Source organism: Bradysia coprophila, unplaced genomic scaffold, assembly GCF_014529535.1.
Source record: "Bradysia coprophila strain Holo2 unplaced genomic scaffold, BU_Bcop_v1 contig_324, whole genome shotgun sequence".
In the NCBI taxonomy this organism is placed as follows: domain Eukaryota; kingdom Metazoa; phylum Arthropoda; class Insecta; order Diptera; family Sciaridae; genus Bradysia; species Bradysia coprophila.
In genome coordinates, this window is record NW_023503584.1 from 3,334,087 (window position 1) to 3,455,982 (window position 121,896).

The window sequence follows — 121,896 nt, forward strand, 5'->3', positions numbered from 1 at the left end:
GGAACACTTTTGCACTTGCTGTGCGTGTCTGGGGGACTGTGGTAACAGGATTCTCTCTCTATTCGATAGAGCAGGTCCTGAGCTTTCATTAGACACCTCACACGCCGTGGTGGTTATGTTTTCCGCCGCACAAACACTCTTCAAATGGGTCACTTCGAAGCTACTCCAAAGCACAGTGAACCAAAAATGTTTTTGCTTACCGGTTGGCCATTTCTGATGGCATTTCTTTGATATATAGCTCATATTGACGGGTGAGTCAAGCCCGTTCGAACGCATATAAATTTTTGGTGGTGGACGCTCCACTGCCGGTACAGCGGTCGAAAATGCAATTTTTTGCCTTTTTGATAATTTGGATACGGGGATTCGATTTTTTTGGTCTGTTTCGACGAATTAACGCGTTTTAAGATGATTACCGTTTATTGAGTGCATTTCGCACGAATATCGACTGTGGGAACAATGGAAAATTGTCGGTGTGGTTACTTTTAATGAAATTTTTGTGCGCTCATGGACTGTGAAATGGTCATTTCTTTTTTATTGTGTTGCCACTGTCAACAGCTGTGTAACGGCAGTACGTTTCACATTTTCGGGCCACCATTTATGAAACTGAAAAAGATCGCTTATATCCAAGAACACATATAGAGTAATGGATGGATCGCATCGAATTTTTCCTATTTGAAAATGAATCGGCAATCGGAAAAGGGAAAAATTGAACTTTCCCTGAATACGTTACTTTCGTCAATGCAAATCTGATAGCCGGAGGCCCGGGGGTGTGGGGGTGGAACCCCCACTCACTACGTCATTTTCTACACTGAAATTTCTATGGACAAGATCTCTAATGTATTGATCACATAGAATTATTGGTTTTACGAAATGAAACGAAAAATCGCTAATTTAGCGAACCCAAAGAATATTCCATTTTACAAAATATTGTGAGAATTTCCAATTTTTTCCGATTTTTGAATTAAACAGGAAAATCGCTATTTCAACAAAATCATTGAATTTTTCCTTTTACAATATGTGGGAAGAATTTCGAATTTTTCCTTTTACGAATTGCACCGAAAAGTCGTTAATTCAACAAATTGATGAAAGTTTCCCTTTTACAAACAGTTGGGAGAATTTCCAATTTTACCTTTTACGAATCGAACCGAAAATCGCTAATTTGGCAAAGCCAAAGAATATTCCATTATAGAAAATATGGGGAGAATTTCTAATTGACCAAAATCACAACGCGTGATGAGAATTTCTAATGGAACAACCACAACGAATTTTCCCTATTACAAAATGAGCTCAAAAATCGCTAATTCCACAAATTCATTGAATTTTCCCTTCAACAATATGTGGAGAGAATTTCCAATTTTTCCTTTTACAAAAAAATGAGCAAAATGTCCAATGAATCGATCGCATCGATTTTTCCGTTTCACAAATTCAACAAATAAATCGGCAGAGAATATTCACCTTTTACTAAATGAACCGAAAAATCGCTAATAACAAAAACCAAGCAATATTCCCGTTTACAAAATGTAGAAAGAATTTTCAAATTTTTATTTTTAACGAAGCCATCAAATTTTCTTTTTACAAAATGAGCCGGAAATCGCTAATTGAGAATGGAAAAATTGCATTTTCCCTCAATACGTTACTTTCGTCAATGCAAATCTGATAGCCGGAGGCCCGGGGGTGTGGGGGTGGAACCCCCACTCACTTCGTCACTGAAATTTCTATTTTTTTTTTCTATAGAAGAAATTGACAAGATTTTTAATGTAGTGATCACATAGAATTATTGGTTTTACGAAATGAAGCGAAAAATCGCTAATTTAGCAAAGGCAAAGAATATTCCATTTTACAAAATGTAGAAAGAATTTATAATTGACCAAAATCATGCAATTATTGCTTATACAAAACGTGATGAGAATGTCTAATGGAACGACCACAACGAATTTTCCCTTTTACAAAATGAGCTCAAAAACCGGTAATTCCACAAATTCATTGAATTTTTCCGTCTACAAAATGTTGGTAGAATTTCCAATTTTCCCTTTTACGAAACGAAATGAAAAGTCACTAATAATAGCAAAGCTAAAGAATATTCCCTTTTACAGAATGTGGGGATAATTTCCAATTGTTCCTTTTACAAGATGAACAGGAAAATCATTGAATTTTCCCTTCTACTAAATGTTGGGAGAATTTGCAATTTTTCCTTTCACCAAATGAACCGAAAAAAAACGCTAATTTAGCAAAGCCAAAGAATATTCCATTTTGGAAAATATGGGGAGAATTTCTAATTGACCAAAATCATGGAATAATTCCTGATACGAAACGTGATGAGAAATGTTTCTAATGGAACGACCACAACGAACTTTCCCTTTTACAAAATGAGCTCGAAAATCGCTAATTCAACAAATTTATGAAAGTTTCCATTCTACATCCTGTGTGAAGAATTTCGAATTTGTCCTTTTACTAAATGAACCGAATAATCGCTAATAACCAAAAACCAAGCACTATTCCCTTTTACAAAATGTAGAGATAATTTTCAAATTTTTATTTTTACAAAATGTGAGCAAAATTTCTAATTGAACGAAGAAATCAAATTTTCCCTTTTACAAAATTAGCCAGAAATCGCTAATATAACAAATTCATTTAATTTTCCCTTTTACAAAATGCGGGGAGAATATCAAATAGAACAATCACAACGAATTGTTCCTTTTACAAAATTAACCGAACAAAGCCGAAGAGTTTTTCCATTTTTAGATTGTACTGAAAATAATTAATGAAACGGCCTGTTGGGAATTTCGCTTATACAACGTTTTTTAACTTCTTTTTCCCAAAAAAAGGGCGGAACGGAACACTCAACTATGAAGCCCAACTCCCCCCGGACAGCAACTAGGATCAGTTTTTTAAGGCAGCTTTGCTGCCTTCAGCGCCGTCTCCCACTGTGGTTCGATCATTCTGTTTGCATATTTTACTGTGGACGGATATCGTCTATGTATTGTACTAATCATGAATCGTATCTCATTATCAATCCTATCTCATTACCAATCATATCTCATCATAGCACATATGCCATCATAGCACATATCCCATCGTAGCACATATCCCATCATAGATCATATCCCATCATAGATCATATCCCATCATAGATCCTATCCCATCGTACATTATATGCCATCATCAATCATATATCATCATATATCATCATCATATATCATCATCATATATCATCATCATCATCATCATCATCATAATCAATCGTATCTGTTCGTCAGCATAAACGCTAAAAGAAAAAGGCTAGTTATCTTTCTTAATAGGTGTTTGTCGTATCCTCTAATGTGCGATGGCCGAAGGCCAGAGCACATTCCCCGTGGTAGCTGTGCACCTGGGGGTGTTTGTTAGACCCGCGAGATGGGTTTTATACTAAAATTTGGGCGAAATTTTTTCGACCGATTTTTTTTCCATTTTTTTAACCATGTCTTAAAATGTCGGGCGGGAACCGCCCGATATGATAGTGGCGAAAAAAATTTGAAAAAAATCATTTTTTACGATTTTTGAGTGAAAATGAATGAAATACAGCTTACATTGCGAATTTTGGTAGGGGTATGATGGGTGCGTCGTCACCCGGAGGTGCCATGGATCGACGCAGATTTTCATGACCGACACGTAGATACCAAACATCGACCCATTGGGCGTTGTCTTCGAGGAGATATTACTCAAAAACTGAAAATGGTCATTTTACGTTAGTGAAAAATTTTTTGCTCAAAAACTGGCACATTTTTTTTCTTCGTATTTTCACCTTAGAATTGACTGAAACAGCCCGATCGATTGATGTATGACTCAAAAAAAGTTATGTGTAAATTTGCGAGAAAAGTGAAAAAAAATTTTTTTTGACTTTTGGTGGACTTTCGGTTTTTGACCATTTGCAGCCAGTGCATCGGGCAGTGCACGGTGTGTGTGGGCTCAAAATGACGGCACGTTCAAGACCTATCCAACGATACCAATCACGTTGTGGTACAGTTTGAATTTTGGGAGAAAACACTTTGGAAGTGAGATGGAAACTTAGGGTCGGGAACACTTTCGCACTTGCTGTGCGGATCAGGTGGACTGTGGTAACGGGATTCTTCCTCTATTCGATAGAGCAGGTCCTGAGCTTTCATTAGACACCCCACACGCCGTGGTGATTATGTTTTCCGCCGCACAAACACTCTTCAAATGGGTCACTTCGAAGCTACTCCAAAGCACAGTGAAGCAAAAATGTTTTTGCTTGCCGGTTGGCCATTTCTGATGGCATTTTTTTGATATATGGCTCATATTGACGAGTGAGTCAAGCCCGTTCGAACGCATATAAATTTTTGGTGGTGGACGCTCCACTGCCGGCACAGCGGTCGAAAATGCATTTTTTGACCTTTTTGATATTTTGAGTACGGGGAATCGATTTTTTTGGTCTGTTTCGACGGATTATCGCTTTTTAAGATGATTAGCGTTTATTAAGAGCATTTCGCACGAATATCGACTGTGGGAACAATGGAAAATTGTCGGTGTGGTTACTTTTAATGAAATTTTTGTGCGCTCATGGACTGCGAAATGGTCGTTTAACCTTTATGAAGCTGAAAAATATCGCTTAAAGTCAAAAACACATATAGAGTAATGGATCGATCGCATCGAATTTTTCCTATGAGAAAATGAATCGGAAGTTCGCTAATGGAAAAGGGAAAAATTGAACTTTCCCTCAATACGTTACTTTCGTCAATGCAAATCTGATAGCCGGAGGCCCGGTGGTGTGGGGATGGAACCCCCACTCACTATGTCATTTTCTACACTGAAATTTCTATTTTTTTTCTCTACAAAAAGTGGCCAAGATTTCTAATGTATTGATCACATAGAATTATTGGTTTTACGAAATGAAGCGAAAAATCGCTAATTTAGCGAACCCAAAGAATATTCCATTTTACAAAATATTGTGAGAATTTCCAATTTTTTCCGATTTTTGAATTTAACAGGAAAATTGCTATTTCAACAAAATCATTGAATTTTCCCTTTTACAATATGTGGGAAGAATTTCGAATTTTTCCTTTTACGAATTGAACCGAAAAGTCGTTAATTCAACAAATTGATGAAAGTTTCCCTTTTACAAACAGTTGGGAGAATTTCCAATTTTACCTTTTACGAATCGAACCGAAAATCGCTAATTTGGCAAAGCCAAAGAATATTCCATTTTAGAAAATATGGGGAGAATTTCTAATTGACCAAAATCACAACGCGTGATGAGAATTTCTATTGGAACGACCACAACGAATTTTCCCTATTACAAAATGAGCTCAAAAATCGCTAATTCCACAAATTCATTGAATTTTCCCTTCAACAATATGTGGAGAGAATTTCCAATTTTTCCTTTTACAAAAAAATGAGCAAAATGTCCAATGAACCGATCGCATCGATTTTTCCGTTTCACAAATTCAACAAATAAATCGGCAGAGAATATTCACCTTTTACTAAATGAACCGAAAAATCGCTAATAACAAAAACCAAGCAATATTCCCGTTTACAAAATGTAGAAAGAATTTTCAAATTTTTATTTTTAACGAAGCCATCAAATTTTCTTTTTACAAAATGAGCCGGAAATCGCTAATTGAGAATGGAAAAATTGCATTTTCCCTCAATACGTTACTTTCGTCAATGCAAATCTGATAGCCGGAGGCCCGGGGGTGTGGTGGTGGAACCCCCACTCACTTCGTCACTGAAATTTCTATTTTTTTTCTATGGAAAAAATTGACAAGATTGGTTTTACGAAATGAAGCGAAAAATCGCTAATTTAGCGAAGCCAAAAGACATTCCATTTTACAAAATATTGTGAGAATTTCCAATTTTTTCCCATTTTTGAATTGAACAGGAAAATCGCTAATTCAGCAAATTGATGTAAGTTTCCCTTCTACAAAATGTTGGGAGAATTTCCAATTTTCACTTTTACGAATTGAACCGAAAAGTCGCTAATTTAGTAAAGCCAAAGAATATTCCATTTTAGAAAATATGAAGAGAATTTCTGATTGACCAAAATCATGGAACGCTAATCAAAACGCTAATTCCACAAATTCATTGAATTTTCCCTTCTACAAAATGTTGGTAGAATTTCCAATTTTCCCTTTTACGAAACGAACCGAAAAGTCACTAATTTAGCAAAGCTAAAGAATATTCCATTTTACAGAATGTGGAGAGAATTTCCAATTGTTCCTTTTACAAAATGAACAGTAAAATGATTGAATTTTCCCTTCTACAATATGTGGGGAGAATTTCGAATTTTTCCTTTTACTAAATGAACCGAAAAGTCGCTAATAACCCAAAACCAAGCGATATTCACTTTTACAAAATGTAGAGACAATTTTCAAAATGAGAGCAAAATTTCTAATGGATCTATCACATCGAATTTTTCCTTTTACAAAATGAGCTCAAAAATCGCTAATTGAACAATGTTGGAAAAATTTCTAAATTACCGAAGAAATCAAATTTTTCCTTTTACAAAATGAGCCGGAAATCGCTAATATAAGAAGTTCATTTCATTTTCCCTTTTACAAAATGCGGGGAGAATGTCAAATGGACAGATCACAACAAATTGTTCCTTTTACAAAATTAGCCGAACAAAGAGTTTTTCCGTTTTTATATTGAACTAAAAATAATTAATGAAAGGGCCCGTTAGGATTTTCCTTTATACAACATTTTTTAACTCCTTTTTTCCAAAAAAAAGAACGGAACGCAACACTCAACTATGAAGCCCAACTCCCCCACGGACAGCAACTAGGATCAGTTTTTTAAGGCAGCTTTGCTGCCTTCAGCGCCGTCTCCAACTGTGCTTCGATCATTCTGTTTGCATATTTTACTGTGGATGGATATCGTCTATGTATTGTACTAATCATGAATCGTCTCATTTTCAATCCTATCTCATTATCAATCATATCTCATCATAGCACATATGCCATCATAGCACAGATCCCATCGTAGCACATATCCCATCATAGCACATATCCCATCATAGATCATATCCCATCATAGATCATATCCCATCGTAGATTATATCCCATCATCATCATATATCATCATCATCATCATCATCATCATCATCATCATCATCATCATCATCATAATCAATCGTATCTGTTCGTCAGCATAAACGCCAAAAGAGAGGCTAGTTATCTTTCTTAATGGGTGTTTGAGGGCACCTCTAATGTGCGATGGCCGAAGGCCAGAGCACATTCCCCGGGGTAGCTGTGCCCCTGGGGGTGTTTGTTAGACCCGCGAGATGGGTTACGTACTAAAATTGGGCCGATATTTTTTCGACCGATTTTTTTTTCATTTTTTTAACTATGTCTCATAATGTCGGGCGGGAACCGCCCGACATGATAGTGGCGAAAAAAATTTGAAAAAAATCATTTTTTACGATTTTTGAGTGAAAATGAATGAAATACAGCTTACATTGCGAATTTTGGTAGGGGTATGATGGGTGCGTCGGCACCCGGAGGTGCCATGGATCGACGCAGATTTTCATGAGCGACACGTAGATACCAAACATCGACCCATTGGGCTTTGTCTTCGAGGAGATATTACTCAAAAACTAAATTTGGTCATTTTACGTTAGTGAAAAATTTTTTGCTCAAAAACTGTGCGATTTTTTTTCTTCATATTTTCACCTTAGCCTCGACTGGAACGGCCCGATCGATACATATATGACTCAATAAATCCATTGGAGACATTTTTGAGAAAAGTGAAAAAAAATTTTTTTTGACTTTTGGTCGACTTTTGGTTTTTCACCATTTGCAGCCAGTGCATCGCTCGGTGTACGGTGTGTGTGGGCTTAAAATGACGGCACGTTCAACACCTATCTAACGATACCAAACACGTTGTGGTACAGTTTCAATTTTGGGTGAAAACACTTTGGAAGTGAGATGGAAAGTTAGGGTCGGGAACACTTTCGCACTTGCTGTGTGGATCAGGGGGACTGTGGTACCAATTTTTTTTCTCTATTCGATAAAGCAGGTCCTGAGCTTTCATTAGACACCTCACACGCCGTGGTGGTTATGTTTTCCGCCGCACAAACTCTCCTCAAATGGGTCACTTCGAAGCTACTCCAAAGCACAGTGAAGCAAAAATATTTTTGCTTGCCGTTTGGCCATTTCTGATGGCATTTTTTTGTTATATGGCTCATATTGACGGGTGGGTCAAGCCCTTTCGAACGCACATAAATTTTTGATGGTGGACGCTCCGCCGCCGGCACAGCGGTCGAAAATACATTTTTTTGCTTTTTTGATATTTTGAGTGCGAGGAATCGATTTTTTCGCTCTGTTTCGACGGATTAACGCTTTTTAAGATGATTAGCGTTTATTAAGTGCATTTCGCACGAATATCGGCTGTGGAAACAATGGAAAATTGTCGGTGTGGTTACTTTTAATGAAATTTTTGTGCGCTCATGGACTGTGAAATGGTCGTTTATTTTTCATTGGGTTACCACTGTCAACAGCTGTATAACGGCAGTACGTTTCACATTTTCCGGTCAACATTTATGAAACTGAAAAATATCGCTTATATCCAAGAACACATATAGAGTAATGGATTGAATTTTTCCTATTAGAAAATGTATCGGAAATTCGCTAATTGAAAACGATCAATACGTTACTTTCGTCATTTTCTACGTTGAAATTTCTATTTTTTTTCTCTACAAAAAGTGGACAAGATCTCTAATGTATTGATCACATAGAATGATTGGTTTTACGAAATGAAGCGAAAAATCGCTTATTTAGCGAACCCAAACAATATTCCATTTTACAAAATATTGTGAGAATTTCCAATTTTTTCCGATTTTTGAATTAAACAGGAAAATCGCTATTTCAACAAAATCATTGAATTTTCCCTTTTACAATATGTGGGAAGAATTTCGAATTTTTCCTTTTACGAATTGAACCGAAAAGTCGTTAATTCAACAAATTGATGAAAGTTTCCCTTTTACAAACAGTTGGGAGAATTTCCAATTTTACCTTTTACGAATCGAACCGAAAATCGCTAATTTGGCAAAGCCAAAGAATATTCCATTTTAGAAAATATGGGGAGAATTTCTAATTGACCAAAATCACAACGCGTGATGAGAATTTCTATTGGAACGACCACAACGAATTTTCCCTATTACAAAATGAGCTCAAAAATCGCTGATTCCACAAATTCATTGAATTTTCCCTTCAACAATATGTGGAGAGAATTTCCAATTTTTTCCTTTACAAAAAAATGAGCAAAATGTCCAATGAATCGATCGCATCGATTTTTCCGTTTCACAAATTCAACAAATAAATCGGCAGAGAATATTCACCTTTTACCAAATGAACCGAAAAATCGCTAATAACAAAAACCAAGCAATATTCCCGTTTACAAAATGTAGAAAGAATTTTCAAATTTTTATTTTTAACGAAGCCATCAAATTTTTTTTTTACAAAATGAGCCGGAAATCGCTAATTGAGAATGGAAAAATTGCATTTTCCCTCAATACGTTACTTTCGTCAATGCAAATCTGATAGCCGGAGGCCCGGGGGTGTGGTGGTGGAACCCCCACTCACTTCGTCACTGAAATTTCTATTTTTTTTCTATGGAAAAAATTGACAAGATTTCTAATGCAGTGATCACAATGAATTATTGGTTTTACGAAATGAAGCGAAAAATCGCTAATTTAGCGAAGCCAAAAGACATTCCATTTTACAAAATATTGTGAGAATTTCCAATTTTTTCCGATTTTTGAATTGAACAGGAAAATCGCTAATTCAACAAATTGATGTAAGTTTCCCTTCTACAAAATGTTGGGAGAATTTCCAATTTTCCCTTTTACGAATTGAACCGAAAAGTCGCTAATTTAGTAAAGCCAAAGAATATTCCATTTTAGAAAATATGAAGAGAATTTCTGATTGACCAAAATCATGGAACGCTAATCAAAACGCTATTTCCACAAATTCATTGAATTTTCCCTTCTACAAAATGTTGGTAGAATTTCCAATTTTCCCTTTTACGAAACGAACCGAAAAGTCACTAATTTAGCAAAGCTAAAGAATATTCCATTTTATAGAATGTGGAGAGAATTTCCAATTGTTCCTTTCACAAAATGAACAGGAAAATCATTGAATTTTCCCTTCTACAATATGTGGGGAGAATTTCGAATTTTTCCTTTTACTAAATGAACCGAAAAGTCGCTAATAACCCAAAACCAAGCGATATTCACTTTTACAAAATGTAGAGACAATTTTCAAAATGAGAGCAAAATTTCTAATGGATCTATCACATCGAATTTTTCCTTTTACAAAATGAGCTCAAAAATCGCTAATTGAACAATGTTGGAAAACTTTCTAAATTACCGAAGAAATCAAATTTTTCCTTTTACAAAATGAGCCGGAAATCGCTAATATAACAAATTCATTTAATTTTCCCTTTTACAAAATGCGGGGAGAATGTCGAATGGAACGATCACAACGAATTGTTCCTTTTACAAAATTAACCGAACAAAGCCAAAGAGTTTTTCCTTTTTTATATTGAACTAAAAATAATTAATGAAAGGGTCCGTTAGAATTTTCCTTATACAACCTTTTTTTATTTCTTTTTTCAAAAAAAAAATAACGGAACGCAACACTCAACTATGAAGCCCAACTCCCCCGCGGACAGCAACTAGGATCAGTTTTTTAAGGCAGCTTTGCTGCCTTCAGCGCCGTCTCCCACTGTGCTTCGATCATTCTGTTTGCATATTTTACTGTGGACGGATATCGTCTATGTATTGTACTAATCATGAATCGTATCTCATTATCAATCCTATCTCATTATCAATCATATCTCATCATAGCACATATGCCATCATAGCACAGATCCCATCATAGATCATATCCCATCATTGATCATATCCCATCGTAGATTATATCCCATCATCAATCATATATCATCATCATCATATATCATCATCATCATCATCATCATAATCAATCGTATCTGATCGTCATCATCATCACCCGCATAGCTAATAGAAAAGGCTAGTTATCTTTCTTAATAGGTGTTTGAGGTATCCTCTAATGTGCGATGGCCGAAGGCCAGAGCACATTCCCCGTGGTAGCTGTGCACCTGGGGGTGACTGTTGCCCGCGCCAGACGGGTTTAACACTAAAATTGGGCCGATATTTTTTCGACCGATTTTTTTTTCATTTTTTTAACTATGTCTCATAATGTCGGGCGGGAACCGCCCAACATGATAGTGGCAAAAAAAATTTGAAAAAAATCATTTTTTACGATTTTTGAGTGAAAATGAATGAAATACAGCTTACATCGCGAATTTTGGTAGGGGTATGATGGATGCGTCGGCACCCGGAGGTGCCATGGATCGACGCAGATTTTCATGAGCGACACGTAGATACCAAACATCGACCCATTTGGCTTTGTCTTCGAGGAGATATTACTCAAAAACTGAAAATGGTCATTTTACGTTAGTGAAAATTTTTTTGCTCAAAAACTGTGCGATTTTTTTTCTTCATATTTTCACCTTAGAAACGACTGGAACGGCCCGATCGATACATATATGACTCAATAAATCCAAAGGGGACATTTTTGAGAAAAGTGAAAAAAAAATTTTTTTGACTTTTGATGGACTTTTGGTTTTTGACCATTTGCAGCCAGTGCATCAGTCGGTGCATGGTGTGTATGGGCTCAAAATGACGGCACGTTCAAGACCTATCCAACGATACCAAACACGTTTTGGTACAGTTTCAATTTTGGGTGAAAACACTTCCGAAGTGAGATGGAAACTTAGGGTCGGGAACACTTTTGCACTTGCTGTGCGGATCAGGGGGACTGTGGTAACAAATTTTTTTCTCTATTCGATAGAGCAGGTCCTGAGCTTTCATTAGACACCTCACACGCCGTGGTGGTTATGTTTTCCGCCGCACAAACACTCTTCAAATGGGTCACTTCGAAGCTACTCCAAAGCACAGTGAAGCAAAAATGTTTTTGCTTGCCGTTTGGCCATTTCTGATGGCATTTTTTTGATATATGGCTCATATTGACGGGTGAGTCAAGCCCGTTCGAACGCATATAAATTTTTGGTGGTGGACGCTCCGCCGCCGGCACAGAGGTCGAAAATGCAATTTTTTGCCTTTTTGATATTTTGAGTGCGGGGAATCGATTTTTTTGGTCTGTTTCGACGGATTAACGCTTTTTAAGATGATTAGCGTTTATTAAGTGCATTTCGCACGAATATCGGCTGTGGAAACAATGGAAAATTGTCGGTGTGGTTACTTTTAATGAATTTTTTGTGCGCTCATGGACTGTGAAATGGTCGTTTATTTTTCATTGGGTTACCACTGTCAACAGCTGTATAACGGCAGTACGTTTCACACTTTCCGGTCAACATTTATGAAACTGAAAAATATCGCTTATATCCAAGAACACATATAGAGTAATGGATTGAATTTTTCCTATTAGAAAATGAATCGGAAGTTCGCTAATGGAAAAGGGAAAAATTGCATTTTCCTTAATACGTTACCATCGTCAATGCTAATCTGATAGCCGGAGGCCCGGGGGTGTGGGGGTGGAACCCCCACTCACTACGTCATTTTCTACACTGAAATTTCTATTTTTTTTTCTCTAGAAAAATTGGACAAGATCACATAGAATTATTATAATTTCTTGAGGTACGAGTTGCTCTTAGCTAACTGGCACTTCACACAACAATTTACCAAACATTTAATATAAATAAATATTTGCGACAAAAAAGACTGCTCACAATAGTGGCGCAGCCAGTAAAAAGTCGATCTTTTCATATAAAATAAAATTACAATAAATAAAAATCATCAATCTTCTTTTTCCCCAATGTTCCCAAAATGCAAGCGGCATTTCCACGTTGTATCGCGATTGAGATTCTTTGTAAAAGATAGTCTTTATAGAATTATTGGTTTTAGGATCGTTTTAGGATGAAGTCGCTAATTTAGCAAAGCCAAAGAATATTCCATTTTACAAAATATGGGGAGAATTTCCAATTTTTTCCGATTTTTGAATTAAACAGGAAAATCGCTATTTCAACAAATTGATATAAGTTTCCCTTCTACAAAATGTTGGGAGAATTTCCAATTTTCCCTTTTACGAATTGAACCGAAAAGTCGCTAATTTAGTAAAGCCAAAGAATATTCCATTTTTAGAAAATATGAAGAGAATTTCATATTGACCACAATCATGCAATTATTGCTTATACAAAACGTGATGAGAATTTCTAATGAACGACCACAACGAATTTTCCCTTTTACAAAATGAGCTCAAAAACCGGTAATTCCACAAATTCATTGAATTTTCCCTTCTACAAAATGTTGGTAGAATTTCCAATTTTCCGTTTTACGAAACGAACCGAAAAGTCACTAATAATAGCAAAGCTAAAGAATATTCCATTTTACAGAATGTGGGGAGAATTTCCAATTGTTCCTTTTACAAGATGAACAGGAAAATCATTGAATTTTCCCTTCTACTAAATGTTGGGAGAATTTCCAATTGTTCCTTTTACAAGATGAACAGGAAAATCATTGAATTTTCCCTTCTACTAAATGTTGGGAGAATTTGCAATTTTTCCTTTCACCAAATGAACCGAAAAAAACGCTAATTTAGCAAAGCCAAAGAATATTCCATTTTGGAAAATATGGGGAGAATTTCTAATTGACCAAAATCATGGAATAATTCCTGATACGAAACGTGATGAGAATGTTTCTAATGGAACGACCACAACGAACTTTCCCTTTTACAAAATGAGCTGGAAAATCGCTAATTCAACAAATTTATGAAAGTTTCCATTCTACAATATGTGTGGAGAATTTCGAATTTTTCCTTTTACTAAATGAACCGAATAATCGCTAATAACCAAAAACCAAGCACTATTCCCTTTTACAAAATGTAGAGAGAATTTTCAAATTTTTATTTTTACAAAATGTGAGCAAAATTTCTAATGTATTGATCACATAGAATTATTGGTTTTACGAAATGAAGCGAAAAATCGCTAATTTAGCGAAACCAAAAGACATTCCATTTTACAAAATATTGTGAAAATTTCCAATTTTTTCAGATTTTTGAATTGAACAGGAAAATCGCTAATTCACCAAATTGATGTAAGTTTCCCTTCTACAAAATGTTGGGAGAATTTCCAATTTTCCCTTTTACGAATTGAACCGAAAAGTCGCTAACTTAGTAAAGCCAAAGAATATTCCATTTTAGAAAATATGAAGAGAATTTCTAATTGACCACAATCATGGAATAATTCCTTATACAGAACGTGATGAGAATTTCCAATGGATCCACCACAACGAATTTTCCCTTTTACAAAATGAGCTCAAAACGCTAATTCCACAAATTCATTGAATTTTCCCTTCTACAAAATGTTGATAGAATTTCCAATTTTCCCTTTTACGGAACGAACCGAAAAGTCACTAATTTAGCAAAGCTAAAAAATATTTCATTTTACAGAATGTGGGGAGAATTTCCAATTGTTCCTTTCACAAAATGAACAGTAAAATCATTGAATTTTCCCTATTACAATATGTGGGGAGACTTTCGATTTTTTCCTTTTACTAAGTGAACCGAAAAGTCGCTAATAACCTAAAACCAAGCAATATTCACTTTTACAAAATGTAGAGACAATTTTCAAATTTTTATTTTTCAAAATGTGAGCAAAATTTCTAATGGATCGATCACATCGAATTTTTCCTTTTACAAAATGAGCACAAAAATCGCTAATTGAACCATTTACACAATGTTGGAAAAATTTCTAATTGAACGAAGAAATCAAATTTTTCCTTTTACAAAATGAGCCGGAAATCGCTAATATAACAAATTCATTTAATTTTCCCTTTTACAAAATGCGGGGAGAATGTCAAATGGACAGATCACAACAAATTGTTCCTTTTACAAAATTAGCCGAACAAAGAGTTTTTCCGTTTTTATATTGAACTAAAAATAATTAATGAAAGGGCCCGTTAGGATTTTCCTTTATACAACATTTTTTAACTCCTTTTTTCCAAAAAAAAGAACGGAACGCAACACTCAACTATGAAGCCCAACTCCCCCCCGGACAGCAACTAGGATCAGTTTTTTAAGGCAGCTTTGCTGCCTTCAGCGCCGTCTCCAACTGTGCTTCGATCATTCTGTTTGCATATTTTACTGTGGATGGATATCGTCTATGTATTGTACTAATCATGAATCGTATCTCATTATCAATCCTATCTCATCATAGCACATATCCCATCATAGCACATATCCCATCATAGAACATATCCCATCGTAGCACATATACCATCGTAGCACATATCCCATCGTAGCATATATCCCATCATAGATCATATCCCATCATAGATCATATCCCATCATAGATCATATATCATCATCATTGATCATATCTTATCATCATTATCATATGCTCACCATCATCTCCGTCGCTAATAGAAAGCGCTAGTTGTTAAATTTTAATAGATGATGAAAGTGAAGAGACCCGTTCTCTATATTATACATTACAGGACCTTATGGAATATTAGATTTAAAGGGTCAATTTTGAGATGCCATGCGATTTATTTAATTAGAGATACATCCATGAAATGGAATGATCTGTAATACCTACATTCAATTCCATCCCCTTCCAACTATTTCTCATCCATCTTCATTTGCTAGTCATCGATAAACTCCAGTAATGTTTTCGTAACTCATTGAATTTAGATTAATTTCCGGAGTGATTGCTTCCGGTATGACTGATGGGAATTATATCGACGTAAACAACCGTTCGTCTATGGAAAATCCGTCGACTATTATGAGTGATCGGTTTTAGAAGGCCAGTCTCAGTTCACGGTGACAGTCTAAATACGTTTTCTGGCATGACCTTTTCGGGTGAAATTATTTCCGGTATGGGCATTTCCGGTATTACAATTTCCGGCATAACCATTTCCGGCATAACAATTTCCGGCATATCCATTTCCGGCATAACCATTTCCGGCATAACCATTTCCGGCATAAACACTTCCGAAATAACCATTTCCGGTATAAAAACTTTCGCTCTGGCCATTTCCGGTGTGTATTTCCGGTATGGCCATTTACAGTAAAACTATTTATTCAAAAACGTGAGGTAAAGTTAACTTTACTGCGCGGATCCAAAACTTTACCTTAAATTGTTTTAATAAAATACCAACTATGTAGAGTATAACCATTTCGGTCGGGTATAGCAATTTCCGGTGTAACTACTTCCGGTATGTACATTTGCTGTATGTACATTTCCGATATATGTTATCTTGTATACGGTACTACCGTAACGGAAGAGGTGTTACTTTCTGTTTCACTTCACTGTCTTGAGTATGGTTTCGACTCAACAAAAAGTAATCCTTGTGAGAACCGTGAGAGAGCGAAGAGCGATCTGTTTTAAGTAGACAAATCAAAAATTGTAAGAATTCAGTTTTGTCTCTCACACGGAGTACTTTTTTGTTAAGTGGGTTAAGTTAAATATTTTTTCAAAACAAATAAAGTACCCCGATCTATTATAATAGTAGATACTACCATTTCAGACAAATGATACTAGATGGCGCTGCGTCGGCCCAGCCCGATAGAATGAGTATGTGACGGCACTTTTCATACAACGGATGAAATGTCACCTTTACTCTGCGTTTATATTGACATTGGTGGCTCACAAAACCAACAAACAAAAATATTAATTTTCGACTCGACGAAGTCAAACAAAGTGTAATTTCTTTATCTCCCGTGTGAAACTGAAAACAAGATAATTTTTTTCATGATTGGATGATTATTATAAAAGATATCGATTTTTGAAAATCGTCGCAAAATTTTTAAAATTTTGTACGATGATATTTCGGTCAATGAAAGTGTAGAACAGGTATGGTCGATCGGCGAATTCTTCTCAAACGCACTCACATTTTATGTCAAAATAATATGAAAATGAGTGCGTTTAAGTACGAAAATCAAATTTTTGTGTCCTTCGGGCGGACAATTACACTTTCATTGATTTCGGTCAATATGGGCTCAATTGGTGAAAAACTTTCGTAACGGTCATGGAGAAAAAAAGAATTACACTTTGTTTAAAATTAATTATTTTTGAATACATGATGACATAACGACATTTTTTTGACAGCCTGGGCCATGGGTTTCATTTTTTTTAAATGTCGTCATACGCATTCTATCCGGTGAGGCGGCAGCAACGCCATCTGTTATCATTTCTCTGTACCATTGAGCCTGATACTTCCTCTGATCGTGTAGTTTTATACGAGTTCTATAAGTTGACTACCCAAAAGTGAATTCAAAGTCAATATTCGAGGAATTAGTACGAAGATCCGTAGAGTTTTATAATACCTTTTAAACATGCGCACATAACGTTAGGATCGTACCCTTAATATCCCCATTTATCTAGGATTTTTCTTTAAATCGATAGAAGATGACTATAGACTGTTATGATCAGAGCGAGAGTTCCGAAAAATTGCCTTAGGGTACTTGTCTTTGCATATTTTAATATAAATTTTTGACGTATCTCCCAAGGCAGTTAAAATAACTGGTTTAAATTATATTTCCTTCTCTCTCATCATAACAGTCTATTACGGAAAGAGGTAAATACGATAAACGATTAATTCGAATAATAGATTTCCTCAATCGAAGCTTTCAAAGCACTTCCTTTCTAAATCTTATAAGAATTCACAAAGCTTATTAGTGTACTAAAAAAAAACATTTTAACGGTTTTCAAACCATGAAAGCACAGAAAACCTAATGACATTTATTGAAGCTTCACATTCGACAAGAGTTCTGTGTCGTTGTATACATCATCTAGGTGTAACACAAAAACTTGAATATCCATTTCATGGTTTGTATGTAAAATATTTTGGTGTTCTTACTGGTGTGCTTCATCAATAAATTCTCACTGGTGTGTTCACCACTGCTTTCAGATAAATTATTAATAAGTGTGTTTGTGGAGAAAAATTGGTAAAAAAAAACTTTATTGGATTTTATTTATTTATGCAAGGATCTCGGCCGCGATGTCTGTGTCTGAGTATTGTGAGTTATATGATTTCGTGGCAATAGTGCCGGATAGAAATATCAAAATAAAAACAACTTTTGGAAGTTCTAACAAGTTGAGATACAACGTTGAATCTGTTAAACGTCTAGTTGTGCAGATTTGAAAATTAAATTATATTTGAGTTGATGGGGAACAAAAGCCAATCTGTGACAATTGTTTCGTTTAACAATTGAAATGTTTAAGTAGTCTGTGTCAAACATTAAAATTCTCGAAGATAAAATCGAACTTCATTTAACGAAGAGGTTCAATAACATCCACGTCTGCTTGAGAATTATTGTTAGACTCACAAGACACGGAGTAATCGTTACTAATATTTTGCTCAACATTAATGAACTGCAACGAAATTTCTTTCATTATAAATAGTGTTTGGCGCTTGGTATGTTGTTGGTGGTAGATCTAAGTTACTTAAAGCGGAAGCTTAAAAGTTTTTGGATGCAGGTATCCGAAGTGTGTGGTCTTGCCATTTCTGTTGAGCATGTCGAAGTACTCTGAGTTTCTGGATTTGTTTCAGATATTTTGAGTCTTAACAATAATAGCTCATAGACTTCGGGATTAGGACTCAGCAGGATTACAGTGTTTTTTTTAGTTATATAAATATCTAAGATTTTTGGAGTTTTAGAAGTCATCGATGTTCCCAGTCAATAAGGGAGGGACGGATCGATTTTTTTCGCGATTTTTTGTCAAATACTGGTAAATACTGGAAATACGAAAAATAAGAAACTCGTACATCGGGCTTTTCCAAAATATTGTCAAATTGAAAAGATTTTACGAAAAGAAAATCTATGAAAATAGCCTTTCCCACTCAATTTCACCCCAAATCACATCCACTCTGAACTTAGTCAAATAAGGTTTTACGAAGAAAATCGTCGTCAAAGTCGTTAATCGTAACATGAGTATTGTTTTAGAAACGTCAAATCACAAACACAAAAATTTAGTGTCGGTCGTGAAAAGTGTAATAATTTTGGTGATTTCGATGTGATTGAATACAGATTTTGTGCGGAAATGTGCTTCTTGTGTTTTTTTAACAGTTCACTAAGCGGTTTACTTAATATATTCGTCGAAACCAACGTAATTATGAAAAATTTATTATGATCAATCATGTAAACAAACAACAATATTGTCGTTTGGTGTGATATGAGGTTCAAAAGAGATCACCCAGTAGAAATAAAATATCGGCGGTAATCTTAAAAATTACGTTTTAGCGGAAACTTCTTCTTCTTCTTCTTCTTTTTCAGCCTGTTTCTATCCACTGCTGGATGTAGGCCTCTCCAACTTCTTTCCATTTCGTACGATCCATTGCCATTTGTTGCCAGTTTGTACCTGCAATATTCTTAATTCCGTTTGTCCATCTCTCTGGTGGTCTACCTATAGCTCGTCTTTTGTATGGTCGCCAGTTCATGATCTTTTTGGTCCAACGTTCGTCTGTCCTTCTTGCAATATGTCGCGCCCAGCTCCATTTCAGAGATGCTATTCTTTCCATGACATCAACGACCCTGGTTTGTTGTCGAATCCATTGATTCGTCATTCTGTCTCTGAGTGTTATTCCAAGCATACTCCGTTCCATGGCTCTTTGTGTCACTCTCAATTTATCTTCGGATGCTTTCGTTAAAGTTAACGTTTCCGCTCCATAAGTGAGCACTGGAAGGACACAAGTGTCGAAAACTTTGCGTTTCAGACTATTATTCATTTTGCTTTTGAAAATTAGTCTGAGTTTTCCGAACGCTGCCCATGCAAGACCAATTCTACGTTTTATTTCTGCAGTTTGGTTGTCCAGACCTAACTTCAGTTTATGTCCTAGATATACATAGCTGTCGACTCGTTCAATGACAGTGTCACCAATTTTGATTTCTCTATCGTCCCCGATGTTGGTCATGACTTTTGTTTTAGTTTAAATGTGTGTACGTTTCCGGTGAAATAAATTAGTGCGAAAGCATCCACTTTTGAGGAGCTTTACGATAACACCTTTAGCTGGATGGGTGTCACATCCCTTATTAGGTGTTTCTAGTTTACAATATTTTGGCGCAAAATTTGAGTTTAAATTTTGCGCCAAATTGTTTTAGACTGGAACGCACTTAATGCTGACAGACAAAGCATTGAGAATCTCTTTCGCTCAAATTATTCATTGTTTTAATTGCGTTAAGCGTCAAAAGTGACGTTAAAACAGTGAAAAATTCGATCGAAAGAGATTCTCAATGCGTTGTCTATTTTCAGTATAATTGACTGGCAACATTGGAAATTTTTACCACTCTAAAAAAATCTCAAATAGATCAGTGTCAAATAACTGTTCTTCTCTCAAAATAGTGTCAAATGAGTTGTCAATTTCACAAAGCTAACCTTAAACAATGACAGCTCCATATAAATTTTTGTAACATTTTGGTTAGCTTTGTGAAAATGACAGCTCATTTGACATCTCAAACGACATTGACAATGATCTATTGTGTTTGCTTAATGAGTACAAACTTTAAAAGCTGCATACATTACATCAGTTATTAAACTAGATTTTATATTTGAATATCTCAGGTCCTCATTTTACATTCTAATACTTCATTCGGTTCTATTACTTCTTTTGACATTTTTAAGACATTCTTTTACTACTATTTTTGTCGTCGTCTTCAATAACTGATAAAGAGATGATTATACTGGAGAGGTTAAATGCACAGAGAACATACCAGTTCAACATCAATCTACCTATTGTATTCATTGCGTACTGATGTAGAAAAAAATTGTATGAATAGAATGCACCTTACTCACATACACTAAACATATAAAATGAACAGAAAAATTCAAACCCTCGTGCAGTCATAAATTAGATAGGAAAGTAAAATCCGCTTCAACCCCTTGTTTCATTCTGCGCATACCGTAAATAAACGAGAAACCATTGGTGAAGCACGCCGTGCTATTGAACCACTAGAGACGCCTCTAATGCATACACAAATGTCGTGGTCTCTTTTATCCGAAAATGTTGTTTATTTTTATTCCTTCTTTTGTTTGTGAAGGGGATGAATTTGTAGAGTATGCGCTTATCAATTCACGTTCGAATGGATGCGGAACAATATGGAAACAGTGACTTAATGACCAACCGACAAGTGTGTCTGTTATCGGAGTGATATTAGCACGTCTTGTTCATTTTAGAAACCAGCAGAATTTAAATTTAGCGAATAAGGTTAAGGTCAAATTGAAATTAGACATTTCATGCGACGACGTCTGTGTGTATAATAATCGGATAGTTTCGATGAATAATAAACCATTCTCGACATCATGTTATTTGAGCCGATTTCCATCGTTTGTTCAATAAATTCTGTTGACGATGTTGTATATTACTAAATAATAAAATATTTTGGTACTCTAATAATCAGCGTGACTAAATTCATTATTATACTGTATGGTTCCGTATCAAATTTCCATATGGTGTGTTTGAAAAGATGCACCTACTCTCTATCAAACACATTATATATATGTTTGAATACCGATTGTTTTATCAATCGTGATCAAATTTCCTTATTTAAAACCTGAATGAGTAGAACCAAATTTTTCTTTTCTTTCTTTCTTAATCTATTGAAACTTGCATCCAAATTTAGAATCAAGTACCTAAAACCAATTATACAAAATACACTCATCGCCTTTTCGTTCAAATTCGGAGCTGAAAAACAACAACAACTAACACTTCATTGTAGATATTAATTATCTCTTTTCCACATCTCCAAATTTGCCTTAACAAGACAAGACTCATAAAAAAACATAACAAGAAAACGACCCAAAATACATCATTAAAGTGAAGCAAGCAACAAGACGAGGAACAAAAAAAAAATAACCAGTCCAGAGAAGAAAGACCAAGCAGAAGAAAAAAAAAAATGAGAAAAAATGTGGATATAAATAATGGGATTCTTCGAATTTGACAAACCGAAGATCACACGAATCATCGGTTTACTTAAGCTAAATATCATCGAATGCATAGCCGATCTTGGTGGACTACGTAACAACACATATAATAAGAACAAATAAGAAGAAGAAAAATTTCAAGCACATTGAATACATACAAGAATATAATATACCAAACTGGATTAGGGTTGCCCATTTACGGATGGGCTAAGGATCACAATAGAGTGGAGCATTTTCGTTAACCAAATATTGACAAAATCTTCTACTGCCCAATAAATTGATAAAACTTTTTCTTTCATTTGCCGAGAAAAAAATTGTCTGGCCCATCAGATTTGACTGGATTCAACTGGCAACCCTAATTTTCCAATGTAGAATCAAATGAGAAGAAATAATGTTTCGAATGAATGGATAAATTCATGTCAAATTTTTCTTTTTTTTTCTTTCACTTATACATATCGTTCTCTTCTTTTCGGCTGGTTGTTTAAAGCGAACAGACTGGGCAAGAAGAATTTTCCAAACAAAAAATGCTTGCACTTTTTTAATAGAAAAACAAAGAAAAACATTTGAATACATTACAGAATGCGATACCGGAAACAGGTTTGCCATATACTCTTTCATTGTTTTGTTTTTTAATCTGAAGATTTTCGCATATAAATACTACACTTCACGTTATTATAACATGTAAAGTAATGGCGAACATTGAATGCTACTCTAATTGTAGAGAAGATGTACAATTGGAGTTAATTAATCTGCGAATTCTTGTTCACACTGTTGTATGATAGGAGTGAGAGCCGAAGAAAGATTGACGCCCTCTAGCCCGAGCTGACAGGCAATAAATCACTGAAAGACCTGAATAGCATTAGCACTGAATAGATCAAGTCCAAGGTTATTCGGACTGTCAAAAATCATTCACTGAAAACCTAACCTGAAAATATGTGCATCGGAAATATTTGCGTGGTTTTCATAGGTTTCTTGTAAAATAATGAGCTCAAACACTTACGCCATAAAAGAAACCATTTAATCTAACCTTTTACAAGTGGGAAATCTCTGAAATTTGACGTTTTTGTTGTTCCGAACAAAACACAAAATCAGACGGCAGCTCAATAATTTGATCACAGAGTTGAGGTTAGGGTTCTCTATGGATGACGGTGTAGCAGTGTAGCTGACAGTGGTCGGGCTTACAGTTACTTGGACTTGATCTATTTTAACAAGCATCAAATTTGGATGCTTTAGTGATAAGAGCTACCGGTTAAGAGGGTTGGTATTGTATGTTTTAACTCATGCAAAGATAAGTCAACTATATTTTCTAAAGAAAAATACTGTGATTTCATTGGCCTCGTAATATGTCAATGCTACGAGCAGTGCTGTGGCCTCAAAGAGCGTTCTATGATAGGTGGAATAATTCTAAAGTTTTGACAAAAAAATGTTCGTTGAATGTTTCCATGGCAATTTAGTTTCAGGTGCCGTTTAAGACCGCCGTTAATTTTAAACCCAGTTGAAACTGTAACTTGGGCTAGCCGGCGAAGGCATTTTTCGACGACTTTCATGTCTCTTTTGCTAATTAATAAGTTAAAATGAATTAGCATGCAGAAATACGCTTCATTATCTGCTGAGTTTACGACATTACCTCACCAACAATTGTTGCTTCAAACTGAAAGAATGGAATCAACAAATAAAGGGCTTTCAGACTTTCATTGTTGTTTCAAAGGTCCTTAAAAGTCGGTCAAGAAAGTCAACATTTTCATGAAAATCGATGGACCGTTGTTAAGTGCACAGCATCTTGTGTGGTCACCCTACACAGCATAAATATAAATTTAAAAATTGAAAAACCATTGCCTAGATCTTACAGAACTGATTATTTTTCTTCGTTTTTTTTTTAAACTTTTTTATTCGGAGAAATAATAAAAATTCTTCATAGTTGGTTTATAAGAAAAAGATATGTGTACGGGGTTTTGTATGTATAAGTTTTTAGTGATATCTTGAGATATATCACGAACACACATCATAAAATAGTACAAGCAACGTCGAAAACAAAAAATTATTGTCTGTTGCTCTCTTTCAAAAAACCAACTAACTAAAAATTAAACATCATGAAAAATGCGTCTACGTCTACACAGTGTCGATACGTATGTGTTGTGTGTGTGGTGTGGTATGTATCAACATTTTATATTCTGATTGTATGGACGTACATATCTATATATGCTGCGTATATGAATCGACTGAACACTGAAGTATAAAAAAAAAATCATTAAAACTTGAACTTAAATAATTTTTTTTTTATTTTGGAAAACCGACTAGTTGATATAACTTGTAAGTGTTCGAGTTGCTACAGCAAGCAGTTTTGTTCGACTTATAATTGGAGAAAAGGAGATGGTTAGACGAAAGAACTTCTTCTGACAGCACACTCATCGAAAATTCATTCACATCTACACTCACTTCCATCCATGTTGGATGAAATGGCAATAGGTTCACGCGTACCCGACGATGAATCAAGTCTTATAGTTCGGTCTCACTCTCGCACCATACATTCAACGAAATCTTTTTATAATGTATACACATAACTTAACACATAAACCCATAACCAATCTGTTTTAAAACATTTTTTAGTTGTTGGTTTTTATGCGACCGTGCAACATATAAAACACACAAAATATTTATTCTAAAACAAAAAAAAAAGAACTGAGAAGGAAAAAGAGAAAAAAAGAAGATTTTTTTTACATTGACAAAGTTTTTCATTTTATCTAAAAACCGAGATTTTTCATTAATTCAACGGCTTTGAAGTCTAGTCGGTGTAAACGTTTTTCCGCTGTAACAATTTGATTTTTATGCAATCGGCCCGATATCGGACAATAAGTGTTTTTTTACTGTCGGCCTGTTCGTTGTTTATTTTTTCTGCTGTGTTATTTGGTCGTGTTCCGGAATTGTTTTCGTTCATAAAACCCGAAAAAAAGCAAAACATTTTTTATCATAAATAATACAAAAAGAACGAGAGGAAGAAAAAAAATTCACCGAAAGAATAACAACAACAGTCAGTAATGTGCTGAAATACTTTCTTCATAACCGAGTCAAAGGAAAAAAAATGGTTGACTTGGTTGATGAATTGAATCAAACGATGTTATCTTTATTTTCATAATATATTTTTTTTATTAATTCGTTCAGAGGAGTGCGTACACATATGCCGGAATAGAAGACCAGTGAAATATGAAATCATTTTAGTGTTCATTGTTTACAATATAAATGTGCACATAAAATCGCCACGAGAATTTTCATTTATATACAACACCCAATGGGCATTTACATACTTTTTACATACTATATGCAATATAACATCGCGTGTGTCTATTAGACGGAATATAAAAAAGAAGAACGGGCATATATACAAATCAAAACATGTAAAATTGATTCAGTTTTTCCGGGTGAATTTCAAATAGAAACAACATCATGACGTATGTGATAAGGACAAGAACATTTTATTGTCAACATTTTGCTATCATTATTAATTGGTTGATGTTGATTTAACAATTTTCGTGCAATACCGTCATTTTGTGTATTAAAAACCATCTTGTCACTTGAGAAATTTTTGTTCAACAATTGAACCGAAAGCCATCCACTTCAAATGCGGATATACATTTCGTGCGATTCATTCAATTCATTCATATACAACGATCAAGAATTTAACTTGAATTTTCATTGAAGAAAATGATATTTTGATTGCAACCGCTTATCGATGAAAATATGCAATAATAAAATTGGTGCGAATATTATACATACCACCTAACTATGGATACGATATTATGGTATTAAAACCGCGAACCGAAATAAAAACACCTACCACAAAATAAAGTTTAATAATTTTTCGGGTTAATTATTATAAACACCTGTTGTGATATATGTGTATAGAATTTTGTGTAACATCACATTGAACCACCATTATTATAATAATAAGTTTCATATACATACCATCTCTCTATACATAAATGATGTGCAGTGTAGTCGAACACCAAACGATAAAAAAAATATTCATTTTTATTTGAATGCTGATAACAGAGCCAATGTGTTGATTGGGTTCATTTGTGATTTAAAAAAAAAATATTTTTCTTGTGTGTCGGATAAAACAGAAATGAATTTCGAATTTATGTGGAAGTGAGAGAGTGGAAAAAGGAAAACCCCCCCGACAAAAGTATAGAAATATAGAAATCCAATTCAATTAACAAAAAGTGAATATATATTTGGATCAAAGAATATTGCATCAAATCAAACGAATTGATTTTCTGTTGTGGTTGTGAAATTTGGAAAGAGTTTCCATTAGCGTATCAACAATTTCATTGCTAAAACGCCGGGATTTATTCGTTCCATCAGACAACAACTCTACTAAAAAGGGAACTTCAAAGTGTTTCGTGTAAGTACTTCAAATCCATAGAATTAAGATTAATGCTCGTAGCAATAGTCAACTTGTAGAACTGAAAAATTACCGAGACTATCGGATATTACGATTCCGAATTGATCCGGCTGACTTATCAGATTAACTCTTTGAGAGTTTAATTCATCTTAAGACTCGATTAAAAGTAACAATTTAGTGGGAACTAGATCTGATTCCACAACACTAAAAAGAGAACGCTGTTAAAATTACAGCAGTTTAAAGGAATTTCCATAAAGGGATTCTAGGAATTCATTTTATTACACTCGGTTCTGCGGGTATGGAAATAATATTTACTTCCCGGTAACAGAGTAAACATTTCTTGGTACCCATAAACGTAATACTGACTTCCCGGTTCATACATTTCCCGGTGCTTTGTTCAGCGAAGGATCGATTTTCAGTTATCCAAATTTTGTTCCAAATTTTTTTACGGTAATAGGGCTACCAGGATACCGCATTACTTCCATGCCCGCGGTCCAGGCTGAAATAAAACCTAATGAAAATCGGAAAAGAGGATAAACACAATACAAAGGATTCGAATGTGTCCTCAGTTTACCTCAACCATCAAAGTTAATTCGACTTTTTCAATCTACAAGAATGTTCTTAGATTTGTTGACTTCTGACAGAGGAACGGCATGAAGTTGAATTAATGTAAAATGCTGAAAGGCGAGTGTGTTAAACAGAAATGTAAAATTTGTATGATGAATGACAATGTGACTAATTCTTGTAGCCGTTCAATAATGTACGGCATAGTTTTCACGCCACACAGTTAGATATTAGATTGTTCCACGTAAAATGTTGCTGAGGATGTCAGCCTCGTTCTTGTTTTGTCAGACTTGTTTGCAAAGATCAGTTTTGTGGGCGTGATAACGTAAACTCAGCAAAAACTTTTCATCGTTTAAAATGCCAAGCAAAAATTTGTACGGTACTTTACATGGACAGGTAGATATGGAGTATAAAATGTGTTCTAGTTGTGGTAAGATAACCATTTTCATTGATAAAAATTTGTCGTTCAAGTATCACAATGTTCCCCGAACTAACATTCTCTGTCAATGTTTGTATTTTAACCGTAATACTCTGCCGGAACTATACACCGAAAAACCTTGCGATCAATGCATTTTAATTGTTCTTCGAGTTTCCTTGAAGCAAGTGAATTATAATATTTGTCAATGGATGGCATATCTAATAAAATTTACAACTCGCCTGACGACAATGTTTGAATCGAAAGTGGTTATAATGTTTGATCACCCATACAATTTAGCCGACGGCAAAAATTTTCTAACACATTGAAAATGCGCAAGTCAAGTCATACACCATTATATTTTGAGGAAAAAAAATATTTTTATGAAGGTGCCTTATATACCTGCGCCATGGAATGTTCAGATTATTTTATGTATTTTTCATCATAGACAAATAGGTCTCGTCTCTTTTACCTACTACACTTTCTATTGTAAATACAAAGCTTATTTACGATATTCTAAACAAAATTGTCTTTTCTTGAGATTGTATAATTTCTGTTAGGATTTCATAATGAAATTTTTTGTTGTTGTTGTTGAGAAAATTCGGATTTGATTATGCTTCCAACAAAAGTTTGTGTCAGTGCATTGAATATGATACAAAAAATAAGTAAATAGTGAGACATGCTCCTCTGGGAAGATTGATCAGATTGATTTCTCATTTCGCCATGATTGGTATGGATTTTAAGATGAAGGATTTCATATGTATTTATGAGCAGGGATTTGTTTTCTTTTCAGAATCGTAAAGCAATAATAGTAAACAACTAAATGGTAAGGTATTCAGTCGGAATAAATCACCGCGATCGTTTATTTTAGTTGGACATCTGCATCTCATCTCCAAGTATAGTCAAGTTGTATCGATCAGTCTAAAAATTGTAGAATTTCTCTTCCTTACATAATGTTGTATTAAAAATAATGAACAACGCCGAATCAAATGATTCTGATTCAGTTTAAATTATTCCAAATCTTTTACTTCATTTGGTTAAGTTACAGTTTTTTTTTCGTTGTTCTCAGTAACAAATGATTTACAGGAAATATTTTGTACGTACTGAGTGAGTTCTTAGTTCTAGAATACATCATAAGTATAATATAGAAGAAAAACACTTTCCTATGAAATGGTACTACGCGAACAGTAACGAAAGACCCTTGTTTTTCAAATGAATGTTCATACCAGATATGGCCGATTCTTCAAAATCGATCCAGTCGATTTACCTTGAACGCATTCATTATTTATGTCAAAGTAATATGAAAAAGAGTGCGTTTGAATCCGTTTTTAAAATCGGTATGTCCTCCGCGATGACATTAGATCATACATGGTAGTTTATATTAACTCGAGCAGGCACTTTAGGCACACCGGAAAGTGCTAAGGGGGTCAAGGAATACCTCCAAATAAATTTCTAAAAATTAAAAGTAAAATTTTTGATTTTTAAAAATTTTTTGGAGGTATTCCTCGACTCCTTTAGCACTTTCCGGTGTGCCTAAAGTTGACAAGTCACAAAAACCGGCAACGTGTTAATTGCGTGTTTCATCAATCTCAGCACCTTTCTCAGAATGCCACAAAAGTAGTACAGTTAGTACAAATTTCATGAAATGTCGTCTCACCAAAGACGCGCAGGGTCTTAGAGGGTATGTGGATTGCATAAGTGAGACTGAGCCGGTTTTTGAACTTATTGAACTGGTTCAGCTCTTTTCAGGTCTGAACATTGTTGGTTTCAGGAATACTACACACAATTTGATCCAGAACTTTTCAAAAGTCTTCATTTCAAATTATTCTCATCGCGGGTATCGAAAATAAAATTGGGCTTGCTTGTCTACCCATTCTAAACGACAAATGATTTTAAAGAACGTGAATTCAAAGCAGAAAGGTACTCTCAATGTATAATAAAACCGAAAAACTTCTAAAATTAACGTAAATCGAAGAAGAGACTCCATTAATTAAGGAATTTTTAAGTTATTCGAAATAAAACTGTAGCTCTAACAATTACTCTACTCCTACATTCCATAAATTCACATTAAAAATTCTAAAACATTAATTCTAGTCATACAGCTAGCATAATCATGGCTAATTCAACACAATTTGATGAGTTTATTACCTTGAAATAGCTGACAAAATATTTGCTTCACCTGATTAGACACGGACACGACGAAATTCCAATTAAAATTGTTGATTTTTTTAATTAAAAAAAATTGTTTCGTATTCGTCATTCTGTCAATCGAACAAATAAGATTCAACGAGCTAGGGAATTCCATTTTGGTTGTACCAATATGAATTAAATATATTTTTAACGATGCGAGCTTCTACATATTGATAACATTACGGGAAAAAATTCTCGCCCACATCAGGGTGTTGTATATCGTACTGAGTGAATTTAAGTAAAAAAAGGTTTTTGACCTACGATGATGTGTAGAACTGATCAATCTTTCAACTGTTGCCTAGGATTCTTAGCACAACTTTTGTCAGTGTACATATTCCCATGAATTTTATTAGAGATTTATAGCCTCACTGTTTCTTGTACTCAATCAGTATAGACTCAATGATGGTCACGCTATCACCGATTTTCCATTGACATTCGTTATTGACGTGATCGTTTTTCTATTCCAACCGTTTTAATAGAACATATGACCAATCTAATGCCCAAAAATCCATTTCGAGAAATTGAAATTTTAATTAACAAAAAAATGTTTTTTTCTTGGGCCCTTCACTAAATTAATCGATGGGAAATCTTTTGATGTAAGATTGACATTAAATGAAATTACAGTTTTATTTCATTAACGTGTAGGTACCGAAAATGAATCTAATCGAATTGTGGTATCATATCTAGGTTGAATTGGCGTAATTATATTGGTTATCAAACGTCAAGTGAATGTTACTGTTGTTGGTGCCTCATTCAATGTCACAGTAGTGTATTAATTGAAATGTGTGTGATAGTAATGATACGGTTTAGAAAGTGTATAGTAATATAGAACATAATAATGGGGTGGATTGAGTTTTCGGAAACATAAATCACAATCGAGGTGAAATTTAGTGAATTCAGGAGTGAATTTGGTTCCCATATAGAACAAGGGTATTATCATAAAATCATTGAATCTGGTACTTCACTTCACAAAAATATTACTAAGTGCGTAGTTATAGATTATTACGTTTGATTCCTTGAATGAATTGCAAAAAACTTCATTGTCTGATGTATTTTAGTATTTTAGTCAGGAAATGTACTAGATTTCTTACAGTTCATTCGTAGAGTTCCGTAAATTATTACTTTGACTTGTGTGGTTGCATCCATCGGAAACGAGTTTTAAACTTTCATTGACAGTAAACGAGTTTCCGGAGCGAGTAAAAGCTACTACTTCATTAGTCTTAACATGCACTTTGCTACATATGACCACATCAATCACGATGTCATCGATTGTCGTTGATTTCGATAACAGATGATTAGGTGTGTCTGAGAAATTTTAGTGACTCAAAGTCACCGTAGCATTGCTTCTTGCATTAACACTCGTATGTTACACGTCAAACACCTCCATACTTGAACCTTTTTCTTCAGCTACGTTATATTGGCATGTGTTGTGTGTTTTAATTCACACCAAGAAAGCATGACTCCTGTCATGAAAACAATATTCTGATACCATCAGCCTCCAAATATTTTGTGTTATGTTAATGCTAGGAGCAGTGCTATGGCATCGCTGTTTTTAATTGAATCCGTTGTGTAATCGAGATTTTACATTATGATCGGTTGCATTTGCAAAAATGATCGGGTAAAAGGATCGGAGAATTAATATCTATGTAATGTCAGTACTTTCATGCCCCATTGAGTGTGCTGTGAATCACAGCCTGTGATTGCATTTTTACTTTCGATTTTATTTCAAAATTTATAGTGCGGAGAATTGAAAGTCAATCAGAAAAGTGTTTGACGTATTACACACAACAACGCAACGGTTTTACTATTGTGAATTGAGGCCGGTAGTAATGAAGCAGCTGTTAGTTATCGGATATATTTATTTGGATTGATAGTCCTATATCGTCTGAATAACTCGAGTATCCTTATTCGATTACTATCTGGAACACACATCTTGACATCCAACAAACAAGTTCTCAACAAAGAATTTCTTCCCGAATTATTTTTCTTTTCGACTCCTTGAGCAGATAACAAACAACAACGGTTCGTCGCCATAATATTCACAAAACAAAAATATTTCCAAAGAAATAAACAATCATATAGTGATAATAACATGGCTTATATTGAAGTATATTTACCTTTTGGTATATTTTTTTAATCTAATCTCACTTTTAGTATATTTTTATGTTTATACACACGAATACAAGTATAAATGTCTATATCTTAGCCCGTGGTAGATATCTATTCTATTCGTATTTATGTTTCATATTACACCATTTATTATTACTTCTCTTCCATGATAATCTAAACACATGGAACGTTTGTATAAATAAATAGTATCGTGTAACTCAACAGCCAACAACTTACATCCATGCGAAGTGAAGAGTGTGCATGTCGATCGGTTCAGTTTAAAAATAATTAATTTTTTTTCCTTCTTGTATTATTAACAGCTATAAATTAAGATATGCCTCCGTTCCAATGACTAACTAATTCGGTAACACAACACGGGAATGTGGAAGAGAAAAATTATATATTTTTTTCGGTGTGTGTTTGAATTAGAGATTTACCGAAAGGTGGATAAAGTCATGTCAAAATAACACGAACGGATAACAATTCTCAAAATTAATGGTCCTAATATGTAGCTCAATGCCAAAGACGACCTCGCAGATGATTATTTTCGGCATTTTCTGTTATTGTGATGCGTATGATGACAAGTATTTACGACGGATTTTTATATTTTCATTCGTAATTTGAGCAAAAAAGGCGATAATTAGCTGAAATCATATCTGGTATTGCAAAGTCCGGTGTAAAGTCATATTCACTACGTCACACCGCATAAGTCGGAAATCTCTATCCAACGATATCAAAAATTTAATTAAGCCGAAAATTATTTTACGATCGACACCAGCTAATATTACCGTTATGAAGTCTGACCTCGTGAACACAAATATTCCGAGATATGCAATCTTCGCGTTACATTATTATGCTCAACGCTAAAGATGTTATTTATTCAAATTTCGCGCATTCAATGTATCTCTGTCGCTTTTCTTTCTCTCTCCCTCTCTTCACAACATTGTTTTATGTGATTTGTCAATTAGTTATCTTATCTCTATATGAAATTGACAGATGGTATCGTAATATGCTATGTACGAAGATTTTTCGACAATACTTTAACATTAATTAGAGTTAAATGTATAATGAATTTATAATTATAGCCAGACATTTAATAAGGTAATTATAGGTCGGATAGAACTGATAGTGAGCCATCATATATGCATGTGAAATTGGTTCGATGTTTTGATAATAACTAGATTTACATTCACCGTAACAGTTTACCCAAATCGCTACCTTGTATGTGTGCGCCATGTAAGACTAATTAGATTTTCTAATACTTTTCAGATTACTACCGGAAATTTGCCTGTTATCGCTCAACAAGACAGCATCAGTAAAATTTGCTAAAGCGTACCTGACTACCCAACTTCAATACACAAAAAAAACACAAACTCATTTTGCTGATAAAAAAAACTGTTGTGTCAACATCGTCATTAAAGCGGAATAGGAAGCGAACACCACTAGCCAGCGCACACACCAGAAACTACATTGAAAAAATTGAAAATTATCTAGAAATGTGTCACGATTTTCGATCGAATGTTCAACGCCTCAAATCGTACAAATGCCGTAGTTTCTACCATTCATATAATCACTGTTGTGTCATCCTGTCAGCGAAGAAATGTGCAGTGCACAAAAAAGTGATTTAAATTCTGTGCCAAATCAAAGGATGCCACACAATAGTCATAATTCCCATGCTGGCCATACTGGGTCATCGGGCGATGACCTCAGTAGCACGGATGAGGTGAAAATTTACAAAGATGAAGGGGGCGATAGGGAGGACGAGAAAATCTTGTCCGAAAATTTGTTGGAAGAGAAATCCAGTCTGATCGATTTAACGGAAAGTGAGGACAAAAGCGGGAAACATAATTCACGACAGGATCATAGTCCAGTTTTCGGTAAGTTTTGTTTTCTTTCTTTCTTTTCAAAAATGCACTTATTTACAGAGGGGAGAGACGGGAAAATTCTTTGCTTAATTAGTCATCGTCTGATAAAAAATATTTATGTGAACGTGGCTCCAGCCTCAGTTTGTAATAGTTCAGATCAGAAGGAATTAAATTAATGTGCAAAATTTGTCAAATTCTTCAAACTATCTACATTCAACGAAGTTTTGTGTGGAAGTTCTTCATGCGACATAAAGTCAAGATGAAAATCAAACAAGAAAAAAATAATTTAAATTATGGAACTTTACTGAGTCACATTCCAATTTTCCTCAACATATGTGCAAATATGCTTTCTTTACGGCGTAGTTCAGTTGGTGCATAACGTTTCCATCGTCATCGGAAACGAGAGATAATAAAATTCATATTAATTAATGTTCTGTGGGTTTATTTTTGAAATATTTTTTTTAGGTATTTATCGATGTATCACACTCGCGCACATTTTCTTTTGCACGAATATTGCTTTATTTATCACCTTAGGAAGTTTGTTGCCCTGAGATATGTTGATATTACACAAAAAAACTTATACCGGGTCGTAGTCTATTTCAGTTCCGTTGATAGCAACTACTAGTTCGGAAGGTTTTGATTTTTTTTTTCTGTTCAACGAAAGTCATGTGTTTCATTACACCTGAAACTTGTTTAGGATTGCCTCTGTATAGGAAAATAAGTTGATTAACGACCGGGCGGCAGGCGCGACCCGTATTTTACAAGTATGTTTTACTTGTTACGTCACGTTTATCTAATAATAACTGCAAATTCAATTCAATTTATTGCAAAAAGTTAAATTAATATCGAAGAAACGCATCCGCATTGCTGTTTCGGTTCGGTTCACAGACGACAATGATATCACCAGTGTCATTGTGGAATCTGCTACTTCTTTTAATCGAAGTTTTTTTTTTCAAGCGATTGATCTGTTACTTCATTTGTTATTTGTTACTTTAACACAAGTCTTCCAATACAAAAGTCAGCAATAGCCAGATCTCATCATTTACTGTTGTCGTTGAAATCGATAACAGATGATTAACCGTCCTTAGAGCGTGTAAAGCGGCATGAACTGATCTCATTACACATTTGCGATGTACACAACCATGAACTGGCCTCAACATGTTTAAAGACCCAGCGAATCTATCGTAAGAAATTTGTATTTTCTGGATTAGTATCATTCACAAAAGTTATGCTACAGAGATGACAGTTGAAACTATAGAAATAACATGAAACTTACGCTGCACCACGCCACATATCGTGCATCATTAATATTAGTTGTGGATTTATGCCAACAAATGCTATATCAGCATGTTTCAAAATATCTCTCCTCGTTTAGTCTTAGGTTTTTCGCGTATATCTTTGGAATTGCAGACTCCTCACCAGACTCAATACCAATCAATAAAACAGAAATTAGAAATTGAAAACTTTACCTTACTCCAGGATGTGAATTAAAACATGCTCAAACTGAGGGATTCTTTTGAAAACGTACTTACCGAAATCGGACGCACTTTTTAGTATGTGCCCTGAACGGCACTGGTTGCTAGAAGCCGAAAGTACAGTCAAAAAAATCCTCGATGCCTGTGTGGCTAGCGGGAGATGATCAGGAACCGAAAGCATGCACTGGTGACAACAGACTTTTGTTATTTTATAGTGAGCTATGTTTGGTGACATTGAAAACGTAGATCTTCGAGTACCACTCTCAAATTCGAAGAAATATTTGTCACTAACCATGCATGTTCGATGTCACTGGAAAGTTAAGGCCAGTAGTAATCGGGGAAAACAGTTTTTTTTGTGTTTCTGTTGCAACAGAGGAATCGTTACAAGCTCGCCGAAGTAGTCAAATTTTCATCCATGTTTTCAACTGTTCATATTTCAGTGTAGGTAAATCTTAAACCCACTTACACCTTATCTGTTTCTCTCAATTACCTTTCTGCCGCACGACTATGTAGCGTTGTATCTAATAAGAACTCCATAAGAAAAGTGCAGGTTTTCGGTTTCTGATTATCTCCCACTAGCCACACAAGCATCAAGGAATTGTTTTGATGGTAGTTTTGGCTTCTAGGGACCAATATCTCAGTCAGGGCAAAAAGGATCCCTCACAACTCACTATTGTACAGTATATAGTTTAGTTATACCGCAGTACTTTGTACGGGTTTCAAAATATGTAAAATCGTGAACGAGCACAATTAAATTCTTGGATGATACAATAGCAATTTGTAAAGTAACAAGATCCATCTATTGCTCTTCAAGTATACGATGCTGTTCGGCTTAACGTACTACTTGCTACACTTTATATATACGAAAAGTAATATAAACGCTATCAAAGTTCCTTCAATATCAATAAAAACTACAATAAAAATTATGAAAACATCTCGACGTTATACGTATGTAACAAGAAGGGATAGTGCGAAAGTGAACATCAGCATCTTGCAAACGATATTGACTCGATGAGATTTAATGTGGCAAACGATTCAGGCACATGCATGTTTAACAACATCTTTTCTGTATTAAATCGTTCATGTGGAAATGAGTTTTTGTATGAAATATAAAATTTGCACATAAGAATCATAAAATTTATGCATCAGAAGTGCGTTGGATGTATTTTAATACATTATAACTCATCTCATAATGAATTTTATGTCCGAAAATAGAAATTTTTTACTGAGCAGATTTAGCATCTTTCTTTAAGATATTAGGAGTAGGAGGAAAAGAGTAGATGGAGAAGCTAGATCTGTATACACGGCATAATGTTGTAAAAATTGTTGTTTTTACATAGAAGAATGGTAGGATACCACACCATCCATTGCTTGGAAATTAAAAACCCGTTACGATTATAGAGATTCTTGTGGTTACATGAAAGCAAATCAATAAAGTTAGAACGAAGTAATTAAGATTAAAATCAAGCGGTCAAACTTTACAGCCAGTTGGGTAAGGGAAGAGTTCTTAAAGTTTTGTTTGTATGTGCTGAGATCACCGTACTTTGGGCCCATCTATGACTTTAACCGTTTTACAAGATTGCAAGGCAGGTAATCTTCTACTCCGTAGAAGGAATTTAGAAAAAATTGGATCAAATTTCAAGAAATGTAAAAACAATTGATTTGATACATTTGTCAGTGAACATACTTAAATCCCGAAAGCCCAAGAGTTGTCACCTTCTCTCGGAATGTCGAGATTTAAAAACAAAAGGAACTGAAGTGGGAGTGTAGAAACGGGAAAGGGTGAGCCTAATAATTTGATTTAACTGACAAAACATACGATAAGGAGAATGTCACATAAAAAATTTGGCACGTCTAAAAGTTCATGATTTGAGTACATACTAGGACAGAGAATGAAGGGTGTTTTTAGTGGCTTGTCATACAACGTGTGCTACCAAAAATTTTAATTTTACTTTTTCATTTTTTGCAGGAAAAGTCGAACCTCATTCTAGTTTTAATATGGGTTACCTGGTAGCACCTTATTCATACACAAATGGAGCCGCTGGCGGTCTTCCTGTTTCAATGGTAAGTTAATAATATCCTTAATCATTTCCCGGTTGCATCGCGTTCACATGAATCCACATGAATCTTTCTATTGTACGCCAAAAAATGTGCCCCATTATTCTAACCATTTCTTATAGCCGACAAAACAACGTCATTACACAACCCTAAGTTATTCGACCATTATTTATCTATTTTCATTTCAATCATCGAATTGTGTACATCCCTCTAATTCATTTGCCAACTTGTTAACTCGATAACTGTTCCGCAATCCATCCAACCAAGAGGAAAACGAAATATCGAGAACAGAAAATAAGAAATAAAAGAAGAAAATCCTCTATCCGGATGTGATTTGGTATTATTAGCAAATCATGTCTGACCATCCGGACTTGGAAACTAAATGATTTTGTTTGATTTGATTTGTATTTTGGGTAAAGTCCCTCTCGTGGTGCTTAAGCTGTTCTGTCATTATCATTACAGTATTTTTGTGGTCAATTTAATATGAATTGATATGTGTTCATGCATTACACCTTCGGTAACGTTAACCTACGTGATCGTAATTATATGCTTTCGAATGAAACCGATGTTTTTTTTCTGATGAGGGATGTTTATTTATCATAAGACCAGGCATGCGTTTATTGTGGATGAAAACGTTACTCGTCTTACAATTTAAATGCGAGCTTCCTTTTTCGAAAATTTAATTAAATAAAATAAAAATTTTGAATGAAAAAAGGATTTCTGAGAAACTACAACAAAAAATTACAGAGACGAACCCTACCGATTATAACGTGTAATTGTACCCCACTCCAACATTCACTTGGTATACTTAATTCATAACAACTTCTAATATTACAAGGGATCATTTCAATTGAAAAGAAGGATTCATGTCAACAATAAAAATTCCATTTTGTATCAATTACACGTTAAACGGTTGTTAGATTTATTATCATGAAATGACGGTATACGTGTCGTGTGCAATAAAAATTATTATAATGCATACGCATTTTTGGGTATTTAATACTTACAACATTCTCAAAATAGAATGCCGGGGTCGACATGTCGACAATGCTACATTTATGAGCAATTCTGTTCGGATGATAGACCTTATTGTAATATTGATACATGTTATATACTGAGTTGTAAGGCATTCGGGATCACTTTCGTATACATACGGTTGTTATGAGAGGAAAAATTGATCGAATTGATTGTTGTTAGGGAATGGGATGGAAATGAACACTCAATTGATATAACATTCTGATGTACGGTGAATTGTCTTTCTTTTCTATTGTTGCCTTTTTGTCACTAAATTTGAATGGATTCAGGTTCAGGTACGGCTTTCAATTTAGAGATTAATTGAACATTTGAAAACGCTCGATTTTTTTCCAAGAACTCCGATCAATGTCGTTTTAAGTCAATTTTAAAGCTGTTTCAATGGGTTGATATCGTCATATGAAATCTGCAACTTGTTCTGTTTAATGAAACCCGGCATTTCATAGAAAGTCCATGAATTGTTACAATGTTATATGTTAAAGGACTAATCTGTGATCTTATTTCTATCGTCCTTGCGGATACATGCTATGTTCAGAGACAACCAAAAAACGATAAGTTCTATTTGATGTGAATTCATTGAGCAAATGTTAAAAACTAATGAAGTAACAGATTCTGTGTCACTATGTTGAATACACCTAATGTTTCGTTTAGTACGAATAAAAAATGAATGTCTGCTGTCTGCTGTTTACCGATAATCATCAACTTATGCAAAAATCGTAGGTCCCATAAAATAACAACCCTATACACACCAACACCCAATAATAAATTTTAATATTTCGTCAAAACCACAAAATGCTCTTAACTTTCATCACCTGCATAAGCAAACAAAATTGATTTTTTTTCTGAAAGGTAAACCTTAAGTACAAAATCCATAACTTCAATCCCTAAACCGCATAACCATGAAAATATGAGCACGAACAATAACTCGTATTATTTCAATGAACAAAAAAAATCATCAAATGCATCAGTTTTTTTCCACATTCATTGTATGTTATTCCTGCCACTTTTAAAATATTATTCATTCATTCATTCGAACAATTTATAATGCAAAGTTTGTAGCTGCGCTGTGTGATTAAAATGAAAGGGGGTTGTGCAGGGCAGATTTATTATTTTATTTTTTTGAAGACACTTCAAAACTGAATTTAATTTTAAAATTAGGAATATATTCAAGCGGAGACCATGGAAATGAGTTTTTTTTGTTGCATGTAACTAATTAGCAAAAATTTCATTTTAGCTTCGCAACATATTTTTAACGAGATGTTCGCACATAGTGTGGTTACATAGTTCCTGGTAGTGTTTCTCTACTCTGAAAATTGCTCTTCATTTTTAATTTTACCTAACAAAACCGTAGTATCCGCTTTACCACGGACAAGAGAAATTCTTCGTTTCAGGGACAGTATAACGATAAATAAATGTAGATATGGCTACATCTCGTCTAGATTATTTTTTAACAAAATTTCCACTAACGAAATTAGTTGTTGCACCAAATCGTCCATGTACTTGATCCCATTCCATAATTAAAAATGAAAAGCGAGTTTTGTTTAGAGTTTTCTTCCTTTTTATAAAAACAAACTACTCGGACTCGCCTGCACATCTGCGTTTTTTTTTCATGTGAAACATATGATGCTAAATGTACGTGAAACTTGAAATTCTCCAGGCAAATTTAATTTTACTGAGAAAATAGTTTTGCATGCAGCAAAGTCCGCTGTGACTAAATTTTCATTAATCCAATGTCCATAAGCTTATAGTAATCCATAAATATTCGCAATAACAATCCGTTCTATACTCGGTTGCCATTTATTTCTGCCATTTATCCAATCAGTCAGTAATTATTCAACTCACCGGTGACCAATACGTTGTTGAACACGTGCTATTGAGAATATTACTCATAATGTGTCGAAAGGCTAAAAGGTTTCTTCAACCTTTCACAGGCGGGACAAGTATATCACCAAAATAATTGACGAGTCTATTACTTCAATTGATCGGAGTGTTTACAAGCATTATTTTATAGAAAGTCTTTTACTTCAGCTACACAACAATTTCAACTAAAATTTGTTTGATCGTGCCAGATATTCAACGAATTCGGATAAATCTTTTACTTCATTTTACTTTATCATCGGTTCTCCTGTATAAGATCACATCAGCCAGAGCTCATCGTTTATTTTTGTCATCGCTGTCGATAACAGATGCCACTAGTATACTCGTTGCTATTAGTTTTGTCATCGTTAAATAAGAATTTTACCAAAATTGTTGAATATGTAAAAATCCTCCATTAAAATTCTAAGTATCGAAATGAATAAACTTGTCGAACGTTTTAGTTTCCACTGAGCATCGAATCCTAAATAGCAGTGAACTTAAATATTCAGTGTGCGTCGAATGAAATTCATCATCATATCCTCAATGCATATAACATTGTCTTATTATAATTACACTTGCATGCTAAGCCAGTCGAAGCAACAAGCATAAACGCGGGTGGTGTAGTGGATATGGTGTTATGTGTGCTCAATGCATCCAGACATGAAAACCATCAATGATTGATATAACCCAAAAATAGCCCATTCGAATAACATTCACGCATTCACGGTGATCATAACTGATATTGTTTTATTTCTATACACACAATTCAAACTGACTGACTAAACAGACGTTTTCAAATTTTAATTCTTTTTTTTTCGTTTCTGAACGAAACACGCTAGTGGAACGGTATGAAACTTTTATAGGTCCATTTTATATTCAATTTATGTTTGTATCGAAATATATGTATGAAGTAAGCACATTATTGTTGCCTATATAGCCGAGTGTTTTGTGTACAGTGTACACATTACACATATTTTGTAGTGTTTTTAATGCGGTGTGGGGTTCGTGTTTGATTAATTAATTTTATTTGGTTAAATTGACGATGACAAATACAAAATAGTGGCTTTGTGTCAAAAATGATAATTTCGTTAAATAGCCATGAAATAATGTACTGTATAATGTGCGTCTGTTACGTATTTATGTAGTTTGTAGAGGCATTTTCAACTTCTATTTTTTTTTTGCCTAATACAAACGGACAAACGGTTTGTAACGAGGTTCTGTATCAACAGTTTTTATGATTATTATTGACATGACGATGTCTTCTGTTATAGTCAGGCGCGCGGGCGGGTGTTAATATCAATTTCAATGTAATTACCAATAAATGTGTATGCATTCGGTGGAAAAGGTGTTTACGACATTCGGTTCATACCATTATCTGAAAATTCATTCTCTGTAATAATAGTTATTGTCGCTTTCAATTCTGTAAAGAATAAATTTTTATTTACAACAATGTTGTCGTGTATGAGATTTACGAAAAAAATTTCAGCCAAAGGCCTCGAGGATTTTTGTTTCTTTGCGAGATTCTTATTGCTATTTTTAAGCAATACAAACGATACAAGGAAAAAGTTTTTAACTGGAATTTCTATAAAGGCTCCCTCTCATTAAGTGATTCCGAGTAATTTTAAGTAAATTTGCTATATCGGTCCATTAAGTGACTGTTAGCGACGCGACGTACGGACGTACCCTTTTCTGCGAAAACTTTTCTTAACATCTAGATGATTTAACACACTGGCTTAGTGTGTATCGCTTCTCTCTCTCTTTTTTAAGACAACGCACTGCAAAAGTGATCATAGTCGAGCTGCCAAATAGAGTACTATTTTGCATGAAATGGTGTTTTACAGTTGTGTGACACACTGTCAACTTTCATCACCATATTTAAAGTACCACTCATGCTTGAAGTGCATTGTTTAAGATAATGCTAGCAATGAAGGACAACCGTTAATTGAGTAGCTGTAGCTACATCAAGGAGGTGATCTTCGGGAATTAGGAGTTGTGATCATACCGATAATATCGATTCACCACGAAACATTTTTCGCGTTGAATAGGAACATTGCATTTGAACGTGTACAACCACTTTACACGGACATACCTCATTAAAATATAAAATGATTTGCTTGGAAATGAATTTGAAAAATCCCACTTCCGTATTCCTATTCCTGTTCCTTATGAATGAGTCTTCGATAGGATTTCATTACTTACATTAATATTTACGTAAGCGAAACGGCAATCGTATCGACAGAAAATCATTAAATCTTCCTTTCATTGAAGTAACATTCTGTAGTTGAAGCAAAATCTTTTACTTCATTCGTTTTATTTTACTACATAGAGAACACTAGTCAACGTTTATCGTTCATTCGTGTCGTCGATGTCGATAGCATATGACTAGAAACTAGAAAGCTATTGAGGGATTTTTGTGAAAGTGGACCAGGCTCCGTCTTAGATATTTTTTTGCGACGGTTTGTTCATATGCCCAAAAAATAGCTGCGACGAAGCCTGGTCCACTTTCAAAAAAATCCCTCATTACATTATGACTTCAATTGTTATAAAATGGTAAAGGATTGATAATAAGATTATTTATTGTTAAAGCAATTCGCATGAATGCACCATTCGCATTTTATTGTTTAACTAAATTTTCTGTGTAATTGAATATCGGGTTAAAGTTCCACATTTACCTACCCATATATTGTATAAACTAGGAGGACGTTTTGATCACCACTCTTTCATTACATCATCATAACGAAAAAGCCCTAAAATATTTAAAAAAATTGGTTATATTCCCAATAACACATGTCTTATTTCCTGCATGATTGCCCGGAGAGTATTAAAAAAAATGAAAACAGGGTGAAAATACAGCGCTAATCGTTCGAGGGGTGTTTCATCATGTATTTTATTTGAAACACAAATATGACCCCATTTAATCCATAATTATGATATAATAAATTTATAGTTTTTTTTTCTGGTTGTGTTAATAGTCGATTATTACACTGAATGTATAAGTTGTAATAATATCACGGTTTTTTTTTGTTGTAGAACGGATTGGGTGGTATAATTTTCGGTATGTGGTGCATTTAGTTAACTTAATGACAGGAGAAATTAATTTACACAAAGTGAGGTTTACATCTTTTTTAACTGGAAGGGTGGATAGTTTAGACTATTTTAATTGGACCTCAACCCACTTTCTGAGAATAAATAGTCATCTTACGTGCCCTTTCTCAAACTTTTTTCCCTTTGATGGTATGTTAACAATTAACGATTTTAGAAACAACTAATAATCTGCTATTAACAACGAAGACAATAATACGAAATAATCCTGACTGGTTGTCTTTTTATATAGAAAAGCGTACGTTAAAACAAATGAAGTACTAAATTTTCAGATTTTTCTATCAATCACAAAGTGAACTCTTTTAATAAATAATTTCTAGATTCTATCATTACATTGCAATCATGCTTGATCAATGAACACCTGTGACAATATAATTAATAATTCTGTGATTAGTTGCATTCTCTTCCACCCCCTCGTTAAACTGACTAACAATACAACTGAGGTTCTTATATCTTACAACCAAAACGAAGCACCAACAACAACGACAGCAATACTCAACACACCTCTGGGAATTTTTGGGAAAAAAAAATTACAAAAATCAAAATCTCGTTACTAAAATTCTACATACTCTCCACTGTAGTGGATTCTACCAAGATTTTTTTTTTGTTATTTATGTTTTGTATTATACACGGTTAAATATTTATGGTACCTACCAACCTACCATCAACTCCAATACATGTTACCGGACTGTTGTGTTTGGGATAACATATAAAAAAAAACAATTTATGTATCGTAGCAGCAACAAAAAAAAATATATCGAAGAGAATACTGTGTACAAGACTCTTCGCATAGGTAATAGCTCGTACAATAACTCGAAGGAGAAAAAAATTCCAAGAAAACAACACGGGTTTGGGCTTGAATGTTGAATGAAAAGACGAAGAATTATTTCGTATGCATAAGAAGTAAATAAAAAAAAACGAAAAAAACGAGTATCTGGCTCTCTGTTTTGTGTAATATACTTTTTGGTTATAGACACATATATAAACAACATACATACACGTACGTATATGCTTTAGAGACGAGACGACGGTTAAACATTAACATTTCATTAGCTTTCGTGCGATAGACAAATATTGAACAAATGCTACATTAGCATATATTATGGACTACATTCCAATAATCAGTTTTGAACATTAAACATAATGAACTACCATTCAGTTTGATTTGTTAAGTCCATTTTAATGCTTTTTCAAACACTTTCGATTATGTTCCAGATAGTTGGTTGTCGAAAAATTCGACCGGAATTTAAATTCTTTGATTCCTGAGTGTGAACGTTTTTTCCATTCCGATTTATGGTTGACGTGCCATTTTGAAAAACTATTAACGGAATTGTAAAATGGTTGTCAATTTGAATAGGGATGTTTTTCCCGTATGTTGAAGAGAATGGACTTTCTTTGTCAAGTAGGATATCTCAGGTACGGATAGACAATTATTAAACTTTGATCCTGACAATTGTCCTGAGGGTACTGACTCTTGTATAAATAGGTTGTATTCACAGGACGTTAAATCCATAAAAATGACAAAGTGTCATGCACCATATATCTCCTCTACGATATGTCATATTATTCCACAGCCCAATAAGAAAAACATTTGTTATACGACATTCATTCGAACGAACCCCTAACGACTGTATATCTGAGCCATCACACATTGGTGAACATCCAAATTGATGCCGAAATGATGCCTTTAGTGTCAAGTGACGAACACAATCCGAAGATAAGAATTGCCACAAATTTTTGAGTATTAAACTCGCCTGGAAGACAGGCTTTCCACTCTATTTTGATGTTGTTATAATGGCAATCAGCTGAGATATACACCAGCTTTCAAGTCTTAGTACAAAGCCTATTCGTACTACCCGGTTTGATATGCACGTACACATGATCCCCATCTTCAAGTTGTAGATTAAAACAATAGTTATTTAGAAAACAAGGGATAAAAAGGTGAAAAATTGACTTTTCGTGTGAAGTTTGTTGATCCGAGGCGAAACTGAGGTCACCCGAAAACGTTCCCTTTCATTTTTAAATCGAATTTTGTAACGCTGATTTCCCAAACATATTTGCTGGTTTTCCCTGAGTAATACAAGCCATTTTCAACACTAGGGAAAAGCATTTTCAGTAGCACATTACTATACCAGTGAAGGAATTCGATTCGTAGCCGGATCATCGTGATACGAGATATCAAATTATTTCACGTATATAGTACAACGTTTTACTTTACGATCGAGGGAAAGACCTTTCCCTAGTGCGAGAAAGACTTTTCCCTAGTGAGGCATATTCCCGCGTAAAGTAATAAATCCGAATGTTTATTTTGACGAGTTGGCGCGGATCATAATCTCAACTCGTCAAAATAAACATTTGAACAGAGGTGAATATCATTTTTTATGTGTCGATGCAAAGATAAACCCAAACTCCCTCTCCGAGCTGGTGCATAATGTTAGTCATACCACACAGGGATATATAAAAATTCTTAACTGGATAGGCCTGTTAATCGAACAAACTATATAATATTACCGGCTGTAAACCTGACATTTTTCAAATTCTACTTCTGACACTCGTCCCTGATAATTTGCCGATACGAGCACCGAACGAAAAAGGTTCTTATGTCGAGCCATATCGAACCGCAATATCGGAAAGGAACAACATGAGATTAGTAGAACCTCATATCAATTTGTTTTAAATATTTGTTTTGTCAAAATCTATTATTATTAAAACGTACAAATATTGGAGGTAGGGAAAAAATTTTATGCTTTATCACAGAGACAACAACATAATCTTTTTTGGCAATGCTCAATAATGGGTGTAGGGATCTTTTCTACGGAAATAAGGATACGTATAACAAACAGAATTTTACCTGATTGCGCCGAGTGTAGCATAACATTTATTTTTTTCGGTTCTATTTTGTTTGGTTTTGCTGATTGTTGGAACATTGTTCACCCATATATCTGACAATAATTTATAAAGAAGAAGAAATTTATTATTACTTTTTTTCTGTGAGAAGAAAAGATTACTTTAATGAACACATTTTCTGGCACATAATGGTTATACCAAAAGTTTTGGTATATCTGAAATAGGATAAAGCAATTTTTTTTTACCTTTTTCTGGACAAACGCCCCTACTGACTGCAAGTAATTTATTGAAGTTTTTTTTTGTCAAAAAACTTTTTTCCAGCAATGTTTTTGTGTGTTTTTTTCTCCTGATAAAGAAAATGTTTTGCAAACAGAAAATAACACAGGTATTACGACAGGGTACGGGATACGGACCTTTGTAAATACTCAGATATATTTTGTAGATGGGATCGATAAGGGAATATCGATAAAAACTAAATTTTGTGGTAAATCGTTCAATATTTCAATTTTGTTCATCTCTTCATCGCCCGGAAAATTGACTATCAATTTGCGTACATCAAAATATCTATCCATTAGTGACCAAGCTAAAATCAACTCTTTTGTATCGAAGTGTGACACCAAGACCGGATTCGACACGGCAATAATTCATTGTTGCAAAATTAGTACCGGTTTTTTTCTATTCGACACATATTGTTCTCCTAAATGGTGATTTTATGTTTATTTACAGAACAATATTTCCTTTTGCCAACACTGATTTTGAGTTGCCACACAGTATCTGATCGAATAAAATTCTCGTTCACATTTAATGAGAATTCGTTAATCAATCAATTCCTAATTAGTTTTTACAATCGCGGTTATATACAATTTAGTTACGGTCAATTATAATTGAAAAATAATAATAATAAAAAAATAAATTTCAAAATACAAATCGCAAGACCATGCCACTATAATTATCATTCGAATATATAATTCAACATAACTAGGTGCTAATGCTCATATATGTTGACCGTTCCTTTTCATCTCCATCTCTTCCAAATCAAGTCGATAAAATATATAAAAATAAAAATAAAAATATAAAATATGTACATGTGCCCACACAAAACGCAATATCGTGGCTATAACAATGTTCTATATCTTGGCATTTTTTTTTCTTCTCTCCTTATATTTATATTTAAGTCGATGAATAAATTTCCCACTAAATGCCATAAGAATGATAATGACGAGTTTTTTACACGTTGAGTGTGTTTTTTGAGGATATTATTGTGGTGTGATGGTTAATATAATTTACGACGATGTCGTTGTTATTGTATGTATTATACACCGGGTACATACATACAGCCATCTTATACACATCGACGAGTTTTGATGCATTGATTCAAATGTATCGGATCGGTTCCACCTATTAAAGAAAGGCATTATCATATCGTTTATCGATTATGTTTTTTCTCTTTTGTTTCTCACACCAGGAAGCAAGTAATTTTATTTGCTTCGTTAATTATGATTACGATCCGTTTACAATGTACACCAGCTGATCAATTAGGACGGATGGAAGCGGTTCTCAGTCTCCTTACCATACATTTTTAAATTATACGACTCGTTGAAGTGTTTCATAAAGAAATGGTTTTTTCGTTTTTCCCTAAATGTGATTTCTTTACATTACACTTCAGACACTTCAGAGTGAAAATACAAATACATCCCGAGTATATATACATAAAACATTGTAGATTGTACTTCATCAAAGGTTTCAGGGTTTTTTTTTTTCTTCTTGTTATGGTGGATGGATAAATTAAATTCGCTGTATGTGTAAGAATAATGTACCAGCTAGAGAAGTTGTGTATTTAATATTCTTTTATTCTCTTTCTCTTAAAAATAAAATTTGTTATACAACTTAATGAAACATACCACCAGTTCCTACCTATTTTATGTTTTCAAACAAAACAAAAATTTTTACAAATCCAAATCCATCAACGACTTCAATTCAAACTTACTAAAACCTCCATTAAACGAAACGATCTGGCCATATTCAGTCTTGTGTGTGTATACTTTGAAAAATGAAAAATGTATATGTAGACTCAAGAGTATCCTAACAAGGCAAAACTAGTTTTTTTGTTCTTCAACATAAATTTCGTGTTTTTTTATCGTTTCTCTGTTTGGTTTTTGTTGGCGTATAAGAAGGTTTCTTAATGTAGTTTTTTTTTCTTCTCTTAAATTTGCTCCTGATGACTGTAATTTAACTTGTTAAATATATGTATATATATCTGAGTGTGTATATGTTTACATAATATACAAGGTATGTCGACCCAAAAAAAATAAAAGTTTTGGAATTTATTTTGTGACCAGACAATCCCTAAAATTTCTTTTATGCACAAGAACCACATTTATTTTGGTTGAATTGATACCGAAGAGATGTGCTTGATAGGAACAAGAAATATCATTCGAAATGAGAACAAGTGGCAATACTCTCGTTTAAATTTCATTTTGAAAAACTTTCTTGGTTCTCCGTTTTTTTTACTCAATCAATTTGATTGTTGGGTTTAAATTTTATGGTTTTGTCAATAAAGTAGTGAAGAGATGCAATTTAAAATTAATTGAACTGTGTCCCACATTTCCAGCAATTTCTTTTATATCGAAAAAATTTCACTTTTTAAGCATTCTTTTCCCTTAAATCATCCTTTTCAAGTACTTTGAGGACGTATAAACGATTGCTTCAGTCTTACACAATTCTTTATATCAGCCACATCGTGCTTAAATTGTCCATTAATTGTGTTGTGACATCGAGAATGTTTTAAATCAAGAAAACAGTCACAGAACCAAACTCATAATCCATATGATGACATACTAGATAAATACATAAAATTGCATTTAAATAAACCAACAGAGAAGAAGCCTTTCAGCCTGTTAGATTACTTAACCGGTTGATGTTGACGTATCTCATTGTCTGGCCGTATCAAAATAGCTACAATATTAAGCGAAAAAAAAAACAACAACGAAAACATCCACATAAAAAGAGGAGAACTAAAAGGAGATAAAAAGAATGAAATCAAATGTGGATGAAAATACATAAAATCTTCGTTCTTTCTACAAGACATATAATTTACAAGTCATCGTGTGTGTGATTTTGTTTTATTTTTTGTTTTTAATATTTTGTTTGCATTTCTAAACGAGACTATGTTTTTTTTTGGGTTGAAATGTTTTCTGTTGACTTGGATTTTATTTTAAAGAAGCAGAGGTGATAATAGTAGGGTGCGAATGGTAGATTCATAAACATACATTTTACAGATTCTCGTTCTGTTCTCTGAGAAAGCGCCACCATTTCCGTTATAATTTTTTTTTGGAAATTGACCCGAATTACTAACATTAAGAATTTTTTACAAATGACATCGCCGGCACTTTCAAGATATTGATCTTGAAATCTTTTACCTCATTGTTTTGAACATAAGTAAGACAAAATTAGTCAAATCTCAACACTTAATCTAGTACGTCATTTAGTCATTGATGTCATTGATAGGAAATGTTTTACCTAGTTTAGTCTACATTTCGCTGAATCTATGACATCATCTGCTCTGCACTTTTGGAATATTGATCTCAAATCTAGTACTTCACTACGTTGTTAATACTTAGTTCCTCTTTATAAGACAAACCTAGCTGTATTGTATTGTCTAGTTTTGTCGTGGTTTGCAATAACAGATGATAATAGTCTGCAAAACGTACTTAGATCCTTTCCGTTGTTTTATTGGGTCTTCTGAATAGAAAATTCAAATAGAATCTGGTAGCGAAAAAGATTTACCGATGACACCATATTTATACACAACACCATACTATTTGAAAAATTAAACATAAAAAAAACTTTAAAAAAATGTTTAAATTAACACACCTCATCTTACAGTCAGTCATCTCTCACCATTAATATTACGTCTTTATCTTTTGATTATTTTATTTTAATTTTTTATTTTCATTAGATCCGCTCATAGGTTAATGCGTATGGTGAATGGTGACTCTTCTATAAATTGCTATGAATAATGAGATTTAAGGCACACCATTCGTTGTGTGATCAATTTCAATTCCATAAAGCAACAAAACAAAATATAGCCAGCCGATTTTCTATATGGCGAATATTTTATTCAAATTGATACATTGTTACGTCATGACAAAAAAATTTATCTTAAGAAATGATGTTTTAGCTTATCTTGAATCAATTTTGGCACAGCGGACACAAAACACTTAGCACTTTAGGTGATGGTGATAATAATAACTGTGCGGTTTTTTTATGGACTATAATCCTCTCTGCGTCTATGTAGGTGGCTGTGTAAGATGAGTATTCGATTTAGATGGAATGTGGTGATAGTGGCAGTGAAGTTATTCGAAGAAAGCTACTTAATTCACAGAATAAAATGTTTTTGGTGAAACCAGTTCATAGGATTACTCGTCAGAGTCAAATCTATAGTTAGAAGATAATGTTAACTGATGTTTGAAGCAGTTAAGAGACACAAGCTCCACAATATCCTGTTTCTTACTGAAAATAATGTAAAGAATTCACTAAGTAAGATCTTATGTCAAATTTATCAAAGGTCAGTGAATAGTTGACAATCAGTCAGTTTCTCGAAAGAAATTTCACCTAGAGATTGATGAAATGGAGATGGCCCTAAACTTGAAAATGGATGTGCTTTTAAAGCCATCAAGTAGTAAAAGAAATGTGTTGTTGGCTTGTGTTAAGTATATGAATTAAGTGCCTATTATTGAGAAGTTTATTTAAAAATTCGCCAAATGTTTGGTACCTAAAACCAATTACACAATTTTTCGGCCGAAATTGATTTTTTTTTACCTCAAAAGTATTACTAAAAGACATCACTCTTCTTATTTTTAACTGTAAACTACATTTTTAACATTTTAACATTAACATTTTTAAAAAATTAGCGCTTTTTTACATCTAAAAATTTTTTGTATGGAAAAAGTCAATTTTTCATTGAGTGTTTTTCGAGGGATGCCGGGATGGTCATTTCATAATATTATCAAAAATGAAAGGGCGTAGTATAAACTACAATTATAGAAGTCGGCATCAATGGCCATCTGGGCTACGGATGTTATGTACAATTCTTTCGGTAATTAAGATCAATTTTGAGTCATTTGAGTTAACCAAATTTGTAATTGCTAATATCTGCGCCATTAATTTTTCTTTATAAGAATGAATAAATACTAGGTCTGCAAGAAGAGCAACGATATAAGTCTAACATTTGACCCATTTGACATGCATGTCGTATTTTAACCACCTCAAGAATTTCAGAGAGAGAAAAGTGAAATTTGACTTGTTTCTAATTTGGGAGTTGTTGTGGTTTGTAACACAAGAATTTCGTTGAACAAATGAAGATCTAGATTTTTATTTTACCAACTTTGACTAGGATTCATTTATAAACCACAACAACTCTCAAAACAGAATTTGAACTCTTGAGCTGACGGTGTTTAAATCTGTTGAATAGCCTCAAGTTGGAATGTTTCCAATATTTTTTTGTAACGAATCATCTACAAGTTAATTTATCAACTTCAGCTTAAATCCCACAAACGATCATTAGAAACATGTTGAATATCAAGACCACGAGTTTTAACACCAAATTTGTAATTTTCTTACATATCTGCTTCTGTTGTTTAACAGCATTGTTGATATAAAAATTTGAACAGAACCAATTTGATATTACAAAAATAACCAATTTTTTTTTGTAACTCCAGGTTGAGGAGTCCCCCGGGGTCTCTTGTTTAAATAATAGTACCTATCAAATGTACATCAATTACCACACTCAACTCATACATGCATCATATACCGAACATGATATTTTACATATGATCATCATCTCACAATAATTCACTTAAACCATACTATTATAATCATATAGTCATGATCATGATCATGAACATACCATGGTCATCAAACTCCGATATTGTTTTTCCACTGTACATTATGTAAACGATGCACATAACATGAAGAAAACGAGAAGAGGAGAAAAAAAAATCCGAACGTTTTTCATATATAATTGTATGTTTTATACGGAATATGATGTATGTACTGTACAGTACATCATACATAAAAAAGAAGAAATCTTCACTACATATATATATAATTCACATGACTACATCTCAACAATATTCATCAGGAGGACTAAGGAGCGCGTAAAGCACTTCATTTTAATGTGTTTTTTGTGCGTTCATTTTAATTTTTTTTTTGTTTGCTTTTTTATTGTTGACGAAGTATCGCGCTGGTTACAGCAAGTAAGTGCTGTAATTATACAGCGCTAAGTAGGTAATCCGCATTGAAAAGATATGTTTTTAATTGTGGAAGATTTTTTTTTTTATAAATTCGTTTCGTTTCTTCACGAGTTGAAGCTATAAGACTGGTAGTAACCCTAAAAAATTATTGAAGCTTGTACTGATATGTAATTTTGCATTGTAAATTCTAATTATTCAATGCAGCAATTATCGCTGACTCTTTTAGAATGTTATACGTAATATATAGGTATAGGTAGTCTGTTATGACTCTTAGCTGGAAAATCTGACTTTATCCAAGTCTGGAAATTCAGAGTTGTTTCATGATTTAGTTTTTAGATTTAAATAGGCTCACTGTCTTACATTTTCTTGCTTTGTTATTCTTGTAATCCAATGCATTTATTTTACTTCTAATCTCAAGACTTTCGTCGTTTCAACATCAACTAATCGTACATACGACCTCAGACTCTAATAATGCTCTAACAAAGTAAACGTAACGGTATAAGGAAGTGTACAACACTACACAACGTCTAATTGATGCATTTCGAACCACAATTGGAATAAGCAAAACATCAAGACAATTTCTGTCGTAAAAAATGAGCTCCAAACGGCAATAAGTGCACTCTGAATATGCTTGCCCGAATGCATTCATTCTTTGTCTTTGACTGAGAGCAAAAAAAATATGCTTATTGCTATTACACAAACATACACATCGATATATTTACTTCATTGTATCAAAAAGAATAATGGTCAAACAACCTATTGCACGCATGTTGAATATCAAACATGACTTCACAATAATTCTACACTGAACCGAACCATAAATTATTGCATTGTTAAACGGAGAGATTCTTTTTTTTCGTTCGTTTTTCTTCTCGAGTTTTTCTTGTGTGTTTCTCTGCATCCATTCCATCCATATTATATAAAAACAAAAGACGAAGAGAAGAAGAACGAAACAAAAAAACGTCTGAAAAATATATAATTTGTTCGTGGCTACAGGGTATTTTGTTTGTGTGAATTTTTTCGAATCTTCTTTCTATTTGAATTTACGTTTGTTATATTTTTCAAGTCGAAACGAGATGGCCCGAAAACGAAAACTTATTTGTGGATACAAGTCGACAAAAATTCAATTTTCATCGACGAACGTTATATTGATTGATTAATCATGCCAAATGTGTGCCGGCACGTAATGTATAGAAAATTCTATTTTATAAATCAATTTGAATGAAACTGAATCACTACCTTCGGACATGTGAATCGATTATATCCAAGTCAAATGTAATTGCAACCTACTCTGGACAATTCAATTAATCTGATCGGAAATTCTGTTAATATAGCCGCAAACGACAACGTTAACACGATGTGTGGATCGAAATAATTATTGTCTCCTAACGCAGCTCACAGCCATTACCCCATGAGACACTGATTCTTTTTAAAATTATACTTGCTTCGCGAGTGAAGCATGTAATCGAAATTTTAAAATTTTTATTACCAACGCGTTATGAACGTTAAAAGAAAAACATTTTTAAGTTCAATAATTCTTAATTGTGCATTCCATTGCCCCATAATTTGATTACATCACAGTCTATGTGTAAGAGTTCACATTAATTTCACTTTAGAACGATCTCCATAAACGATTATTGAAATAATTGTTTTATGTGCCTACCATGCATTTTAACATTAATTTTGTCTGAAATAACATTCAAATTATAACATCCACCAGCCAGACTCAATTGAATAAAGGAGCTTTCACAAGAACAACTGAAACCATTATTTGGGATATTCTGAGTGGCCTAGCATATTTGGATGAATGATGAATTTACCAGCCATCAGTTTGCTAATTAATAAGCATTGTTGTCGATGTTGTCGAGTGCATATCAGCCCGTAAACTGATTATAAATGTGAAAAATGTGTGTAAATAATCTTTCACATTAACCGTGTGATAATGCCTTAAACATTCTTGCGTGATGTGTTCACATTAGGGATATAATAAATGCTGTTGGCTTTCATTTAATTTTTGTTTTAAATCATTTCTTATTTGCAGATGATCACGATAAGTTAAATCAGTGTAGTTCGTGTTCAGAGCAACATTTGTATTGAAAAAAAAAATAATTGGAGTGTTGGTAACAGCTGATTTTTATGTGTATAGCTTTGAATTTAGTTGATGTGTTTTGATCGCCATTTCATCATCAAGACAGTAAACGTACTTCATTTTTAAACGTTTTTATTTTGTTTATGGTTTGTAAATTTAGACAAAAAAAATAATCTTTCAGCAAGCAAATCGAATTCGGTTCACCATAATTGCTTTATCCCTTTAGCTGAATCGATTAAGTCAAATCAGTTGTATGTTAGTAAATAGCTGCTCAGGCTACAATATTTCATATCTCAGAACGTCGTTGATTTTATTCATGTAATCTTCTTTTTAACAAGTCTACAAAGTCCACCCATATTCACAAGACTTATGTTATTTAAACTTTGAAGTACTAGATTCAATATTTAATTCAAATAATGCTTTTCGGCATATATCTAAATCTAGTACTTCAATGTCAAAAAATTGTAAACGGAAGTGAAGAAAAGTTGTGGGTTGAATAGACAGAATAAAGAATCGAATAAAAAGAAAACATTTCCAAGATAATTTTGCTAGATGCAACTCTGTTCTTCACAGACAATAAGGACAGAAAATTTTGGTCGTATGTGCACAGGTGTCAACAGAATGTCAATGGACATGAACTTTGTGCAACAACGGTGCAAATTAGATTTGAAATGAAATAATGTTTCGCTGATCTAGTGGTTAGGACAGCTGTGTACTGAACAGAAGACCCGGGTTCGATGTCCAGACTTTTTCTTCTCAAAATGCACACTCATAACATTCCAATAATATTCTGTCATTGACGACAGAAAGACAGTCATCTGTAATCATTAAATCAAAATTCGTCTAGACTCCGAGACAATACAGTCGTAATCATCACTTGTTTTGATCTTGTCAACCGTATTTGGCAAAATACTTTGCTTGGATATGTTAGAACGATTCAAATTAATAAATCAACTTACATATCCAAAACCCTCACTTTATTCAATCAATTTTGAATAATGACGAATTAACAATGTAATGGCATGTTTGTGCTGTTTTGTTTTAAGAGCGGCATCTTTTCAATAATTTTTTAAAATTAAAGACCATACTCTGTTTCCGAAATATATATTCTTCAACGTGGTATAAGTGTATTCACAACCTCATCATATTTACACACATTTCAAATATAATGCTTAATCTAAGTCGTTGCTCTTACATATCAAAAACGATAAATACACTATCAGAATAAGACTTGGCAAAGGTTCGCGTGATTCGCACCTGTTAAGTGAGAAGCCCCGATATATAGCTGGCGGTAATAATAGGTGTGGCCAGCAAAACAATTTTTTTTCTGTTATTTTGAATTTATTTATTTATCCTTCGGTTTTTTTTTAAAACCAAAATCAATGTTATGTTATTTTTTTATTGTTAACTTTTATTTTGGTTATGGTTTTCGCTTTTTTTTTAAATAAATTTTTTATATTTATTTGGGACTTGGGAGAGAGAGAATGTAATATAAAAACAATATTAAAAATGTGGTTTTGAGGTGTCGTGTTGCTTTTTTGATAGAATGTTATTTTTGTTTCACTCGTTTTTATTTTTTAGTAATAAATGAGTGAATTGGGGTTTGGTTAAATTGTTAATTTTTTTTATTTTTTATTATTTATTCCAAATTGACGACGAAAAAAAAAACCTTTCATTTTAAAGGATTCTTTATTATGAGTTCATTTTTCTCATTTACATCCGATATTTAATTCATACAATTTCACACCTTATGTATACAAAAATTGTGGATCTTCGGGCATTAAATACCGTTTCCGTGTGTGTTAAACGTTCTTTAACCTCTCGTTCAAATTATGGAGAGAAGACACATTCTCGCCTTTTCACAAAACAAACAAATCGACTCAGACGTTTTCTGTGCTTCTTCCATTAAACAAAACATAATAAATCGTTGTCTCAAACAATGGCTAGTGAATTTACATAAATCGTAAAAAATAAAATTAAAAGAACTTTTCGAAATTGAAACTTGAATTATGGGTGAACAATGTTAGCAAATACAATATTTCATAATAATAAGTCGTTACTGTTAACTTAAACAATCAACATGTGTGGTTGTTGCTAATAAATTTTTCTCTCTTTAGATAAAGAAATAGTGAAGGACTTTTGGAATACGTTACGTATACATGTATGCATTGCAGTTATGCACATTTCATGTTTTATGATTTATTGAAAGGTTGATACTGGTTGAAGCATTTTTTTTGTTGATTTACTCAGGTCAATCAATCAATCAATTTCGAATTGAGGAATGATGATTTTTTCTTGCTATATAACATGTTGGCTACATTGAACAACCATTTAAATACTACGATAATTACACAATGCTAATTTGTTAATTCTGAGGCCCCAGTTCTTTCTCACTAAACGAACGCTCATGCCTATCGTTGTTTGTTACAATATATAGAATGTTGAACCGAACAACCAGAGTTTAATGTTGCGTGATAGGTATTTAATGCGCCTAGGTCATTACCATTTTTCGAAACAGAAGTATTCGGGACGCACTAACAGTCACAGCAGGATGCTCTCGTACGGTAGCAAATGTATATTTTAAAGCTGATAATAATTAAATAAACATAATGTTGAATCCACACACATATGGAAAACATTAAATGATTGGTGTGGCTTATTCGTTTATTGTACACTTTTCAGTGTACGTTTTCGTATTATTGCAACACACACACGCAAGATTATTGAACGTCAATGAAAACAAATCGTATCGTAGTGACTTCAGATAATCAATTTTAGTACAGAAAAAAAATTGTTTTATTTTCTTGATAAATTGTATTGTGCTATTGAATCACTCGTTGTTTAAGAAGAAATAAATGTCTGCCGAATTATAACAGTGTTTCCTAAGAATATATCCCACTGGGATGCCTCTCTCTGGTGTGAACAATTTTTTCTTCTCCTTTTTTTTATCAGAAAGAATGAAAGAATTACCAACTCACCAATATTATATATTGTTAATACTTTTTCAAGATTTGATCATTAATTTTTTTTCTATTTTTCTTTTCAGGTGAGTACCCAATGTCGCATTGTCAAGAATACGAGAATGGAGCGTATGTATATTAGGTGTTACTAAAAGTTTTTTTTTATAATGCATTTGCCCCACGAAATTCACATTGTGTTCTCCAAACAATGTTTACTTTTTCCTTCAAAACCATAAAACTTCAGGAGAATTATTAGTTAAGCCAATAGGAAGCCTTGTTGGCCTTTAGAGGCGCCACAATGTTTTTCAGTACTTTATTCTTTGTGATCTATTTTCTTGTGAAAAAACTTCACTCTGCTAAAATATCCATGAAATGTCATAGCAATGAAGTTGGTTTCCAACAAAATGAGCTCTTTTGTTACATTAGTAATTCAGTGACGAAATGTACTAGAAATATAATCTATTGCATTTGTTTAGTTTCCGAAAAGCATTTCCGCATAAAACGGTTTTTAATTTATCTCGATTCAAAATCAATAGATGTCGCTGTTGGAAACACTTTATTTACACAAATTTTCAATATGGAACCAGTTTACTTCCTTTTAAAACGTAAATAGCGAGATCAAAAAGACTGCCTTTTATGTCATAATGGAATACATCACTTCCTCACAATTTCAATTTTGCACCTGCGCAAGAAATCGAAAAGTTGGGTAACTGTCATTGATAAATGTGACTGTGAATAAAATGCAATTTTTGGGTGCCAGCATCAGCGCCACCATGTCACCTCTCGACTATAACTCTATGGTACAGGCTGTGAGTTCTTTTGAACTCCGAATTGCCGGATTGAAATTGTTGTAAAACAAAGTATTCGATTCTTGTTTGACATAAAATGTTCTTCGGGGCTTCTTCCATTTCTAGGTTCAGAAACCGAGAAAGAATGCTGGTGCTAGGTTTAAAAGTAATTTTGATTGAATTACTCGCTGACGCTTTCAAATGAAACAGATTTTGAGACGTAGTCTATTGCTTCTAGTAAATTCGCATTGTTTCGTCCCTCCTTTCATTTTTAGCATCAGAATCAAAAGTAGGAAATCGCGGGGATATGCACTCTGATTAATCACTGGCTAATTAATGATTAATCATGTTATCATGTGCGTACCCCCTCGTATGAAAAATAGCAACACATTTCTGTTTATCGTCAAGTTGAGCTTGATAAATATGTTCTTTGGTAGGAACACGGCTTTGTTATGCGTACTATTCAAGGAAAACAAACATTACACAAAACAAATTTGATTTTTCTTCTGGTTTGAAGAAACAATACATTTTTTTTGTTTCGTCTAACCCTGCAACACGTTTCCCAATTCAAAACGAAACCTGAAATTAAAAACCCTTCCTATCCGTCTAAGTTATTATGTATTTATTAAAAAACTTTTACCCATACATTCTCTCTTCGTGAATTTTTTTTTCTTCACTTTTTTTTCCTTTTAAGAAAAGCTTTTGGAATCCGCACGAGATTATCTTTTGTTGAGGCGATTTCAATGGCTTTACTTAAGCTGTTTTATTTCCTGCGTTCTGAATATATTCGAATGTTTTTTTTCTTCTACCGTATATACACAACAAACTGTGAAATATTCCGTGAAAATATGTCAGAAAACATGGAATATGAGGGAGATGAATTAAAGAAAAAATATGTTTTCTCTTATAGATTGCAATACGCTAACAAAAGAATAACCAAAATCAGACTTAGATTAAAGTGATGTCTTAAATCGATATATAATTCATTTGAAATTGATTTGAATTGTTTGCAATGGCATAGGTGATGTGCAAGGTGATGTGGCGTATAAATGATTATGAGATGTTCAAATGCATTTCCTTTGTAACATTTTGTACAGGATTGATTCTGTTATGATTTTGTTGTCACGAACAATATTGTAAAATTTGCCATTATACTTAATTGCATAAGATACAGACGACGCCAATGAAATTTAGACAAGAATTTGCCTTAGCTTCAATTTCATTTACGTTTTCTTTATAAACTTCTACATAAGGATTTTTGTTCAAATTACCGAAAAAATGTATTTCACTCTCGACAGCTAGACATATTATGTATGTATAATGGCGAATGGCACCCTAGGAACACGATTCCCCAAGGACACGATCCAATTATCCAATCATTATCCCATTAAAGAAAACTCAAGTATTTAGTGAACGGAAATGGATATAGTCCACCAACAGTGTGATTCCTAAGTAAATTGGCAGGTCACTCGGGAACAACATAAACCAAAACATAGACTAAAAATGGTAGATTCAGCTCATTCTCACTCGTAAAGTCTTTATTACCGTCATAAACAACAGTCTAACAACCCCTAATGTGAGAAGGAAAACGTTTATATACCCCATAAAATGACATGTACCACAGTATAACCGTCAGCTAGTAGCACTGTGTAGCGCACTGCAACACTACGCATACAAAACAAATAAATGGAATAAAATCAAAACAATTTTCAATTAACTTTTAAGAAAATTTTATTAATTATAAAAACGTCATTCCCAGACGCTTCTATTTTGTATGGCGTATAAAGCATTTGAAACGTGAATCATAGTGAAAAAAAGAAACAAAAATTGAAAATTGCGTTCATTATTAAGTAATGTATGTACTCTTTGCTGTGTATACCCGTGTACACTGTACATAACGAAAAAAAACGTGTATTTTCCAAGTCTGGATACACCAGAAAAAGTGGATGGAAAACTCGGGGAGGAGGTGGTATATTTTTGGTATTGTGACCTTTTCAGTTAATATTTGGCTTTGCGATTTATCGGAAAAGTCAAAATATGAAAATTTTGCTTATGTATGTACGCGGCTGTTATATGTACCGTGCGATATAGAAATCACACTCGAAAAAGCAATTAAAAAATGATTCGTCCTGGATTTTTAGATTGTATTGAGAAATTGATTTTGAAGTTGGTTTGAGCTTATTTTCAATGATATTGCCCTCGCATGGCTTAATGTCCTGAATGAAATTTAGAAAACAGAATTGTCTATGACTGCAGGCAATCAAATCCGTTTTAATTTTATTCTTCTACTGTTCCAATTTAAAATCACCGCAGCAAAAAATTCTATTTCCCTCAACCTTACAATTAACTAAAATCGACTAAAATCGTTTGAATGGCAATTCAAATATATCGGAAAACAGGAATCTCGTATTTTTCCCTATTTGATCGAAAGGAAACTTTTAATTACAAAATACCACTTAATCGTTCAATACCGACACAACACGGCCCGAGACACACTGTTTTCCAAAGCGTTGTATCATAATTTATAAACACAATAACCAACGTCATAAGTGGGTGTGACGAGGTTAAAGGGTCATCATGTATGTTCGTGAAAAAAATGAGCAGTGCTAAATGGTCGATGGTTTTCCGCTCTCTTTTTTTTCAATTCCTTTAACGTGTGTTGTGTGTGTTGTCTGAACTTGTTAAAAGGGCTATTTACAACAACCTGATATTAATACGATTCTCATCGCTAGAATATTTAGTTTATTGACAAATATATGGAATTATGGCATGAAATATTCATGGATTAATTTGTATGGTAATGATCGTTTCTCTGGGTACCGATTGCATATACAATATTGTCGGCCATGTATAATTCATGTGAAATAATTTACTTGAAATCAGTAGACCAAATTGGTTTCCAGTGTAGTTTTTACCCTCAATTAACATGTTTATAATTACAAGGCAAATGAACAGTCTTGTTGTTGTCGATGATGTTCAAATTTCAATTTTCCGAAAAAAAAAGGATTTTTTCCATTTTGTAATTTGATGGCATGCAGTGAGAGTATTTAAAAAAAATTACACAAATTGAAGACTTACAAGAAACTACGCTATGCTATAGACGATAGACCAGTATTTCGTATGTCTTTTTTTCTGTCGAAATAATCACCATCTGTCCTAGTATGCCCTGTAATTAGTTATAATTTTGAGTAATTTCCAAAAACGAATACACAGCGCAAATTGTGGTGATGACAATTGAACGAGACATCACTTTAATAAAATATATTGTGCCAAACACGCACTGATTTAATTTTTTTTTTGATGTTCCAATATTACACCCTTCGGTGGTGTGTTGCTAAAATACACACATTATTCATGCCATACTTTCGAAAACATATCTGCGAACTTCTAACCTACATGATGGTATGTTATGTATTTTGTATACGAAGAATGAAAAAAAAAGCAATAGGCCTCTGGATGGCCTAATCCGTTAAATAGAAATTAGCATGGAGTAAAAAGATCAAAGAGAATCTCATAATATTATACACAAACGTAGTATTTTCTAACCCCTCAATTTCGTATTATAAACCACCTCCTCCCTTCTGAATGTAAAACTGAAGCAGCCTCGCATTCGTATATATATACAACGTATCACCACCTACAGCAGCAGTATGAGAAAACTCTCAGCCACCATATCTTTTGCTAGCACCACCCTACACAAATAGACCAAAATATATTACATTATGTACCTACACCAACAGCATTTTCACCAGCTATGTATAAGATTTTGAGGGAAATGGTATGATACGCCATTGGAAAATAATCTGAAAAAGGATGGCGTTTAGGAGCAGTGTTTTTTAATCAATTTTTGCATAACATGTTTGATATGACATTTTATCGGAAAGGAAATATTAAAATCCATCGCATTCAGGAATATGGTTTTAAACGGCACAATCAGTGGAAAAATATTCTGTGTACACAACGTGACTGAGACCATCAGCAAATTTTGAGAATATTCCCTTCGCGTTTCCACTCTTCGCCATTTCGCACCACTAGAGTGTTGAAAATGCAGAAAATTCTGACAAAAAAAAATATGAAACGACAAATGAGTTTTAAAGACAATAAAAACGAAGGGCTGTGCTGATTTGAACATAAAGAAATTTTGCTGTTATGTTATAGAACAAAAAAACCCAGAATAAACTGTCCAAATTGCGAGCTTTTTATTTCAATTCTTCTTTTCCAACACCAACCGGAAGGCAATGGTTAAATTGTAATGAAGCGCGAGAATACAAAAATAAAAAATCCGAAATCATTAAGATCGTCTTGTTACACAATGCACCACTCTTCGGAGTGATTATTTTTTCAGTCGTCCACAACAACACAATGGCAACTACCGTCTACCATTGTGGAGGATTCATCTTCCTTTTTTTATTAAAAAAGTCTTTTTCAATGATCGTCGACTCATTCATACATATTATAAATCACTTGTGAATAATAGTTAACCAGCCTACACAAAATGGTTTTTTTTTCGCCGGTTTTATTTTTCTCTTGTGGTTTTCTTTTTTAGCATTGATTTGCATTTAGGTATTGCATACGTGTAAAGGCTAAAATGTTCTGCTTGTGACTGGAAGTTTTGTTTTGTTTTTTATTTAAACTAAACCTGTTACGGACGACTTTTCATCTGGTATCGATAATCTGTCTAATGCGTTCTTATGCAGCGAAATGCATGTTAAAAGAATTGAAGTAATAGATTTGAATTCAACGGATTGAAAGAACTTTGATGCAATTGTCGTCTGTGACAAACTATTGCAGCCGACACCTTAGTCCAAATGGAAATAGTTGCACGGCCTTTAGTTGCTGTAGTTGTTATAGTTTCAAAGAATTTTAGTTTTTGTCTGCATAGTACCTAGCACCTAGTTTTAGGGGTTGGGGTGATTGATCTATACTTTAAACAAATTTTCTTCATTTCACTTTTTACCACTATTTACGTTGTAACACACACAACTGTGATAAAATATCTCTTTAAACATCGCGTGGTTTTATCGAATATTTGATATCATTTTCCTATGATTAATAACAATAAATTACTGTGGACTGTACAGACTTTGTAGTAGCTTTAAATCTCTCTACAATAATTACGGCAGAAATGAAATGCTCGTTGTGTATAGAAATGATTACAATTTCAATTATAAAATCCTTGTTTGCCAAATTGTCAGAAGTAGTATTGCATATAACATTTAAATTCGTTTACTGAAATGACTCCTACACTCACTTCATTCACAATAATAAGAAGAAAATTACATGAATTATTTACGTTTCCATGAAAATGCATTTTCATTATTATTCTTCAGCTGTAATAGCATCATCTCCGGTTTATATATATATGCACAGTACGTACAGTTTTAGGTATAACACGCCATATTCAGATATTTTCCCTTTAATTTTCAACAGCTTTTTTCCTTCATGATCACGTTACTTACATGTGCCGTAATACAATGTACTTCGACTCTATGTGCGGCTATACATTGTGTGAGTTTCTGCATCATAAAATATGTTTACTTTATTTCGCAAAGAGTGTGTGTGTTTGAATATTTATTTTTTTGTTTCGAGAACGAGAAAATTACTACGAAGGGTAATGTGTTTGATGCAAAAGACTGCTAAATTAAAACATTTTGTACGAGAGTAGAAGCCTCTCATTTCGTGGCGAGAGGATATTTTAACAATGCGGAAATGTTGTAGACAATGTGGAAAATCAGTCGTACGTATATATGTATATATGGAGTACTGAGGGAGGATATAGTTCCAGTCATTGTGTTAATGGAATCAAAATGGCCATGCACGATAAAAGGAGTTTTTCTAGTACATGCGATATAGGTTACTAGCCGAACAGTAATGAGGTCGATGGTCCTTTTATTGAACTTTGAAATAAAATTTCAATTCGCTTCAGAAATTTTCGATTTGGAATCCAGAAGTGAATTTTTCTCATCCTCATCTTAGACTGGCATGAATTACTGAAGACAGAGTTCTTGTAGTTAGCCAGGGAAAACATGCAATCAATTGACAAATTAGACATCACTTACAACCCACACACTCTGGACTCTAAATGTCGAATTGTACTATCAAACGACTAAGATAATTCTAATCAGAAGATTATAATTGCATTAAATTCCACTAGACGAATTCACCTACGACAATATTATCTTATTTTCAAAAAACGTAAGGTCATTTCCTTGCAAATACCATCACAGCAAACATCAATATACACGCTTCGTCTAATACAAATTGCAAACATCAAACGGAAAAAAAATATATCTGTCCAATACGATGTTAGACGTCTTCCGCATCTTTCAATGATAACACTCATGTAAGTGACCATTTCCTTGGATGAACGATATGTTTTTATTTTGTAATGATAGAAGGGGTGGGTGAGAAACGGGAAAATCAACGAAAGGAATAAGAAAATCACAGACAAATTATGGTTACGAGTAAATATTTGACTTTTATCTTGTTATATCATTTAGATGTTAGTCTGTTGATTTCATCATAGGATATGATTGGTGCAAAAAATGTTTGTTCATTGTTTATGTTGTTGAATATTGTTGGAGACAACTGAAGATTATTTGATCTGACCTTTCAGAAAAGACAGGGAATCGACAACAAAATAAAGGCGGCTCTGTCTGTTGTTCGCTAATTAAAATTCGAATTCATAATCAATTGGTTACAGGGATGTTACAAGGATGTTACAGATTTAAGCGTAATCTCGTGAAACCCTTGCTGTTACAAAAGGTTTCGACTACGTCATGATCATTAACTGGCGTATTGCGATAATATACTTTAATCTATTACTTCAATTGTTTAATGTTTAGTCTACTGTCTGATTGAGAATCTTCTACTTCAGTAGTTTCGACATAAATTTTCCAATGTAATAAGACAGTAACCGGAAAGCATTGTTTATTTTCGTCGTCACTGTCGATAACAGATCATACATCTAAGATCTAAAAGTTTAGAGTTTATAGCTGTATAGTTTCGTGTTGCATCATGTTTGCTAACTGACGAGTGATCGACCATGATCGTTGTTTAAAAAAAAATGTTTAAAATAGAACAAAAGTCGTTTTTCACATCGTATAACAACGGCATCGCTGCTCACAGTTAATCGGTAAATTTTTGCATCCAGAAGGCTCTCCCAACTAACCGATGCCTTGGTAGTTACAGATTATAATGCACTATATCATCAAAAGTCGAAAACGAGGATGTGAAAAGAATATAATGCAGCCTCCTATGCGCGCAATATATTTAAGAGATTTTTATCTCGTTATTAAAAACAGCACGAGTATACATATACCGTACCTATATTCAGTTCTGTATTAGTAGTTACAATGTAAACGTGCGTTTTATCCATTGTATATTATACTTCTACCTAAATATTCATACAATGGTTCTTGTACACTCACTTTTACAGCATCATTATTACTAAAATGGAGTTTAAATTTTCGTTTCAAATTTAACGTTACTTAGAACGAATGCATTTCGAATACATGGTAATCACATATATGGCTCTAAAAAAACATTTTTTTTATATTGAATGATGGATTGATGCTGATGCTTGATACATAGATGTCTATCATTGTATTTTATATCTCTCATTGATATCTCCATATGTGCCATTCCATAAAGAATGAACACGAAAATGTTTTGATTTTATGTCGTGTGCTGTTATAAAATGGAGTACGTCGCTTTGAGAGATAGTATATGTGACAGGGTTCATTAAAATTCTGATCTTCACTTAATGCTTCTTTATTGCTGACAATTAACTTCAGTTTTATTTTCTTAGTTATGCATCTACATTTACATTTCTTATCTCGCAGCCAGTTTCTCTTTTTTTGTTGATGTTAATGTTACGTTTCTTTTCAAACAAAATCATAACTGTCTATGTATGACCTAACTTCGGATGTCACAATAATATTTTGTTAAGCGAAAACGGGAGAAAAACACATTCAGAAACCAAACAACCCGAGTGTGAATCTTGGTCATGTTCAAACAACCAGTGAACCGTTGACCATTGATGTTTAGTTAGCCTCCTTTTTTTCCCCTCCCGTTCGTTACATAATTTATGTCCTAATTGGTCGCGATTGCATGAGAAGAATAGCGTTTTTGTCTCGTGTTGGTGGCGTTTATTCCATTTATATTATAAACAAACAATGTCACGGAGAAAAATTGCTAAGAATACGAAAAACAAAACATGAAAACACAAACTTGACGAGGAACAAAAAAACGAAGAATAAATAAATTTCCATTTAAATGGCGGCACAAGATCAAAGAACCGAAATAAATATATTTCAAATTAACAATAATCTTCCAATGTGTACGCAAGTCAAGTACATAATATCTATTTATAGTTTCATGCACACATTCACGATGTTACAATGAACGTAACAGCCGCGTATGGGACAATATAATGCGGTTGATAAATCTCATATGTACATAAACACATTATGTACATAATTGTTAAGTACATCACGTCTAGTGTATTTAATTTATATAATATGGTAGGTGCAGTCATATATAGTAGCTCACACAAGGCAATAACGCAACACAACATTATACACAGTGTAATGTGTGGAGCTGCTGTGCTGTGCTTAGTCGTCTGTGTTTTGCAATTTATTTGCTTTTAAAATTATAATTCTTACTTCTTGTACGCTATATTAAAGTCAATTTATTTTAACTATGTGTTCTAATCAACGACTGCAAAGTACCCCACTAAACGCCTCAACAACATCACAATTCGATTTTTGAAGGAGTATATGGATTTTAACCGCGTAGACTTGATGGGATCACATGTACATTATTTTCTTCCATCGTTGCTGGTAATAATTTATACGATGTCGACTTCCTGACTAAACTGCACGTGCTTCAACCGCATCGTTCAACCAACGTGTTGTAGTGATTGGATTTAGATTTTGATCTTCCTTTTGGTACACAATCTTCGGTGAGGTTTCGTTTTAACAATATCAAAGGTGTACTTCCAGTATGACTTTCAACATGACCGCTGTCGGCCGTGTTGGTAAACTGGCCATTAGTTAGTTTTTTCTCACGCCACCCTCTCATCGTTTTTAAACGATATTCGATATTGAACACTATCAAGACACAATACATTCAACATTAAGATCGTTCCAAAATGAATGGGTAAAATTAAATGAATTTAGGCTCTGATATAGCTGAAATATCGACTTTCGGTTTGGTACCTGCACAATGTTCTAAGAATTTTGATGGTAAAAATTATTTTAGTTTCCGGAGTTTATTGGCGACATGAAATTCAATAGATTGACAGAGGTCACAATGCGGCAAATATTTGTTTTTAATCTCGATGGCCTTGGTTTGAGGCAGTCCTAAAGTTATTCTAATTGCATTGGCTTGTCGCTTCTAACCGATGAACGCCTTTATTTTCAATTTTGGAAGTTAACATAATTGACTTTTGTGTAACCCTTTTCTATTCGCGTATTAAGAAGAAATGATGTCGTTTCGTAGAATAAACTGCTGTTATCATTTCTCTTGTAGCAATGGATGTGAAATATTTTATTTGAATGGACCAACAACCGAATAAGAAAGTTTGAATGATACGAACAACTTATCAGTAATTCGGAGAGATCGACCAGTCTTAGGTGGAGGAATTAAATGTATTTGAAAGGTTAGTAGCTGGATTAGTTTGGAGATAAAGCAATCAATGTTAGTGATGTTGATCTTGGAAAAAAAATTATAAAATGTCAGTTATCAATGTCAGTTAAGGAATATGTAATCTACGCTGGTCTTTAAATGAGCAAAGCGGAGGACCTAATGTTCAGAACAACAATTTCGACGACTTAACGTCTTTAACTAATATGTAGTTTCACCTATAGTGATGGTTCTTCCTACTCATTGTGATAGATGCAAGAAAAAGAATTAAAACCGTAGAAATTTACGGCATTCGTGTAAGAACGACGACCACGTTTTCAATTGATAAGAACATACTGCCTTCGAGTCTGAAACTCATTATAACTTTCTTTAAATTTTCGTAATTAAAGCCCGAAAATCAGATATAAGTTTCGACGATCGTTTTTAATGATCAACATAATATATCCCCTCGAAAATATGTCCAATCATCATTAAAAAAGAATTTTAAAATCAAATAAAACATAAAATAAAAGAGAAAAAACAATAAAACTATTCCAACCGAAGGTAACATATCCCTAAATCTGATGGTAGATATAGTATAGCGTGTTATATGTACATATTGCTTATACAGCATCAAGTTTTGTATATAAATGAAACCAAAGTATTAGACCTGAAAAGAACAAAAAAAAACTTTTCGTTTAGACGAATGATGGACAGACATTGATTTAACATCTTAGATAATAATAAATTAAAATCAAGATTTATATTTTTGAATCGAAAAAAAATAATTAACGAATGTTCATCATGGGATACACCCAGAAAAGTACATGTATACATGAACATCATTTGGGAGTTAAATAATATTTAATTTATTTGTTTAACAATGCATAAAGAACCACTCACTGCGCTGGCGATGGATGACCTAGAAACTAAACTGTTCATAAATGATCGTCGTCGGCTTAGAGATCCTAACCGTAATCCACATATCGTTTTTTTGTTTCAATCATGTGCACAGTCAAGTAGCGAAAACCATTTATGAATCGATGATATCAAAGTAGTTTGACGATTATAGCAGTGCGAAACAGTTTTACTTTTGATCCTAGTGGTGAAATGGTTTTGCACAGAAGATGCGAAATCGTAGGGTTCGTTCGAAACACGTATTCAAACGTTACATCAACCGATAAACGTTACATTTAAAGGTGCTCGTTACATTTACAGTTGAACGTTACATTTAAAGGTGACCGTTACATTTACCGATGCACGTTACATTTACCGGTTAACGTTACATTCACAGATGAACGTTACATTCACCGATTTACGTTACATTCACCGATGAACGTTACATTCACCGATGAACGTTACATTCACCGATGAACATTACATTCACCGATGAACGTTACATTCACCGATGAACGTTACATTCACCGATGAACGTTACATTCACCGATGAACGTTACATTCACCGATGAACGTTACATTCACCGATGAACGTTACATTCACCGATGAACGTTACATTCACCGATGAACGTTACATTAATAGATAAACGTCACATTTACCGGTGAACGTCACATTTACCGGTGAACGTCACATTTACCGGTGAACGTCACATTTACCGGTGAACGTCACATTTACCGGTGAACGTCACATTTACCGGTGAACGTTACATTTACCGGTGAACGTTACATTTACTGGTGAACGTCACATTTACTGGTGAACGTCATATTTACCGGTAAACGTCACATTTACCGGTGATCGTTACATTTACCGGTGAACGTTACATTTACAGGTGAACGTTACATTTCATAGAACAATTCTATCGGTTGGATTCACTATTCCAAACTTAAAAATAATTAAGAAAAATTACGTATTCGTAACGAACGGTAATACGAACACATTTTAGTCCTGTATCTGTTCACTTCTCAGAGTTCTGCAGTTACTATTGCAGTTAAACTAAAATTTATGGGCCTCACCTCTGCTTTCAATACAAAAATTTTTTGGCAGAGCAAATTCGTAATAAAAAGCAACATTAGCAATTAAAAATCGAATCCGTGATGATTCTTTTCCAATCAAATTATAATTATAAAGTACGTGTTACCGACGACGCCAAATAAAAAGTAAATAAAATGAATCAAAATAACATCTTAAAAATCACACAACGTACTCACGACATGACGATGTTACAAATAAGATTCTTTTTTCTTTAGTACAAAAAGGGAAAGACAGGTATCCGATAATAGATTGGGCAACATTTCATTCATGAGTTTTTATTAAATTCATATACAGACTATAACCGGGTTATTTATGATATACGCGCTAACATCTATATAATATGTGTGGCTGTATCTATATACACATCAATGTAATATATTTATAACTTTGGAAACTAAAAAAAAATCATTTTCTGGACAAAATAAATGACCGTTTATTTGGCTAAATATATTTTTTTTCCGTTGAGAGATTTATGGCGAATTTATTATTCTTTGTCTGGGTTTGATATTTTTCGTTTGGAGTTTTTTTTATACATCTTTGGTCCACAAGAAAAAGTAGTTAAAAATTTTCGACATTCTTTCCATCGATTTATGTGCTATAAATTATATTATGTTGTCTCTAATGTCGAAGATAAAATGCCATCTCGCCAAGCTATATCGAAATACATAACTTTTTTTTCCTTCGTTTACCAAAACGTAAATAAACGCATTTCGAGGGACATTAATTAAATGATTGAATGCTTTGTGTGTAACATTATTTATAATATTTCAATTCCGTTTGATAATTTTGGAGCAAAAAGGATTTTGAGACCGATTAATGTTTCCCCAAAGCATTAGTCCCAAAAACAGTGAGCAAAATAATTTCTAATATTCCGTTGCAAGACCCTTAAGGCTCTTAAGTGTCGTCAAATTAAATCGATGATACTTACACAACGAAATAACATTTCTCTCACCGTCTATTTTCGCTCATACTTCAAATTCCGTTATTCATTGTTTGTATATGAAAGTTTAGTCGAATCGATTACACCTTTACGGACAATAAATTTCTTTTCACCAAATTCGATTTCCGCATTTTTTCAAAAAAAACCGAACTATGTATAAGTATCAAAATGGCAAAACGATTTATATGTCTGTGCAATCCATTCTGCAAAATATTCCCCAGTCAAATTCAATTCGTTTTCCTCTCGAACAAAATCTTATTTTCAATCGAATTATCATTACCATCATCAAAGTTGATTTTCCATTCTTTTTTCCTCTCCTTGCCATACACCGTTTTTCGGAATCAACCACCTCATCCAACATCACTTCAAAAAAAAAAGTGATTTTCTAATCAAATTTACACTTCTCGTAATCAACGATTTCCCTTTTTTTCGTACTTTAGAAAATTATTTGTTGTCTCACATCAGCGATTGGTATATTCAACAATTTTTTTTTTATATAAAACCTTGTTAGATAGCTCGTTTACAACACATCTCGCTTCGATTTTGCTTGTGTTGTTGTTTTTGTTGGTGGTGTTGTTGATGTTGTTTCTCGTATTTCTCTACATAAAATCTATGAACAGTGTACCATATTCGACATGGGCTCAAAAACCATATCTATATGTATATACCTTCAGCATTACCAATGTTTTATATACAACGAGAAATATGCGCGGAGCGATGACGATCATTTTTCGTATAAAACAATATTTTTGGATGATGAACTTTTCGAATGTATTTTATCGGTCCTTAGTTGCCATGCGCTTGGACGATGTTAGGATGTTGTATATATATACATAAATAGACGATGTGCCCTGTGTATACACTGCGATTGTAGTTATGTACTTTAAAACTTAAATAAAAAAAAAATGTTTTCTTGTTTAACCCAACACACCATATTAAAATCATGCGAGTTGTATGAATGTACTATATTGTTTTAGACGGAGTTCTGAATGTTTGTACGGTTTGTACCTACATATTTATATATATGTTGTATATCAACAAAACATACTGAGCGTGGATGCTGGGGTTTTTTTTATGTGTGTTGTCATGGCTACCGTTTTCATTTCTGTTTCAATGCATATTAAAATATAAGCGATACGTTTTAATGTCGCTGACGGGTAAGTTGTACACTAACCGGAGACATCTTATATACGTACAGCCTCGATTCTATAACTTCGTTGCATTTTGTCTCGTTTCGAAGAAACACTAATGTCTTTAACTGGAGATGTTAAGTTCAACTTCATTACAGATTACAGCAAAACGAACGATTCTAATACTTAAACTCTTTGTTTAAATGTACAAAAAACGCCTGATGTAAATTGAATTTCCGTATCTAAGTGATGTTGCTCTAGGTCAGAGTCAATTTTTAGACGAAAAATAATTGTGGTACATAACCCAGTGTTTGACCTATATTTCCGTGTGTATGCAAAGATTATCACCGCACTAATTTACTCGGTATCGAGCAGCTTGTATCCGGTAAAATAAATAAAACTGGATCGGAACTTGTTTAAAATGGTTTCGAATTTCATATTCACTTAATCTTAAGCTTGAAAGAAAAATAGTCTTGACCCAGACATTACATTGTCGGATGCGTTGCAGCATACCTTTGTGCTGAGCTATATTTTCTCTGAAAAGTTTTTGTGCTTTATTGAAGCTTGTTTGAAGAAGAGTTGGTGTCTGGCTTGATGTTGTCTCTAAAAAAATTAAGTGGCACCATATTGTCTCTAGTATGCTCTTTACCTCAACGTTTCTACGTAAATTGAATTTACACGTTAGTTAGATGGTGTTGCATATTTTTATAAGAGCGGATTGAATTTCATTAACCAGAACTATGCCCAGAACGTTATGGTTTTTTACAGTGTTTCACAATTGTACCATACACTGTTCAGTTTCAGTACACTATTTAGAGTACCACTCATGCTTATCGATCCTCTGGACTGAGTGAACTATTCAGAGAGCATGTTACTGTTATCCAACTATTTAGTTAAATTAAAAAATTGATTAAAGAAAAGTAATTATAGAGTCCGGTATTCAACAATCACTTAATGAATTTAAAGCCAACATGTTTCGAGTTTCAATTCAATTTTAAAATTTTCTCAAACGCATGGGCAAGTGAACGGGATTGCGTTAACAAAATTGAAAAAAAAACAGCAACAATGAAATTTAAACTGGTAAAACTCTTGTAGGTATATTTGCATTACGTGTACACAAGAAAAACTAGAAAAACCCCATTCTTAAATAAATATTTGCAGAAAATGCAAAAAGATTTGCAAGCGAACGGACATCAATTACTTAATGGCCCATATAAGCCGAGGTAATTTTTATTTCAATATTCGCCATTCAGAATGATATATATAAAATGCTGATGGTTGTACCTATTCCTCTACAAAATGTATGGTGACTGTATTTTAAGTCAGTTCATTTATTGACTCGCCGGATAAATTGTATGTTTAGACGAAGAAGAACACAAAAAAAAACTTTATTTCGATCGAAAAAGTAAAGATGTAATGTTTGTATGTCCCTTTAATCTTATAAGTATATAGAATGATTCGAACTTGAAAGGGCATTAAACAGAGTTCTGAACGAAAAGAAAATAATAAAAGAAACGAACGAACGAACAAAGTATCGTACGATGATGTATTCCAAGAAACTGCAAGTATTGTTCCTCGTTTTTCTTTTCAAAAATGTTTACTTTCTGGTCCGAGTTTTCTTATTCCATTAAAAGCAAACGAAACGAAACTTATTTCAAACAAGCATCCAGTTCTATTTGTTTTGTGGCTGTGAATCGTAAGCCCGTTGTTGATATACGGCTTTATGATTTCTTGTGAAAAGCTTCGGAAACAAAAGTATTTTCAGTTCAAATGACTTGTCGATTTTGATGTTTTTTTCACATTGTTCTTCGGTTGAATGTGATGTTGGAGAAGTTGGCGAGTCTAAATAAGACCTCGATTGATAACAGACTTTCAGAGATCGCTTCTTGCTCCAATTGCTGAAATAATTAACTTTTCAACAAGTAAGATCCTACTGTGGAAACCACCAGTTTTCAATGAAGCTTTTTAAGCTGCGTCATTTTCGACAATTGCATGTTGTTTGAGACTCAACTATGATAAATTTCACCGCCTTCAGAAATTTCGAAATTGGCAAACCTCCAAACATATCCGCACGGCCAATTAAGAATTGTTTATGGCTGGTAGGTTAAACTCCAAAGTCCGACTTTTTCAAAACACCTTACCGTATGGATCAATTTTGATTTTTCTTTAATAAAAATTATTAACAGGTAAGTGAGGCAAAAACCACTCTAGCAACAAGGTTGAAAAATTAAGTAGACTCAATTTCCTATGCCTTTAAAAGCACAACATTTAGAAATGGTTCAACTTTGTAACAAAGAGTGTGACTAGCGCAGAAAACACAAGCATCAGAGTGAATTTTGTATTGATGCTATTGGAGCCGCTATCGTCATCATCGTCGTTGTCGTTGTCATCATCATCATCATCATCATCGTCGTCGTCGTCGTCATTTTCACAAACATTCTCTTCAACATACTCTTGTCTTATTTCCGGATACACTACCGGTCTGAGAGCGCCAACGCATCTAGTTGTATGATCCCCATATCTCAATTGCTGCTGAAGTCGATTCTTCAAATCGTCCGTCCAGTCACAAGTGTTCAAATGATCGGAAAATCTCCTTCCAGCAATTGACTCTGGTTTCGTCAGAATTGGTTCATCATCGAACCGCGATCTGTAGGGTTTTACACATTAATTTGGAATTCTGCCAAAAAATAGGTAAAGAAACTTACGGCTCGTATTCCTCGATTCCGAATAATTCATTCAAATCGGGCTGAGCTGATGAATCACAATAGATAATCCCCTTTGGATAATGCCAGAACCAGGTTTGACACCTTTGAACAGAAGTGATATTAGAAAGATGCAAGAAATTGGCATTTATCAATTGAAAACTTACATTTCATACATTGATGGGTGTCCACCAATTGTAACGTTTGGTCTGGATGTCGTGTCATAAGTGCATTCTGAAATTGGATATCTTCGTTACACAGACTTCAAGGAACAATTCATCAATGCACTTACCGGTAATAATGTGATCTCCCGGGAATATTCTTCGATACTCCTGGAAGGGCCTGTTTGCTTGATAATCGAAATTGTAATGCATATCAACGGCTAACCAAGGCAACTCAACCCCATCCCGAATGATTCTCGTTTTCATTCTCTTGCCAGCCTTGTGAGCATGGAACATAACGTTGATAAGATTCATTCCTTCTTCGGGAATAAGCGCTCTAGTGCATTCCGCCGAACAGTGTCCAATATTAATGAAGTCATCGGTTCTCGGTGGCACGATTTGTAGGTGATTCACTTCATGTGCAATGCCGAATACAGCGGCATCCACTTCTCTCAAATTGCTTGTATAGAACAAATCGATTCCCGTTTCGAAATTTCCCGTCTCCAGTCCAGGATTGTCAATATGAACTTCGAACATCAAATATTCCTGACGACCGGTATCACCAATGGGATAGCCCGTCATTTCAGGCAATACAAGCATTTCTCCGCCAACTGCCCATATGTAGAGAACAGATTTGCAATATGGTGCTGGAATGACTGGATTTTGCTCAAAGCATTCGCCACCAGGATGACCCAAAAATTGTTCGAAGTATTCGGTCGTTTGACCATCTGGCGGAACACAACTATAAAGGACGAGGTGATGTGTATGCTTGATTGACAACTCAGATGTAAGCGTAACATTAAACTGGAAAATGAAAAATTAATTTAATTTCCTTATTGTCTCGGATATGAACATTGAAGTCACAATTTCTGAAAGTCTTTGATAATCAAGAGATTGCATGCCATACGTGACATGCAGCGTCTTGATTAGCTGCCATAAAATGAACAATTTCCTTACCGCAACTACATGGTGCTTAGTTCCATTGAAATCCGGTGCTCTGTGAACTGTGCACCAGTATGAAGTATCCTGTGGTAAAAGGTTGTGATTTCGTCTGATCTGGAAAATGTCGTACCTAAGGGAAAACAAAACGCGATTAAAATGATTTCACGGTTCCATAATGCGTCCGACAAGATATTGTTGCAATCACTATTTAACTTACTGTGTTAAGTCAGCGGCTGGTGAGGGAGCATCTAGTAAGTTATTTATTCTTGGTCCTCTTTTATTGGGATCTGCACCGTGATAGCCTACGTCGTCTGTGTCACCAATAGCCCAAATAATATATTGTGTATCGTCCTACGAATTCAATTTGGCACATGGAATAACGTCACATCGATGCTTCAAGTAATTTCTGACTTACTGTTATTGGTACATCTCCAACTTCATCACATGTATTCAACTTCCTTGAGAATTTCAATTGGGTACGACCATCGGATTCAGTTGCACTAATTAATTCCCAATCTTGGGATACATCACGGCTAGGAAAACCATTCGCAGGCGCATGATAGTCCTAAACGATTCCAATTTTTCAATTTAAATTTTGAAATGTCTCGCGTATTTTGATAAAAATCTAAATTACATCGAAGTACGCTTGACCATTCCTGACACCACCAATAACAATATCCGCTCCTGCCATACTCGGATTCATTGATATACCAAATCCCACATAACCGGTCGTCTCTACATCTACACTAAACACAATAATTTCGGTGTCTAAATCCACTTCCCATTCAGCCGAAAATTTTCCATTATTGTCCAAAATCAGGGACCGCTTCAGCGTGTCACTTAAGCAACTCGCACATGCTATTGCGAGATAGACAAACACAATTTTTCTAATTGACATGATGATTGTCACCGAATTTAATGTTGAAACTAAAGTGATCGTTATTACAACCATGAACGGTTTATATACTATTTCTTTATCGACCCGAGCCACTCTATCAGCGTTTCTGGTACCTCACCAATGAATCAAAATTTGCTATCTGTAATTGCGCTATTAGTCATTTTATCGCGTCAAGTGGTACATGTTCAGTGAATACGCTTTTATTTAATAGTCATCCTGGCTTTCTGAAGCTACGAGTGTGATGATTGTTCAATTAAATTTAATCGAATTTAAGTCGCTTATGCTACCTACCTGTCTGAGTCGCTGAAAAAAAAACCTAACGAGATTGTCATCTATTGAATCGGGTATGAATGTGACGATATGTCATAGATACTTTTGAAAAATTAACTTTGTTGCTTGGAAAATTTGTAACGTACATATGTACCAATCTTTTGAGCGATAGATATACTAGTGTACGACATAAACGATACATTCATATGGTCGAGGTTAAAGATGTTCACTTCCTCATCAGAAATTCTTCGTTTTCTTCAGTCATATAATGTTTGCTCACACAATAGGATTGAACGGAACCCGATAAAGTGAAGATTGTTCTCTCAGTGTCTGTGAATTATAGCTTTCATTGATTTACTAAATTCGTACGTATGTCTACAGTGAGGTTAAAAAATTATTCGAATCTAAAAGCAGAAATTCTTCTAAAATATCCACAATTGAGTTAAAGTTAAATAACCCGTAGATCCATGAATGCCAACACGTACGTCGTTTATCTTCCATTAGCGAAATGACAAAGTCAAAAACGGTAAACGAAAAATCCAATTAAAATGACCCAACAAACCTTGGTTTATTCGGTAGACGGTTGTGTAAAACGTAAAAACCGTCGTCATATAATAAAATATTCCACATCGTACATTCATCCTTCTCACCAATTCCTTTTCACATGAATAGATGTTAATCGCACACCTCAAATCCCATCCCTTTCGCCCAAATTTTGTTTTAAAAAAAATCTAAAATTTTTTTCGTCTCGAATTCTATGTGTCATCTACATGCTCTCGACGACGCTCGCTCAGAAATAATATATCATTAGTGTACATGTAGCAACATAAACACGTTGGTTGATGAGCTTGGTGATGGAAATATTCAATATTATGTGTTTTACATATGAACTTTATATACTCGGTACGTATACAATGCACGTATGTCTAGATTATGTGATCATGTACAGGGATTCACTAGCACGAAATTTTGCTGGTGGTTGTTTTGTATACATCGTGGGTTGCATTATATTTATATGGTGGCATGTTAGGTGTTCCACGTATATTGCTTAGTTGGCATCCATTGTCGTATTATAAGTTGAAATCAACGTTGAGGATTTTATTGTAATCAACTTAACACACAAGTATGGAAATTTATGTGTACTTCCGGAAGCCAGAGTCGTCAAACATGGAAAAGCTAGTACATTTTAATGCAGTGAACGGTGAAACAAATTCTTAGCGCATCAAAGTGATGGCCTATACGTTAGTGTCGGTAATTCGTATGAACTCATTGGTTTGAAAAGGAACTTCAACTTCTAGAGAAAAAATTTATTGCTGAAGAACGGTTCACTATATACCATTACGAAGAAAATCTTGATAGTAACCCCGTCAAATAGATAGTACACAAGCACCAACAACTAGGACAGATTCAAGTGAAAATTTGAGATGAATTGAAGTCTTCACTAAGTCAAATCATGTCAATTACAGAGTGAACTGTGCGAACATTTTGTGTTTGTGGCATTCGAAACAGACACTACATTCGATCTAACTGATCAAACATAAAAGCTTAGGTATATGTTGGTGGCTCGTAAGAAGCACATCACAGAAGTTGCAATCGGAAAAACATTTATTTTCAACTTCGATTAATTTTGGGGGGTGGAGTGTTGATGTAAATATTCATCGTTTTCTTTTGATTTAAGCAATGTCAAAAACATTGGTTTTTTTCCTCCTTTGATGTATCAACCGTTACATACAGAGAGTCTATTTTGTCAGTAATTTTGCGATATATTGATTTATGTCACTTCAGCCAAATAAATAGTATGAGTTCGAGATTAACCTGTTATAAAGGTAACCTGTTATAGACGGCAAGCATATGAGCAGTATTATTATCGGGTCTATTACTTCCATCGATCAAAGTGTTTTAATCTGTTGATTGTAAATCTTGTACTTCAATTTTTTTAAACATATATTTTACTATAAAAATGACCATATTACCCAGAGGTTGTCATTAGTGTTGGTGTTGTTATCGATAACAGATGAATAGCCGTATGCGACAGGTTGCGATTGCAATTGATCTACGTGTACAAAAACGACGGAAAATTTTCATTTTCTTCAGTAAATTTATTGTATCTGACCAACGAAATTTGAACGCTGCATCTTGTGTCACATTTCAAATAACATTCACCACTCCATGCAATTCAATTAATAGAACAGTCTGTGTGTGTTTTGTTGATATCACAACCAGTGGCTAGAGGTATATACGAAAAAAATGTTTCTTCGTTGAAAATGGAAAAAATAACAACCGTAAACCATTATTATTAACAACCCAACCAAATAAAAAAAATCCAACATTTTAAGTGGTACACCGCACCGAGAAAATAAATCTCGTTGTCGTTTTCCTACTCAAAAAAATATTATTGGTACAAGAGGGTACTTATGGCAGCCTTTTTCGACAAAATATTTTTCGTTTGATTGATTTCTTTGCTCTGTGGCAAAGTTTTTACGCTATTAATGTCTGTACAAACCACTCTCAAGTATTTTGTGGCAAAGGACTCTGAAGGGCATTACAGCCATATAATGAAAGCGACTCAAAATTATTTGAAGTCCTTTTCCTATTGATGATGAAAATGCTATCCATTGCGTTGGTAAATTTAATATGTTCGTCAAGAATAAGTCAATTTCTTTAGTTAGAACGCAATTACATTTTATAAATTTGTCTACCACCCACAACATTAATGTTGCGTATAATAGAATCAACTACGAACGAAACAATCCAACGAACAAAAAAAAAATTGTAACAACTTCAATCGATTACTCAATATTCAAATAGATCCACCTTCTTACAAACAATTTGCAAAAGAATGTCTAAACGAAAAAAAGGAGAATCAAATCAATTCAATTGTTTCAATTCATCGACATAAATTTATGTAAAAATTTACAAATTAGTTTTCAGTCGCAGATATTGTTTTGTGTGTGGCTGATAATGAATTGAACGTTTCGAAATGCTTTGATCAACTGAAATATATTTACCAGCTCATTCATGCGGGGCTCGTTTTTTGTTCGCCTTATATACATATCATGCGTCATTAGCTCATTTCTTTTAGATGTTTCAAAGTTCTTGTTCACCATTCCGTTTAAAGTTAAGAGTATACGTTAAAGGTGATTTTATGCGATCAGTAAAATATAGCCCCATTTTTCGGAGTGTCTAAGCATGTAATGCCTAAGACGCGTTCACGCATTTTCTGTGTCGACATTTAACACACAACGTTAAAATTTGCATACATTGTGATCATAATGATGCTAATATATTTATATTATTCGTTCACTTCTTGTATCTATGGAAATCGCTCCCCCACATCCAATAGACGGAACATGCATATCAAGTATATCACGTTTAGTATCGACAGCATTAAATTTTTTTATTTTATTTTCTTGTCGAGCGAATACCAGTTTTTCTTTAAGTTTTAAACTCCCTTTTTTAACGAGTGAACATCGACTATTTTGCATAAGATATTTTTTTAGAAATACTATTCTTGTGATCCAATAAACACGTTAGCGTGTCCTATAACATGAGATGGAATTGTAAACTTTCAAAAACTGAAAGCTTATTCAGTATTGCAATTATTTGATCTACTACTTCATTCGATTACAGTATGTGGTTTACAAACACAATCTTTTACTTCGTTTATTTCAATCTTATCTACATGAAACGACACTAGCTAGCTCATCGTTTAATTTTGTCTTCATTGTCGAAAACAATTGACTAGCCATTCTAGTAGGTCATCACATAATAACAGCATTTCCTGAACACGCAATTTAATTATAAAAATGGTCTCTCAGTTGTCGCTCTCATAAAATGTAAAAATATTCATGCAAGAAAATCAAATGTATCCTCGAACAGACAGACACTTTGAAATTCATGTATAAATACAACGAAGTTTTCCAATTCAACCCAGTTTATATGATAAAAACTTCATCCTAGCAAGCATTAGTCTTAAACATTTTCTTTAAAAATGAATGTGAGAGAGAGTGAGAGACAGAGAATATGTCCCTTAAAGAAACCGCAAGTTTCTAAAATATTTTATCAGCATAACATTTCAGGAAATAATTTTAAAAATTCAAGGTTTAATGAGCACATTTTCTTACAATTTGAAAATGGAAAAGTTGTACCGAATTTGCCATTGCTTTAGAGCTGAGTATGTACGACTGCGCTTTTTATACGATCCCTTTTTTTCTATGGCTAAAGCGATACACATATTCGATTCAATGTGATTTAGCTCAGTCGTAGTGTGTCTGTGTGAATAAGGGGTTGAAGAATACTTTTTTTTTGTATTCACAAAAAGACTTTGCGATGAGGAAAAATATTTTTTTATTGGAAATTGCGTCGGTGGAAATGAGACGGATAATATACGTTATCGATGTGGGTGGTTGGGAAGAAAATGTTCGGAAAAAATAAATCGGAAAAGTGCTATCGGCTCGTAGCATATATATGTAAGTTGTATATACATTTAAATTTGTAAGGATGTTATGAACGAATTGTTGTTAGCGTATATGAGGTATGAATTAAGGAGGAGGCGACTAAACATTTCACCACATTGATATTATGTTATGTATATATGTACGTGGGAAGGGTGGTTCCTTTTTTCAACTCATAATTTTTTTATGACTTTCAACTGAGAGAGATATGAAAAAAAGAAGAAAAGTTATGGGAATGACGACATCAATTTTATTTTTAAATTAAATTTGTTTTAAGAATCGTTTAATGTGATTACCGATTTTTTTTTTGTGAATATTTGACATGAGAATTAATGCAATTTAATCTATTTCAGGCGAATAAAATGGGACTGTCACCATTTTTTTGTCATAATGGAGATCCGCTGTCAACACCACCACCCGCTCATTGTGGCATACCACCTTACCAACTAGATCCTAAAACAATGGGTAAGTGATTCATTTTGGGAAACTAAAAGATTCGTAAGCAGAGACTAAGGGATTTCTTAAATTGAACAAGTGACAGGATTCTACAAGGATATCGTGACACGCTAGACGCTAATAAAATATTAATTAAAATTGAATGGAAAGCATAGCAAAGGCACCATTATTCTGGTAGATCTGAAATCGTTCATTGGCGCATTGGTTGTCATTCCAACGGCTTCTGATCAAACTAAATTTCGTTAGAACATCGGATGAGATATAAGATGTAACATTTCAGGTTCATAGAACCAAACGATACCTCTCCATTATCTTTAGTTTATTAATTATTTTACAGCACAATGGATTGATAGAATGTGCGCTTAACGTACACATAAATCCAAATATTCATTCATTCAATACAGCGTCCTTGTGTAAACAATATACTGCACAATATTCACAGAGGGTTTGGAATTAAACAAATTTTCTATTCATGGAACTGCACATTTTCATTATTGCATAACATTGACAGAGAGAAAAAAAAACACCGAAAATTGTCATCTCATCAGTAATCATCCCCCTCAGAAAAAAATACCCTTTTGTATATTATCTGGTCTTTTGTGTTCCGTTTTATGTCGTCTATTTTAAATAGTATAAAATCCGTCGGATTAAAAAAAATGTGTACGCGGGTATGCGCACACGACGTTTGTATTAGGGCTTTTTTACAAATTACAAAAAAAATATTGAATGTCTCCTCTCTCAATGGGTAAAGAATCAATTACTGTACTCGACATAATGGAAACTGCTTAATGATCAAATTCATTTCTTCTCAAATATTTAGTTAATACAAAATCATTAAATGCTTCGTCGATTTGAAATCGGTTGAGTCTTGAGGCGGCAATTAAGATTCAAATAATTTTCAGTAATCTTCTGGTTCTGATGTAGCCTACGAATTAATTTTATGTTTGAAATTTGAGCTATACGTTCAATTTCAATAACATAATTAAAAATAAATTAAAAAAGTTTCAATAACGGCTTGAGAAGCAGATACGGGCAAGAAGGTTGCTAATTTAAAATAAAAAAAAAGTTTCCGGATAATGAATTTTCCAAATTTTTTTCTTCTTTGGGTTGATAAAGTTTGAATGATCCACCAAAAAAAATTGAAAAAGTTTGAACCAAAATTTGTTCGTTAGACTTTCTTTTTTACTTGAAATTTAACTCTAAATCTACCAAAAAACTACTACCTATATGAGGCAACGAGCAACGGGGTCGGAATATATGTTAACAAACCAGCAAAAGATAAAAGTAATGTTGGATTTTGTGTTCTACTTGTTGATTGGCATTTTATGCACACAACACATAACAGCCCCGGTTGGCCGTTTTTATTCTGAAAGATTGTTCAAAAAAAAAACATTTTTGTTTTTGTTCGTTTCACTCAATAATTACGTCTATTTCCAGTAACAGCTAATATAGGCGTTCCGTGCAAATTACAGACCATATGTGGCCCACAATAAATAATATTTTAAAAACCAGTGAGACAGTTAACACAATTAGTAAAAGTTCTATAATGCACACATTAATTGCTTTTGCTCACATAAATCAAACATAAACTGTGTCAAATGCGAAAACTTAGCTTTATTAAGTTCACTGTAGTAAATGCACAACTTTGGCCGATAGATTCAACATTGGAATATACGTATTAGACGCATATGGCACTTGCGAAACATAATAACTTTGAATAAGTTTGCTCTGCGAATAAATTTTTTATTTTTTGAAATTCAGTTTTGCTGTGTTCGATGTGTGTTGCATGTTGAAATTTCATATGTGTACAACCCAAATTGTATGTGAGACAGACGGTTACAGAAAAATACATAATTGCTCACTTAAACAATATAAATTAAGCCGCCGATTCAACCACATTTAATTTGAATTTAGTTATGCGTGCATTCCAATAGATGCATTTGTAGCGTTTCGCAATGCAATTTTATTTTGTATCGGTTTGTTGGGTTTGTTTCATTTGTTTGATTTGCTTGTTTGTTTGTTGTGGTTTTCGGAACATTGTCCAAAAATTCATTTTCGTTTACATGCAATGATTATTTTAACGGGCTTGTGTTTTCAATTATCTCGTTGCTGGAGCGAATCGACCATGTGTTCGGGGGGGACATTCATTAAGGACGTTATATTATGCTAATAGAGGTTTGGATCGGCACGTTTACGGGGAAGGAGATCGACAATATTGACATGATCAATTATAATCTACTTTTTTCCAAAATCTTTTACTTCATTAGTTTTGAGAGACATTTTCTTCAGCTTATGTCGTCGCCACTATCAAACACTTATGACTGAAATCTTTTACTTCTGTTGTTCAAAAGATCATCTCGTGATACTTGAAACAAGATCTTTTACTTCATTTGTTGAAGCATAACATTTTTCCACATGAAACTATAACCGAAGATCATTGCTTATTTTTGTTGTGTATGTCGATAGCAGATGACTAGCTGTTTCTAAAAGGTTAAACTGAATTATTTACTGCTAAAACGATCTTATTCTAAGACGAATGTTATTTGAAACTGAGATCGCTAGATAGATTAATTTTCCTACAACAAAAATGTGTCTTTCTAATATTACCGAATTGTCTAATATCGTAACCTTTCTTCGTACTAGCTTGGTTTGAGCCACATGAGCACTTTTAGGATTGGAAAAAGAAGAAAACTCTGCAGATCTGTCAAAATTTTTGATAAAGGACAAAAAGATCCATTCAAGTCGACTATACGTCGAATGCGGCCGTATACGGAACCAGCTGGGATTTGAGTTTTTTGTGGTGTAATAAACAAACTTTCTTTCTGAGGCTGGGAAGTGATTCATTTCAGTTCTTGGGAAACATATTATGTATTTTCAAAGTGTGTGACAGTAGATAGATGTAAATACCAAGTTTGTCAGCATGACCGTCTTTCTTTTGTGTAGCTAGCGTAACGACAATCTGTGAATTTAAAACTCGAAACATGGTATTATCAGGTACAGTCAACCTGAAATTGACTTGTAGTTTTAGCTTCACTGATAACCTTTACATATTCAACGGAGAATTCGGTGATCACACGAAATGCCCGGAGTTTCTAGGAGGAGTAGGAGTTTTTCAGCTTGCGTACCACTTGAATAGCCCCCAAACTATTGAAAACTGTGTGATAAAAACGTATTATTTGTATTTTGTAAATTTATTTAAAAAAACATATTCTTCGAATGCAAAATGTTTATATTCGTTGTGAAGCCCGTATTACTTGAACCATCATCATTATTTGCCTTACAAAAAAAAAACAGTCTCAACGTGAAACTAGTTGTAAATTTCATAGAAAAAAAGAATCTGTTCGAGTGGTAAATGATAGACCCTATTATTTGACATAATACAACATTATACAACAATTTAAAAAAATAAAAGGGAAAAAAATAGTTTTATAAATAATACAAATGGGGTTGACATGATATTATTATGTGATGAGTGCATATATATGCATATCAATGCAAAATATCACCCTACACACCGTACACTTATGTCCTCTATAATGAAGGGTGAAACTGATGAGAGGGAGATACGAAAATAAATACTTAAATTGTGACAAATGTTCCTATACGCAAGGACATATTCATTATGAAAAATGTGTTTTTAAATGACATGGGCGAAACATGATGTATATTGCGTAATCCTTGTGTGTGTTCCGAATGTCGATATAATTCTACCTTTTTGTTTAAAAAAAAGGGTAATGGTCTGATGACATATACAAGTAAGGCTTCATCGTGACAACACAAACCAGGGAAATGAAATGATAGTTTTGCAATTATTGTTTTCGTTTGACTACTGTTCGGATATTTGCAAATTCGAAAAATTTTGATATTATTATTCGCAACATCAAAAACTCCATAAAGTTGTCCTACGGCCAATTAGACTTAATGTATTCATTTAGTCTGTTTGTAGCATCTGAATCGACTTATAACAGACCTCTTTTTCTGATCAATTACCAACGGTCGTTGCATCCATTTGTCTTCCTTTCCAAAAAGACTATTGAACGAATATTGTAAAAATCTCGAGTGTACTCGTTAACATCGATCTCATCGATTCATAGAATTCAAATTTCTTCATTTTCTGTCAAAAAACATTTTTTTCTATTAGCACTACTTGAATTTGAATATTTTACCGATGCTATATTGCGAGGTTATGGGGCATGCCAAACGAATATCATTATCAAAAGAAAAACATACCCTCCGGGAGAAGCATATATACGACGTATTGAAATGCGTTTTGTTGGAGAAATACCGTTTGCCATCGAAGCAATTATTTTCCATCAAGTACATCCATTATATATGAATCGCAATGGATTGAGAAGATTGATTTATTTGTATAGAATTTCGTTAAATTTATTTGAGACGAGAGTTTTAATTCCCTAATATAGTCAATTTGATATGCAAAAATTTCTATTAAACATGAACATTTACTTTTACTTAATGGTTTTCATTATATGTAGTAAATATTCGGTACAAGCCGTAGTATCCTCCGCCTTCCATCCTCCGTCTTTTACCACTGCGACTGTGCTCATTTTCAGGAAATGCTTAAGACCGGTTCAAGTTTGGTGCTTTCAATTCGACAAGATATTCAAATTTTCCAGTCAGAAACATGACATTCTGTCAAAATTATTTGGACGGGTTGAGCATAAGAAACAGGGAACAATGATCTTGAAAAAACTTTTAGTCAAATTGATTTGCACGTTGGGCTATCTTTCAGTAGAAGTTAATACCTTTCCTCCGTGAGGAACCATATTTGTTCCCAAAAATGTTTGGAAAAATGCCAAGAAATAATTTGTTTTTTTTTTCATTTAATTTCATTTAATATCTTCCCTTATTTTTGGTGCGTGGGATACAAAAGGTTGTGAATGTAACATAATATGACTTGTTCAGCCTTCATTGTGGGCATGCAAATGACACTGAAAACTATTTAAACGAAAAACTTTTTAAGTATTTGAATATCAGAGAAACTATAGAAGCTGCAGACAGAGTCGAATGGTTCATTCATGGACGAAGTCACTGGCCTTTACCTTAAAAATTAAATGTTTCAATGGAACCATTTAGTATCGTCATCGACTGTATTTCATAGAACTAAATTGCTGGTTATGTCAAAAGAGTATTTTATGTCCAAAACGGCCAATACGATAAGCCTTCCGAATAAGTATTTCTAAAGTTTAGCATAGCAACAAACGACTTCTATAAAATGTTATTCGGACGATAATAATACCTGGCAATAATTATCAACGAAAATTGAATTTTGAATAATAATCTCTATTCATTTAAGCCAACCATTGTCATCGATAAACATCAGCATATTATTCCCTCTCGTATTTGCTCGTCAATTTCAATACATCCCTTCTATAAAACAAAAAAGAGAGTATTGATTTCGATGATTCGTACATACAAATAAGATAAGCCATCGCATTTTTTTGTAAGCATAAATGGTCTATTTCTGATTCCCATTGATAACAAACAAATCCCACTGTGCAGTCCATTATTCTCTCACAAAATAAAAGGTTAATGCAAGTGGTTCGCTGTGCATATTAAAATAAAAATTCGTCAATTTTGTCCCCTCGCATTTCATCCATAATCCATCAAAACAAGATCATTTCATCTGTTCACATAAAACTTATAAACATTCAATAAATACACGCATCTGAATGGAGCTCACAATGACATTACATGCCACACGACCAATGTATTGAACAGATGACATGCATATTCATACAATGAATCTGTAATTAGTCACTCGCTGAAAATAGATTTGTTTTCCCGGAAACGAGCATATGAGATTTTACGGTATGGAGGCTATGTATAGGACGAAATATGATGAATTTTTCGGTTTCAACGTTGCTGTGAATGAATGAATGTTCACATTACAACTGTAATAATCTGCTTGAACGCTTCGCTCACAATCTATTGAAATCAATTGTTAACGTTTTACAAACTGCAATCGTACCCTGGAATCGTTGAGTCTGCTACTTCAATTGTTTAAGCCAGTTTTTCATACAAATTCTTTTACTTCACTAATTCTAACATATATTCTGGAATAGAAGATCACTAATTGCTGATTTCTGTCGTCGCTGTGGATAACAGATGACTAGTAGATTTTATACTGATAAATGCAGGAAACTGTTTAAACTTAAAAGGGTAGAAGGTACGTTACAATATTTACGCAGCGAAAAACTTAGCGTCCATTTTTTGCCAAAGGCATTCTTAAAATCGATTTTTCACCATGAAATAAGGAGCTATCCTTTTTGGTCTTAATGAATAAACCAAATCAATATTTGACTGAAAACTGATTTACTTAAGGCCCGTCATTGGGAAATGACAGGACAGTTTCCCGAAAATGTATGGAAAATTTTATCACAAAAATTCACCGAAAAAATTCAAAGAAACTCACCTCTTATGCTTTCCATTGTATTCGGGTATAGTCTCTTTAGGTCGCCAAGGCATATTTGAACACTAAAACACTTTTTACTCGATGAAAAAATAAAAAGTTTTTTTTTTGTTTTGTCGCGACAAAAACACAGAAAATATTTCGAAACAATTGTGACACTCCGCTATTATAAGTACTTGAATGAATGTTTGCTGTGTTCACTTCGGCGGTAAAATATTTTCATTCAAAAAAGTGTCCGACCCTTCAACGATGGTAGACATTTATTAAAATTGTAACCTCTCCCACTTCTTTAGTAAGCTAACAAGAATTCGCTGAGTCTAATTATGCCAACTCTTTGAATAAAAATATCGGCTGAGGTCGAATAATTGTCCGCTGAGCTTTAACAAACCTCCGCTGAGCTCTAATAATTCTCCGCTGAGCTCTAATAATTCTCCGCTGAGCTTTGACAAGCCTCTAATGAGCTCTAATAATTCTCCGCTAGGCTTCAGTAAGAGTCCGTCAGGCCTCAGCACTTAGTAGTAAGGCAATGAAGCTAAGCGAACGCTCAATAAGCATCAGCGGATACCTAATAATTGTTGCTATGATTTAATAAGACTCCACTTAGCTTTGGCAGATCTCCGCTGAGTGTCCGATTAGCTCCATTAAGCCTTCCGGAAACTTCCTTAGGCCTAACGGACACTTCCTGAAGCCTAGCGGAGAATTATTAGAGCTCAGCGGAGGTTTGTTAAAGCTCAGCGAAGAATTATTAGAGCTCAGCGGAGAATTTCAGCCGATATTTTTATTCAAAGAGGTGGCATAATTAGACTTCGCGAAGCCTTCTTAGCTTACTAAAGAGAAACGAACATTTATTTACGCTCAGTGCAGTCTTACGAGAGGCTAAATTTTTAATAAATGCTCTCCCGTCGTTGAAAGAATGTCCGCTGAGCTCTCGTAATTCTTTAAAAAATGGTCGATGAGCATTATTAACTGTATACCCTTTGTCAACTGTTTCATGATTTTTATAATATGTCCGACACTTTTTTGAATGAAGATATTTTACCGCTGAAGTGAACACAGCAAACATTCATTCCAGTACTTATAGTAGCGGAGTGTCACAGTTATGTCGAAATATTTTCTGTGTTTTTGTTGTTTTTGCATCGAGTAAAAAGTGTTTAGTGTTCAAATATGCCTTGGCGACCTAAAGAGACTATACCCGAATACAATGGAAAGTATCAGAGGTGATCTTCTTTGAATTTTTTCGGTGAATTTTTGTGATAAATTTTTGCATACATTTTCGGGAAACTGTCCTGTCATTTCCCAATGACGGGCCTTAAGTCCACATAAGGCATTACGTTATGTTGCCTCCAACTATCATGTTTCGTTGCTCTATTCCAATTCAAGAATTTCCTCCATCTCATCTCTCACTACCATTGCATTTACAATCTCTAATAACCAGACGACTTCTTTTATCAACGATTCTTAATAAGCGGCTTTCGAATCATTTAACGGCAACGGGCTTCTTTTGTACATCTTCAATTCACTAAAAATAAATAAGTGTAGCCTAAACATCATCATTAAACGATAATATTCATTGCCTGTTCTATGCCACACATTCCTACTACCTTAATTATCGCATAACTAAGGGAAGTGAAACCATATCGTTACTAATTGCATATATGAGCCGGCGGGCAAGGTCGCGTGTCATTTTTTTTTATTATTATTTTTCAATTCTCTCCTTATGGCAGAATAATATATAAAAAAAAACGCCAGGCATTTATGTGGTAGGAAATAATATTGTGCCCAGCTTGTCATCGGTTACGATTTTGTTATTTTGTTTGGTCGGTTGTGTGATGCAGTTTTGTTTGGAGCGAATTGATATGTTGTGGCACCAATTATTATAATTTATAAATATAAATGTGTAGTCAATTTGTCGGCACTATTTGAATCGTAATTGTTTGGTGTTTTGTTGTGTTAATTGATGAACACATTGCCATAAATACTTGGAATGTTCCGCAATTTTTCATTAATGTTTATCCTTTCTAGTTGAATAGATAATTTTAATTGCAATTGCATAAATATGAATTATTTGTGTAACAAACAATTTGCAACATGATGAAGTCATTCGCTTCATTTTAAATACGGTTTATTAGTTGTATATAGTTGAGAACACAATAGGGCCTCATATCTATTAAATGTCAGTTTGTAGGAGGGGTGGGGTCAACCGAGACTGCAGCATCATCTAAAAGATATATACGAGAATAGCAGACGAGGAGTTGGGTTGAAATTTTCGGATTCAACAAGTGTACTGTTTTCAGTAGGGATGGGGTCAACCAAAACTGCAACATCATCTAAAAGATATAGACAAAAATAACAGACTAAGAGATGGGTTGAACTTTTCGGATTCTGAAACTATTTTGGCTTAATGTGTTCTGATCTCAATGCAATGAATGATTAATAAGGCTAAAAAGCTATAAACGTAACTGAAGAATTTTCGTCCTAAGCTTAAAAAATGAGTCCATTCGACAGATTCTTTCATTATTCTAATATGAACCGTTCCATTACCGGGCTTACCGCGAAGATAGCAGTTCAAAATATGAGAAATTCATTCATCATTTTCATAAGGAAGTTTAAAGTAAAAAGACCCACAGAAATGCCATCAGGCTCATCTAGACTGACAATACACAAGACAATATTCACTGAAAGGATCTACAAGGTATGAAGGTTGTACGTGCCTTAATTTCTTCTCTCCCACAAACACATTTTTACCGTAAAAGACAACACACACCGTCAACGGGCTTTTCGCCTAAGTGACTGAATGACATTATCAACGAACATTTACATGTAACACAAAGAGACGATATTATCCACGACGCAATATAATTACCGATTCAATCCAATCATTTTGGACAACAACCTGATGAAACGAATTATTTGTGTTGCGCTTGAGTTTCGGACCCACAACTGGTAATTCAATAATTCAATGTGATGTATCGACTAACGTACTGCGCTATTGAGGTTTTGCATTTCATATATTTTCTAAGGCCTGAAAGTTTGCTCTTGTTCTACCATTAAACAGGTATTGTCCGGTGTATCAGTCGTCCTCTTTTTTCTTATCTGGCATCTTTTCTGTGACAAATCGATCCAACAATATTCTAGCAGATGGACCAAGATTATAATTGCTTCTTACTACAAATATCCCAATTACTTTTTCCAGTGAATCTTACAATAGAAAAGTGTTTTCATTCAACTGTTTGAGTCTAATATTTGCAGCTTACGCCTAATGCTAGCTCTAATGTAATTTTGCATAGAATATACGAACTTCTAATGATCCACAACCATTTGGCAATCTGATTAAAAATCTATTGGAAAATAAAAATCCCTTTTTAATTCCCTCATTTCAACGAAATTATATACGCCATATAAAATGTTCTGTTGTGTACCCATTAGTATGTCATAGTCAATCTTGGGTGGTTGGTTCTTTTTTTCCTTCATTCAAATCAAAACCGTACAACCGCATGCACATTATTCAATATGCGTAATTAATGAAGTTTTAATCGAATGGTTGTAAACTATTCGTTGGAGGTAAAGGATGAATGATTTAATGGAACGTTTGGAGTGTCTACGATGACAACTTAAAATCTAGTTATTAGAACCGTCGCCATTTTGTTCCCCTAAGTATTTGACTGTTAGACTTCGAACGTGAAAGTAATTCTTGTTTGTTATAGTTGTTCAAGCCAAATTTTAATCATTTTCGAGGGTAAAATAATTGGTTTTTTTACCGTTGGGTGTTCCACTACCGCATGCATGCTTACGATATAATTTTCTGAACAATGAGAAAGATTAGTTCTTTACAATCCTTGATAATTTCTCCATAGCTAAAAGCTCATCATAACCATTTATAAGGGTAAGAAAGTGGCAGTAACACTGATTGTTTCGCTAAGAAATTTCCAAAACATACAAAGAAATTTATCTCAAATTTCCCAAAGATAAGTGGTTTGTGTATTGTTCACATAGTCAGCGCCATGCATTATTATCATACACTCAATTTAAGCATAAAAAGATTGAAAATAAACAAAGTGCTTTCAATTCAGTGTTTACCGTAATAATTTTCGTCTGAGAAGATCTCAGAGCCATTAAAATGCATTTTATAAGTTTTTTAAGCTGCAAATTAAGTTCAGAGTTAAAGGAAATGTGAGTGAAATATTCGTTAGATTGCTTCTAGCTTATGGTTGATATTGATGCATGCATAGCACCAGGTCCGGACTGGTGGGATGAGCATTCGAGCAATCCTCGAAGGGCTTTTTGATTTTTTACAAATTTTCGTCATTAAACGCCCGAAAGGCTTGTGTAGTCAGTCTGGTCCTGCAAAGCACTCGCTCATTGAGTAGATAATTTTCGCAAGGAACTAATGTGGTCCTGTTTACAGGTTTGTTTCACATTACTGTTTATATCGATCAAAAATTATCGAAGAAACTGTTCAGTCTGCCAGTGTACAAGAACAAATAAAGAAACGGTTGTAAAATGAGTCACACCTTAAGTGCTTTAATTCATTTAATTTGCATTACATCATTAAAAAAGAAGAATTTAATTAAATTTTAATTGTCCGCTATGACAATGTAACTCTTTTGTACAACAAACTCAATACGTTCCATGCACGGTGTCGATAGACCGTTTTTCTTCATAGCGAACGTTGCACACCCACGATACAATTCTAATTTAATACAAAACAGAATAACTACTCAAAACGTACTCAGCATAGTATCATAAAATACGCGAGACGTTGTTGGTTCGTTTTTTTGTTTTTGTTTTTGAATAGAACGCACCAGAAAAAAGCCTACAATTGTCGATGTTTCATTCTTTGTCTTGACGCTGAATGGAACTCAAGTGATTAATTAGGGTGATTCCGGGCAAATCCAGTTGTATGAATATTGTAGTATGTGTTCTTGGGTACCCTTCGCAGCGTCAAGATGCATTGAAGGATCAACTAAAAATTTTGCCAATTAATTTTTCTCCACCTCGACTTTAAGCTCAGGGTTTTTTCCCCTTCCGATTTAAACCAATTTCGATAAGAAAAGTTAATAAATAATAAAATAGAAGTTGTAAGACTGTGGTCGAGCCACAAGACTTCAGTTACGTTTTTGTTGTTACTTCACTAGACTACAAGTCGAAGTACTATTTTTCCAATACTTGTCGTCTAATTAATAAATGCAACTCTGCAGTTTAATTACTCGTGCAATTATTCGCTTGAATCAGTTATTATAAAATGGAAAAAATTCTAATCTCATCCTTTTCACCCTTATTCGGTCATCAATTTTAAATATGTACACCCCACATTCAATCAAAACTTACATAAGCAAAATATCCCCGGAATGGTCTGTTATTACAACATGAATTATGGGTTCATGAACAAGACGAATATACGACAAAAGAGTCCTTTTATGTTATGCATGAATTATTGACTACCATCGACATAATAGAGTCATTTATATGAATCAAAATATATTTTTCTGTTGTTATTTTTGCTGCTATTTTGATTTTCATTATACGTTTCCGAGCTCTAACTATAGTTAAGGACTTGACGACAACACAAAAAATTTTAAATAAAAAAAATTCTCTTTTTTTTCGAAAAAAAATCCCTTTTACAGCTTTAAATAATGTATTAGTCACAACGTTGTGGAACAGTTCTGTCTGGGATTTTTATGTTATATTGCAAGGTGGTTGACGATTTCAGATAAAGGTGAAATTGTAAAACATTATTCATATTTTATTTAGTTCTATTTATATCCTCTTACCAATCCAAAGAAAAATACTTTCTACAAGGATATCGTATGAATTTGACCGCCTACGAGTTGTTTTCAGATTATGTAAGCGCTTCCTCCAGATATTCCACAAAAGTAAATTGCAAATGATTCCGTTATTTTCAATGAATTTTCACTGACAGCAGTCTACATTGATTCTAAAGTATGGTTTCCACTCAACAAAATGTCTCACACGGAGTACTTTTTTGGTAAGAGGAAATCAAGCATAATTAGCAACAGTCCTACAACTCAAACCTTTATTGATCTTACCAAAAAGAAATGTGCAGAGCAACTGGCAAGTCGAAGCAACAGTTTATTATAAAGACTCATCTATTTACCAGAAGATTTTCCATTGACAAGTGAATGTGTACCCTCATTTACCACCAAATTATCCACTCACAAGCGAAATCATAATAACAATAAGTTGTTCATCATTCTATTTAATATTACGTTTAACATCATACGCATCAAACCCCAATATTTTTCTAAAATATTATAATAATGACTTCTACCAACTCTTATATTTTGACAAGTCGAGAGGACGACCGCAAGTATATTTGCCATCTATTTGTACGCATTATTAATCCGATACAAATGAACATTTTCAATAATAATCATAATTCTCTTTATATTCAGTCATAAGCGAGATCACATGTAAAAAAAAATTGTGTGAAAGCTGTTGTGCTTTCATCCCTCGTTTAGTCAACATAGGGGTACCTAGTAATTTTTATCTGAATTTGTGAAGCAGTTCAAGTACCTATGTAATTTGTCGAACGTGACATTTGAAGCTGGAAGTTTCATTTCATTAATCATTTTATAGTTGTTCACTGTAACGCAGTCCTCATTGAAGCGTTAGGAACACCAGTTCAGTCAAAAGAAAACGTTGTTGAGGTCTAAGTTATAATATGACTGAGTCGTAGGTATCCCCAAGTGCCGCGTGCAGGACATGATGAACGAATTTTTGTTATAAGATTTCGCCCGTATTTTCTATCAATTGGATCTAGTGGCATCCGGATTTTTTAGTCCGAACCTAACCTCTTCTTCTTGTAAAGCGAATTAATGAAATGATAGATAGACGTCCTATTAAATTGTTCCACATCCGTCTGGTAATCGAAGGCAAAATATGTTTCCTGACACATAATCATCTAAAATAATTTGTTTCGTGTAGCTCTTGCATAGTAGGTATTGTGGCAGGACTGTTGATTGTTATGCGATTTATGATTTTATTTTGATTCCGAACAATTATTTTGGGGTTGAAATATGTTTTCTTGCAAGTGGATGGGACGATTTTGTGTTCAGTATGCGTATACCATTAGGGGTTCGGGAGTTTCTCAGGTACTCAATCAAATTGGTGGTGTTTATATAAACTCAATTCATTCGAGATGTATGTTCATGACATTATCGAACAGTTTTGAATCGCAGTTAAACATTAAAATATATTTTTGTTGTTGCTCGTAACACCAAACACCTTTACTAGTAAAAGAGAAACGTTAACCGTGTTCATGACAGGTCGGTTGTAACATCTTCTTTGTTTTAAATCCACAGCGCTACCAAACGTTGTCTGCACACGAAGGTAATAGAACAATACGCCGAGCTGACAAACAAAAGTTAAAGGGTTAAAGAGATACACACATAATATTGTTTCAAAATGTTTTTTTTTTAATTATTTTCTCTCGTCGCTGTTATATTTTCATCAGCACAATACCAAACAGCTTCAGTGTACTGAGTGAATATCTCTGATACAGGGGCTGTTGACCTGATATGCAATATGGGGTTGTGTATAAAATGGCAAAAAAAAAAATTGAAAAAGGGAAATGAAAACTGTGCTATTGATTAACCGTGGGCTGTTATTTTTTGCTTTGTTTTCGGTTCGTTCAGTCTACCATACCATCACACAATTATACATCGTCATAGTGAGTTTGGATAGCACATCAAACTATTTTTAATAAGTTAAGTGTAGGGAGAATCGGGGCAATCTTGCTAATTGGAGTTTATGGTATTTACCAACTTTTTTTAAAACGTTGATTGAAAGTTATGAATTTTTGCGAGCGAAGCGAATATGAGGCAAATGATTAATAACTGAAATTCGTTTACAAAGAAAATAATTTTTAATTTTTTCTTCTTTTATTTTCAGGTTTGTCAAGGCCAACGTTATATCCTTTTCCAGCTAGTCAATATCCGTACCCTATGCTTAGTCCTGATATGTCACAAGTAGCATCGTGGTAAGTAAAATTATGAAATGTTTCAGCCCGGTATCTGAGTATTTTTGAGACGATAGCTAGAAAATAATAAGCAACAGGAAATATCCTGTTTCGACTGAGCGTTTAGTTGTCCTTGAGGCGCCTAACAATATCAAGAATGAAACAGCCTAAGTTTTTACTTTAAAAATTCTTGGGAGATGTATAAGATGTATAAGAAGGGATGTATAGTCTCAGCTTGAGAACCAAACAGAAGGTGACTGAATTATTAGAGGTCAATCATAAGCTACTCTCATATGAAATATGCATTGCCTGTTCAGCATTGCCGTTAAGCATTGTACGTCCAAGGTTCCAAATTTGCATCACCAAATCAGCATTCCTCTTCGGGTCGGGTCATAATGTCCCCACTGGTCAAAATAAAAATTTGGAACCTCGGACGTAATGCACTATTACGACATCCTCGGATTAGAACTGCAAATTTGAGATGGCTACTCCTTCGTAATTTACGTTATTTATTACACAATCATTTCTGACCTCCCAAGAATATTGCCTTGCTAAAATTGATTCATTTAAGCGCAGTATCTGTAGTCTAGTAGAACCACATTACAACTAAAATATTTTCAAAACAAACTCGCTTAACTTTGCCACTGTACTCCGAAAAAATAACACATTTCCCTTTGCCAAAATATCAACATTTAATTGAAACATCATACAGAATTTGAATTTTTATTTATTTATTAATATTTCGCCCGTAACGGAAGCTAAATGCTGCTCATAAACCATCATAAATCTATGTATTGGAAGTTTACAACATTTTTTTTAAAACAACCCAATGGGGAATTAAACAGTTGAAAGGATTACTGGTTTCGACGAACATTTGTAAATCCTTTTTCGTTTGACTTTGAGACTCCTTTTTCTCAAATGGTGCACAAATTCACATAAATGGATTATGATAGACATAGGTCGAAATGCCGTTTCATTATAAATGTGTAACGTAGTGACGACAAATTTCAACAGATTACCATGTTTATCAATGTAGTCTCTTCAATTCTAACAAAAAAAAATTCAACTTATTTGGTCAGGTCAACCAAGCATTTTTCGAAGTTATAACTTAAAACGCATGCATTGAATATTCAAACATGTGTCGTACACATTTTCTCGGCGTTTGTTTAACATAAAACGTTTTTCAATTATTTTTCTTCATTTTTTTATTTATTTTTTATCGTCGCATTGTAGATTATGCCGGCGTGCAGGCAATGTAAATGCCTCTTAAATGAATTAAAAAACAAAGAAAAGGAAATTGTTATGAGTTAACAGATTTCTTATGGGTACACTAACTTACCTTCTCGGAGATTTTAGTTTTTTATTTATTGTTTTATGGTTTGTTTTCTCTGCGCGCATGTATGTTTGAGAAATGCCATTGCAATTCAAAATATTTAAATTTTACGTCTGAAATTGTCATTGAAAGTTTATTATCGGGTGCGTTGTCGCGAGTCGTAAAAAGGTTTAGGTTTGTGTGCATTTTTTTTGCTTCAGAATTTTTTTAAAATATTTTTATATTTGTTAAGGAGTTGGCTTTTGTGTACGAAGTCCAAATTGGGAAAATTAGATATATTTTCCAGCTAGTCATCTGTTGTCAAAGACTGCGATGAAAATAAGTGACGAGCTCGATCTAGTGTCTTCTTATATAGTATAAGTAATGTATGTTGAAACAAATGAAGTAGTAGATTTTGTAGTAGTTTCTGACCGATTTCATGACAATACGATTTTGATTTGATACAAAAAATTTCATTAACTTCCAGGCACACACCTTCAGTATATTCAGCGGCATCTGGATTTAGAGGACCATATCCTTCATCTATACCAATAAATACATCACTGTCAAGGTATGAATTCCATCGGTACCCAATCGTTTTCCATTTTTTATTTTAAGTTTTTGATTGAACCCAAAGACAACAAAACACGATATAAAACCTGGAAAATGATCAGAGTCTAAACAAACATCAAACGACAATTTCACTAAATAACTTTTTCCAATTTCAGTGATTTTTCATTTCGATTTTCGCCTAGCCTGTTGCCTTCAGTTCATTCATCACCACATCATGTGCTCAATTCACATCCTGCAATTGTAACGCCCGGTCCCAAACAGGACATAGGACAAGATTCTAATCATCGATATGGAAGGTGAGTGCATCCATTTGTGTTGAATAGGCTATATATACCGGCCCCTGTAACATTTTTCATGAAATATAATTCATGTACACAATTATGGTTATGTGCTTGGGGTGAATGTCGTATTATTTACGATAGGTGGTAGAGGTGGTCTGTGTTCAATAAAGTTTGAAAGCTTCGTGTTTTCATTTCAATATTTTTTTTTTAGTTGAGAGGAATGAACTTAGATGGTGTTTTTCTTACAAACATTTTTTTTTCTGTTATTCCTTTTTTCGTCTTATTGATTTTTCAATTAAACGGAAGCTGGAATACATACAAACGATGAATGGAATAAAAAATGATTGTGGAAATAAATTCGTGTATACCATTTTAGTTTTACATTTGTGTGCGCTAAGTTATGTGAATACATAATTCTCGAATCTTGTGTGGTTTTCCGATTGGGAAATACATCAAAGTTTGAGAAAATGATTAGCATATCTGCTTTCATCGCGTTAAAATGGCATCGATGATTTAACCGAACATTTGTAGTGTGGATGAGGGGATGATGATACAATTTTCGACAAAATCATTTTGCACTTTCTATATTTCTCTCCGTTTCTTCATTATACTACTCGGTATAGCAATATTAAATCCTTTAGTTTAGATGGACCCGTTGGGGTAGCCAAGGCTACGGAATGAACTTTGTAAAACATTTATTTAATCAAAATAATTTCAATTGCAGACAGATGTTGGGTTGGGTTATGTAGGATGGATAGGGAATAAATTTGCCGAAGTTTTACATTTCTCGTAGTCGGCATTTCAATACTGCATTCTCGTCCACCCATATACATTATAAATTCTATCGAAATGAGTGAATGATGCTAGTTTTAGCTTGCCTGCGCAATTCATTAGTATTAAAATGCGGAAGCCAGTGAAGTCAATATAATAGGTACAGTATACACAACACAAAGGGCGCGTTGTCGTTGGTATTGTGCATAAATACACATCAAATGAAGGGGAGATATATTTTTTTTATGCAATTGCATGTTGTTGATTTATATTTCACTCAGTTGGAGAAATGCGCCATAGAAAAGTGTATGACTTTTCCAAGGATATTTAGTGCCATTCGCTTTGACATATAGTCGTCTAATTGGAAAGATTGTGGACAGTGACACGGAAATAAATTCAACATTTTCAGCGATAATAGCAATCGAATACAAGTGTTTGGAAAGATAGTGAGACAATATAAAAGACCGGTTGGACATTGTGTACCATAAACAAGAGCTAAGTGAAACAAACGAAATTGAATTGTTGAACGATTGTAGACAAGGAACTTTGTGCGATTGAAATGAGGGGAAATTTTTCATATTTCTTTTCTATGTTATTCCAAGTGAATTAAAAGTACATTTGCATTGCACATTGACAATATCATTGAATGGTTAAAGCAGTTTGTTTGCTCGGTAGGACCGAAGTTTCGCACAAATTGACGAGAAATTAAATCGTTTCGCTTGTGTTAGCTCTGCATATGTATATATGAACTATAATTTACTGCTGCGCGTTATCGCATTCATTCAATGAAGCCACATAACCTGTGGATTGTGAGGATGACATTTGGAGAGTGATGGGACTTTAAAAATGATTCCCCTATTTCAATTTTGTACGATATGGTAACACACATAATAGAGTGATGTGTACAATTTATTGATTTAATATTTCATTCGGTGGTGGTGTGGTGCCACAGATTCCATTGTTGTTGTTATTCTTTTTATTTGGTGAAAAGGACCATTATCCTGGCTCTGTTCTTTGTTTCGACGTTTATGATAAGATCGAAGATGCTTTTGCACATGGATACATCGTTCGTTGATATCTTTGGACAGTTACAGTAGCATGTAACGAATGGATTTTTGTAAATTGAAAAATGGTCGTGATTAGAGAAGTGGGTTGATTTGCCTGATTGACTCAATTTGCCACAATTTAAACGAATGATGGAACACAATGAACCGCTCAATTTATCGATAAAAAAGCGACCAATTGCTGTTGTTCCTCCTTCGTCGACATCGTTAAATAATATTTCTGGACCTCAACCGATCGCAAACATTTCCGATGACTTCTTCAACATCAAATCCAGTGGATCGCCGTCGCCAGATCATGATGGGGTACAGTCTCGAGCAGCGAATTCGCCCGCCACGGCAACATCAGTCTCGTTCGCTTCGTCAGCACTACGGACTCATTCGCCCGATCCGCAACCGCAAAATCTACTATCACCAGCCAACCGAACCAATTTCCTCTATCCTCTGGCATCACCAACACTACTGTCAGAGTCGACTTCATCTGGTAATCAATCGGGGCTTTCGTATGACGAAACGATGACAACCTACCTCAATCAGCAACAATCGCTTGACATTGCCAAAATCCATTTGGAACGCTACCTTAAGCTAACCAATCAGTATTTACAATCAACGGCTGAATCGAAAATGACGCCCAACGAAACAATCAACCACTTGATCCGCACCAACATACTGACCAATAAAATTGCGGCGAATAATCTCATTTCGATCATCAATAAATTGCTGGAGCAAAATATTATGTCGGAATATTACTACAAGCATGCAGCGACATTCTGTCAGCCCAACAATGAACTATTTGGCACAGAAGATACAGCGGAAGATGGTGGGGAAGCTGACGATCAGAATGATGAGGGAAATGATGTAATTTATGCGATTAATTCATATCATCAAGCAAAATATGGCATAACTAGTGGTGGTAGTTTAATGCCACCGGAAACTGTAACATCGTCCAAGAAAAAATCTAACTTAAATGCCGTCTCTTCACACAAATACTCGGCTCTTAATTCCAATCTGTTGAGCAGAAGTAATGAGAGGTTTGTGCAGGAATTTTCCGTCCAATCTCTCACTAAAACTAACAATACGTCACTAATGTTGCCACAATCATAACTAAACGATTTCCATTTCGATTTCAGGAACACATTAGATCACCAAAAAAATTCGCCGGGTATCCAGTCCGACAAGCAAGACAGTGCCAATGAAAAGAAGAAACCACATATCAAGAAACCACTAAATGCATTTATGTTGTATATGAAGGAGATGCGGGCCAAAGTGGTGGCCGAATGTACGCTTAAAGAATCAGCAGCCATTAACCAAATATTGGGCCGAAGGGTAAGCTTTCTGTTACTTATCTGATTTCGGAACTGTCCAAGTTTTACTGATGTTTCGTCTCAATATTTTTTGTTTCACATTTTTGATCAGTTTTTTAGAATTTGTGATTTATGAGGGACGGTTGTCTCTGCGGACATAGAGTGTACAGGTGTAAGGTCTTACTTGACTGTTCATTCGAATATTTATTTTTAATTTATCTATTTTTGATAGTTTAATGGGCTGAAAACGCATCAATAAATTGAATTATCGATCAAAGCAATTGTCATAGTAGTTTTCAGGGCTGAAAATGTATGAAAGAACGATGTTGTTTCGCATCAGTACTAAAGTAGCATCGATAGTCTACGGTAAGACAGGTGTTATGATCGGCAATTGCAATTGCTGGTGTTTCTTTAGCATTTTAGTGACTGAGTCCAAAACCGCCATAGACATCACAAATTCTAGAACCTGATCATTTACAAATATAAACTCAAAGAAAAATGTTAAACGAATATATTAATGCAGTGGCATTCACTAAACCGAGACGAACAGAGTAAATACTATGAAAAAGCTCGACAAGAACGTCAATTGCACATGGAATTATATCCGGGGTGGAGCGCGCGTGACAACTATGGTTATGTTTCAAAAAAGAAGAAACGTAAAAAAGACAGATCGCCCGCGGATTCGGGAGGTATATATAAAATAGTGACTAATTTGCTAGTTACAACAACTATGAAAAAAGGATTTAAAAAGAAAGTTTTAGTTGACCAAGGCTTTTTATTGAATGATTTTTTTTTTAATTTACTTTGTCTTTAGGCTTTCAAAATGATAATAAAATGAAGCTTATTTATAAAAATACAAGTCATGTTTATGTAATAAATATTTAACATTAAAATATGAATTTTACCATGAGCAAAATCAGCCATTTTCCGTTTGACAAAAAATATTTAGAATTTTTCTTTTCAATTTTTTGTTGCTTTTGCACAGCTTTTAATGAACATATTATCCTCTTTTGTTTTGTACTTACAGTGACAGGCACTGCGTTTTGTGTCGATGTTTACTTCAGATCAATTTACCAGCTGATGGGTATTCCCACACTGATGAGTGAACAAGTCTAAACTTGTAGACTACAACACATAAGAACCTTAGTGTAAAAGAGATGCAAGATCGTGAGAGAGCAAACGTGTGAAATTCTCTCACAAAATCGTGCATCACTTTAGCACTAAGTTTTTTTTGCGTTGCAGGGCAGATTTGTAGCCTACATCTGTGGCTTCATTTGGTGGCTTCATTTGTGCGTTTTCATTGTATTTTCAATGATATCTTTTCGCAAAAGAATCCATTTTGAAAAATGTAAAACTGCAACAACGGCCAAAAAACTGTAAAGTTTGAATGAAAAATTGATTTGTTTTTTGCAGTTTGACCGGATCTGAGAAAAGCTAGGAGTTTAGACATATTCAGTCAAACTGCTGAGACCTATCAGCTGGTCAAACTACCATAAATAAATCTGTGTTTCATTTAAAACTTACACATTTTTGGTCGGTATTGCAGTTATACATTTTTCACAAATAGATTTTTATAAAAAGAAATCTGAAATATACTATAAAAAACGCAGAAAATGTAGACTTTTCAGCGAAGCAGCGATTCCTTTTAATACTTATTTACATACAGATGTCCAGTAAATCTGTAAATCCACACATTCAAATATGTTTGAGAGTACAAATACCTACCAGCTGAAGCATACATCGACACAAATTCAGATGACATTCACTGTAGATTTTTCTTATCAATTTATTTATTTCCATTCCATTATTTTATCATTCTATCATTCTTATTTAGAGACTCAACCAGAGTCATTTTTGAAGTGAGACTTAATTTGAAAATTTGAGTTTTTTTTTTGGTTCGTTTTGATATTAGTCTCACAACAAAAGTCGATTGAAAATTGAAAAAAAAATGCACAGGAAAAATGGTTGATTTTCATTTCTTCCAAATCAAAGTTTTTTTTAGTTTTATTCCGCGCAAAAAATATATTTATATTGCTATCCATTACACATACAGATTTTTTGACAGTTCAAAAACATTTTCCATATTATTTTTCGAAATTCTTTTTTAAAAAAATATAAAATTTTACAAAGTTCGGGAAAAAAAATTAATGAAAAATCGAAAGAAATGATGAAAAACGAAAGAGAAAGAAATCAATTGTAAGCATAAATATACATATACAATAACGAAAAAAATAAAGGAAAAAAGAAGAAAAAATTAAAAAAATTAAATCTTAAAAAGGCTAAAAATATAAAAAAATAAAAAATTCTAAAAAAAATTTGATTTGGAATCGAAAGCAAATAAAAAAGGTAATTTTTGTCCAAAACAAGGTAAAGAAGAAGAAAAAAAAATCATCAGAGCCCGATAAGCATACGATCACAATTAACACTAATTGATATGCCTTTTTTATTTGACATAACTCTCTTTTTAAATGTTTTTTTCTTAATTTAATTTTATAAACGAAAAAACGAAACTTAATCGCAGAATGAGAATTTGAAAAAAAAAATTAAAAAATAAAATCAAGAAAACCACATTTTAAGCCACTATCAGATAATGAGAAGAACAGTAAGATGAATAACAAATTCACAAACAGAAGAACATAATAAATTGAAATTAACCAATTTTTTTGTTGAAATTAATTGAAGTAAATTTACGATTTTCTCGCAGAATTTGTGAATTACAAACGAAGAATTATTTTTTAACCAAAACTAACCGGGAGAATCATTCGAAACAACAAAATTTTTCAAATTAGAAGAAACAAAACGTCATTTATATATGTATATTTTGCTGCAAAATGATTTAAATTAGACTTTTAATGTATTACATATATGTCACGAAGAGCATATAAATTCACTGTAGCATGATATTTTTGCAAGAAAGCGTCATCGCAAGAATCTTAAACGTTTTATCGCATAACCTATTGCATTGAAAGATTTTTCTTTTCCACAATTCGCATGATATAACCTTCAATATAAATCGAGAGGCTTGTTACACTGTATCGAAATTTGTTTTTGGGAGCCACGGCAGCGCTACCACGAGGGTCCTGACAAGAGTAGGGACTATTTCTGCGAAATTTTTTTTCCAAATTTTTAACATATTTTCCTTCATTTTTTCAAGTTTCCCCAGGTTTTGATGGGAAAATTAAGAAAAGATGGGAAAATCCAAGAAAACTTGGGAAAATGTTTTCCCAAAAATTGTCCCTGAAATTTCTAGTGAGAAACAAAATTGTGTGTCGAAAACACTAATACTGGTACCACATGAAGAATAAAACTGTTATTAAAAGGCATGTCATTCCTGAACAGTTGAAAATAAAAGTGAGCAAGCAGACCCGAGATTTCTATAACAAATTTCTGACATGCCTGAGAGTCGCACCGTTTTGAACTTAACTGATAAATTCCTCTCGTCCAATGTCTCTGCAGGCGGAATTACTGTTATACGATGTGGGAAACCTTTCTGGTATTCAAAAAATGCGTTGTTTGCTTCCAGAAGCGACATATTAATAAAACTTGATGTGCACTGATATCGTCATTTTGAGGCCAAGTTTCATTTATTTACCATATAAGCTGGCAGCACTTTTTTGTTGGCTACAAAATAGGCTACATTGAATGATTTTGCCGTAAGAACCTGTCGTAGAAAGCATTATTGAACAGGGTTGAGTTTATTTTCAGTAGCTCAACCCTATTCCATACTTTGTTGCATTGACTCTTGAAAGACGGTAGTTGCACAAATCTGTTTCTCGACGTGTTTATTTAAATTTTTGGAAATATTCGCTTGAATTGGTGTTTCGAAACGTTGGAAATTTTCTGGAAAATGTTTGAACTACTTAGATCCTTCGATATTTGGAAAATCTGTCAAAAACTTTGTATGTTTGTATATGCATTTTATTACATTTTTCGTTCTTTATTTTCGCTGTTAGTTTAGAATTAAAAAAAAAAACGCTTTTTACAAAAACCAAATATTTCAAATCAATACACCCGAAACCGTAAAAACGATCAGTCGTCAAGAATTCATCAGTTCACTGCAAAAGGAAAATCGAACCAGATTAACGTGTCGTTTCCCCCGCTATATGGTTTCATATTGAATGACTGTGCTGTCGGAATTTATGAAACCCCGAACTTAAATACAAATAAAACAATTGATGAATTTCCAAAAAAATAACTTTACACAAATTCATATATGTCTAAACATAGTGGCATGCACTTGGCCGTGAAGAGCAAGCAAAATATTACGAACTCGCAAGACGCGAGCGACAATTACATATGCAAATGTACCCGGACTGGAGTTCTCGTACAAATGCATCTCGTGGCAAGAAGAGGAAACGAAAACAAGATCCAAACGATGGAGGTAGTTGAATATATTTATTGTCTAGTAAAAAAATTTAATTTAAAATAAAAACCTGGTGAATTCGTAAGGAGGGAACTTTATGTTAATGATACGAATCAAATTCGAAAGGCATACCGTTATCAGTGGTTCACGAAATTTTTTAATTTTGTTTTCTTTTAAAATATGGAAACATTCTCATTCTGACGATTAAATTGCAAAATAAAAAACTTTTTAAGCAAAAAATGATTTCAGTAGAAATTAATCCTTCATTTTAACATCTAGGCAACAATATGAAGAAGTGTCGTGCCAGGTTCGGTTTGGATCAACAAAATCAATGGTGTAAACCTTGCAGGTGAGATCCTTATTTCGTATTTACTTATTTTTAACACTTATTTTTCTTCTGTTTCTTTTTTTTTTGGTTTTATCATTTTTTTTTATAAATTTTTGATTTATTTAAATTATTAATTTTTATCGATAAGAACACGAGTGTGTGAGTGGATCGTTTGATATCACTTTTGAATTTGCTCGAGCCAAGTATTTTCCTATGTCAAACTCGAAATAATTAGATGAGGACAAGCGGACTGCTATAAGATCTAAAATTAACCTTTCAGAAACAACTAATCATCTGTTGTTGACAATGAACTAGTTTCTTCATAAGCAGCAAAATGAAGTAGAAGATTTTGCGAACTGGGCGTTGTTCACTTTATATACTTGCTTCTTGCTTGTAAATCGCGTTTATCTTCCTCTACTCATGCAGGAAAACTTGATAAACTGTGCAAGAATATAAAGTAGTACATCGAACTCGGGGAAAAACTGTTTTCTGACTCGTGGTCCTATAGCACTTAGCCTCGGCTCAGGCTGCAAATTTTACACTAGTTAGAAAAAACATTTTTCCCTGTAGTTATATCCACTACTAATCAAAAGAAGCAACACATTCGATAATGCTATCTTATTAGGTTTTCCGTTTCTAAAAGGTTCGAATATTAAGTGATTCTCAAAATGATAAGTTTGTAAATCATTTTCTCGTACACTAAAATATAAGCAGCACTGAAGCGTTCAAATCACTTAGTCAAAATCAAAGTAAACCATTTTCTTTCCATCTCTTTGTGTATTAGTAATTAGGGTGTACGGCTATGCCTTGGATTCGTGGACCAAAGGAATTGCATGGAGAGCGTTAAATATTGAACTTGAGTACTTTCTAGTTGCTAAAACCTTTTGTTAAAAGTTAGATATTTTGTGTTACTTTTCGGACAAGGGCAAAGTAACGTTTTATCCAAGTTAGTTCACTTTTGGAAAAATCATATAGATTTCCTCAATGTTTTGATTCTACAAAAAATTCGATTACATTAAGACATAAAGATAAAATGCGTTGTAACTTGCATCCTAGGTCGTAGATTGTAAATAATTTATTGACTAATCAACTGTGACGAGATTATTTTTATTTTTACTTTTTTATTTGAACGAGCTCCAGTTTGGTTTTATTTAAAAAAAAAAGACTTAAATCGAAAACACTTCCATGAAAGTTAACATATTAAAAGAAGAAAGAAAAAAACAGACATAGAAACATCATTATTTCTTACGAATATTTTTATTGATTTCTTTTAACTCAACTTTTTGTTTTAATACAATTTATGATTATAATTTCTTTTTACACTAGTTTTGTAGATAAGTCTCATAATTATGTACCCATTTAACACTTCAAATAAATTACAGCCATCATTATACTGACGACATGTTAAGCTTAACAACCAGTAGAGAGCTTTTGCGAACTTTCAGTGTCCTTCTATCTCTATTGGAGAAATTCAACATGTCACTGAAAAAAGAAAACTTAAAGCTTTCAACAGCTTTGTTAACTCACAGAACATTACAGAATCTTTCTGTTAAATTAATTTAGAGAAACTTTACATTTTCTCCAGGGATTTCTCACTAAATTACAAACTTCGCTCTTTTAGTAAATTCTTCTGTGATTCCGCTGCTTCATTTCTAAAAATGTTTCCCGTTATCTTACGTTGTTTTCGCTTAACACGACAGTATAATAAACACAGTTTGTTACCAGTTGCAAACCTGGACAACATTCTATTTCATTTACGCGTTTTTAATTGAATTTTATTTTTTAGTCGATTTAGAGCCATCGTGTAATTTCAAGTTAATGTTAGGGTTTTTAACCTAATTTATGGTTGTCGAAAATGTGTGCATCGGAACAAGTAAAGAGGGACACTTTGTAATGGAAAAAGTTTAACTTAAAATTTTTACTACTTGAAATATACAGGTTGTTTTGGTCGTCGTACATACATCGCGTTTGTACTTTTATCAAAGGGAAATGTTTTTGCAGTTGAGCTTTTTATTATTTATTGTTTTGCTTTTCGCATTGCTATGATTTTGTTCGTATTAATGGTTTTTAATTTTCTTTCTATTTTTTGTTACAAAAAGAAAAAAAAATCAATTTCAAACATCTCAATATCCATCAAAAAACAAAGAAAGATTTTTTTTCATATTCTTCATATCCCATAGTCCTAGTTTGCCCGTACTATCGACTACAGCTGGTGGCGGTGTAAACATGATGCCAACAACCCCATCTTCCTCGTCGTCGTCGGCATCATCGACACATCTACAAGTAATCGGTTCGTCCGTTGTTTCGTCTCAACAACAAAGTGGACCACAAGCATCACCACAAGCGCCTACATATGTGAATCTATAGGATGGGCTAAACCCTCGCCATTTTTATTACAATATATGATGTGCATTGGATAGGAATCGATTCATGGACGAAATGTGGACGGAAACATCTTAAAGCAAGGGAAATGTGCACATGAATCGGAATGGAATGGACAGCATCAAGTATATATTGGAATAGAAAATGGCGTCGGTTTAGTTTGGACGACAAAAAACAAAAAGAAAAAAGAAAATTTAAAAATTACGACGCATTGGACCACTCCCACATTGAATACTCATCGAGAGAGACACTGAGAACGGGATTCAAGTGATCCGGCTATTGACTACTTAACACAGGGAAAAGTCAGTTTATCAAAATATTTGTTGAAAGTTTTTGAGTTTTCAATTTTTGTTGTTGAAATTTTGATGTTTCTTGCTGCTGTTTTTCGATTTTTTTTTTGATTTTTTTTCGGTTCGACATGATGTTTCTTAATCCCCAGCGTACAAGTTTTTATTTTTAAAAATTCTTTTATCGATGTTGTGTGTAATTTGGAAATTGAATTGATTAGGATTTGCTGACATTTTATTTAATACCTGGATCTGAATCTGATTTTTTGGTTTATGATTTCGTATGAATAAAACTTTTGATGTGTAGCAGTTGCATGACCTTTTTTTGCATCATCTAATTTTTGTCGATTTTTATATTTGAACTTTGCATCCAGAGCAGAATCGATGCCAAAGTTCAAGTATGGCAAATGTCTTTCTGCAAATTTTTTCCACTAAACATTTTTTTAGAATTTTTTTTTAGCATGGCTGATGTTGGTGTTCACTAAATCTGGAAGCTGTTCGATTTCTTGAAAAGGTCACCAATTTTAAGTACTAGAACGACCACTTACGAGAGTCCTTTTAGAACTTACCTCTTAACACTGAGAAAACGTTGACCCGTTCTTCGTAGAAATCGAACAGTTCCGTTTCTAACTGAAATTATTCTTTTCTTAAGAAATCGACTCACATTTCCCGATTCTAATTTTCTTTTTCTTTTACCTTTTTTTATGAAGACGCAAGAAGAAATGCATTCGCTACATGGAATCTGAAGGCGATGAGGGAGGCGATCTCGATAACCATGTCAGCGACGACAATTTGGGCAGTTGCGGAAGTGTTGATGACGCCAAGACACCTGAAGATGACACAGAATCACTGAACCAATCACTATCCTCACCCGGTTGTGGTAGTGTTCTATCGAGTTTACAGTCACCGTCTGCAAGTTTAGCGAGTCCATTGAATCTGCTGGCAAGTCCGTTAACTCCACAGGGCATTATTCACAACACAGATCACCAATCAATGTATGTGGACAGTCAATCGAGTCAATCGTCACACCAGCAACAAAAGAAATTGAACAACAACAACAACATGAATAGTAATAGTTCCGTTGTGCCAACGTCGACGACATCGACAGCAACATCGACGAGTGATTCAGCGCTTCTACATCATAACCATATGAATCAAACGCTGGAAAGGATGTCGCCACTACCTCGACCACCATCTGATTCAACGTCTTTGTTTGATATTAAGCCAAATATTAAAATTGAGCCGGGTCTTTTAGGATCGTTGCCGGCTTCGTCGAGAAAATTAGGGAAGATTCATTTGCCAAATCCATCACTGCAGCAACACCGCGACCAGCATTCGTTGTCACAGTCACAGCATAATCAACAACACTTGCTGCCTCATCCCGAAATGTTTTTCGAAAAAGCGACACGAAATCCAGTTGGCGTGAATCCACAAGACATAAACAATCCGTTGAGCATTAATCAACTAACGAAACCAGTTTACGTTAACCACCATTCGCCGATCCACCCGCAGCACCACCACCTAATTAATATCGGCAGCCCGTTGTCGCCCGCATCGACATCATCGAGTTCATCACTGGTAACATCACTGCATCAAAGCCTACCACTATCCACATCAGCATCACAACACCAGCAGCATCAAAATGCCATGCGACAACATCTGCATCACAATATGAACTTTACCACACCATCCCTACCAGTGACAAACTCTCATCATCCACAACATCCACACAGTCACCATCATCATCTAAGTCATCATTTACAGCACCTGGCGCCGTCATTATCGCACGGCTACCCAATGTCACCGGCAGCAACGATATCTTCATCACAAATTCCACCTCCCCAAGGAGTTTCAGCCGCAACTGGCCACCATCGTGGCGGTGACGATGGATGCGCTATCAGTGTGACGTAACATCACGCCCCATTCAACGGCTGGGAACGTTGTGCAGAGAGCGGTAGTGATAGTTTGTTGATACGATGCATATAAAAATATACTAAGCTAGCTATACGTAATAAGAAGTTGAACCGAATCGGATGTGTGAAACGAATGGACTCAAAACTCAATATATTCGATATGTGCCACTCATCATATGTATTTGTAATCTAACGAGAAACAAACAAAATGCCATAATAAGTAAGTTCTGAAGAGACGAGACTGTGTAGAATCTTGATCTTGCGTTGCCATGCCGCCAATTTTGGATTTAAAAATTTTAATGGAAAAATTGACATCGTGCTAGTGCGGTTGAAAGTTTTGAAATCTTTTTTTTTGTAGAAAATTTTTATTCTTTTGTTCATTTTGCAGAAATTAATTTTTTTTCTGATCTCAACTAAAAACACATATAGAGAGAAAGAGCGCATTATTAGTGGAATAAATGGGCAAAAAAATGTGGATGAGAGATGTATCGAACTTGGAGTGCCAGACAAATAATATTTTTTTAAAAATATGAGAGACAAACAACCGAAAAAAATTTTTAAATAAAAGAAATGGAAAACATTCGATAAAAAAGAAACCCAGAAAAATATGAGAAATAAGTTTTGTGATAACACATTTGCAAATGGAAAACGGATTTAAATTTTTTTTTTTAAATTACGAAAACAACAAAAAGAAAGAGAGAACACAAATTGTATTTTGCCAAATTAGTATTTAAGCGAGCGAGTAATATTGTACTTAAAATTAATGATTTTTTTTAAGTGAGAAATTATTTTATTGAAGCAGATGCTGATTTTGTGAAAGAAGAAAAGAAACGGCTGATGTCATTTCTTGTCACTAATTTTTTATTTTTATTTTCTTTATGTTGATCGATTACAACAAAAAAACGATCCAAACGAAAAATCACGATCACAGTGATCAAATTTTACAATTCCAAAATTGTTTATTTTCGCAGCAACTTTCGTGATTCCATCCATGTCCCGCGGTGCGCTTCCTTATTTTATTTCGTTTAAACGAAACAATCTTTTATACTCTGTTCGTTTTTCAACGATTTTATAAAAGTAATTTAAAAAGAATTTTTAACGAAGCTCTATCACGTGCATGGAAATATTGTTTTCTTACCAGTCACCAGGGCCTATTTTTGGAATTTTTTTTTTCAAAATTTCCAAAAATTTCCAAAAACTGCGAACATTTAAAAACCGAATTTTTCCAAAATTTCGAACGGTTTTGGCAAATCGTGAACTCAGCCTTGCATTTTAGCTGACTCTCAATTATTTTGTTTGATTCTTGACACTATCCACTTTCAAATTTCCAAAAATAGACCCTGCCAGTAACCGAGTCAAAATTTCCCGGTAACCAAAAATTTACAATTGACTTCCCTGTCATTACATTTCCCGGTGGGTTTGTTCTCCCAAGTTCTCAATGTTCCGGTTATCAAAAAATAGTCCCGGTAAATACACTACCACGATACCGCATTATTTCCATGCCCGCTCAATCATTTAGATCAGAGAAATTATTTCATCGAAACAGCTAAATTACTTGAGTGAATCTATTCCATGAATTCTGAAGACACTCTTTCGTTTACATCAGAGAACTGATTTTAGTGAAAGTCAGCATCCTGTTCAGTTAAACGTTTTGAGTTATACACAATCTTAGGTCAGTTTGTCTCTTCGCCTGAAAATTCTCATTTTAATAATTCCAAATTAAGTTATTTTCTGTAGCAAGAGAAACGATCGATTTTAGTTCTTCTACTTATTATTCGACCATGGATCATGACAGTTGTTTGATAGTAAATTGTTTTTGAATTAATTTATTTTTTGAAAAAAAGAAAGAATCAAATGAAAACAAACAAAACAAAATTGTTAATCTTCCATTATGAATTAAGTTTAAAAAAACACAGAAAAAGATCAATTTATTTAGAAACAAAGAATTTTATATTTTGAACGAGAGGACATGCAATATTTTACCGAATCATAATGAAAAATGAAAAATTTGTAACCTAAAGGGTAGTAATTGGTTGATTTTGCTTTTAAATATTTTTTGTTTTTTTAATTTTTGTTTGTAATTTTTTTAGTTAAATGAATTTTGAATGAGAAGTATTTGAATCGGTCGGCGATCGAACACTAACATTGTGATTACTTATAACAAAATGAAAATTGATTTTTGAGAACAGGACAATTGTACAAAGATAAGACTTCACCAGCTCAACAATGAATTGTTTTCCTTTCGGCTTACATTATATCAGAGTTAAATAAGTTTAAAAACGTCGTCGATCGATTTGAAAATATTTTCTTTTAAGAAAAAGAAAAGAGTTTACGAAAAACAGAATTTATTTTATCTTTTGTTAATTTTGACGTTTAAATTTTTTTTATTTTTAGAAGAGTAACGTTGGAATTTGAAATTTTTTTAATTTTATTTTTTTTAAATCAGTTTGTTCCCACTTCATTGGAATTTTTTAATTTTATCACGCAAACCATTTTGAATCCGTTCGATCTGATTTAAGACATGTTGGACGCTTTAGATATCACTGAATGTCTTGAAATTAAAAATAGATCTCGATGCGCAGGGCCGGATGTTTGATCCGCTTAAAATTTTTAAATTTCTAAAATCAATTTTTCGAACCGCTTTACAGCATTTTCTGAGCAGACGTTGGGTAGCCAGTGGATGCCTGTTCAAACGGTGGCCCACTCGAGTGCTCGAATCAGATATGGAGCGAGAAAATTTGAGAAATGCCAGTCCTCGTGTAGAATCAAACAATATTCTTGCTCAACTACGGTTCTGATTTGGTGTTCTTTTAATGAGGTCGACTGAAATGTTAAAAAAGATCAGAACTGAACGCTGAATTTGTAAATGTGTCATCAGGTGTTGAGTTTTCCGAAAATATTAATTTGATTTGGTTCCTATGAATTTTTTATCGAAGGCCTAGGTTACCACCTTAACGAATCCCTTTTATTCTTACAATTCAGCAAAACTCTATTTGTTGTGTAGTTCAAATTACGTTTCTGGCTTCTCAAAATTAAATTGTTGAAGAAACGTCGACATGACTCGGAGACTAACATTGGTAGTAAGAAAACCGAGCAATACTCTGAACCTAGTTGTTCGAAGAGAATTTTAATTTGTGCCCGACTTTTCACCGACCAAGCAATGAAAATTATGTACTAAAATGAATCCGGCAATCGTTCTAATGATACGAACATTTGTTCTTGTTCAAAATGGTTTTAGCGTTTGTTTTAACAATTTTTTTTTCTTTATTTTAACAAAAAAAAAAACGCCCAGTTCACAAATCCTCAAAAAAAATATTGGTTCAATTTAACCAACGTCACAAACAACATGCGATAATTTTGTCACAAAGCTGTACACAGCAGAAATTAAAGGAGAAAAATAAAACAATAGAAAATGGAATGAGACTTCGTTAATTGAACTCGGAATTATATAAAATCGACAAATAATTGGGGAAGTCTTTAATATTGCGAGTAAAAATACACGGCCACGGCACGCTGTTACATCAAAAACAAATTTTTTTATTTGAGCATGAAAACAGGATCACAAAACAGAAAATAGACAAACAAACAAACACTCTGTGACAGGGATAACGAAGAAAATATTAAAGATTTTGTTAAAAATCACAATATCAAATCAACAACAACAAAATTCTCATTGTAAATAGGAAGCAGGGAAATCCAATATCCAATGTCGTTTCGTTGACTTTAATTTCAATTTTTTTCTTATTTTTTTAAAAATTCAATTAAATTCTCCTTTGGAAGGTCACAACATGTCACAATGACTACATCCAGTAATCGAACAACAAATTACTGTGAATGAAAGCACTGTCATCGAAGTTCAGTTTCTCTTATCAAGTGATTGGGCTCGATAGGAGTCGGGTTTATTCTGTAGAATTATGAACAGTTGTGATTCAAGGCCGCCTTGAATCAAGGGCACACACCCTGTCGGATTTGGTGAGTTTGACTTCTTTGCCTTCAGTTTTACGATTTCGGGATCGTCCATAAATGATGTTTACTCAATTTTCAGAATACTTGAAACCCCCTTGTCTACGTTTTTCCAATACCTATAGGATGACTGGTTACACTTTGCCTCGCCCTGCGAACGTCCTTTATGGACCATTATTTTATTCCTTTTATTAAAATAAAACGAACTCTAAGGTCGGAATCAAAATATTTTCTTCTGTACTTTTGATTCCATCATAGGCACCCTACACCCGCATGTTTAATGATTCAGACGAACTATGATCTAATTTATGGTCTAAGATTCAACTTCTGCATACTAAATGTCTTCCAAGAGGTGATGATGTCAAGCTATACGATGTGTGTGAAGCTTGAAAAGTAATATGACAGAAGTTCAATTTTTACAGCTCATTTTATCTGATTTTCGGGTAATGTTGACAGGACCAAGGTACATGCCAAGACTTCGGTTCAGATTAGTTCTGCGTAGCATTCGAAACAGAGACATTGGAAACCATTGGATTTCCCTGTGATATATTTACGAAAGAATCAAAAAGGAAAAGTTTGAAGAAAAACACAAAACAAATGGACAATTATAATACGTAGGCTCCAGATGAAAAAGCAACAATTGTAAATAAAATGAAACTTTAAAAGCTAAACAAGAAGGAAAGAATATAAATAAATAATTAAATTTATCTTTAAAACATTGTGATATATCTTATAATTGTTTTCTAAGAGATTTAATGGTAGAAATGTAAAATATAAGTTTTAGTCTTAATCCACACATTTAAAACAAAAAAACCGAACACGATTAGGTCGTGTAATTTCAAGTTAAAAAATAAAATATAAAAAATGGAAAAATATTTCAATTGAACTCCGAGTCACATTCAGTTCAGTTAGGAGAATATTTACCATTCAACGAATAACATTTTCTTCTGCACAGAGTATACTGTCTGACTAACCTTTCAGAAACGGCTAATCATCTGCTATCGACACAGCTACCGACAATAAGCTATAATGTCTGGCTGATGCTCTCTTATTCAGTAAAGCATTTTTGTAACAAACATTTGCGACACTTGAAATAAGAGAAGTGATAGATTTTTAATTATTACAATTCGATACGCTATGCCGTTTCTGAAACGTTTTAAAGAAAACATAAACAACAAAACAATAACCAAATTTCATTATAGAATGCATACATTGCACACAACCCCAACACATTTTCTACGTTTCGATTTCGAAAGAAAAACTTTTCATGAAATTCTAGTATCAACATTTCAATTGAGAGAAAAAGAAAAAAAATAGAAAATCAATTTCCTGAACGAGAAAGTTTCTTTTTTCGCCCATTCCATTCAACGAATGGGAGTTATATGATAAAATTAGAAAAAGAAATAAGAAAAATAGCAAGAAAAACTGTCGCAAAAAAAACATTACCAAAATAATTTTTGTGTATGAGAAAATATAAATAGAATTCGTGCAATAAAAGTTTAACAAGAAGAAAGATAGAGGAAAAATTATCGAGGAAAAGAATTTTAAGTTTTGGTGAAATTAGATTGCCAATTCATTCAACAATTTGGAGAGAAATTGGAGAAGGAACAAAACTAAAACCGAAAATCATGTAGAGAATTGTATAAATGTTATAATGGAAAAGTACATTTTTTTTTGCAGTTTTTTCATTTAAATTTTTTATTTTAATTAAAATAACAAAAATTCTTTAGATTTACCACTATTGTAAAAAGGGAAAATACGTTTTGTATATCAAAAAAGAAAAAATAAATTAAATAAAAAAAAAAATTATTTTAAAGAGCGGAAGTAAACAAAAAATATTATTAAAAAACCAGAAAGAAATAAAAAGAATTATTTTAAATAAATGAAAAAAAGTGTGCGAAACGAGAGAGAGCGAGCGAGCGAAAGAGAGAGAAAAATGATTTTTTATATTAAAAATATATATGAAAATAATTAAATAGGTAAAAAAGTAAAAGAAATTAAAGAAACAAAAATGAGAAAATGTGAAAATAAATAAACAGAAAAAAATTAATATTAATAATTTGTATGCGAAAAACCACAAATTGTATGTTAATGTTGTGAATAACAATAAAAAAATGAAAAATTATCAAATAGTCTATTCATGTCCATCAAAACAGTGACAAGAGCAATAAAAGATCAACACATCTGACTTGAAGGGGATCAATGTGGGATCAATGTTCTCTCTCATTTTGGTACTAAAAATCGTATGTGGCAGAAATCCACTGTACCATTAAAATTTTGGTGCTACTCTACTTGCCCTCCAGAGTTACAGAACCTTGGTGACAACGTGATTAGCAGTAAAAGTTCTGCAGAGAGAATCGAACACAGGTTGGAGTTTGACCACACCACTAAAAACAATCTAAATACAAAACATTACCTCTAACTGACAAAATTACTTAGGAATCTACACTGGGCTAAATTGTTGCCTCCATTTGGGCACAAAATTACTAGGTCCCACCTGTTGGGTGGGTCAGATCCCTTGACTGTTTGTCTGAGCTTCTCAATAGTATTTTTGTTGGCAATGATTTATTGATTTATTTCAATAAAATGTAATTTTGTATGTTGATGGCCAGAAAAACACATTTAGAAGTAGAACTACTAGAACAGTCTAATAAATCTCTCATTGACGATTTAATTCTGTTTAGTTTCACTGAAAATCTTCGAAACTTAGTAAATAAAATACCCCGGTAAAAAATGACATATGTTTTCAATAAAATTTAAGCTCGTGTGAATTGCGGCCGAAAACTTCACACTCGTTAATTTTTGTTCTATTTATTCGGTTTTGTTTACAAGGAAAATTCACATAACAAGAAAAATACTATTGAAATAGATACAAAAATTCAGTGAGCAACATCAGCTTGTTCGTCAGGAATAATTTCCATTCTCCACAAAACATTTTTTTAAATCGTTTGAGAATTGCAAAAAGCAGAAAAGGCTTCTTTCGAGAACTACTCTCAGATGGTTGAACCGATGCCACCCATTTTCGAATTTAACCTGGGGATTTCAATACTTCGTCAAATAAAAAAAAGTTTTTGAAAATCTGTTGAACCTTGCTCCAGTTAAAGGGCACAAAATTTTAACATTTAACGTTTTTTCATCACATTTCCATACATTTTTATTTTGATGATAATTTTGGGCTCGCATCCTTTTTGGAAAAAGTCCAACCATCGTTTGGTGTTGAAATGTGTTAGCTTCAAGTAAAAATTGAAATGTTTGTGGTGATGTCACCTTCGTGAACCTGTTACATTAAAGCGTATACGGCTATTCATCTGTTGTCATCGATAACGATGACAAAAATAATGACAAGCTCAGGGCTCCTACCCTATAAATTCATTTCTATTTAAAAAATTTATTTGGGATGCAAAATCTTGTGAAAGATGCCTACAAGATGCAGAAAAGATGCAAGGGATGCAAGCTGGGATAACAGGTATCCCAGTCGAACTCATCGGGTTAAGGCCTATACTATAAGGTACTATTAGGAACCACATTCAGTTCGCAAAATTTTCCAGGAACCGGCACTCATGGCCGTGCGGGACCGACGAGTCCATTTGAATACAGATTGTTATCGCAACGGATAGAGGGACTAATTCTAAGCTAATTCGTATTGAAATGGCTCCCCTTGACAACTTGACCACGTAGCTACAACCAGCTACTTTCGAAAATTCTACATCTTTCAATGGTGATATGTCCAAGACGAAGAAAGTTTGAAACTCTTTGAATGGCGATATTGGTAGAGGATTCCATGATCTATTAAACGCCGAGAATGGATTTTACAAAATTTGTCTGAATTGTACAATATTTTTGAAAATTTTTATTTTCACCATCCTCGGGACTAGGACTCATCTGCAATACACAGGTTGACCCTGTCTGCAACAAAACAATGATGCCTGATCAGCCTGCAGTCTCAGCTTTACAACGATACCACACTCGCCATACCAGCTTCACAACAAGTATCTGTTACGACATTTTGTTTGCAGCAAGGTCACTCTACGACGAAATTTTCAATTTACTATCTATCTTCAAGTGTCCGTTCCTTTAAAATGAGTAGAATTGTTATGCATTCTTCATAAATAAGTGGTATAAGTTATTTGCAGCAATTTTTACATTAATTACGTGTATCTGGAGTCTGTGGTTTGTGGTTTGTATTTGGTATAAAACCGGCTTCAAACATGTTCTGAATGTGAAATAAACATGAAAAACGTCTATTTCAACAGTAGTTATTTCGGAATCTATTCGTTTCCCATTGCAGGGATCCTACGGAGAATTTAAAGTGGAAAAGTGACGAAAATAGTTGCAAAAAATAGTTGATTTTCTGATGAAAAAGTTGGTGAAAAGTGAGTTTTTAGGAACTTTGAACCCTATTTTACGCGAGGTGAGACGTTATTCCATGAGTAAGTTTCTTGGGGTTGAAGCCGTAAATCATTAGAAACGTAGATAACTTTAAAATGACTAATCCACATAGTTTTTAGAAAATTAGCAAAATATTTTCATGTGAAAGCAAAACTACACCGAATGAACTTTACATATTTTTATACGTTTTTTGGGCGGGTCATGTCCCTTGACTGACAATTTTTTCAATATATTTTTGACCAATTTCATTGTTGAACTTCCGAAGCATCACTGATACAAATGCCTACATTTAATATATCGATTAATCTAAACATGACAACGAAATTTGACAGAAAAAGTTCTTCAAATAAACCTTCGAAGACCGAATGATCTTTGAGTTCTCATTTTTCTTATAAATTTGCAGCAAGATTTTCAATCAACCACAAATCGTAAATAAAATGCGACTCGTGTGAATTACGGCCCTCGCTTCGCTCTCGTATGAGCTATCTATTATTCTGTTTGATTGCCATTTTGTCAAATTTAATCAGAGTAGATGCGAAGTTTTACAAATGTGGAACGATGGGAGGACTCTTTCACTTTGGTAAAAAATAAAAAAAAACCCGATAGATGTTCTTCTCTTACAGTTTTGTACAAAAAGGAAGTCCCCGGTATTTTACAAAACCGTCACTCATAAATAAAATGTGGATGGTAATAAACGACCGATAAATTAATTAATTTTTTTTCTCGTTTCTTCACTTTTGTCGATTCAGAAAACGACAAAAGTGAGGAATTGACAAAACGTCTTTAAGTTACATTTCGTAGAAGGATGAATTTCCCTAGGAACGAACAAAACGCCTTCTCGTTACATTTTGTAAAAGGATGAATTCGCTATTTCCAAAATCGACAAAGAGTGAAGGAAAGACATTTTTTTTTACTTTTTCCTGATTTACTGAAGAGGTGCCAGCGACATGTACCACATTTCTATCGGTATTTTATTATTTTTTATCGGTAAAATTGAATTTTTCTATTGGTCGAATATAATATCCCATAAAATTATTACGACTCGTGATAATTACGGCCCTCGCTCCGCTCTGGCCGCAAACTTCACACTCGTATGGGAGTTGTAACATATTTTGTTTGATTTTTGGAATAATGAATTAAAAAAAATATTCAGAAATTTGTTGAGAATGACTTATATCTTATATTGCCTACAAAGAATGATGGTTACATTTATCGTTTTTCATAAAATTTCCTACACTTTTCAATCATAGTGTGCTCATGACATTTTTCTGCTGTAAGACCTTGAGTAAAAAAAACATCTTTCTTTGGTAGAAGCATTAAATTTGTTAGTCAACTATCAAGTTGATAGTCAACTCTCAAGTTGTTACAACTTGATAGTTGACTATCAAATTAGTGGCTGGTTAGAGGCTGGGCATGTCGTGCCGAAATTTTTCTTTCTCCTTGTTTCATGCACATTATCGAAAACATACGTATACGATTTACACACACTACGCAACAAAATCAAATTTCATCAAAGTAATCTTTTTCGATTGAGGCTATAATCAACAGTGTAAAATCCTGTTTTTCTGGGATAGCTTCCAGATCCTTCGTCCCACATAGCCCATCTTCGAACTTAGCCTCGGTATTTTACTTCCACAAATTAAAAAAAAAGATTCATCCAAGTTGGTTAAAAATTACTCAAGTTATCGTGCCCTCAACGATTTTTTGTTACCCACATTTAACGTTTTTCATAGCATTTCATACATTTCAATCACAGTGAACCTTTTTGTTACCCACATATTTCGGTATTTTCTGGTGTAAGACCCTGACTTTCAGTCAAGGGAATAAGACTATCTAAGATATAAGTAAATATTCGAAAATATAAAATATTTTTAAACTCTTGATTTTGTGCCTGAACTCCTAATTAAATATTCATTTGAGTTTTGTCAAACTTTATCGAGTCTGGCCAGACCTAGAAGATTGTATGGATTTTTAGTCAACCTGAAACTTGACCTGACGGGTTTGAGGTCAGATTCTCTTTCCTAGAACTACCTATACAGACTTGAAATTTCAGGTCGAACTACATTTGAGCCGATCTACCTATTCAGAGCTTCTTTTTTGCGAATTTGAGTTAAAGCCACTCAAAACAAAAAAAATTCCACACCATTGTTAAAAATAGGCTATTGATAACAATTTTCCAAGGGTGCAAATTCTTAGTGGACTTACGGACGTTCATCTCATATCTCTACTAAAGTGTACAAACATAAGAAGTGGACCAGATCATCATTTTAATAGATTGAGGGCCGACGCAAAGTTTCTGTGTCCTCTAGAGAAAGCTCTGGTATATTGTTATTGTAAGGTACTAAACAGTAGAAAAAGGAATGTTTGAAGCGCCGCAGGCGAAATTTTACAATTTCAACATGATTTCCAATCTATTTCCATCTTAGAGTAATTATACCTAGAGAGGAAATTACGAACAGAATTACGTAAAATTTGTGGTCCCGACATGAAATACGTAATATTTGATAGTGTTGGTTTTTCCCTACTAAATTGGTGGGCAAATTAGCGCAAAAAATTTAAATGTGCCTGCGAGAAGGATTCTTTTTAAAATGTGAACCTTTTACATACCACTGATATGAACTGATATCAACAAACACATTGTGTTTAACAGGTTTAACACAACGAAAATAATAGAAATTGACCCGTGTTGTTTTATGCAGCAAATTATAGTTGGGCAATCGGTCTCTTGAAGGAAAACTACAAATCAACAAACAGATGCAACTCGCGCAATTTTTTATTAAGCGCATAAAATCACCGGAAAAATGAACAGGCATTGCCCTTGACTCCTTTACTTTGGCATCCCGTAATGAATCACATTTGCACCATATTTAATTATTATTATTGCGAATGATTTCAAACAAAATTTCAAAATAGAGTTACGCGATTTAGAAAATACAAAACTGACAACTATCAAAATTGTCAACGCCTACATGTGTTAGTAAAAGCTCTACGTAAAATTGTACGAAATGTGAATCTTATACAAACTGATGTCG

General features: G+C 33.8%; 2 protein-coding genes and 1 long non-coding RNA gene across 10 annotated transcripts; 2 read left to right on the forward strand and 1 right to left on the reverse strand.

Annotated features, from left to right (window-relative positions):
• The first annotated feature begins 24,551 nt into the window (after positions 1–24,551).
• On the forward strand, positions 24,552–111,369 carry LOC119079471 (protein pangolin, isoforms A/H/I/S). 8 transcript variants are annotated; one of them, XR_005088176.1, is made up of 12 exons: positions 24,552–26,353; positions 32,901–33,508; positions 36,941–37,035; positions 81,427–81,538; positions 95,871–95,958; positions 97,737–97,820; positions 97,978–98,118; positions 101,066–101,261; positions 105,467–105,620; positions 105,882–105,951; positions 108,111–108,614; positions 109,310–109,445. XR_005088176.1 is itself a non-coding variant. In XM_037187404.1 (12 exons), the coding sequence occupies exons 3-12, from the start codon at positions 33,232–33,234 to the stop codon at positions 110,508–110,510; spliced, it is 2,430 nt and encodes an 809-aa protein (XP_037043299.1). In that variant the 5' UTR covers positions 24,558–24,982; positions 25,114–26,353; positions 32,901–33,231; the 3' UTR covers positions 110,511–111,369. The 8 variants fall into 8 exon arrangements, 5 of the variants coding, with proteins under 5 accessions (XP_037043299.1, XP_037043298.1, XP_037043300.1 ...); XM_037187404.1 differs by lacking the exons at positions 105,467–105,620; positions 108,111–108,614 and adding an exon at positions 101,763–101,928 and having other exon boundaries at positions 24,558–24,982; positions 25,114–26,353; positions 109,310–111,369; XM_037187403.1 differs by lacking the exons at positions 105,467–105,620; positions 108,111–108,614 and adding an exon at positions 101,763–101,928 and having other exon boundaries at positions 24,558–26,353; positions 109,310–111,369.
• Positions 73,799–76,391, reverse strand: LOC119079475 (DBH-like monooxygenase protein 1 homolog). Its single transcript, XM_037187412.1, has 8 exons — positions 76,086–76,391; positions 75,867–76,016; positions 75,669–75,802; positions 75,467–75,581; positions 74,641–75,313; positions 74,516–74,582; positions 74,352–74,453; positions 73,799–74,293 (listed from the first exon to the last, which is right to left on the reverse strand). The coding sequence occupies exons 1-8, from the start codon at positions 76,347–76,349 to the stop codon at positions 73,915–73,917; spliced, it is 1,884 nt and encodes a 627-aa protein (XP_037043307.1). The 5' UTR covers positions 76,350–76,391; the 3' UTR covers positions 73,799–73,914.
• Positions 111,370–112,921: 1,552 nt separating the features above from the next.
• LOC119079561 lies at positions 112,922–121,548 on the forward strand. The gene is made up of 3 exons (XR_005088187.1): positions 112,922–113,512; positions 117,942–117,949; positions 121,538–121,548. It is a non-coding gene; the product is annotated as an uncharacterized LOC119079561 (long non-coding RNA).
• Positions 121,549–121,896: the final 348 nt, after the last annotated feature.

What these genes read in the sequence shown, in the direction of transcription:
- LOC119079475 (XM_037187412.1), bottom strand. Translation starts at nt 76,349, where the DNA reads ATGTCAATTAGAAAAATTGTGTTTGTCTATCTCGCAATAGCATGTGCG. An exon ending in GGGAGATCACATTATTACCG is followed by an intron (nt 74,583 to 74,640) that starts GTAAGTGCATTG and finishes ATCCAATTTCAG; the next exon opens with AATGCACTTATGACACGACA. An exon ending in GGAATCGAGGAATACGAGCC is followed by an intron (nt 74,294 to 74,351) that starts GTAAGTTTCTTT and finishes AAAACCCTACAG; the next exon opens with ATCGCGGTTCGATGATGAAC.
- LOC119079471 (XM_037187401.1), top strand. Translation starts at nt 100,068, where the DNA reads ATGATGGAACACAATGAACCGCTCAATTTATCGATAAAAAAGCGACCA. An exon ending in ACCAAATATTGGGCCGAAGG is followed by an intron (nt 101,262 to 101,762) that starts GTAAGCTTTCTG and finishes ATATTAATGCAG; the next exon opens with TGGCATTCACTAAACCGAGA. An exon ending in ATCGCCCGCGGATTCGGGAG is followed by an intron (nt 101,929 to 105,881) that starts GTATATATAAAA and finishes TTTAACATCTAG; the next exon opens with GCAACAATATGAAGAAGTGT.